The sequence below is a fragment of the Pan troglodytes genome, chromosome X, assembly GCF_028858775.2.
Source record: "Pan troglodytes isolate AG18354 chromosome X, NHGRI_mPanTro3-v2.0_pri, whole genome shotgun sequence".
Taxonomy (NCBI): domain Eukaryota; kingdom Metazoa; phylum Chordata; class Mammalia; order Primates; family Hominidae; genus Pan; species Pan troglodytes.
Window position 1 is genome coordinate 115829688 of NC_072421.2, and position 144179 is coordinate 115973866.

Sequence of the window (144179 nt, forward strand, 5' to 3'; positions counted from 1 at the left end):
CTAGCATGTTGGGCTGCATGTGCTTACCTTCTTCCAGTTTATACTTTCCTCCCATTAAAAAATTAACAATACACATCTTCAAAAGCATGCCCACCACCACTAATTGCCACAAGCATTTACAGATACTTAAGATTCTTATGTTTATATTTTAACACTCCCATTTTCTGAACACACCTCTCCAAATTTCAGTCACTTGGAGGAAGGAAGGCATTTGTCCAGATGTCTCCGAGTATTTATGGCTGGAATCTTTAACCTGACAATGAAATGACAAATCTTCACAACACAAAAATATAATGCAATGCTCCCTCAAACAAACTTTGTTTAAAGTGTTACCTAAGGACCACCTGCATCACAGTCATTTTGGGGAAGTTTCTTAAAATGCTGATTTTGGCCGAGCACAGTGGCTCACACCTGTAATTCCAGCACTTTGGGAGGCTGAGGCAGGCGGATCACGAGGTCAGGAGATTGAGACCATCCTGGCTAACACGGTGAAACCCTGTCTCCTCTAAAAATACCAAAAATTAGCCGGGCGTGGTGGCAGGCGCCTGTAGTCCCAGCTACTTGGGAGGCTGAGGCAGGACAGTGGCGTGAACCCAGGAGGCAGAGCTTGCAGTGAGCAGAGGTCGCACCACTGCACTCCAGCCTGGGTGACAGAGTGAGAGATTCCCTCTCAAAAAAAAAAAAAAAAATGCTGATTTTGGGGATCTCCCAGAGATCAGAATTCAATAGATCTGGAGTGAAGTCCCAGAATCCGTATTCTAACAGGCTCTCCAGTTGAGTGTATAGTTTGAAAACCACTGCAATAAGAGATGCTGCTTATGTAGCTTTGTTCACTTTAGGCATCAAGATCTTGACTGTGGTCAGCAGGCAATGCACCCATAACAGTGTGTGATGTATGGAAAGTTCTTTAACTTGAGACTTTATGAAGACAGCAGAGATATCTGTTAAGAGTAATTGAAACTGGCTGGGCGTGGTGGTGGGCGCCTGTAGTCCCAGCTACTCGGGAGGCTGAGGCAGGAGAATTGCTTCAACCCAGGAGGCAGAGGTTGCAGTGAGCCGAGATTGCGCCATTGTGCTCCAGCCTGGGCGACAGAGCAAGACTTCGTCTCAAAAAAAAAAAAAAAAAATGACAGAGAGAGTAACAGAAAGTGAACTCTAACAGCAAGGACTATATTCTTGCTCATGCACACACAGATACACACTACTTGTTTACTTACTACATATATTTTAATAAAGCAAACTACAAGGGTCTGTGGTGGGTTTTGATATCAATCTCCAGATCCTCTTTTCTCAGGAACGGACCCTGCCTACATTTTCCTTTCAGATTCTGGGAATCATTCCCTATGTCTCCCAAGTTGTCATACCAATGCTGACTGACATGGGAGAACCAATTCTTGCTTCAGGGTGCTTATTAGGAATCCCATGCACTTGCTCTAAGTATCAATAATTAATTTATTCCTATATTAACCTTTATTTCCTTCTGATGTGCTCTGCAAGTGGCTGGCTATCTGCTGTACTAGTTAATAGGAATTGGCAATACTTTCAGGCAATGTCTAACCCAACAGTTCCAAAAGCGGGGGTTGGTTGGAAGGGAAGGGGGTATATGAAAATAATCTGAGGAGCTTTTTCAAGTGACATGTGCTTTCTGCCCAGGAAACATGAGATTTTGGCAAAACCCAAGTTTGTGGATGGGGGATGGGGGTCGAGAATCCCTGGTCTAACCAGCAATCTGCGTTCTCTAAAGCTGTTGTATTCTCTCATTTTTAAAATCAGCATTCTTCAAGGTGAGAGAATGGGAGGTGCATTTTAAATCCCTTCTGCTTTTTTTTTTTTTTTTTTTTTTTTTTTGAAAAGCCACTCCTGGTTTGGAGTCTAAGCTGAAAACAAATTCTCCCATTTCCTTCACTACACAGGTCCGTAACACAACACTTCCTCAATAAAACCATGAACATTCCTCCTCTACCATCCCAACCCTTACTCCTGGGGGAGCATTGGCTCAGGGTATTACTAGTTAATCACTTCTTGCCTTCAACCCCCTCATTTACAGAATGACTTTTGGATTTACAATGGGCATCCTCAGAGATTGATGGGGTCGAAAGTCTTTCCCAGGGATGGTATGATACATGGCCTAGACTTCAAGTTTCCTACCTATGATATATGACAAGGGGAAACTGGTTTCTGTTACTGGCCTCATTGACTTTCATTCCTCATTGAATGGCTGTCCACTAACAAATGTAGACTCAAAGGGAGAAAACTTAGATTTCAAGCAAAGAAATCAATGACCCCTTTTTAAAATTTATTTATTTATTTAAGACAACTTAATTCATAGGTTCAGACTCCTTTTTAGACAAAAGTTATGGATCCTCAATAATAAAGTAGCTCAGTTTCAAATGGATTGAAACTCTATCCTTCCTCGGCAGACTAGATAGCCTCACACTCTCTTGGAAAAAATGAACTCTCACCTTTTACCCAAACAGTGTTTGATCCACTTTCTGCAGTTATCCAGCCCAGAAAGTAACTGGCCTCTTCAAGGACTTGCTGCCAGTAGAAGTAGCTATGGCACACTCTCTGATCCAGGACTTCAAGCACCATTATTTTCAAAGACACTTGATATAGTTTGGATCTGTGTCCCCACTCAAATCTCATGTTGAAATGTTATCCTCAGTGCTGGAAGTGTTGCCTGGTGGGAGGTGATTGGATCACGGGGGTGGTTTCTCATGAATGGTTTAGCACCATCCCCCTAGTGCTATTCTCGTGATAGAGTTCTCAAGAGATCTGGTTATTTAAAAGTGTGTAGCACCTCCCCCTTCTCTCGCTCTTCCTCTTGCTCCAGCCATGTGAAGTGCTGACTCTCCCTTCGCCTTCCATCATCATCGTAAGTTTCCTGAAGCCTCCCCAGAAGCTGATGGCCAGCATGTTTCCTGCACAGCCCCTGGAATTGTGAGCCAATTAAACTTCTTTTCTTTATAAATTACCCAGTCTCAGATATTTCTTTATAGCAGTGTGAGAACGGACTAATACAACACTATAATAACATATCCACTGCAACAACTATGTAATAGCCTAATCAATACAGCCCCCAAAGGAGAACTTTTATACAGTTTACTTTCTGCCTAAAAGACTGCTTCCATGACAACTCCATCAGAACTGAATCCAACCTATCCAAATCCCCATCTTTCTGTGGAATAGAATTTAACTGAGGTTATACGGCAGAAGAGATAGCCAAAGAAATACCACCCAGTATAGCACATCTTAAAATGATGATACATTATAGATGGCTGATAGATGGATAGACAGATAGAATATATCCTTTTAAATGCATGACTGATGGTTGAGATGGCGAGAGTAAGAGCCAGTAAGGATATGTTAGCACTAATCCAGAAGGAAAAGGAAGCTATAAATCTGGCATTTCCTTTTGGATAGCTACTGGTTCCTAGCAACCCTAGAAAGTAGGTTTTTTTGTTGGTTTGTTTTTTGTTTTTGTTTATTTGTTTGTTTGTTTTTGAGATGGAGTCTCAAAAACAGCCAGTCACCCAGACTGGAGTCCAGTGGCGCGATCTCAGCTCACTGCAACCTCCGCCTCTCGGGTTCAAGCAATTCTCCTGTCTCTGCCTCCCAAGTAGCTGGAATTATAGGCATGCCCCACCACACCTGGCTAATTTTTGTATTTTTAGTAGAGACGGGGTTTCACGATGTTGGTCAGGCTGGTCTCGAACTCCTGACCTCAGGTGATCCACCTGCCTTGGCCTCCCAAAGTGCTGGGATTACAAGCATGAGCCACCATGCCTGGCCCCTAAAAAGTAGTTTTAACGGATCACTCAAGTGCATGGGGCAAAGGAGACAACTCCCAGGGCCCAAGCAAGGTTATAAATTGGATCAGACACACACTATCCCCCTTCTTCTCTGGTTCAAGTCAGACCCCCAAATGGTAATGGATGAACAGGGGGTAAAACTACCACTCAGAGGCAGATGGTAGAGGTATGGGCCTGCCTCGGTTTTAGCTCTGTGAAGTATGGGGAAAAAATGAGGGGAAAAAAAAGAACTCCTTGAAAGCTTCATAACCCCAAACTTGTACTCAGGTAGGTCTAGGTTCAACTTTCACATTATCTGTATGATCAAGACATCTCACACTGGAAATTAGGCCTAAAATCATTCTGGATTGATAGCGTTCCCAAGTTACTAGCAGGGTTAAGCGCAACTCTTCTCTGGAAGAATACACTTTAAACCTAGGCCTCAAAGAATTTCCAAAGAGAAAGTTCCAATGAATATATGTTCACAAATAAAGATCATAGTACACATTTTAAAAACACAAAAGACAGGTTAAAGCATATGGGGGATATAATAAGAAGGACCACTGTGTATCTAATGTGAGTTCTAGAAGAAAATATTAAGCAGAATAGGAGAAAGGCAATATCCAACAGTTAATGGCTGAGAGTTTTCCAAAATTAGTGAAATATACAAATCTTCAGATTCAGGCCACATTTAATTAGCATCTTCACTCTGTCTACTGAATTAATTAGGCTAATGCCAACCCTTCATTAGCCCACATGAGAATCCTGGATTGACCACAGTCAAGGCACCCAGTCATGATGTCAGCCTCTAAAAGAGCAAGGGACAATGAGTTTAGTTGCTTGAATAAGCCTCGTGGGTTGTTTCAGAATACTAGAACCGAAATTATGTATGGTCAATGTAGACTTTTTTTCAGAATCGGAAGCAGCATCCAATAGGTGAGCTCTGTTAATTCTAACTCCTAGCTCAGCCATTCTGCAATTTCCAAAAGGAAAAATAGAGATAAAGGTATGCATTTGGTGTGGTATACCAGGAAAAGCATGCACTTTAAGGCTCAGTACTCACCTAAGTTCAAATTTTGACCGTGCCACGTGCTTTAGATTCCTACCTACACAATGAAAATAAAAATACAGTGGAGAAAGGTTTGAGAATTAAATGATTGAGATAACTTGTAAAATACAAGCTAGATCATAGGTACAGACTAAATTATTATTCCCTTTTTACCCTCATCCCTCTTCTTAGGTCATGACTTTCAGACTTTTGCCCAAGACTGAGGCCAGATCCATGGTTCATTTCTAAACAAGTTGTCTACTGTTTTGTTTTGTTTTCTTTTCTTTTGAGATGGAGTCTCACTCTGTTGCCCAGGCTGGAGTACAGTGGTGCGATCTCAGCTCACTGCAACCACTACCTCCCGAGTTCAAGTGATTCTCCTGCCTCAGCCTCCCGAGTAGCTAGAAGCTGGAACTAGAGGTGTGTGCCACCATGCCTGGCTAATTTTTGTATTTTTAGTAGAGACAGGGTTTCATCATATTGGCCAGGCTGGTCTCGAACTCAAGTGATCTGCCTGCCTCAGCCTCCCAAAGTACTGGGATTACAGGCGTGAGTCACTGCACCTGGCCACAACAAGTTGTCTACTCTTCACAAAATGATCATTTTGGGTATAAAACTTTGTCAGAAAATTTGAAAAACTAAAATTATGTCTACTATTTCCCAACTTGAAGAGGTATATGGCAGGTCTAAAGGAACAGATATTCCCAACCATACCAGCCAGCCACTGTGACTTAGATGGGCAGTGTGTAAAGGTGGACAGGATAACAGAAGAAGGCAAAAAATCCAGCAGGGCAAGCTAGGTTTCAAGTCCAGACTTAGTACTGGCCAGGAAACATAGGAAGACTATAGTCAGGGCAGGCTGATATGCTGAAGATTTGGCTTCAAAGGTGAGGAACATAGGCAAAAAACCATAAGTGAAAAGTTAGGGATTTTGTTTTTCAGGGACTGGCCAATGACTAATGGGAGCCCCATCCCCAGATGATATGGATCATGTGTCAGATTCCAGGCTTAGACAATGCAGATGAAAAGCTCAGTCAAGGATCAGGCCATACCACTGCTAACCTGATATATAGTACCATACCTGGCATATAGTGAGCCCTTAATCTGTTATTAATTCTGTTGAAGAAGCAATGAATGATCATGCAACCACAGTGACACCAGATAATGATACTGGAAGGTCACTATTAAGATAAACATTGAGGAATGCTATTCAACCTTTAAAAAGAAGGAAATACAGTCATTTGTGACAACACAGATGAACCTGGAGTACATTATGCTAAGTTAAATAAGCCAGGCACAGAAAGACAACTACTGCATGATATCACTTACATGTGAAATCTAAAAATATCAAACTCATAGAGACAGAGAGCAGAGTGGTGGTTGCCAGGGCCTAGGGGGAGTAAGGGGCCACAGCCAGGAAATGGGAAGATATTGGTCAAAAGATAGAAAGTTTTAGTTAGACAGGAGGAATAAGTTCTGGAGATCTATTGCACAACATGGTGACTATGGTTAATAATAATATATTATATACTTGAAAATTGCTTGCAGCCATAAAAAATTAATGAGATCATGTCCTTTGCAGGGACATGGATGGAGTTGGAGGCCATTATCCTTAGCAAACTAACTCAGGGACAGAGAACCAAATACCACATGTTCTCACTTATAAGTGGGAGCTAAATGATAAGGACACATGGACAGAAAGGAGAACAACACACACTGGGGCCTATTGGAGGGAGAAGGTTCGGAGGAGGGAGAGGATCAGGAAAAACAACTAGTGGGTACTAGGCTTAATACCTGGATGATGAAATAATCTGTACAACAAACCCCTATGACACAAGTTTACCTATGTAACAAACCCACACTTGTACCCCTGAGCTTAAAGTTAAAAAAAGAAAAAGCGAAAATAAACATGGAAAATGAGACCAATGGCTAATATAAGTTACAGAAAAGAGAACAGAGAAAAATAGGAAGCAGGAAATTAGAAAACAAATAATGGAGAATTTGCCTGATTTGAAGGGTGTGAGTTTTCAGTCTGAAAGAGTTCTGCAAGTGTTCGGCATAATAACACGCACGTGCACACACACACACACACACACACACACACGGGAGTACATCATTTGAAAGTCTAAGGTATGAAAAAAAGAAAATTGCTAAAAGTAGATTTTAAATGTTCTCACCACAAAATAGTGATACATATGTGAGGTAATGGATGTGTTAACTAGCTTGATTTAATCATTTCACAATGTGTGTATATATATTTAAAACATCACATTGTACACCATAAATATATACAATTTTTATTTGTCAATTATACCTTAAAATCTAAAAGTATTTGGAATGAAAAAAATAAAGATTGACATTGGAACTGAGCACAAGTTCTAAAGGCAAGCAGATTCACCCAATGGGAAAGACCACAGAAGCAGGGATCAGGCAGTCCCTAACATCACATGCGTAGGAGGATTGCTGGGGTTCTGGGGAACATTTTGTAAATGGGGTTGAATTTGGGGCACAGTGTGTCTGTAGTGTATATGATGCTAAACATTTCTTTCATATCTTAAATGCATGTTAGGTTATTTTTTCTGAATTCACTGTTTTTCTGTTAAGAGAAACACACCATAATGTTCACTCCAGTGTTATATTTATTCCCAAGGGCACTCAAGGACTTCAGAAAGCAAACAGTCCATGTTGATGTATTACACGTGCTTTTATCATGACCTACCTAGATCTGTGGTTCTTAACCAGGAGAGAGGATAAGGATATTTATCCCTGTAGTAGTTTCCTATTGCTTCATAACAAATTACCACAAGGTTAGTGGCTTAAAACAATGCCAGTTTATTAGCTCACAGTTCTGTAAGCCAGAAATCTGAGTACAGTGTGACTAAGCTCTCTGCTCAGGGTCTCACAAGGCTGAAACCAAGATGTCAGCCAGGCTGCATTCACATCTGGATCTTGGGGTCCTCTCCCAAGCTCCTGCTGGCTGTTGGCAGACTTCAGTTCCCTGCAGCCACAGGACTGAGGCTCCCATTTCTTTGCTATCAGCTGGGGGTTCACTCTCAGCTCTTAGAGGCCACCCATAATCCACACCGCATGGCCCTCGTAGGCAGTTCACAGCATAGATGTTTGTTTTCATCTAGGCCAACCAGAGTGCATTTTTCTGACTTCCTCTTCCCCATCAGCCAGAAAAAAAATCTCTCTGCTTTTAAAGAACTCATGTAATTAGGCCAGATCCACCTATATAATCTACCTAATCTTTTTTTTTTCTTTTTTTGAGACAGAGTCTCACTCTGTCACCCAGGCTGGAGTACGATCTGGGCTCACTGCAACCTCCGCCTCCCAGGTTCAAGCGATTCTCCTGCCTCAGCCTCCTGAGTAGCTGGGATTACAGGCATGCGCCAGGACGCCCGGCTAATTTTTGTTGTTTGTTTGTTTGTTTTTTATTATTATACTTTAAGTTATAGGGTACATGTGCACAATGTGCAGGTTTGTTACATATGTATACATGTGCCATGTTGGTGTGCTGCACCCATTAACTCGTCATTTACATTAGGTATATCTCCTAATGCTATCCCTCCCCCCTCCCCCTCACCCCACGACAGGCCCCGGGGAGTTTTTGTATTTGCAGTAGAGACGGGGGTTTCACCATGTTGGTCAGGCTGGTCTCGAACTCCTGACCTCGTGATCCGCCCACCTCAGCCTCCCAAAGTGCTGGAATTACAGGTATGAGCCACCATGCCCAGCCTAATCTACCTAATCTTAAAGTCAACTGATTTGGAACTTGAATCACATCTGACAAATCTCTTCACAACAGCGTCTAGATTAGTTTGGGACTGAATAACTGGGAGATGTGTGTATACCAGGGGCTGGGAATCCTGGGGGCCATCCTAGAATACTGCCTACCACAACCCCCCAATGTTGAGATGTACCCATTTAGATAAAGCATACCATAAAAAATGAAAAAAAAATCAACCAATTGCTTTTTTACTTGCTGCAATATTATTATTTTAGATATTTCATTCATTAACATGCTTCATTTGTTGCAGGCTAATAAAACTCCAGACTCTGGAGAGGTAATGAAAAAATAAAAAAATAAAATAAAATCAAAGTGTAACCTGAGGCATGTCACCACTTTCAACATCTCAGTTTTCATATTTGTAAAGCAAAGGTGATAATATGATCTTTCCTACCCTTAAAGTGCCTAAGAGTTCAGGCTCTGAATTCAGAAGGCCTTGGGCTCAAATCCTGACCACTAAAAACTCGCTGTGAAACATAGGGCAAATTACTTAACTCTTCTAAACCTCAATTTCCCTACCTGTAAAATGGGTATAATAGTAGCATCTTCTTCATATAGTGTATGAATTAAATGAAATAATATATGGAAAGTACTTAATGTGGTGCCTGTTACCTAGTAAGCACTAATTTAATGATAGTGATTATATTATCATTAAATAATAGATGAAATTGTCTTAGAAAGTATGAATAACTATTGTTATGTAACATATTATTGGCCGGGCGTGGTGGCTCACGCCTGTAATCCCAACACTTTGGGAGGCTGAGGCGGGTGGATCACGAGGTCAGGAGTTCAAGATCAGCCTGGCCAACATGGTGAAACCCCGTCTCTACTGATAATACAAAAATTAGCCAGGCGTGGTGGCACATGCCTGTAATCCCAGCTACTCGGGACACTGAGGCAGGAGAATCGCTTGAACCTGGGAGGCGGAGGTTGTGGTGAGCCAAGATCGCACCACTGCACTCCAGCCTGGGCAACGAGAGCAAAACTCTGTCTCAAAACAACAAAAACAACAAAAAAGAAACAAAAAAACATATTATTACTAGGTACACACAGAGAACATACCATTAAACAGGTACTGTACACATATGGTGGACATGTATAGTATCTGCACATATTATTGCATATTTATTTAATGCACCACCTTAATTGTGTAGTCAAAATTCCCATTTATCTGTCTCTGAACACATTCAGTGTAAACATATCAGTATATATTCCCAAGATAAACATACAACAGAGAATTGATAACCATCTTTGAAAAGATGAAAGGTTTTGTATGGACTTAGTAACCAGAATCATAACCAGTGGATGAAAATTACAGAAATGTAGATTTGGGCCAAATATAATGAAGAAATCTGCTAACATTAGAGGTTACCAAAAAATTGATTGGATAAATACTAAACTCCATGTCCTTGAATGACCATTTACTGGTGAAGTTTGTAGAAGGAATTCATCTATGAGATATGAGGCTTGGACTGATGACCTTTAAAGTTCCTTCTCACCTCCAGATACCATCACATTGGGGATTAGGTTTCAACATATGAATTTTGAGAGAACACAGTCTATAGCACCAGAAAATTCTAGTTGTTGCTGTTGAGTGTGTGTGTGTATGTGTATATTAGCCTGGTGACTGAAATTTCTATATAAATATTTGCCTTTAGATTGAGTTTCAAGCATTTAAAAAAAATAAAGATGCCATGGGTGGTAGACAAAAGACATCTTCTCCAGTTTGTGACCCAGAATAATTTTTTTGAAGGATAAAGTTCATATGCCTTTATTCATTTCTCTTTAGATCACGCCATATATACTCAATGTGTTGAAAAACAAAATTATGCTTAGTCCATATTGTTAGAAGTATACCTCCAACCTTGCTCCAAAAAGCTTCCGATCTGTTTCACAGATTCACCATTTCTAGTTGCTTTAGAAATTACCATTACTTATTCTCTTTATGTGTCAGGCTTGCAGTGCAGAAAATATGACTTTCTACCGGTAGAATAATTGCATTTCAAGATTTGCTTTGTGGGTATTTTTTCAAAGTTCAGCTTCTTGGTGGTATTTATTGAAGTGTTCCAGAAACCATCTTACCTACAATAGGCCCAGGACTCAGTTATGCACTATGTAGGAAATGAATTTTAGATCTTAATTTTGTATGTAAATCTACCTTGTATATGATAGGTTATATATTTTCTTTTAATAATTCCCCCTTATTTACAAGGTAATACATATTCGCTGTAGAAAATCATTACACAAAGGTACAAATAAGGCACAAACCTCCTATTATTATTATTTTAATCAGCAACAAAAGATGCTCGCCGTAAATCCTTTGTGAATATTTTTCCAGAATTCTCCATACACAGAGGTATACACACATGTGCATAGATAAATGACTGACATGAATGGGATTATTCTATACACAGTATTCTGTAACATCTGTTTTCATTTAACACTTTATGAGCTCTTTTCATGTCAATGTATATAGAGACTTACCCCTTAATAACTTATATAAACATGTTGCTACTGTCTGCTAGTATCCTTTTGTTTGTCTGTTTGTTTTGCTAGTATCCTTTCCTTGAAAAAACATCCACTGAATATTCTATGCAGTCCTAGTAAGGAAGATAATCACAGTAGTCTCTCCTGATTTGGCGAGTGGCAAGGAATCAGCTGACCCAGGCCTGAACAAATGAGAGTTCTGTATGCTCCTAGCTAGATGGGCCTCCTAAAACCAATCAACATCCTCTCTGAGATTTAATATATAAACACTGACAGAGAAAGTCTCACTTCCTTTGGGACTGAGAGTTATTAAGACATTATAAGCTAAAGTTCCTTGCAGCCATCTTCACTAACTACAAGAAGGAAGTTGTTTGCAGTAGGAAAATTGAAGCCAAAACACAAAAAGAAGCAGATGGACAGAAAGAGAGAGCGTATTGATATATCTTGGGCCCTGGATCCAGCCATACCTGAAGCTACCACATCTGGACTACAGTCAGTTCTGCTATAAAGGGGCATGAGCATTCCTAAAAATCACTCTGCTATGCAAAATTGTTCAATAAAAACCACAAGGCTTATGGGGAAAATGGGGTAGGGGCACAACATTCAAAAATTTCATCAGTGATATATACACAAAAAGATATGAACCTAATAAAAATGGCAGCACAGTTTTACACATGTAAAATGATTAGGAAATACATAAATGCTACAGTAAAGATGGTACTTTACTTTGAAAAAGACCTGAAATTTGCTTGTGGAAGTAGGTATCAGAAGGGTTGCAGGTTGTAGACCAGGTACAGTGGCTCATGCCTGTAATCCCAACACTTTGGGAGGCCAAGGCAAGAGGATCACTTGAGGCCAGGAGTTCAAGACCAGCCTGGGCAACACAGTGAGTAATATTTAATCTTTTCCTGTCAACATTATGTCTCAAATCACCTAACACTGTACATAAAAAATTATTTTTCCTGAGTTATCACTTTAGCTCTTGCTTGTAACAAAAGGCTACATGCATTAGGATGTACTTGGAACACTGATGTTCTGAGTGACTGGTTACCCTTGGGGTTGAGGCAAAATTAGCCTCAAGGATGTTGCCAGTTTGTATTATTCTTGCCAAGAGGAGAGAATGAACATCCCACAGATAAGTTGTTCCATACAGTGGCTGTGACCTCTAGTCTTTGGAGAGTAGTGTATTTGCTATGCAGATAAGGAATTTAGTTAAGCATAAAAATTTTCCTTAAACCCACCTTACCCTTAGATGTATGAAATTTTAATAGTCATTGGGAATGAGCCAGGTAGGGAAGGTTTTATTCTTATTTTTATCTACACACATGATTTTGCAGCATCATATGATCTGCTGAAACCATTTAATTTGAGGGTATTTTTAGTTCTGAGGTACCCTAGAAAATAGTATCTTATGGACGAAGGATCTGAAAATTTTTCTGTAAAAAAGGCCTGATAGTAAATATCTTAGGCTTAGGCTTTGTGGGTCACACAGTCTCTGTCCCAGCTACTCAACTCTGCCATGATAGCGGCCATGTGCAATATATAAACGAATAGTCCTGGCTATGTTCCAACAATATGTTATTTACAAAAACAGAGAGTGGGACAGATTTGTCCAGTGGACCATAATTTGCCAACCTCTGCTTTGGACCAATAGTTTTTCATTTGTTCTTTTTTTTTATCGGGCCTTAGGACAGTCTCCGGAGATTCAAGGAAGGTCAAACAGACAGGGACCTCAACTTTGAAACCCTGTTTCAAATAGAGCAGTTTTTATTTGTATACTATATGGACTTCTGCATAAAATTAAGTTTGATTAAGGTTCCATTTCTAATACAGAGAAAAGCTTCAAAACCACTGCCTTGGATGATACCTAAAATCTGCTGCTTTAAAACTCAAGGACTGATATTTCAGGCAAAATAAACACATCTTTTACATCTTTAAAAGTGATGATGGGGCCGGGCGCGGTGGCTCACGCCTGTAATCCCAGCACTTTGGGAGGCCGAGGCGGACGGATCAAGAGGTCAGGAGATCGAGACCATCCTGGCTAACACGGTGAAACCCCGTCTCTACTAAAAATACAAAAAAATTAGCCGGTCGTGGCGGCTAGCACCTGTAGTCCCAGTTACTCGGGAGGCTGAGGCAGGAGAATGGCGGGAACCCGGGAGGCGGAGCTTGCAGTGAGCAGAGATCCAGCCACTGCACTCCAGCCTGGGCGACAGAGCGAGACTCCATCTCAAAAAAAAAACAAAAAAAAGTGACGATGGGCAGTATTTATATGCGTTTTAACGTTTCCAGCAATTCATTCTAGCAATTGGCTTTCTCATGCAATTGATAAAAGCATTTAAACGGAAACTTTAAAAGCTCTAAAAATGTTACCAGTTTATCATTCCTATCCATTTTACCTTTTTCTAAGTATAATGTTTAAGGCAGCTTAAAAGGTCCAAGAGAGCTGATATGGTATATTGAAAAAAAACAAAGCACCAAACTAGGACTCCGTATTTGTCTCCACTGCTAGATTATTAGCTTTTTGTAGGCAGAAACTTAAGTTGTCTTTTTCTGTTTTGTTTTTGTTGTTGTTGTTGTTGTTTTTGAGACAGAGTCTCCCTCTGTCGCCCAGGCTGGAATGCAGCAGCGGGATCTCAGCTCACTACAACCTCCGCCTCCCAGGTTCAAGCAATTCTCCTACCTCAGCCTCCCGAGTAGCTGGGACAACAGGCAAGTGCCACCACGCCCCCCTAACTTTTGTATTTTTAGTAGAGACAGGATTTTGCCATGTTGGCCAGACTGGTCTCGAACTCCTGACCTCAAGTGATCCGCGCACCTCGGCCTTCCAAAGTGTTAGGATTACAGGTGTGAGCCACCGCGCCGGATCTAGTTGTCTTTTTAATCGGTCAATTGTCCTCAGCATCTAGAACGCTTCATGACACCAAATTGTATATGTTTACTAAACTGAGCGACTGGTTTCCACACACGGCATTTTGTTTTTGTTGCTGCTGTTGTTTTGTGTGTGTGTGTGTGAGAGACAGGGTGTGGCTCTGCTGCCCAGTCTGGAGTGTAGTGGTGCTATCTCAGCTCACTGTAGCCTCAACCTCCTGGGCTCAAGCGATTCTCCCACCTCAGCCTCCACAGTAGTTGATTCTCCCACCTCAGCCTCCACCATAGGCACATGCCACCACACCCAGTTAAATTTTGAATTTTTTGTAGAGACAGGGTTTCACCATGTTGCCCAGGCTGGTCTGAAACTCTTGAGCTCAAGAAATCCGCCTGCCTCGGCCTCCCAAAGTGCAGGGATTACGGGCGTGAGCCACCGCGCCTGGAACTAACACCTCTATCATACAGAGAAAACTAACTTTTTTTTCTTTGGAAGCCATAAATTCACTATTAGATATCTAGGAAGAGAACACATTCAGGTAGTTAACATCTTTCCATAAATATATATTTCCCTACCTTATATCTGGTATCTTTCCATAATCCAAAAAGAAAACAAAAAAACCTATCTTAGTGAGCAAAACGTTTTTAAAAGTTAGTACTTTGAGTTACATTTTTATACCTAGGAAGTTAATTAACATGTTTAAGACACATAAAACCTAATAATTTTTAGGTTTGACAAAAGTCATACCCTCACAAGGATCCACAAATCCCTTGTCTCCAATTCTGAAACTTCAAAAGCTCTGGAAACCAAGTTTCTGGTTTGTTTTTTGTTTTTTAGTAATTTATTTGACAGTCAAATAGATCTATCTTAAACTTATTTGGCAGAAGCGTCTGACTCAAACTGAATGAGGCTATTTACTTGTATTTATTTATCCCGTATGAGCAATCATATATCTTGCTGCAAAAATATTAATATATTTGATTACGCAGTGTTTTCCCTAAACTCCCTGGGGTATTATAGAATATACAGTATATGACATTTGGTTTTTACCCAAGTCCACTAGACCACAGCAGACCTTGCCCTGATTGCTTGACAAAGTCTAGAGCCCCTTTCCAGTTTCTCTGAGACCATACCCCTGGCTCCAATCCAGCCTTTTCTTGAATACTAATTGAGGCTGCACGAACAGCTCAAAATGCCTATCATGATGTCAGTTGGAGAAATAAATATGCTGTGTGATCATACTGAAAGTCAATGTTATCACCTTGATGGTCAATGACCCGTGGTTTAAGAAGAAACATCTCGGTTTTTTAAAAAGTACCTTTCTATTTTTATCACCGGACGCTGGGCAGTTGAGGATCAGAATTAAGCCATTAGCTCGTAGGCTTGCAATGATATCTGCTCAATAAATATTTACCATTTAGCTGACGCACATCTTGGGCAGTATGTAAGAACTTCTCTCACACTGTGTTGGCAGCGACAGACATGTGCGGAGAAAAAGTAACCGGAGGCCTAATACTGGCTCAGCTCCAGCAATAAATCCATCATTACACCATGGAACTGGCACACTCCCCGTGTATATCTCAAGGACCCCACCCTCTGGCCGGCAGGATCATATCTAGGGATCTCAATTAGAGATCTCGTAGTGAATAAGGGCGAGTTATTCTCGTAACGCCAGAGGTGGTGGACCTGCCGACGCCCTAGGGTGGGACATTCCGGGCTTGGATAGTAAGACATCGTAAATATACGCCAAAATGTCCACACCAACGTTTCCCGAGAGTATTTCTTTACAAGTAAAAGACCGACTCAAAATCATCCCTCTCAAAACGCGTCTCTTTGGAACTGCAGAGTTAGGGAGTAAGACTTTCTGCCTGACCCCACCTACGTCGGGCGCGCGCTCTCAGAGCCAGGGCACCACGCTGCTCCTGCGCAGGTCCTAGACTCCTCCCTTCGGGAGGCTCACCCCCTCCCTTCTCGGCTACTTCCGGCCCTCACCGAACGCCCTCAACGCGCTTGCGCCGTTTTGATAGGCTTCTCGGGCAGAAGTAATCGGAGCGCTGCCTCTCTGGAACCGCCCCCGCCACCTCTTCGCCCCGCCCGCGTATTACCGCCCCTCCGAAATCTCGCGAGGGTAGGTGCGCGTCGGTATTTTGCGGGCAACTAGCTCTTCCAGCTGCTGTAAATTGCTGCTGCGGGAGAAACTGGAGCCGCTGTAGCCGGCGCGCCCTTCTTCCCCTACTGCGAGGAGCCACCGCCTCTTTCGCGCTCCTTATACACCTATCACTGGGAGCGGTGGCAGCAACGTTCCCTGGACCAACCGCCGCCTCTTCAGGCGGCCGCTTTGCCGGTCATTCCCGAAGCCCGGCAACTGAGGGCGGCCCCCTTTCCTTAACAGTCTCCTCGCTACAGATCGTCTGCTCCCTCAGCCTCGCCCGAGACCCACTTCCCCAGTCTCGCCCGGGTGGAGGTCGACGAGGAGGAGACAAGAGTCACCCTTCCTCCAGGCGGCGCCGGCCCCCTCACCCGCGGGTGTGTCCTATAAATGGCGTCGGAAAGCGACACCGAGGAATTCTATGATGCCCCTGAAGATGTGCACCTAGGGGGCGGCTACCCCGTGGGGTAAGTGACTGCAGCTACGGCAGGAAGCCGGGCATCCCAAGCCCCCCGCATCTCCTGTGTCTTCCCCCTACACCCCTCCCAGGTCCCGCTGTGTCCGCCACCGCTGTTCCTCCCCGTCTCACTGGAGGACTTCAGAACCCAGACCTGGGGCTTCTTAGGGCGGGGTGACTCGGAGAAGGGGGAGTCAGCCACCTCGGGCAGCCTCCCGGCCGTTTCCCTACTGAACGGTCCCAGGGTCGGTCTCGGAGCCCGTTTCTCTTCTGATCCAGCCTTCTGTGAGGGGGAACAGCTTACGTGCCTGAGTCGGAGATTTGTATCTGTGGGGTTCTGAGCTTACCTTTCAAACATCCGTTTTGGCCTCGGGGACCGTAGATTAAAGGAGCAGTAACAGGAGAAATGTAACTTGTAGTTTTTTATTCTCCCGTTTACCGCTAACTTACCTATTCACTTCAGAGGTGGCTGTAACTCTCCCCTATTTGCCGTCCTCTTTTTCTTGCACACAGCGAAAAGGAGCGGGGGGAAGGTTGGGTATTTGCTTAAGAAAGTCCTCTAGCGAATGTACTCTAGATCAACAGTGTTTTATTAAAATAACACCTTATCGTGAGGTAAAGGAAATCGAATACACGGTCCCTATTAGGCAGAATGCGGTCTAAAAGGATGGCCAGACAGAAGAAATGTGCACAACTGACTGCAGAGGGACAAACAAGTGCTGAGTAATCTGGTGATTGGAAGGAGAGCCCCAGCTTTGTGTTCTTTATCTAATTCTGCAAGATGTTTTAGTGGTGATTAATATGGGTGATTCTGAATAGGAAGTACAGTAGTTGGAATGCTCGCTTGACTAGGACTTGTATTTACTTACCCACTTCTCCACTTTTCAAAGTTGGGGTAGTGCTTTAAAGCGATTTCGCCGAACTCCCCTACGAATGTACGTGGAAATAGAGGCAGTGAAATATATTTTCATGCTGTAAGAACTTGAGGATTGGTAAAATGTAGATGTTAGTATAAAGGACTAATATGGTTCGAGAAGTTCACTGCCTTCAATTCTCACACTTACTCCGTGGGAGAAATAACCCGCTGTGATGCAAGTATAGTTAGCCATGCATGCTAGAAGTCATTCTAAAAACTAATGTATGTTTATACACAATATGCACCAAAAAGTTACAGTAATAAAATCAGAAAGCAATGTACGTTGGTAGATTTCAGATGTTTGTCTTTCCACCAACCTTCATGTCACTGTTGTGGGATTTTGGGGTGGCAGTGGCCAATCTTGAGATGGCACCGAATCTCCTTCAAGTTCAATATCTGAGACAAGTTTAGAGCTAGGTGTAGAGCATAGGAAATACATTTGGGTTTTGAAATGTATTGGATTTCCGTGAAACTTAATTTTTGTGTGTGTGGTTTTCCCTTCAAAGTAATGAACTGACAATTCAGATTGAATGAGAGACCAAGTCCTTTGGTACTTTTGTGTGTGTGTATTGGGGTGGGGGAGGGAAATCATCAGTTTATGAGCTGATCAGTTTAGAACTACTCTGTGGATATTGTTCTTTCCACTGAATAAGTTTAATTTCAAAGGACGCAAGTTATATCAGGACCTGTGTAAACTGTCTAGTCCAGTACCTGGGCACAGAGAAAGCATTCAAAATGTTCATGCTTTTCTCCTTCCTTTCTTGGCATTGGCAAATTTGTTAACTTTACACAAAGCTTATTTTGGGAGATATATAGAACTTGGACCTATTTTACTTATCTAAACCGGATGAGTCATTTTGATAGAATTGATAGAGTCACTTCTTCCCTCATGAGATAATACAGCTTCTCAAGCACTTTGATCCTCTGATATTAGGTGAAAACTGAAAAAGGTTTTTTTGGAACTCAGCTTTCTAATTTTAACTTTAACCTGCCCAGTTACTAAGTGTGTTGAGTTCTATGACTACAGGGTCAATTTGTGGATTTCAGGGCTCCCTTCTGTATTAGAGGATTGGAAAGAGAATAGACTAATCTGGAGAATTGCATCTGAAAAGAACTGGCAGCACTGAGGGCAGAAAAAGGTTAGCATCATTTACATTTTCCTCTATCCTTTGTGGAAGGTTGTATCATTTGCATAAGACACCGTGAGGAGATCTGGGTGGGCAACTTATAACCTAGAAATGTAGTGAGAAATCTTGATTTGTGGAAACAGATTGCCTTACTAGATATTGGTCATCAGAAATATGTTCTGTTCCTTGATATGATCTGGAGTGGCAAACTATACAATTTCTAAGGTTAATAGACTGAATTTGGGCACTTCAGAAATGTTCCTTGCTGTTGTGTGTTTGGGAGTACACAGACTATGTCAACAAATTGTAGTAAACTGAATAGGCAGTGGAGACTTATCTCATGTTTTGTTAATTAGCACAATCCTAATACACAAGCTATTTCCTAAAATTAATTTATTTCTTGCATTTTCCTTCCAATGATTTCTTTGGCTTTGTTAATCTACTCTTTGAAAGCAAATTTAATAAGTTAAAAATCAGCCCAGTTTTTTTAGAGACTTTTAATTCCAGTACAGCCTACTTTTCTACAGTGGCAGATGATCTTCACTTGCCCAGCTTTGCAATTGATATTTTAGGTCAGGTTTTCTTTATTCTTTTCTTTTTTCTTTTCTTTTTTTTTTTTCCCAAGATAGGGTCTCACTCTGTTGCCCAGGCTGGAGAGGTGGTGAGATCATGGCTCACTGCAGCATCAAACTCCTAAGCTCAAGTTATCTTCCCACAGGTGCATACCACCCTGCTCAGCTAAAGGTTTTTTTAGAGATGGGGTCTTGCTATGTTGCCCAGGCTGGTCTCAAACTCCTGGCTTCAAGTGATCCTCCCACCTCAGTCTCCCAGGGCGCTGGGATTACTGTCAGGCATGAGCCATCTCGCCAGGCCCAGGTTTTCTCATTTTTATCTTCATTTTTACATATGAGGAACATTTTTTTTTTTTTTTTGAGATGGAGTCTCGCTCTGTCGCCCAGGCTGGAGTGCAGTGGCACGATCTCTGCTCACTGCAACCTTCGCCTCCTGGGTTCAAGAGAGTCTCCTGCCTCAGCCTCCTGAGTAGCTGGGACTACAGGTGTGCGCCACCACGCCCAGCTAATTTTTAGTAGAGACGGGGTTTCACCATGTTCGTCAGGCTGGTCTTGAACTCCTAACCTCATGGTCCGCCCGCCTCGGCCTCCCACAGTGCTGGGATTACAGGCGTGAGCCACCGCACCTGGCCTAGGAACCTTAGACTCAGAGACGGTTAAGTGAATTTGTCCTAGGAGAGAGCTTTTAAGTGGCAGAACTGGGATTTGAAACCAGCTCTTCAGACTCCTAGTCCAGTATTTTTTTTTTTTTTTTCTGTGGAGGGCGATGAGAGCAGTGACAGAGAGGTGGACAGAGATCCTCCCCTGGTAAATTCTGGAGTAAAATGCTTTAGGACCAAGTTGCTGAATTGAACTGATACATCTCCATTAAAACCAGCAGCCTAAACTTTTTTGTTCTCTTGGCAAGAAATTCCACTTTCTTTCAGCAACGTGTATTTTTGTTTTGTCAGATAGGAATTTTGCAAGATCATAGCCTGTTGCAGCTAGAAGGGACATCTAGTTAAAGTCCTTCGTGTAAAATGTTGTGAAAACTGAAACCTAGAGAGAGAAAGCAACTTGTAAAAGCTGCCACAGCAAATTAATGGTGGAGCTAGGTCTAGAACGCGGATCAGTTTGACTGTCTGGCGTTCTTTCTGCTACCGGGCTGTCTTTTGATAGAGCAGGAAAGAGAAGAGGAATTGTGTGGTACACTAGAAAAGAGCCCTGCACTGTGAGTCATTTTATTTCCTCATCTTTAAATTGAGGGGATTACACTCTTGAGAACCCTTCCAACTCTAAATGTCTTTATATTGAGGTTTAATAGTGTGCTTGTATTGATAAGCTTTTGTTCTTGGTAAATCTTTCGTGATTTTTTTTTAATCTTTTCGTTTAACTTAATGGTATTTGGTACATAGTTCAAGACCCATAAATTTGAAATTAAGTATTTACTGGGTAAATTATATATGAGATGAATGCCCCTGCTAACTCATGTGGTTTATACTTACACATACTAAAGGCTGGCACTGAGAACATGTTGTAAAAATAAATGTAACATTTTCAGCACTCTTTTTTTTAGTGGCAGCCAAAATATTTTTGAGGCCTTGGAAGAAGGATAGAATCATAACATTTTTAGAGTAGGAAGGGACTGGAGATCATTTTAGCCCAGCCTTCCCTTTTAACTGAAAGTGAAATTTAGGGTCTGAGAGGGGAAGTGACACATTGCTAATAAGGGCAGACTTGGAACTAGAGCCCAGGTCTCTTGATTCCTCACTTATACCATGCTACCATGTCTGCGGAAGAAGGGAAAGTATTGCTGGCTATTCCTGCCATAGGTTTCTGGCACTTACCCTATTAGCTGGGCTTTTAAGATGGTTTACTTGACTGTTTCTTCATACCTTGCCTATCAGAGGTCTTGAACTATTTTAGAATCCTAAGTTTTGCTTACGAGTTTTTTCCAAGTGAAAGTGAAAAACAATGGCAAAATAGCTTGTCTAAGAACAGTGATTATTTGTATTATTTTATTCTTAGGCATTTAGTTAGTATTAACTGCAATCTACCATATGCAGATAGGAATAATGATAAAATCTTAAGTCATGGGAACTGAGACCAAACTGTCCTGAATAATTGTTAGGTCTGAAAAACAAAAAGGTGTGTAGCTGCCTTTGTTGAAAACTCAGCTTCTCACTTTACTTAGGTGTCAGAAACATTTCTCTCTGAATTGAAAATTGATACAAGTTTTAATTTAAAAAATACCTGTGCAATATTTATTACTTTAGGGAAGTTTCCTTAAAAATGGCTGTTTGTTGATGAGTTGACATTTGATCACAAATTTGATTACTGAAGGCTTTGAGGAGTGATAGAAGTATATTTACAAATGCTGTTTTATCGCACTCATGTAACATCATATTGAAGTGAGAAAAAACAACCCTCTACATATTAGTTAGTAAATTCAAGTTCTAAATTTAGTGACATCCGGCCGGGCACCATGACTCACGCCTGTAATCTCAGCAGTTTGGGAGGCTGAGGCGGGTGGATCACCTGAGGTCAGGAGTTCGAGACCAGCCTGGCCAACGTGGTCAAACCCCATCTCTACTAAAAATACAAAAATTAGCCGAGCATGGTAGCACACACCCAGCTACTTGGGAGGCTGAGGCAGGAGAATCGCTTGAACCCGGGAGGTGGAGGTTACAGTGAGCTGTGGTCATGCCACTGCACTCCAGCCTGGGCAACAGAGCAAGACTCCGTCTCAAAAATAAATAAATAAATAAACAAACAAACAATTTATATTTAGTGACATCTGACTGTCAGTTGGTAACTCATGGGGGTAGGATAGTCCATAGTGGCATGGCAATTTGGGGGCTCAAGTTGAATCTGTATAAACTCCTGTAAATTGGAAACTGTATTCTCTTCTTGTGATAATCTACTTCATAAGATAGGACAGATAAAATTTGTGTTGTTTTTTTGTTTTTTGTTTTTTTTTTTGAGACAGGGTCTCACTCTGTCACCCAGGCTAGAGTGCAATGGTGCAATCTCAGCTCACTGCAGCCTCGACCTCCCCAGGCTCAGGTGATCCTCCCACCTCAGCCTCCCAAGTAGCTGGGACCACATATGTGCACCACCACGCCCAGCTAATTTTTCTATATACATATATATATATATATATATTTTTTTTTTTTGTAGAGATGGGGTTTCACCATGTTGCCCAGGCTAGTCTCAAACTCCTGGGCTCAACTGATCCACCCAACCTCGACCTCCCAAAGTGCTGAGATTACAGGTATGCACCACTGCACCTGTCCCTTGATTTTAAAAAATATTAAAAACCTAAATAGTTTTAGGATGTGAAGTATAGTGGTGGTCTTAAACAGAAAATAATTTCTAATTATTGGTATTTTAGACTTACGGTCTAACCTTTACATTACCCAACACTCCATGTGTTTGTACTCTTAAGTTCATTGTTAAGACTTTGACAGAATCAGGTGAATTTGCCAGGCAAGCACCTTTAAGAGGCTGCTTGTTTCCTCCTCATACTCTGCAATTTTGTTAGTTACTTCCTGGGGTAGTAGTGGAGGTGGAGGAAGGGAGTATAAAGAGATCATGCAGGTTGTGGTGATGGAGGTGGAAGAGGTAAAGGTAGCCCCAGCAGTAGGTATAGAGACCAAGTTACAGTGCTGCTTCCTGGGGCATGGATAACTGAGATAAGACAAATCCCATCATTTTGATACACATGTTCACAGCATGAATTAAATAACCCCTTCTCTAAGAGATTAATAACCTATAAGAAATACCTCAAATCAAAGTTAAAGTAACAAAAATTGTAGGTACTTTATGATGTCCTACTGATATTTAGCTTGAATTGATAAATAACCTATGTTTCTCATTTCTATCCATAGTTAGGCTGATATCTACAAACTTTCACAAGGTCTGTTCCCCTCTCACTGTTGGATATTATTCAGCTAACCAGCTAAACCTTTAATAGGGTGCTTTCCTTACTCTTCAGAGTGAAACTCTTTCTATTCCCTTATTTCAAACTCAGCAGTGTTTGTGTTAGTCTGTCATCTCATGATTCAAAACCGAGGAAAAAGCACCTACGACATAATGTGGGCCTCATACCTGATGGCAACCCTGATGTTTTTCCTCAGTCAGTATACAAATTTATCTTGGTTACTATAGCAACCAGTCTATCAGTTATTCTTCTAGCTCTTTTGCCTTCTCTCAGATACTAGGATTACCATATAATCAGGTTCTGCCAGAGCGCTTCAGGTCTTAGAGTTCTATTACCAGCTGCAACTGTCTGGCAGTTCACAGTTTGGCATTCCATCAGAGTCAGTTGTTTTTTAACTCCACAAAACCTTTTTGTCTCCAAACCGTTTTAAACATTTTAAACATATATAATTTAACAAAAACATGTTTAGGCAGCAATTTCCTCATACTAATTTTCTCAATCCAGTGTTAGTCATTGCCCTGAAGATTGAATGCATTGCATCACTGCATCCAATAGCCATCCCTTTATAATAACAAGTAGAATCAATTTCCAGATCGAGGGTGACCATTTAGGAAATATATTTGCAAATGTGATTTTAGACTCAGTATCATCACAAACTAGCTAAAATGACTTAAAAGCATCTTGATCATCAGCAGCTACCAAATAATCCAACTTTTAACAAAAATGATTTCTATAGGTTGTAGAAAGAATGTTTGGCCTTTAGATTAATTCATTTTAATTTGAGAAAACTGTTTAGAAAACTAATAGGAAGTGTTATCTTTTGTAGCCCTTGAATAAACAGGAAGAGAACAGTAAAGACTGAATAGTTGTATGGGTCTTTTTTTTTATATTTATTTGACATACTTTTTTAACTCTTAAAAACCTCAGAATTCATGTAACTAAAATAGTTTTAAATTATAAATATGTTTACCTGTTTTGGTCAAAACAAGGATTGGCCAGGTACAGAAGCTCATGCCTGTAATCCCAGTGCCATGAGAGGCTGAGGTGGAGGGATCACTTGAAGCCAGGAGTTTGAGACCAGCCTGGGCAATGTAGCAAGACCTCATCTCTACAAAAAGTTTTTAAAAATTAGTTGGGCATGTTGGTGCATGCCTATAGTTCTAGCTATTTGGGAGATTGGGGCAGGAGGATTCCTTGAGCCCAGGAGGTCGAGGGTGCAGTGAGCTATGGTCACGCCACTGTACTCTGGCCTGGGCGATGGAGCCAGACTCTTGTCTCTTAAAAAAAAAAAAACTATAGTTAAATTATGATAATGCTTCAAGGAAATCTTTAATTGTACAAATAGACTTAAGACTGGTTTCACTTTCTCCACAGAGTCCTGATCTTTAAAATTTTTCAAAGGGGGAGTCAGTTTTTTAAAAAATCTGAGGATGAAATATAAGATTTTTTGAAACTTCTGAGGGAAAACTTGAATGGTATTTTTTTTATTATACTTTAAGTTCTGGGGTACATGTGCAGAACGTGCAGTTTTGTTACATAGGTATACACTGAATGGTATTTTCTAATAGGTATCCTATACAGAACAAGCCATACCTGTAACAAGCTATCTATATCTGTATAAAACCTACTTGGCCACTACTAATTGTAATAGACTATTCCAGTACAAAACTCACTGAACCATGGGCATTCTTAGGAACCACAGATCAAACTTTCTAGAGAACCTATAAATAGTATGTAGTGCTGTATGCAAACTCACTGTCCCAGGAGCAAGCATCCTGATTACTAAGCAAGCTCAAGAGAAGAGGTGGGAGTATTCTTTCTGACATTGTTCTTGAACTGGTAAGAATAGCTGTGGATGAACTTAATATCCATAGTCCTCTTTTAATTCTGTGCATGAAAGTATTTATTGAAATTGGAAGACTAAGGGAATCCTCTTTCTGGTTATTAGCAGTACTGTTAACAATTGAATTTTTTTTTAAATCTGTCTTTTAAAATATATTACCTATCCATGCCAAACTAAAATGGCAGGTGGATTGAACATTTCACTCAGCCCCAACTACACCCCTTTCACTGCCAGCTTTTTCTTTCCTAGCATAGTCAATGTCATTAGTACAGAGATTTCCTAGTATAACTACTTCTTGTCCCTTAAAACTGAGAAGGGTCAGTGATGGAAGAAATATAAAGGGTGGGAACTTTTGGAAGGAGTAAGGGAAAAATTGGTTGCATTGGATATGGTGGACAAGTTGGTAAAGACTAGTGTTACAGGTGGTGCTTAGTCATTGGATTAGTGAAAGATGGGTGAGCAGAATGAACAAGTAGCTTGATAAAACTAGTAGCTTTGTGAGTGAAAGCAAGTAGATTTGTCTGTATTTTGCAATGGGTATTTTATCTTTATTAGCTTGGCTTAAGGGTTAAGGTTAATGATTGAGATCAGTCCTTTTTCCTTTAAGTGCACCTTACTGTGCCTATTATGTCCCAGATCATAGCCCTTAGCTGTTGACTTTTAACCTTTGCCTTATTTCCCACCATAGTCCACAGTTATGTCTAGCAGTGCACACAAGGTTTAGTTGGGGAGGCGGGTGGTGAGTAAGCATGCTCTGTGGTATCTGCTGCTCTTCACAATTGGTTCTGATTTTGAACTTCCTGGTTCTCTCCAATCTCCAGTCACCCCTAAACACACACAGGTACCAGTTCCTATAAGAGGAGGTAGCTAAGGGAGCTGAGGCAAAGAGAGTGCTTTGGATGTATAGGTTCTTCATAACTTGAGGACATCCTATACCCAGTAAATATTAAATGTTAACAGTGAAACCTTGGGTGGTGTTGCCAGTTATCCTGCATTCCTGTCAGTTCCTTGTTACCAACTTTTTTTTCAGGAATGAATGTGTTCACAGTAAGAAAGAAATATTATAGTGCTACATGTTACATGCAAAGAACGATAACACCATAACACCATAATGCTAACTAATGGTGGGCATTTGTTTTCAAAGTTCTTTTAAAAAGTTACTGTTTCAAACAATGAAAAGCAGTATTTTTATGCCCTTCATTTTAAGCTTTGACATAATTGATTACGGTATGGTAGCCAGGTCAGAAAATGACCTTGCTTCTGAAAAAGCTGGAATCCCAGACACTGTTCACTGTATTTCAAAGAGTTATGTTCTTTGTTCCTAAGGGAAACCCCCTCAGGATATGAGCCATTGCTGATTTGGGTTTCAGTGCCATGTCAAAAAGTCTTAATCCCAGATTTTTTTTTTTCCTACAATTGTTTTATAGACTGTTGTCAGTTGCTTAGTTAGGCCACAGTACTGTATTGTGTTTTGTTTTTATTTTAGTATAACTGATTCATTTTTTTGGCCACAAGCCTCTAACTAGAAACACAATGTTTCTTTTTCTCTTTCCCTTCAAATGTGTTTTGTAGCAGTCACAGAGAGTGACTGCTTTGTCACTCTTTGTGACTACCTACCTAATCAAACCTCTATTGGCTTTCAAACTAATGGGAAAAATGTATTCCTAATAGCTGGGTAATTACAAAAAAATTAAATGATTAGTAATTACTGTTTAAGATATAAATAAGATTGAACAATTTGTAATAATAAATAGTAAAGGGCTTAAACTTGACCTACATAGTGTGTTCTGTAGGTAAGCATTCTAGATAATTGAAGATTTTTGTAGAATATATATATCAAGTCATTGATATATATTTCTTTCTTTTTTTTTTTTTTTGAGACAGAGTCTTGTTCTGTCACCTGGCTGGAGTGCAGTGGCACAATCTCGGCTTACTGCAACCTCCACCTCCCGGGTTCAAGCGATTCTCTTGCCTCAGCCTCCGGAGTAGCTGGCATGCCACCATGCCCAGCTAATTTTTGTATTTTTAGTAGAGATGGGGTTTCACCATGTTGGCCGGGATGGTCTCAATCTCTTGACCTCGTGATCCTCCCACCTCGGCCTCTCAAAGTGCTGGGATTACAGGCATGAGCCACTGTACCTGGCCTGATATATATTTCATTAGAAAAAGAATGTAGAAGTAGAAATTCAAGTACATAAAGCATAGAAATTAAATTTAGAAAATAAAGTACTTAATGGCAAATTTTACTGAAATATATTTGAGTTTTTGTTATTCATGATATTGCAGGAAAACATGAATAATTAAAAGCTGTCAGTTACACAACAATCTCAGGTCAGTCATTAGTTTACCATCAAAACTTTTATCAAAGATAATAACAGTAGGTTTTCTTTAATTTTAAAAAATAAATAGTTTGGTTTGAGTTTTGTTCCTCTGCTCATCTTTGGTGATGAGCAGTGAACTCAAAAGAAGAAAAACAAGAAATCTTGAAGTCTGAGTAGTTCACTAATAGAATTTATCAATTTAAATTTTTAAAAAGGGGGGCTCACGACAGGTGCTTTAGAATGCTAGTTTTTATTTAGAAGTTACTGGCATTTACTTTTAAAAATTAGTACCCCACCAGGTGTGGTGGCTCATGCCTGTAATCCCAGCTACCCAGGAGGTTGAGGCAGGAAGACCCTTTGAGGCCAGGTACTTGAGACCACACCGGCCAACATAGTGAAACCCTGTCTCTAACATTTTTTTTTTAAACTTAACCAGGCATGGTGGTACTTGCCTGTAGTCCCAGCTAGGTGGGCGTAGAGGGGGATTACTGGAGCCCAAGAATTCAAGGCTATAGTGAGCCATAATCACACCACTGCATTCCAGCCTGGGCAACAGAGTGAGACCCCGACTCTTAAAACACGCACAGCTGGGCGCGGTGGCTCATGCCTGTAATCCCAGCACTTTGGGAGGCCGAGGCGGGCAGATCATGAGGTCAGGAGATCAAGACCATCCTGGCCAACATGGTGAAACCTCATCTCTACTAAAGATACAAAAAATTAGCTGGGCATGGTGGTACACGCCTGTAGTCACAAACTAGCTAAAAATGACTTAAAAGCATCTTGATCATCAGCAGCTACCAAATAACCCAGCTTTTAACAAAAATGATTTCTATAGGTTGTAGAAAGAATGTTTGGCCTTTAGATTAATTCATTTTAATTTGAGAAAACTGTTTAGAAAACTAATAGGAAGTGTTATCTTTCTTTTGTAGCCCTTGAATAAACAGGAAGAGAACAGTAAAGACTGGATAGTTGTATGGGTCTTTATTTTTAAAAAGCCATATGTCTTTCTTTTTTTATATTTATTTGACAAACTTTTTTAACTCTTAAAAACTTCAGAATTCATATAACTAAAATAGTTTTAAATTTTAAATATGTTAACCTGTTTTGCTCAAAGTAAGGATTGGCCAGGTACAGAAGCTCACGCCCAGTGCCATGAGAGGCTGAGGTGGACGGATCACTTGAAGCCAGGAGTTTGAGACCAGCCTGGGCAATGTAGCAAGACCTCATCTCTACAAAAAGTTTTTAAAAATTATCTGGGCATGATGGCACATGCCTGTAGTCCTAGCTACTTGGGAGGCTGAGGCAGGGGAATCGCTTGAACCCAGGAGGTGGAGATTGCGGTGAGCCGAGATGGCACCACTGCACTCCAGCCTGGCGACAGAGCGAGACTCCGTCTAAAACAAACAAAAAAGAAAAAACCACCACCACACACAGATTAGTACTCCATTTAATGTTTTAGGTAACTTACAAAACCATATTAATATGGCCAGGCATGGTGTATCACACCTGTAATCCCAGCACTTTGGGAGGCCGAAGCAGGTGGATCACTTGAGGTCAGGAGTTCCAGATCAGCCTGGCCAACATGGTGAAACTCCATCTCTACTAAAAATACAGAAAGTTAGCCGGGCATGGTGGCACACAGGAGCTCCTCCAGCTACTCGGTAGACTGATGCAGGAGAATCCCTTGAACCTGGGAAACAGAGGTTGCAGTGAGCCAAGATCACACCACTGCACTCCAGCCTGGGCGACAGAGTGAGACTCCATCTCAAAACCAAAATAATCTTAGCACTTTAGCTTGATAAAGCTTCTGTAATACGGCCTGTAGCCCAACATCTTGTTTACTTTTTCAAAAGTAACAGTGATCTAGCATGATTGCATTAGATATTGATTTCTCTAGGCAGGCATAAATTTAGTTATCTGTTTCTGTCTTGATTTTACTGGAAATTACTTTAAGTCATTAATAGATTTGACTTTTATTCTAACCTACTTTAACAAATTGGGACATGGTGATATAGCTGCCTTACCTTGGTGTTATTGTTTTACTGTAGGTATTTATTGAATGGTTGTGAATGTGCAGAATAGAATGTTTTTAGTTTGGAATCCTTGAGTAGGCCCAGGAAAGTGGTTTTCTGTTTATGTCAGTAAATACATTATTAAGCTGTTCTTTTAGGAATATGGCATAAAGCTGCACTACATATATCATTTTTGAAAAATCAGGTTGTCATTTTAGATAAGGTATAATTGTAAGAAGGTCCACTTGAAGTTTTGTAATTACCCTGTATGTGAACAGATGTATATTTCACAACAAAGTTTCCTTTGATTTCATTAAAGATCATTTACAAATATTGCCACAAAACCTTTCAAAAAACATAGGGCCATTGTGCCAAATTTTCTCACTATTTCTATTAATATCATTGATAAAATAATTATTAGTTAATTTTAGATGTAATCTGCTATGCTTTCATAGTATTTAAAATTTAAATGTCCTTTCAAAAGGTAATAAAAGTAATAATTCACATCTTGAAGATTCAGTTAATATCCTATTAGATAATTGTCATAACTATTCTCAGCTTTTTGTGAATGTTGTTAATAAACCAGTATTGCTTTGCATCCAAGGAAATTCGAGTGATTTCTATTTTCTGCTGCCTAGTTACCTGAGATTTTGGGATGTACTAGGAAAATCAGACTAATTTATGATTGCCTAGCACTTATTTTTTTCCTGCTGTTTTTAGACTTTTCAGGTTTAGTTGGTATTATCACTTTTGGTAGTAGTCAACTTAAAATTATTAGTAGTCAACTTAAAATAGGACTGTGAGAATGAGAGTGGTACTGTTACAAATTATTTAGGTTTGAAAGGCCAGCAGATGATTTTTCTCTTAGATGCCATTTCTTCAATTTGAGTAGTACTGTCTTTAGGTTGAAGGTGCTTATATACATTTCAACTCCAGTGTACAGTATTACATACCACATTTTAAAAGCTGTGCACTTAAAGCAAGATTTAAGAACAAAGCAGAACAGTCTCTTGTTCTCTAAACTTGAAGTGTTTTTAATTTTTGGTTCAACCTAGGGTTAGTTTTGTTTGTTTTTATTTTTGTTTTTTGCTTCATTTTTTGTTGTCATCATTTTTCTGCCTGGCCTCAGTGGGCCCAAGAAAGAGTTCTTGTTAAGTGTTTCCTGAGCACCAGACACGTGATTCCCTGTTTAGACTTAGCACTTCAGTGTCGGTCTTAGTTTGCTATCAAATCTTACTGTTTCAACTTGCTGGACTTTAGAAATCAAAACTCTTTAATTAGTTGCTTACTTTAATGACTGGCTAAGTCCTTATTTATGCTCATACCCTGTTCACCTCAAGGACCTTAGAATCCTAGCGCCTTCTTTGTACAGGCAAGCTATTCTTTGCTTTGCTTGATTCAGTTCCTTGGTGCACTGCTTAAGCTCATCTTACTTTTATATTTTCTTTATAACAGGATAGAGGGGGATAAAGACAAAATCAAGCTGTAGGGTAATTTCCTGGTGAACCTTTTGTAGTCACTTTCATGTAAGAAAAATGTTTCCCAAGCAACCAGCTTTATTCTAGCTGACTCACTTTGTACTCCCTCCTTCCATGTCATTGCTCCTTTTTACCTCTTTAGGAGTCTGTTAGGAATTTTGCAACCTGACAAAAGGCTTCTGCAGAGCCAACCACCTTTTTTTTCCCTCAGGGCCTGAAAAAAAAGTGAGTCTTCCTACTGACAGGAAAATAAAAAGAGACCTTGTTAGTCAATTTTTTTCTGTATGTCCAATTGTTCTGGTATATTCTTTTCCTTGAGTATAAAGAAAAGTCTGAAAATAATGGTAAGTGTGAGATTGCTCTGATATTTCCTTTTTGTACTTTAGGAGGTGGTTCTTTGAGTTCCTAGTTGTTTAGTTGAATATGAAGCAGGTGGCAAATGTAAGTTTAGTCTACACACTGATTCCTTCCTGTTCGCAGAAGGGTTCGTGTGTTCGTTTTTAAATAATCTTCGGGTAAGGAATAGAGAAACACCAAGCCCAAGAGGCAGAAGGATCTGTCTATAGCTAATGAGTGAGAAACTAACTGTGGGATGGTTTATGGTCTCTGGCTCTTTGAAACCACAGAAATTTAAAGTTATTTTTAAAAAGCCAACTTGACTGGGCACAATGGCTCATGCCTGTAATCCCGAGGCAGGCAGGGAGGCCAAGGCAGACAGATTTCTTGAGCCCAAGAGTTCAAGAACAGCCTGGGCAATATGGTGAAACCCCATCTCCTCAAAAAAATTAAAAAATTTAAAAAAAAATTAGCCATATGTGGTGGTGCATGCCTGTAGTCCCAGCTACTCTGGAGGCTAAGGTGGGAGGATCACTTGAGCCTGAGAGGCGAAGGTTGCAATGACCTGAGATCATGCCACACTGCACTACAGTCTGGGAAACAGAGACCTTGTCTCAAAAAAAAATAATAACTACACCTAAGCACTTACACCATTATTTTAAGTCCTGATTACTTTAAGGCCATACCACATGAGTGCTGAAGATCTGAGTTTAAAATTGGAAAAGGTGTTCCTATAATTGCCTGGAGAAAAACCAATAATTGCCCAGAGAAAAACCACTTGCAGAAGCTATGAAAAACCAAGTTAGATTCCTACTAGTCAGCCACGTCAGTAGCTGATTTCAAAATATGAGTTTTGCAGTAAGCCAGGCAAGACAGTACAAGTAGCTTCTATTTGGGGAATCTAATCTATATAGATTCTTAATACATACTTGCATTGATTGCCATTCAAATCTAGGAGCTATTAGTGCTTCAGCTGTGGGAAAATTGTGAGATTATGCATTGACAGAATTGAGAAGCAAATTCTACTTCACGTTGCAGAAGGCTCATCAGATTGTAGATTGATATAGAAATAATATAACAAATATTTCTACTACGCTTTTTGTAAAGTGAGGAGACTGTTCTAAAGTGATTTTGTATGTGTAATAACTGAATCCCTTTTTAATGACAAAATAATTTTAATTGATATTTATCTAGAAAGTTGGCTGTTGATGGTTATTTGACCTATACAGGTTAACCTCATTTTGAACATGTTGACTGAGGACAGTTTCAGTGATTATAAGTCAAATCACATATCTAGAGATTTTGTCAATGTATTACAGTAGCCATCTTGGTTTTGTGGGGCAATCTAAGCCAAAAATAATGAAGCTGTTTATATACCTTCCTGCTTTTTGCTGAGCATTTTTGATAAATGTACATAATACCATACATGTAGTATTTGCATTTAAGCCTATTCAGTGCATGCACTGTCTGGAAGAGCTCTGACTAAATAGACACATGTGCAAATTTTTTCCCCATTCAGTGAACACTATTAAAAAATCAGATGAATACTTATACAGTGGCATTGGCCATGCAATTCTTCCTGATTTGTCCCTTTATCACACACTAACAGAACGTAGGATTAATTATCCACCTGATTAACTTGGGGGTGGGGTAGAGTTGCTGGATAAAGTACAAGACACTCAGTTCAATTCCAATTTCAGATAAACATACTAAAAATGTATTCATTGTTTATCTGAAATTGGAATTGAACTGGGCATCCTTTATTTTTAGTTGCTAAATCTGGCAACCCTAGGTGGGGAAGAGGCAGGAGACTAGTAGATATAGGCACAGTTGTGAGATTTAAATACACCATGCAATGACAAGAGTAACCTTTACTCTCATGGGAATACTAAGTGTTTTTTAGCGCAGTGCTGTTTATTTTAGTGTCCAATGCTTTTTTCTTTTTTTTTGAAAATGCATCAATGCACAAAGCTCAAAAATAGTAAAACGTGGCTCACACTTATAATCCCAGCACTTTGGGAGGCAGAGAGGCAGGCAGATCACCTGAGGTCAGGAGTTCAAGACCAGTCTGGTCAACATGGTGAAACCCCGTCTCTACTAAAAAAAAAATACAAAAGTTAGCTGGGCGTGGTGGCAGGCACGTGCAATCCCAGCTACTTCGGAGGCTGAGGCAGGAGAATTGCTTGAACCGGGAGGTGGAGGTTGCAGTGAGCCAAGATCGTGCCGTTGTACTCCAGCCTGGGAGATAAGAGTGAAACTCCGTCTCAAAAAAAAATAAAAGGGAGAAAAAAGAAAAAAATAGAAAAATGTAACAACATATTGTTTAGGGATACATGCACGTATGATGAAACTATTTTTGAAAACAAAAAATTAAGGGAACAATAAGCGAAATCTGGGATAGTGGTTACCTCTAAGGGAGCAGCAAGCAGATGGAATAAAGCACATAGTAGCTGCACTGGTATTAATGCTAATTCTCAGTTAATGTGGTAAGTGACAGGATGTATTTTTTTATGCTTCATAATTACGTGTACACATTGCACATATCAAATACAGAATAGCATTTTAAAAGATAAGTTAAAACAGACTTCAATAAGAAAATTAGCCTATGTGCAAAATTTAACTGTATATACTTTCTAAAATAAATCCAAAATCCAAAAAGTAAGGTCAAAAGGCATTCTGAAATTTACCAGTTTGCTAAAGATCATATTGAGTAATTAATAGATTCTAGAATGATTACTTATCTGCTGTAATACATCTAAAATAATTAAACTCTTTGGTTTGTGAAAATTTCATTTTTATTACTTGATGTCTACAGTGATGAATCTTCAGTTTTTGTCTTTACTTGGAAAGATTACTGATTGTTCAGATATATTATATGCCAAATTAAAGGAAAGAAAAACAGCAGGTAGAGCATGCATTAAGTGATTAATTCAAATGAGCTAGGCCTAAACTTTAGGATTCCTGGAACAAAAAATCAGAAATCTCTGTTTTCCTTGATTAATTTTTAAAAGTTAGATTTCTAACTCCTCGTTTGTAAAAACTATTATGACAGTCTACAATATCCATCAGTAAGCAGAAAAATTCATCTTTAGCAAGTGCCAGTTTAGAGCATTAAGCTGAAGTTAGTGTTTAGTGTAAATTTATTTAGTGTTTTAAAGCACTTCTAGCTCTCTATAGTCTTATATAATTTTGTCTTGTAGAAATAGCTGGAGGGTCTATTCCAGAAAGCCTATCCAAATATGTCCTCTTCTCCCACTTACATACACACTTAGGTGCCCCTCCTCTGTGCTTCAAGGTTATCATGTGCTTGTGTCTCTCATTGCAATTGTTATCTTATATTGAAATTATGTGTTATATTTTCCTCAGCTTATCAGATTGTGACCTTTCTGTGGGCAAGGGCTGGATCTTTCTCACCCTTTGTATTTCAGTGCCTGAAAGTGCCTGGCACATGGTAGATAACCAATAAGGATTTGTTGACTGAATGAAGGGGCCTAAAGACTCAACTAATACAGCTCCTTCATTTTACAGGTGTGGAAACTGAGGTTTAAAGAGATTGTGGCTTTAGAAATAGAAACAAGACCACAGAGATTGTCTGTTCCAGCCTTCTACAATATCCCTATTGAGACATCATTGAGTTTCTGTTTTAATACTTTATCAGGGAAGCAGCTCATGGCTTTTTCTAAACTCAAGTTGTTACTGAGATTGTTAGGTTGAACAAAAAGCCTATCTCTTTGTAATTTCTATTCTTAGTCCTAGTTCTGCTGCATAATGCTTCAAACATTTGAAAACAACTACTTTTCTTCCTTATCTTCTTCTGGTTAGCCATCATTTAGTTCTTTATATCATTCCACTCAGTTTCTAGAACATTCACCAAATTGATTTCTCTCTTCTGAATATGTTCTGTTTCATCAGTGTTCCTTTTAAAATGAATCTCAAAAAGTATATGATGTTCCTAAGTGTGTTTTTATCAGTAAGAAGTAGAAGAGAACTTACCATTCCCCTTGCTCTGGCCTTGATAGTTCTGATAATTCAGCCTAAAAACACAGTAGTTTTGGCAGCCATATCACAGTCTTTGTCTGAGCAATCAACCAAAATACCTAAATGTTTTCACATGATTTGCTGTTAAGCCATGTCTCTCCCATCGTGCATTTTACATTTATCCCTACTACATTTTCATACCGTTAAGATTTGACCCATTGTTCTAGCCCATTGAAATATTTTGGTGGCCAGTTGCAGTGGCTCACACCTGTAATCCCAGCACTTTGGGAGGCTGAGGCAGAAAGATTGCTTGAGCCTGGGAGGTCGAGGCTGCAGTAAACCATGATCGTGCCACTGCACTCCAGCCTGAGCAGCAGAGCAAGACCCTGTCTCCAAAAAAAAAAAAAAAAGAAAAGAAAAAAAAGAAAAATTTTGGGGTCCTGTCAGCCAGTATATTACCTGTCTCTCTCAACTTTGTGTTATCTGCAAATTTAGTAGATATGCCATCAGTATCCTTATCCAAGATATTAGTAAAAACATCAGGTAGGGTAGAAAGTAATTTAGTGCTTAAAACCGGATTTTTGTGTGTGTGCAATATTCTCTTTTATTCTAGGCCAGTAACCCTATCAGAAGAGGAAATTAGGTTAATCTTGCATGATTGGCTTCTGTGAATGCTTGCTGACTCTTAATGAGTATCTTTTTCCCTTGCATAGGGCTCCTAAACAATTAAACAGTGTTTAAGAAATTTGTTTGGAATTGACATCAAATCAATCTGTCTGTAGTTGGTGGCATCTAGGCATCTACCTGCTTTGCAGAGTTGACTATTAGTGTTTTCTTTACATCATCCCCTTCCATTCCCCTGATTCTTCAAAGGTTTTAGATGGAAATTGAGCTCTGCAAATTCTCAGATACACTGGGACATAATTTGGGAGAGTAGAATGGAAGTCACTTATAATATTAATAGTTAGGTACTTTTATCTCCTTGAATGCTTTGGGATTCAGTTTCCTCATTCTACAATTTGTTTTTCCCTTTCTGGTTTGACTATCAGTAATCTTAATAGAAAAAAAAGTTGAGATAGCCTTTTACATTATAATAACGTATACTTATCCATATATAAGTAGACCTGCACTTTATATTTGTTGTGCTTGTTCTGAGTATAAATTAAGAAAAATCTTTGTCTCCGGTATTTTTTTTAAATCTTAGCACATTCTGAGTGCCAGCCTTTCTGATAATGTTCTTACAGGTTTTTGCAATTTTTCTTGGATATGTGCCCATTCCATCCCTCCAATCTCTCCTGCATGTTTTTTAAAAAATATTTCTTCTGACATGTCACCATGAAGATGCAATCAACAAAATTCAGACATGAGAAATTATACAGGATGAGCAACCTACTTTCTTCAACACATGAATTGCAAGAAATAAGAGAGATTGAAGGGGAACCTGCTGATTTATCGAAAGAGACATATCAACTGATTGTAATATATGGACCTTATTTGATTGACATAAACCAAACGTACAAAAATTTGGGCAGTCTGGGAAGTCTGAATGTTATATAACAGCATGTTATATATAATATATATAATCTATTAATGTATATAATAAGGAATTGTTAAATTTTATAGTAGTGTTGTGGTTATGTTTTAAAGAGAAACCTTTGTCCTTTTTAGATGCATACTGAAATATTTTTGGTTAAAAATGAAATGGTTTCGGCCGGGCGCAGTGGCTCACGCCTGTAATCCCAGCACTTTGGGAGACCGAGGCGGGCAGATCACGAGGTCAGGAGATGGAGACCACAGTGAAACCCCGTCTCTACTAAAAATGCAAAAAAATTAGCTGGGCACAGTGGCGGGCGCCCGTAGTCCCAGCTACTCAGGAGGCTGAGGCAGGAGAATGGCGTGAACCTGGAAGGCGGAGCTTGCAGTGAGCCGAGATCACGCCACTGCACCCCAGCGTGGGCAACAGAGCAAGACTCCGTCTCAAAAAAAAAAAAAAATGAAATGGTTTCTGGGATTTGCTTCAAAATAATCTGGCAGAGGGGTGGAAGAGGAGTACTGATATTTTTATCATTGTTGAACATGATCAACATGTTGTATATTTGGGTTTATAATATTATTCTCCCAATTTTGTATATATTTGAAATAGCCATAAGTAAATGTTGGAAAAACTCCCCCTAAATATTTATTGTCACATAGATTTTTACTGGCAGATTTGGGACTAAAACTCAGGTCTCCTGATTCTGCTCTTTTTTTTTTATTGTGTAGCTAAAATTATAGCTCTTGTACTTTCAGATTGATGTCATGTTGTCCTTTCAGTCTCTGGGACCCCCAAGCTTTCCCTGAGAAATTTGTGGTAGTACTTGTAGATAAATTAAGGCCTTACTAAAGGGTCACAGTTTCACTTGACTGGCTACCTACCTATGTGAAACCATAAGGGACATTAGACTTACTAGTGTAGAGAGGCTGCATGGGTTATTAGAACCAGCAAAGAAACTTGGGTCCTAGTCTTCACTAGGCCTTAGCATAAGTTCTAAGATGGCAGGGACCATGTCTGTTTTGTTCACTACTTTATACTCAATACCTGGGACCATGCCTGGTACATGGAAACAATCAGTAAATGTTGAATTCATGGATTAATTTAACCGATGGCATAATTTCCCTCACATGTAAAATGAGACAGTTGATCTAAATGATTCTTAAGTTTCCTTCAAACACTGAAAAAAAAAGTACTCTTGCCTTCTGACTGATTTTTTTAAAAATCCTTTTAGGATTTTGAAAAGGATTACTGTAAATTTCTTTAACACTAGGTGACATCAGTAGGTAATATGCTCACTTTGAATAACTGTTATAGAAAAACCACAGTTGTTATATTGCATCGAAATCTCTTTAAAAATAGACTACTGTTATATATTTTCTGTTAGATTGGTATTTATTTCTATAAAGTACATGCATACTGTTCTCAACATACTAAATTAGAGAGTCAGGTTTAGCAAGTTCCAAAGTGTAGCCATCTAAGAAGGTTACTAAAATGTTCCCTTTGCTTGCATACTTGTGCTTTTTGCTTCAGTTGTATTGAATGCAGTACTATTATGTCAGAGTTTATAAAGGATTTGACATTTTGCTTCCCATGGAAAAATCAGTGGGCAACTTTTGGTTAAGTGGCAGTTATTGTCATCGCATCAGTGACTAGGCTCCTATCATTGGGAGTAATGACCTTATTATGAAATTTTGCTTCAGGTATCTGTAGGTTATCGCTGAATCAGGTCAGAGTTTATAAAAGAAAACTAATTCCTATACCATTTTATAAAATCACCAGAACAGTGTTTTGAAGCCACGTACATGTTTTGAAATAGTGACTATATATATATATATATATATATACACCTCTTGAGGACCTTTCCGCATTCCTCCAGCTCCTTCTGAAGCCTTGTCTTGGCTGATACATGGATGTTGATGACCTCTCTTGTTGCTTCTCCCAGCAGTGTTTACCAAGGGCCTTTGGGAAAGGTTTGCATGACATCACAGGGCAGCTACAGGGGAGAAGTGTTGGGAGACTGGAAAGGCCTCTGTGTGATGCCACTAATCATATGAAGTAGCAATCCATATACTCTTCCTTTTTTTTTTTTTTTTTTTTTTTTTTGAGACAGAATCTTGTTCTGTCACCCAGGCTGGAGTGCAGTGGTGGATCTCGGCTCACTGCAACCTCTGCCTCCCGGGTTCAAGCGACACTCCTGCCTCAACCTCCTGAGTAGCTGGGACTACGGGTGTGCACCACCACGCCTGGCTAATTTTTTTTTTTTTTTTCTATTTTTAGTAGAGATGGGATTTCGCCACATTGGCCAGGCTGGTCTCAAACTCCTGACCTCAGGCAATCCACCCACCTTGGCCTCCCAAAGTGCTGGGATTACAGGCATGAGCCACCATGCCTGGCTAAAAAAAATTTCTATAATTAAAATGCTAAATGAATAGGGACTGGAGAAAGCATGTAATAAACTATTTTATATTCAGACATGAGCTTTGTTAATATAAACTAAATGTTAGCTAGTGTACTAGTGTATGAAAATAACTTTCTTTTTTATTTTATTTTATTTTTTGAGACAGAGTCTCACTCTTTCACCCAGGCGGGAGTGCAGTGGCCCTATCTCGGCTCACTGCAAGCTCCGCCTCCCGGGTTCACGCCATTCTCCTGCCTCAGCCTCCCGACTAGCTGGGACTATAGGCACCCGCCACCATGCCCGGCTAATTTTTTGTGTTTTTGGTAGAGACGGGGTTTCACTGTGTTAGCCAGGGTGGTCTCGATCTCCTGACCTCGTGATCCGCCCGCCTCGGCCTCCCAAAGTGCTGGGATTACAGGTGTGAGCCACCACGCCCGGCCTTTTTTTTTTTTTGAAATGGAGTCTTGCTCTGTCACCCAGGCTGGAGTGCAGTGGCGGGATCTCGGCTCACTGCAAGCTCCGCCTCCCAGGTTCACGCCATTCTCCTGCTCAGCCTCCCGAGTAGCTGGGGCTACAGGCGCCCACCACCACGCCTGACTAATTTTTTGTATTTTTAGTAGAGATGGGGTTTCACCGTGTTAGCCAGGATGGTCTCAATCTCCTGACCTTGTGATCTGCCCGCCTCGGCCGCCAAAGTGCTGGGATTACAGGTGTGGGCTACCACGTCCAGCCGAAAATAACTTTCTAATAGAAAACAGGATATAATGCATTAAAATGTTCTATTTATATTGAAAGTTGCTGAAGTACTAATCTTAAAATTGCCTTTATATTCAAAACCTAAGTGGAAGACACACTAAATAATTTTAGTATTTGATCTGTAAGCCATGTGGGTTTTTTAGTAGAATATCAGTACTTATTTGAATCAGAATTTATTTTGAAGCTGTTTCAGACGTTGCTTTTTGTGTTTAAATTCATTGGCAGCATTGATAGACACTGTCTTCAATTTCAGAAACTATGCTGCAAAATCAAAATTTTGCTGTTTTTGACATTAGTCTAGGCAATGATTTTTTGGATTTAACCCCAAAAGCACAGGCAACAAAAGCAAAAATACACAAATGAGATTGTGTCAGACTAAAATTGGTCTGATAAAATTGCACAGCAAAGGAAACAACAGTGAAAAGACAACCTACAGATTGGGAGAAAATATTTGCAAAACATATGGTTTAGATGTTTTGTGCCCTCCAATTCTTATGTTGAAATGTGACCTTCAGTATTGGAGGTAGGCCTAGTGGGAGGTGTTTCAGTCATGGGGCAGATCCCTCATGAATGTCTTGGTGCTGTCCTCACGATGAATGACTTCTTGGCCTGAGTTCACGCAAGATCTGGTTGTTTAAAAGTGGGTGGCATCTCCTCCCCCACTTTCTTCCTGTCTTGCTATGTGATGCATCCCTTTTGCATTCCATGATTGGAAGCTTCCTGAGGCCCTCACCAGCAGCAGATGCTGGTACCATTCTTCTTGTACAGCCTGCAAAACCATGAGCTAAAATAATAAACCTCTTTTTTTTTTTAGACGGAGTCTCGCTCTGTCGCCAGGCTGGAGTGCAGTGGCGCAATGTCGGCTCACTAAAACCTCCAATTTCCTGGTTTAAGGAATTCTCCTGCCTTAGCCTCCCTGAGTAGCTGGGATTACAGGCACGCAGCAGCACACCAGCTAATTTTTGTATTTTTAGTAGAGATGGGTTTTCACCATATTGGCCAGGATGGTCTTGATCTCCTGACCTCGTGATCCACCCGCCCCAGCCTCCCAAAGTGCTGGGATTACAGGCATGAGCCACCGTGCCCAGCCTAAACCTCTTTTTTTTTTTTTTAATAAATTACTCAGCCTTAGGTATTTCTTTATAGCAATGCAAATGGACTAACACACCATACATTTGATAAGGGATTAATACCCACAGTATGTAAGGAATTCAGACAACTCAGTAGCCAGAAAACAACCCAATTTAAAAATGGGCAGAGGACCTGAACAGACATTTCTGAAAGGAAGACATACAGACAGATGGCCAACACACAGTGGAACACTATTCACCCTTAAGAATGGAATCATGTCATATGTGGCAATATGGATAAACCTAGAAGACATTATGTTAAGTGAAATAAACCAGGCATAGGAAGACTACTACTGTATAATCTCACTTGTATGTGGAATGTAAAAATGATGAACTCGTAGAAGCAGAGAGTAGAATGGTAGTTTCCAGGGGTTGGGGGAGTAGGGAGCAGCTGAGGAATGGGAAAATTTTAGTCAGAGGGTACAAAGTTTTAGTTAGGAGGAATAAGTTCTGGAGAACTATTGCACAGCATGATGACTATAATAATAACAATGTATGTTTCAAAATTGCTGAGAGAGTAAATTTTGAATGTTCTCACCACAAAAAAAGATCAGTATGTAAAGTGAAGAATATATTAATTTGCTTGATTTAAAGATTTACCATATTTGTAATTAGTATTAATATGTTGGAAGTTTGAGTTTTGTTTTGTTTCTGCTGTTAGGTGAGCAAGGAAGCCTAGCTCTTGAAATTTGTATTTTTGTTCAACTTTGTAAGAAGCATATTTATTATTTAAATAAATATTTATTGATCAGATAGTAAATGCATCAGAAATATTTGATTTAAAGGTGCCCTATGATGAAAGCTTTGGAAAGAAAAAATGAACTTTTGAAGCTCTCATTTTGGTTTGTCGGGTTTTCTTTAAAAACATACCACCAATACTCAAATATGTCTACATGTAACTTCAGAGTTTTCTGAAAAATTTTCCGTGTGTGTGGTTTAATAAAGTTATTTTATGTAGACATTTGAACTTTTTCTGCAAAAAATTACCTTAATATGTAAAAAGGATAAATCCAATTTACCCCATTTAGTATCTATAGAATATTTTGAAGAAATATTTTTCTATTTTTCTTCTTTTATTTCTTTTTTTTTTTTTAGCTCCTGCTATCACTGGAGAAAAAAATATTTTTCTAGTTAACTAGATGTAGCAAAGTATTATTGGACATTTCTGGGTATGTACGTGTATGTCTGATTATATCCGTGTTTTATATAATATATTTCAAATTTAAGGGAAATTAGAGGATATAATATTTAGATCATTAATCATGGTACAAATTATGTCTCCACTCTCAAACTAATGAAGGGTCTTAAGACAAAATTCCCTAAAATTATAGGAACTCTAAAATCCCTTGCTTAAGATATTTCTGCTAGTTAGTGGGAGAGCTAAGAGTAGAACTTAATTTTCTTGACATCTAGTTCCCCATTTCTCCCTCCCATCCCCAAACTTGAACATGAATAGTTGTTTTCTTTAGGCACATAAACACTGAAATAGTCTACTGTTACTATCTCTACTTTGACATTAGAGACTTATTTACAGAGAATTGTTGAGTTGTCTAAGGATACTGAAGATTAATAACACCTCACTTATCTGTTGGCCACCTCTGTGGTAATGACAGTTCTCAAGATACCCCTGAAAACAAGAAATAAGCATTTTAAAAGCCTCTGAACAGTTCAATAAAAAAAAGTGCCACAAAGTTCAAAATAAGATTATGTACGTAAAGTCTCATGGGGAGACCCTTAGGATCCCTAGATTCTCCCTTCACCATACAATTTCATCTTAAGGAAATCTGGTTTCCCAGCTCAATGCAGATTAGAAGCACAAGTGAGAAGGATGGTGGGAAGAAAGCTTTTAAATGCAGGCGCATGGCTGACTGTAATAAGCCACCGCTTATAGGCTGGGTGCGGTGGCTCACACCTGTAATCCCAGCACTTTGAGAGGCTGAGGAGGGTGGATCGTCTGAGGTCAGGAGGTCGAGACCAGCCTGGCCAATGTGGTGAAACCCCATCTCTACTAAAAATACAAAAATAAGCCGGGCTTGGGGGTGGGCACCTGTAATCCCAGCTACTTGGGAGGCTGAGGCAGTAGAATAGCTTGAACCTGGGAGGCGGGGGTTGCAGTGAGCCAAGATCATGCCACTGCACTCCAGCCTGGCCAACAAGAGCAAAACTCCGTCTCAAAAAACAAAACAACAACAACAACAACAACAAAAAGAAGTGACCACTTAAAGTGAGGAAGGAAATATAAAACTATAAAACACAGACATTCCAGGCATAGTAACTTAGGGTCCTTGAAGGCAAATAAATCTGCACTTTAGGGTCCCTAAAGTGTATTAAAATATAATGTAGTATTTGAGCGTGATAATTAAGAAGGAAAATTGTATATCCTTTGTTTAAGAAGATATTTTCAGGGAAAGAGTACTGAAACTGCAAGGTTTAACCTACTCATGTACTTATTTACAAGCTGCTTTTGAGATTTTTAAATTCAAAAATAGTTAAAATATTATCAAAAATTTGGCACTCAAAAGCTTCATCTCTCTGGAAATTTTACATGTGGAACGTTTCATTATTTCATTCCCTAGCAGTCCAAGGCAATTAGGTGTTAGTTGTAGTTGTTAAAGGCAGGTCAGGATTCAGAGCCTTTGACTTAATCAGTTTAGTCCAATTCAAGAAGCAGTGTTAATTGCCTTTACTTTGGTGCTCATACACAGCACCAGTTACAGTGTTTTCATAATTATCTTCTTTTAAGTCCTTACCCAGAGAGGAGGCAGTATTGCGAAGTGGTTGAGAGAATGGGCTCTGGAGTCAGGCTGCCTAGGGTCAAATTCTGGCCCTACTGTTTACTAGCTGTACAATGTAAATGACCTAATCTGACTCAAGCCAGTTTTTTGTTCTGTAAAATAGAGCAAGTAATATAACCACCTAATAGGAGGGCTGTGAGGACCAAAGAAGCTAAAACATGTCAAGTGTTATAGTTTTTGGCAAATGCTTAATAAATGATGGCCATTGTTTTATTTTATTTTATTTTATTTTATTTTATTTTATTTTTTCATTATACTTTAAGTTCTGGGATACAAGTGCAGAATGTGCAGGTTTGTTACGTAGATATACATGTGTCACGGTGGTTTGCTGCACCCATCAATCCATCATCTACATTAGGTATTTCTCCTAATGCTATCCCTCCCCTAGCCCCCCACCCCCTGACAGGCCCTGGTGTGTGATGTTCCCCTCCCTGTGCCCATATGTTCTCATTGTTCAGCTCCCACTTATGAGTGAGAATATGCGGTGCTTTGTTATTTTTACAAGGCCCCTATTAGGAAAGTTTTGTGTGATAATACTAAATAATGTTTTTTATTGCTTCTTAGGGTGAAATGAATTGTTTTTTTTTCATCTTGGCACATGATACAAATCATTTTAGCCAACTTTGCAAGTTATAAATATGCCTTCACTTTTTACTAGGCATTAATGTTCTAAAAATGGATTTAGAAATTTGTCACAAAGGAATTCTGCTCTTACAGATTACCCTGTTAAAGACAGTTTTAGGCTTAATAGACTTGAAATTGTAGTAGTTTGAAATGTTCCTACCTACCAAGACCTTAACAACTTTGTAACATTTAAAATATACCTCAAACATGAGTGTCTTTTGTTACTAGTTTTTTATTTAGTGATGTCACCCAGTTGCAAGCAGGATCCCATTTTAATCACCAGCTCAATATGATATAGCTTTTTCATGTTCCCTGTCGTTAAATGTGCTGGAACTTGACAGGCTATAGGGGACCTTTGCTGTATTCCAGAAATTGGTCTCAGGCTCCCCACTACTGACAGACTGCCAAAGTGCCTTTGAGAAACTTGGAGCATTTCAGAGCTGCTGAAGAGACTACACTATCATGTGTGTCCCATGTACTCACTCACTTCATCCTCATAGAAGTTCTGTGAAATAGATGGTTTTACCCCCTTTTGCAGAGGATGAGATCGAGGCTTGGAGAAATGATTTGATCACACATAGGATAAATAGTAGAAACAATATTGAAGCAAGGTTCATCTGCTCAAAAGCCTATATTTTACTGTCTCCTTGTCTCTCAAAAGAAAATAATAAATTACTCTGTATAGTTTGTACACAGTTATATGTAAAGCCCCACCAGAACCAATCTAGAATATTTCCATATATTTCCATGTGTGTCAGTAATTAGCCAATAACTTTGATCCTATGAATCAACAGCCAGAGAGTACTGTTTTTGAAACTAGTGGCACACAAGAAATAAATATGGCTTCCTGGTTTTTTTGTTTGTTTGTTTGTTTTGTTTTTTGACAGCTAAAAAACCTGTTCAGATATCTCAAGGTGTGAGGGTTGCTGGAAAGGCCAAGTTTCTTCCCTTCTTTACCTCATATGGGGCTTAATTTTAAAATATCTTACCCTTCTTGCCTTTATGCCTTTGTTGCAGGTGATTGGCATCCTGAATTTTGTACCACATGGAAATTTGTGCCCCTTAAAGGTTTTTCAGGCTAGGTGCAGTAGCTCACCCCTGTAATCCCAGCACTTTGGGAGGCTGAGGTGGGAGGATCGCTTGAAGCTAGGAGTTCAAGACCAGCCTGGGCAGTAAAGTGAGACCCCATCTCAAAAAAAAAAAAAAAAACAGGTTTTTCATTTTTGCTTTTTAATATTTGTTGTTGTTTTGATTGTACTTGTATTATTTAAGATATCAATTTGTGTGGAATCTTCTTTCTTTTTTTGAGTATGGATTAGCCTCAGTCCTAACTAATCAACTCTAGATAAACAGGATTTTGATACATTGCAGTGTAAGTTTGTCAGGGGACCAAAATAATTAGCAATATATGTTTTCATTTCTGGAAATTGTCCTTTGTTAACACATATTTATATTGACCAGACATTGTAATTAAATGGGTACTATTTTATGACAACTACTTTTTTTGTTTTCTAAACAAATTTAACTCCCTCCCCCAAACTAGAATTTTATCTAATTTATCTTTGTATCTCTAGTCTTGGTACATAGTAGGTAATTCATAAATGTCAGCTTTGGGTGTCTGGTTTTATTTTTTGTTTTGAGACAAGGTCTCGCTCTGTCACCCAGGTTAGAGTGCAGTAGCCCAATCATGGCTCATGGCTCCTGGGCTCAAGTGATCCTCCTACATCAGCCTCCCAAGTAGCTAAGACTGCAGGTGTGCAACCCCATGCCTGGCTGGTTTATTTTTATTTTGTAGAGATGGGGTGTCACTATATTGCCTAGGCTGGTCTCAAACTCCTGAGATCAAGCAATCCTCCCGCCTTGGCCTCCCAAAGTGCTGGGATTACAGGTATGAGCCACTGCACCCAGCCCATAAATGTTTGTTGAGTAAAGGGATGATTTTCTGTTACTCAAAAGTAATTTTTTTAACAAATTAAGTTTTTATTAGAGGTCAAGGATTCCTCTACCAAAGGAATCATTACCCAGTTTGGCATATAAAAACATGTTAGTAGGACTCATTTCTTCTCTTGGTTGTGCTCCAAAATACGACTTTGAGGAAAAGTCACTTAATCTCTTGGAATCTCAGTTTCTTGATCTGTAAAAAGAGGCTGTGTGATTAGATCATCTTGAAGGTGCCTTTCAATTCAAATTTGCATCATGTAATCATTGGATTTTACCAAAAAAAAAATTAGAAATGGCATATTAATTATTTAAAACTTTCCTATTGCATAACCCCAAGGTATAACTAAGTAGCCTTATGCTTTGAAGCAGATATCAGACTGTTCCTATTCAAAAAAAAAATGTGGGGGAAGGGGTGAAATGGTGAAAAGTTACTTTTAAAAATTATTACATCCAGGCTGGGTGCGGTGGCTCCCTCCTGTAATCTCAGCACTTTGGGAAGATGAGGCGGGTGGATTGCTTGAGCCCAGGAGTTCGAGACCACCTTTAGCAATATGGCAAACCCCGTCTCTATACAAAAGTACAGAAATCAGCTGAGCATGGTGGCACGTGCCTGTAGTCCCAGTACTTGGGAGGCTGAGGTGGGAGGATTGCTTGAGCCCAAGAGGTTGAGGCTGCAGTGAGCCATGATGGTGTCACTGCACTCAAGCCTGAGTAACGGAGTGAGACCCTATCTCAAAAAAATATGTATTACATCCAGAGTAGTCTGTTTAAGAACAGAGTCTTGCTCCAGTAGAAAAATGAGCTGAGAGTGGTACACAGTGGTTCGTTCCTGTAATCTCAGTACTTTGAGAGACTGAAATGGGAGGATTGCTTGAGCCCAAGAGTTCAAGACCAGCCTGGGCAACATAGTGAGACCCTGTCTCTACAAAAAAAATACAAAATATTAGCTGGGTGTGGTGGCGCATGCCTGTAGTCCCAGCTACTCAGAAGACTGAGACTGGAGGATCGCTTGAGACCAGGAGGTCGAGGCTGCAGTGAGCCAAGATCACACCACTGCACTCCAGCCTGGGCAACAGCAAGACTCTGTCTTTAAAAAAAAAAAAGAAAAAGTAAAAGCTGAGAGCAAAAATGGGTGTCTCTCTTCAAAATCGATATAAATGTCTAATACATATGAAAATTTTCATCCACACTGGAAATCAAAGTACAAATTAAAACACCAATGAGATATACTTTTGCCTGTCAACTTGGTAAAAAAAAGTTTAAACACTTATTTTTGGTGAGGGTATTAAGAAACAGGCATTCACAGAGCAGTAGGAGTGTAAACAGGTACAAGTTGGCAGTTTGAAAGTAGTGTTATGTCATATACAACTATATATGTACATATGAAGATAAAAGATACTCAGATCTCTAGGTGATAAGATTATATATGAATCACTTTAATTTTCTTCTCTTTTTTTTTTTTTTTTTTTTAAGAGATGGGATCTTGCTGTCTCCCCCAAGCTGGAGTGCAGTGGCACAATCATGGCTTACTGCATCCTTGAATTCCTGGGCTAAAGCAATCCTCGTGCCTCAGCCTCCCAGGTAGCTGGGTCTACAGGCAATAGCCACCACACCTGGATAATTTTTAAATTATTTGTAGAGACAGGGTCTCACTCCATTGACCAGACTGGTCTTCTCCACTTTTTTTTTCTTTTTCTTTTTGAGATGGAGTCTCGCTCTGTCACCAGGGCTGGGGTGCAGTGGCATGATCTCGGCTCACTGAAACCTCCGCCTCCCGGTTCAAGTGATTCTCCTGCCTCAGCCTCCCAAGTAGCTGGGATTATAGGCACGCACCACCACGCCCTGCTAATTTTTGTATTTTCTGTGGAGGTGGGGTTTCGCCATATTCAGGCTGATCTTGAACTCCTGACCTCAGGTGATCCGCCTGCCTCAGCCTCCCAAAGTGCTGGGATTACAGGCGTGAGCCACTGCGCCCAGCCTCTCTTCCACTTTTTGTTTTCCACATTTTCTACGTGCACACAAGACTTTTCAGTCACAAAATATATACACATTTTTTAAATGTGGACTTGTCTGTAGTAAGTGTATAGAAGTATTTGTCTTCTCATCTCCTCTATTCAACACCTCCTTACTTTTATTTCTGAACAGGTCTCCAGGAAAAGTTGGGCTTTCAACATTCAAGGTAAGTTGTGCTTTCTGAAAGTTATGTTTTTAGAAATTGTATACTTTTTATTCGTGTTTTTGTGTAATTCTTCATTTTCTTGCTTTTGCTTTTTTTTACTCACTTTTTGCTCAGTAATGTAGTCATTATGTCCTACTTGGTATACATAGGTACTCTAGAAATACCTAACTAAATGTTATGCTGTAAAGAAGGAACTGTAAGTATTTTTTAGATTTCTACTGATTTTTATTTGTTTATAATATCTAGAATAAAAGAACGTGTGTGTGTGTGTGTGTGTGTGTGTGTGTGTGTTGAAAAAGTGGTACTTGACCAGGCATGGTGGCTCACACCTGTAATCTCAACACATTGGGGGGCTGAGGTGGGCAGATCAGTTGAGGTCAGGAGTTTGACACCAGCCTGGCCAACATGGTGAAACCCCGTCTCTACTAAAAAAAACACACACAAAAATTATCCAGGTGTGGTGGCACAGACCTGTATTCCCAGCTACTTGGGAGACTGAGGCAGGAGAATTGCTTGAACCCAGGAAATGGAGGCTGCAGTGAACTGAGATCGTGCCACTGCACTCCAGCCTGGGTGACAGAGCGAGACTCCACCTCAAAAAAAAAAGCAAAAAATTAATACTTGCATGACAAAAATGTACAGTAACTGAAACACATGTATACTTCTTGTGGGCCCATGTACCATCACTATATATAAAAATCAATCCCAGCTTATATTCAGGCAGAGGAGTTTGGTATTGAGATATTATGCCACTGAGAGCCATTTTAAGTATAAGATATCACCAAACGGAACTATTTATATCAGATAGAGTATATATTGTATATGTATATTTATATGTATGTGTAATCTCAAACATGCTATATTTTTTTCAGTTCCAGTATACCGACCTTCTGTTTATATACATTGGATACCAGTCTCTTTGATAAATTATGATATGTTTATATGAAATATTCTACAGTAGTAGAAATGAATGAATTAGTTATATACAATGACATGGATGAATTTCAGCACTAGAGTGTTGAGTTGGGGGTAACTACTCATAGAAAAACATATACAGTAACATTTCATTTATATTAAGTTCAAAAGCATGCCAAACTAAAGAATATATTGTTTAGAGAATAGATTGTTTAGAGATACAAGCATGGTAAAACTGTGAAGAATTACCAGGGAATGAGAAATACAAAATTTAGGATATCGGTCATTCTCTGAGGGGGAGAGATTGTAATGGAAATGGAGAAGGACACACAAGAGACTTGAAAACTGATAATAATGTTCTTTTTCTTAAATTGAGTGCTTAAGAAAAGTTATATCATAACTCTTACGCTAAATAAAAATTATTTTGTATTTACTTAATATTTAATAAAAACAGTCTTTAAAAGTAATAACGTGTAGGGTTGAAATTTACTCAGGACAGAAGGTATATGGTTGAAAATGTAGCTTTCCTTCCACTTCTCATCCCCCACCTCTCAAACTTCATATCCAGAGGCGATTACTGTTTATGCTTATAGGTCTTAAAAGCCATTTAGCGCTAAGATATTTTTATATTATAACAAATAGATTTGGAGAATTTACTTTACCCCAGTAATTATAGATTGTCCTTAACTTGAGTGAAATTAGATAACAAGTATACATATTTAGTAAATAAATATGAAGTTGGATATTGTTCATTTTTTTAACTTTTTATTTTGAAATAATTATAGATTCACAGGAAGCTTTAAAGATAATGCAGAAAGGTCCTGTATATTCTTCACCATTTCCCCAGTGGTTATATCTTAATTATAGTACAATTTTAAAATGAGGAATTTAACGTTGGTGCAATGCGAGTGTATAGTTCTGCGCCAATTTATCATGTGTATATTTGTATAACCACCACAATGAAGATGCAGAACTATTTCATCATCACAAAGATCTCCGTTGTGCTACCCCTTTATAATCACACCCACCACCTTCCCCATATCATCCCTAAATCTGTTTTCCATCTCTATAATTTTGTCACTTAAGGAATGTTCTATAAATGGAATTATATACTATGTGACCTTATGGGATTGGTTGAAAGGGTCACGATCCATCCAAGTTGTTGTCTGTATCAATGGTTTGTTTCTTTTTATTGCCGAGTAGTATTCTATGATAAACATGTACTGAGGCTATTGAGTGCATATTATGAATAACAGTATATCTATTGATATTGTAATATAAAGGAAGGCTTGATATAGTTCTGATTGTTGGTGATTTTACAGTCTGATGGAAGAGACATGTATACAAAAGGGCAATTTATGAGGTCTCGATGTTTGTAAAATAGAATAGACGTGTTAACTGCCACAAGGGGTTTGGAGGAACGAGAGGAAGATAGAATTGGCGTGAGAGCACTGTTACCTGAAATAGCAGAGAAAAGTTTCAGGGAGGAAATAGAACTTTTGCTGAGCTTTGAAAATTGGGAGAGGTTTGCATAGGTAGATAGAGAAAAATTGGGAAAGCATTGTAGTTAGGAAATAGTAGGGACTAATAAATATGCAAAAGCATGGGATTTGCTAGAAGCATTGAAAAACTGTGACCAGTGTAAAAGTTTCAGTGCTAGAGTACTGGAAAATAAATTGAGGCCAGATTGTGATGAGCCTTGAATGTCAGGTTACCTAATTTTATCATAATACTATGTATACATGCATTGAAACATCACATTGTACCCTGTAAATATGTATCATATTATGTGTCAATTAAAAATTAAATTATAATTTAGAAAAGAGATGGGGTGCAGTGGCTCACGCTTGTAATCCCAGCACTTTGGGAGGCTGAGACGGGCAGATCACCTGAGGTCAGGAGTTAGAGACCAGCCTGGCCAACATGGTGAAACTCCATCTTTACTGAAAATACAAAAATTAGCCAGGCGTGGTGGCACATGCCTGTAATCCCAGCTACTTGGGAGGCTGAGGCAGGAGAATCACTTGAATCTGAGAGGCTGAGGTTGCAGTGAGTCAAGATTGTGCCACTGTACTCCACCCTGGACGATAGAGTGAGACTCTGTCTCAAGTTAAAAAAAAATTTAGAAAAGAACTCTGATCTTTAAAATTTTGAAGCAGGATATTTTTGGGTTTCTTTTCCTTGCTTTTCTTTTCTTTTGTTCTTTCTTCTTCTTCTTTTTTTTTTTTTTTTGATGGAGTCTCACTCTGTCACCCAGGCTGGAGTGCAGTGATGCAATCTTGGCTCACTGCAACCTCCGCCTCCTGGGTTCAAGCAATTTTCCTGCCTCAGCCTCCCAAGTAGCTAGGATTATAGGCGCCTGCCACCACACCCAGCTAATTTTTGTATTTTTAGTAGAGATGGGGTTTCACCATGTTGGCCACACTGGTCTCAAATGACCTCAAGTGATCTGCCCACCTCAACATCCCAAAGTGCTGGGATTATAGGCATGAGCCACTGGGCCCGACCAGGATATTTTTGTTTTTTGAAGGTCTCACTCTGTCACCCAGGCAAGAATGCAATGGCACAATCACAGCTCACTATAACCTCGAACTCCTGGTCTCAAGGACTCCTCCCACCTGAGACTCCCAAGTAGCTAGGACTACAGACTCAAACCCCACACCCAGCTATTTTATTTTATTTTTATTTTTTAGAGATAGGGTCTTGCTAGGTTGTCCAGACTGGTCTGAAACTCCTGGCCTCAAGCTATCCTCCTCCCTTGGCCTCCCAAAGCATTGGGATTACATGAATGAGTCACTGTGCCAGGCCTAAAGTGGGACATTTAAAAAGTCAACTTTTATATGTCTTACAGCTGTGCTGCCAAGGTGGTTTTTCTGTTTGTTTGTTTGTTTGTTTTTGCTCGGGAATTAAGAAAACTGGTGGAAGGGTGGAAGAAAGTTTGGAGGAAAAAGACTTAGGTGCAAAGAAAGCTGTCAAGAGGCAGTTAAAATGTCAAGACATGAGACTCCAACAAAGGGAACAGCATTGAAAGGAGTGGATGTATGGATATGACAGCGATTTAAGAGTTGTTTACTTTTTAAAACAATTTTCTCAGCAAAAAAAGAGTGGAAGTCACATTTATAAGTTTTTCTCCTTTTTTTAAAAATTTCACTTTAGTAGCTTCCCTTCCCTTACTACTAAAAATTACCAGTTACCTGAATTTTTCTATAATTAATGTTTTTAGCTTAATGTTCTTTAGTAGGTAATAATGAAGATTTCTGTGAGTGTAGATCACTTTCATACAAATACTTTGTGGGGTGTACTTATTAAAATTAAAAAGCTGAACTCTTATAACCAAATACTGCAGGGGGGTTATAGACAGCTCTGTAATATCCAACACAGGTGGAGGTAACTGTTATATGAATTGCTGAAAATTGAATAAGCTACCATACCTTTTAAGGAAGCAAATTTTTGATACCGTGATAGATAGGAGTTAGAGAAATTGCCTAATAGTAGGGAAGCTGGGATTTAGTAAGTACTGCATTTTAATAATGGGTCAGCACATCACCAGAAGTAGGTAATGGACTGTCTCAAGTATAGCTAAGTTGGCATTGGTTGTCTGTGGACACATGCTTGGCTTCCATTCCTTTGTCCCAAAAGCCTGATCAAGGTGTTAGAAGGACCTGGATCTTATACATCACTGAGAGAGAATCATAATTGACTATATATCCTAAGTCTGATTTTATTAAGAAGTCTTCTCTGGAGATCAGGCCCTCTGGTAGGTGCCATATCACTCCTTTAAACTTGTGACTTAAAACAGCAGAGTACCTTAGGAGTTACTATCTTTTAAAAGTTCAGACTCCAAGAGAGTTTTGTTAAAGCCAAATAAAATAGAAGTCTGATCACTGCTTGGCAGTTTTGGCTAGTGTAGGAATGTTAATCTTTTATAAGTAAATAATTGAAACAAATTAGGCCGAGTGCAGTGACACATAGGCCGAGTGCAGTGACACATAGGCCAAGTGCAGTGACTCACGCCTGTTATCCCAACACTTTGGGATACTAAGGTGGGAGGATGGCTGCATTCCAGCCTGGGCAACTGCGAGACCCTGCTTCTAAAAATCAGTTAATCAAATTGAGGTCCAAAGATTATTAATGTGTAATTTTATGTAGCTTAATTTAGGGAAAATATCCACAGAATTATGCTGTACAATGCTTCTGATTTTCCTACTGATAAACAGTTATTAGAAAATAATTGGATAAAAATAATTAGTAGGACAGTTGAAGGTGTTTCTCTAATATGCATTAACTGTTATTTATTTATTTTTTCTTTTTTCCTGCGGACCCCGTTCTGCTGAGAGCATCAACTATTCTTAATGGTGATCAGCTTCCAAGTATTCTTTTTTTTTTTTTTTTTTTTTTTTTTTGGAGACAGAGTCTCGCTCTGTCCCAGGCTGGACCAAGTATTCTCTTAATGGTGATCAGCTTCCAAGTATTCTCTCTCCACCTTGTCAGGGTTATCTTATCAATTGGTCTTGGTTAGATTTTTATTTCTTTTTTTTAATTTCTTTTTTTTTTTTTTTTTTTTTTTGAGACAGGGTCTTGCTTTCTTTCCCAGGCTGGAATGCAGTGGCATTATCATAGCTCACTGCAGCCTCAGGCTCCTAGGCTCAAGTAGTCCTCCCACAACAACCTCCAGAGTAGCTGGGACTGCAGGCACATACCACCATGCTTGGCTAATTATTATTTTTTTTAGAGGCGAGGTCTCACTGTGTTGCCCAGGCTGGTCTCAAACTCCGGGTTTCAGCCTGTGCCCGGCCTTCTTTCGTATAAAACCAGGATCCAATTAAAGCCTATGTAAACTTAAGATGTATGTATTAACTGAAGAAAAAACAGAGCATGCATCATTCAACATTCATTCAGCAAATGATTATTTAGTGCTGGACACTGTTTTAGGTACTGAACAAACTGTAGATAGAACAAACAAGGTCCATCTCTCATGGAGCTTACATTCTAGTGGGACAGGGAAGAGACAAAAAATAAGCAAGTAAATAAGGTCATTTCGAACGATAAGTGCAATGAAGTAAAATAGGATAATGTTTTCCCAGCACCATTTATTGAGTAGGGAAGCCTTTCCCCATTCTTTGTTTTCATCAGGTTTGTCGAAGATCAGATAGTTGTAGGTGTGCGGTCTTATTTCTGTATTCTCTATTCTGTTCTATTGGTCTGTGTGTCTCTTTTTGTACCAGTACCATGCTGTTTGGTAACTGTAGCACTGTAGCATAGTTTGAAGTTGGGTAGCATGATGCCTCCAGCTTTGTTCTTTTTGCTTAGGATTTGCCTTGGCTATTCAGGCTCTTTTTTGGTTCCCTATGAATTTTAAAATAAAATTTTCTAGTTCTGTGAAGAATCTCAGTGGTAGTTTAATAGTAATGGCATTAAGTCTATAAATTGCCTTGGGCAGTGTGGCCATTTTAACGATATTGATTCTTCCTATCCATGAGCTTGGAATGTTTTTCCATTTGTTTGTGTCATCTCTGGTTTCTTTGAGCAGTGGTTTGTAGTTCTCCTTTCACCTCCCTAGTTAGCTGTATTCCTAGGTATTTTCTTTTCGTGGCAATTGCAAATGATGGGAGTTTATTCCTGATTTGGCTCTCTGCTTGGCTGTTATTAGTGTATAATAATGCTAGTGATTTTTGCACATTTATTTTGTATCCTGAGACTTTGTTGAAGTTGTTTATCAGCTTAAGAATCTTTTGGGCTGAGACTATGGGTTATCTAGATATAAGATCATGTTGTCTGCAAACAGGGATAGTTTGACATCCTCTCCTCAATCCCATTACTGGGTATATACCCAAAGGAATATAAATCATTCTATTATAAAGACACATGCACACACATGTTCATTGCAGCACTATTCACAATAGCAAAGACATGGAATCAACCTAAATGCCCATCAATGATAGACTGGATAAAGAAAATGTGGTACATATACACCATGGAATACTATGCAGCCATAAAAAAGAACGAGATCATGTCCTTTGCAGGGCCATGGATGGAGCTGGAGGCCATTATCCTTAGCAAATTAATGCAGGAACAGAAAACCAAATACTGCATGTTCTCACTTATAGGTGGGAGCTAAATGATGTGGACACATGAACCCATAGAGGGGAATAACACATGTTGGGGCCTATCAGAGGGTGAAGGGTGGGAGGAGGGAGAGGATCAGGAAAAATGACTAATGTGTACTAGGCTTAATACCTGGGTGATGAAATAATCTGTACAACAAAACCCCATGACACAAGTTTACCTATGTAACAAATCTGCACATGTACCCCTGAACTTAAAGTTAAAAAAAAAAGAAAAATAGGATAATGTGATAGAAAGTTAAGGAGTCAGCTAAGGCTATTTTGAGATGGTCAGGGAAGTATTTTCTGATAAAATAGCACTTGAGCTATGACCCTAATGGCAAGGAATCATCCTATTGGCCAGAATGTAATTGTCGGGGAGTGATATGAGAGGGAGATGAGGAGTGTAGAAGATATCAAAAATGTAGGCAGAGGCTATGTCATGTTTAGGCCTTCATGGGCCTTGGTACTGTTTGGATTTTATCTGATACTTAAGAGTCCATGAAACATTTTTTTTTTTCTAGAAGAATCTGTGTAAGATTGGTAGTATTCTCCAAATTCTGGGGGAGGAATTCAGTGCTCGAAGATATTGCAAGTCCTACAGAAATTTCACTGGCACGTTAAATCTTTAACATTTTAATAATCTCTGGAGTAATTTCATTATTGAGCCTATTGTGATCATATCCTGATACTTGTATAAGTGCCACCTAAATAATTAATGTGCCTTGAGTCCTTTATCTGTCTAAAATGGTTATAATGACCTTCCTCTAACAAACTCTGTGATGTGCACAAAGAATTATGGTTTTTTTTCCTCAGTATCAAGAGTAGCATTCAAATTGCTGTGCTTCTATAAATAGACAACTTAAGATTGAGAAGAGTATTGTATTGAGATTTGCAAATATATGATTGTCTTATTTTACCCTAATTTTTTCCAGCAGAAATGCAGTATCCATTTCTAACCTCCCAAATATATATATATATGTACGTATGTGTATATAAATGTATACGTAGATATATATGTATTTTTGGTGGGTTTAATTTTTTTCATCTTTTTTCATAGTTTTTTTAGGGGCTTCATTTAACTTCTGGTTAAGTCTTGATTTCTTTTATCTAAAGCATGTAGAATTTTAAGAAAACTATTCCCTGAATGTGGTTTTCTGTGTTATATACTTTTGTATTTGTGCATATTTATGGAGCAATGCTTTGGGGAAAATAACAATTTTTATTCAGCCCCTTGCTTAAATCCTTAATCCTTTTTAGCTATAAAAGTACGTAGAAGTTCTTATCGTCCATTACAGTTTTTTAATGTTAAAAAGTTGAGCAAGTTTTCACATTTAAAGGTAAATATCCTATTGCAGAATAATAGAATATTGCTGATGGGTAACTTTCTTATGCAAATTACATTGTCCCATTTGGCATAAAATTTCTGAGCATCTATCAGTATTCAGAAATCTAAGCCCTTTAGGCCGGGCACAGTGGCTCACACCTATAATCCCAGCACTTTGGGAGGCTGAGGTGGGTAGATCACTTGAGGTCAGGAGTTCAAGACCAGCCTGGCCAACAAGGTGAAACTCTGTCTCTACTAAAATTACAAAAATTAGCCAGGTGTGGTGGCACGCGCCTATAATCCCAGCTACTCGGGAGGCTGAGGCAGGAGAATCACTTGAACCCGGGAAGCAGAGGTTGCAGTGAGCCAAGATTGTGCCACTGCACTCCAGCCTGGGTGACAGAGTAAAACTCTGTCTCAAAAAAAAAAAAAAGAAGAAGAAGAAATCAAAGCCCTTTAAGGGCCTTTGATTTATTAATGCTACATTTTCTCATTTGTACCCCTTTAAAGCATATTTTTAAAGAAAAGATGTCATCATTTGGTCTCTATTTCTTTTCTTTTTCAAACAGGAAACAGAGAACACTGCATACAAAGTTGGAAATGAGTCCCCTGTACAAGAATTGAAACAAGATGTGTCTAAAAAGGTTGGAAAGATACAATGTCAATATTAGTTTATAGCAGACATCATATTTATATGGTATATTTCAAACAGCTTTTATATTCTTTTAGTATAGCGCTCTGTACATGGCTGATGTTCAGCAAATGTTTCATGAATCTGTCACATTTGTGGTTGAAGACATTTCAGTCTTTTTAGAAGTCCTTTTCATATTCTAATTGGTAATTTATCCTTGAGACAATATTTTGTAAAATGCTTTTATTTTTTGTTCTTGTATTTTTATCAGAATAAGCCCTAACTCTTCTTGAGGTTACTACCAGGAGTTATGGGTATTGAAAAGCTCAGTGCAGCAACATTCTGATGTCTTTAGGAATCAGAAGTTATAAGAAGTCCTTACTCTGATAGTACCTGATACCTTTTAAAAAATTGATGCTATGAAGCTTCAAAGGTTGGTTTACTAGAAGAGACTGAGCACAAGATCAGTATTTTGAAAATGGGCAGTTTACAGTATCAGGATAAAACTCAAGGAGAAAGACAGGATGGTGTGTTTTTATTCATTTATACAAGTTTTAAGTGTTTTCTGTGCCCTAGGCAATGTTCTAGCCAGTGGGTTTCCAGAGGCTAACAAAATGACACATTCTCCACCCCAGAGTTTCTCCAGTACTGGCACTCGACATTTTGGGCTAATAGAGGGTAGGGGAAGGCCTGTTGTGTGCATTGTAAGATGTTTTAGCAGTATCCCCAGCTTCTACTTACTAGATGCCAATAGCATCCTCAACTCCCAATTATGACAACCAAATATATCTCCAGATGTCTGGGAAGGGGTATGGAACAAAATAACCCCTAATGGAAAACCACTGTTCTATCCTTATGGAATTTAGAAATTTAATGGACTACATTTTTTTTTTATTTGAGTCAGGGTCTCACTCTGTCGCCCAAGCTAGAGTGCAGTGGCACAATCATGGCTCACTGTAGCCTCCACCTCCTGGACTCAAGTGATCCTCCCACCTCACCCTCCTGAGTAGCTGGGACTACAGGTGTATGCCACCATGCCTGGATAATTTTTGTATATTTTATAGAGACAAGGTTTTGCCATGTTTCCCAGGCTGGTCTTGAAATTCTGAGCTCAGGCAATCCACCCACCCACTTTTTTCTTTAAAGGAAAAATGTTCCCTTTTGGGACGAATGGTGGATTGCATAGCAGTGTACATAACAGGAATTGAACCATTTTTTAAAAAAAATAAGAAATTGCCTATAATTCTATACTGTAACACACAGGTGTCTTGATTTTTCAGCATTTCCTTCTGGTCCTCATCCATTAGCATACATTTTTCTGCCTAATTGTAGTGTAGGTAGAATTTTATATTCTGTCTTTTACTCTTACCATTTTTAGATTTTTCTCATACTTCTATATGAGTTCTGTACCCAGATGCATCAGATTCCATCAAGTAAATGGATTACAATGTTATCTAGCCATTTTTATTGTTGAAACTTAAAATATTCCTGTTTTTTCCACTATAGCTTTTCTTATTTTTTAAAGAATGTTTTTCTTAGGATAAATTACAAATGTATAACTATCTATAGTTAGTGGGGAAAAAAGATGATTTTAAGGAGAGTTTAGAAGTTTAAACAGTAGTGAGAAAACACTGTGGAGCAGAATGAGGTTTAAGATTCTAAATAATCACTTTTTAAGTTCTAGCCTTTTCAGTTGAATTAAGTATGAATCACTAATGATAAAGGCTATGGGGATATACCCTGGACGAGGGCATACTCTGCTCTCGAGTAACTTACATTTTAGTAGAAGAAATTGGATAAACACAAAACTAAATGCAGTAAGTATTCAAATAAACTTAGAAACTATTGTAAGAACACAAAGGGAAGGAGACTTCTTGCTTGGGGGTAGGAATGAAGATGACTTCATGGAGGAGGTAGCACCTGAGCTGGTTCTTAATGAATGCATAAGATTTGGACAGGCTAGGCCGGGCACGGTGGCTGACGCCTATAATCCCAGCACTTTGGGAGGCCGAGGCAGGCGGATCACCTGAGGTCGGGAGTTCGAGACCAGCCTGACCAACATGGAGAAACCCCATCTCTACTAAAAATACAAAAATTAGCTGGGCGTGGTGGCGTGTCCCTGTAGTCCCAGCTACTTGGGAGGCTGAGGCAGGAGAATCGCTTGAACCTGGAGGCAGAGGTTGCAGTGAGCTGAAATTGCGCCACTGCACTCCAGCCTGGCGACAGAGCTAGACTCCCTCTTAAAAAAAAAAAAAAAAAAGGATTTGGCCAGGCTAAGATGGGAGAGGAAAGGCATTACTGAAGGCATGGAGGTGGGGAATGTGCAGAACATTTGAGGATGAGCCTAGAGAGCAAAGTTAGGGCTGGATTATAGGAATGCCTTATGTCATACTAAACTGTCTGCTTTTTATTTATTTATTTATTTATTTTTTGAGACTTGAGTCTCGCTCTGTTGCCCAGGCTAGAGTGCAGTGGTGTGATCTCAGCTCACTGCAACCTCCACCTCCTGGGTTGAAGCAATTCTTCTGCCTCAGCCTCCCGAGTAGCTGGGTTTACACCAACACACCACCACGCCAGGCTAATTTTTTATATTTATTTATTTATTTATTTTGTATTTTTAGTAGAGATGGGGTTTCACCATGTTGGCCAGGCTGGTTTTGAACTCCTGACCTCAGTTGATCCGCCCACCTCAGCCTCCCAAAGTGCTGGGATTACAAGCATAAGTCACCGCGTCCGGTCACAGTGAGCTTTTTGCAGCAAACAATGCTTTAGCATAATCATCTCTATGTGTGTCTTGGTTCTCATTGTTCTCTTAGTCTTTCCGTTTTCACTATTTCCTAAAATCCAGAAAAAAATGACAGGGCTAGGCACCATAAGAAGGTGTCATGAGGCATATCAAGAGGCAAAAAACATGGACCTTTCTCTCCAGGTACTAATTATCTGGTGTAGAGAAAATAAATAGAGCTAGCCTATATACAGCTCTGTATTTGTATTATAGTTCATACTATACTGAACAGTAAGAATAATAATAGAAGTGCAGAGGAGGGAGAGATTATTCTCAGATAAGGGATTGGGGAAGATGCATTTTCAACCTCATTTTGACCCCTCTTGTGGCACAGACATTTCCATTATGTGTAGTGATTATTTCAAACCTTTATACTCACCTCATGCTCACTGTACCCACTCACATCCCCCTCACTTTCAGCCGATAACCTTGTTTCCTACTCCACGTAAATATTAGAGGCTAAAAAGCCTGAATCCATTCCTTTGTATCATCTTTCACTTCCTTTACCTACATATTCATTGTTATTTCTTACCTTTTTTTCATGTCATCCATCACTGAAGATTTAGTATTCTTGTTTTCTGTCCAAAGTAGTGTGGTATAATACAAAGATCACTGGATTTTTAAGTAAGACCTGGATTTCAGTTTTGGCTTTGTAGCTTACTAATTGTGGGACTGGCAAAATTCTTAAAGCCTTTACCTCAGAGTCCTGCTTTTCTAGGAGGGAGGTAATCCAGCTACCTAACCCAAAGGCCTGTATGACAATTAAATGAGAATGTGTATACTAGGTCTTATACACAGTAGGCCTTCTTTCCTTTCTTTTCCAGAACATTGCTCTGTTATCTTCTTTTCCAGTAGTTCCTTCCCTTCAGGTTATAAAAGTGCTGGGTCACTTTATCGAAGTCTTTTTGCATTTATAGCTAAGCTTTTTGAAAACTCAGACCGTGCTAATGTCTCTGTATCTTCACCTCTTATTCGATCTCAAATCCATTGTAATATGACTTCTGTTATCACTGTTATCATTGAGGTTCTCAGTGCTCAGTAACCACCTAATTGACAAATTGGTTGGACTCTGGTTAGTTTTGGTGAAAGCAAGGTAATTTCTAAGGTTAACAATTTGAAGTTTGAGAAAAACTAACATATAGAACATGCTAAGAAATCAGGGATGAATATTACTGAGCAGCAGTAATACCCAGTTCAAGTTAGCATGAAATTGTAGTAAACCAGATTAGGATGGTTCTATGATGCATTCTGTTAACTTTCTGAAGCCAGGGAATTGAGAAAGCAGAAGTTGTTCATGGTTGGACATGGTGGCAGGATAAGTGATCTGGGAGATTTAATATTAGTAATGACAAGACTGGGGAGAAAATATATTCTAAATGTTGGCAGAAGATAATAGAAAGCCTGTTTATATTTTAAGCTACATATAAGAAAGGGGGCCAGGCGCAGTGGCTCATGCCTGTAATCCCAGCACTTTGGGAGGCTGAGGCAGGTGGATCACATGAGGTCGGGAGTTAAAGACCAGCCTGGCCAACATGGTGAAACCTCGTCTCTACTAAAAATACAAAAATTATCCCGGCGTGGGGCACACACCTGTAATCTCAGCTTCTAGGGAGGCTGAGGCAGGAGAATTGCTTGAACCTGGGAGGCGGAGGTTGCAGTGAGCCAAGATCGTGCCACTGCACTCCAGCCTGGGTGACAGAGTGAGACTCCATTTCAAAAAAGAAAAAGAAAGGAAGGGAAAAGACAAGGTGGACTGGGTATTTGAACTCTTTTCATGGTCCTGCCATCAGTCCAAATAGTGGAGTTTAGGTGTAGTCTGTTTAAGAATGTTAATCTCCCTGCATCTGCTGATTTTTGGGTCATAAGCTTGAGTTCAGAGCTAAACAACTTGAATTCTTCTCCTGGGGATTTGGATTATCGTGGTTTGGTTAAGTAGGCTCAAACCATTAGGCTGGTATTACAACAAGTTTGGCATAAATATGTAAATGAATCAGGATATTGAGTCTTAATGTAAGTTTAGGATTGAACTTGATTTTACAGGGTTATTTGATCTTTTGTACCTAAGTATTAACACAAATTTGCTATTATGAGGGTTAAGAGTATAGATGCTGGAATCAAACTCCCTGGGTTTATACCTGCTTCATCACTTACTAGCTTTGTGACCTTGGACAAATCATTTGATTAGTTCCCTAATTTGTAAAATGGTGACAGTAGGAGTAGAATCTCATAAGGTTGTTGTAAAGATTAAAATATGTAAAGTGTTAAGAACATTGCCTGGCACATACTAAGTACTATGTAAATGATTAGCTGTTACTGTGTTCTTATAAATAGCTTCATTTTTAAAAACTACTTTTAACCCTTTCATCAGATTATTGAAAGTATTATTGAGGAGAGTCAGAAAGTACTACAGCTTGAAGATGACTCTTTGGATTCCAAAGGAAAAGAACTCTCTGATCAAGCTACTGCCAGTCCTATTGTGGCTAGAACAGATCTGAGCAATATACCCGGACTGTTAGCCATAGATCAAGTACTACCGGAAGAATCCCAAAAGGCAGAGAGTCAGAATACATTTGAAGAGACTGAATTAGAATTAAAAAAATGCTTTCCTTCTGATGAAACCTGTGAGAAACCAGTAGATGAAACCACGAAGTTAACTCAAACAAGTTCAACTGAGCAGCTTAATGTGCTTGAAACTGAAACAGAAGTATTGAACAAGGAAGCAGTGGAAGTCAAAGGAGGTGGTGATGTTTTAGAGCCTGTGTCCTCAGACTCCTTATCTACTAAAGATTTTGCCGCTGTGGAAGAAGTGGCCCCTGCCAAACCCCCAAGACACCTTACTCCAGAGCCTGATATAGTGGCTAGTACAAAGAAGCCTGTTCCAGCACGCCCACCTCCTCCAACTAATTTCCCACCTCCTAGACCCCCACCTCCATCTCGACCTGCTCCACCACCAAGAAAAAGGAAAAGCGAATTGGAATTTGAGACTCTGAAAACTCCTGATATAGATGGCAAGTATTAATTGAGAAATCACTCTGTTGGTTGGGCACAGTGGCTCACGCCTGTAATCCCAGCACTTTGGGAGGCCAAGGCGGGCGGATCGCTTGAGCTCAGTTCAAGACCAGCCTGGGCAACATGGCGAAACCCCATCTGAACAACAACAACAAAAAAAAATACAAAAATTAGCTGGCCATGGTGGCACGCGCCTGTAGTCCCAGCTACTTGGGAGGCTGAGGCAGGAGAATTGCTTGGGCCTGGGAGGCAGAGACTGCAGTGAGCCAAGGTCGCGCCATTGCACTCCAGCCTGGGTGATCAGAGTGAAATCTTGTCTCAAAAAAAAAAAAAGAGAGAAATAACTCTTTGTGGTGAAATTTTGGAGTTGAAACTGTTTACCTTTCTGCTTTTATTTCACTTTATTAAAAAACTCACTGGCAACCAAGTTATTAAAATTATTTCTTTAGTAATAGACAAAATGTAAAAATGTTTACATTGGTGAAAATTACTTTACTGTAATTGAACACTTCAGCAGACTTCAAACTTTCAATTCTGTTGCCATCTGAGAGAGAGTGGCATGGTGAAAAAAACTTGGGATTTGGAGACCTAAAGTCTGAATTCAAGTCCTGCATCTTTTTTTTGTATGAGCTGTATAGTCTTGAGGAAATTAAATAACTTGTTTGAACCATGGTTTCCCTGTATAGGAAATGAGAGTAATCAAGCCACTTTCCTCACAGGGTTGTTACAAGAATCAAACAAAAAGAGTTGTTATTGTTGTTGTTATTATCATTGCAGTTCCCAAAGAGAATATTACGTCTGATTCTCTCCTAACCGCAAGCATGGCTTCAGAAAGTACGGTTAAGGATTCTCAGCCTTCTCTTGATTTGGCAAGTGCTACCAGTGGAGATAAAATAGTTACTGCCCAGGTTGGTGAATTAGTGTTCTGTTTCATATAGACTTTATCAGCTCCCTGCAACTGGCTGGTTTGTTGATGATTATTCTGTATTCTCCAGGCCAGATTTTTCTTTGTCCTCCAAACCTGACCCCCTTACTTCTCTTGATCAGCTCTGCTACATGCTAACTGGGTGAGCCTAGCAAGCTGTTGAGCATCTGGATCTCAGATGCCCCATCAATAAAATGGAGGAAAAGTCCTTCCTTGAGGGTTTGAAATGAGCTAAAATATGCCAAGTATCTAGCAGGTAATAGGTATTCAAAAAATGACAGATGCTACTATTTGTAATATTATTGGTACTAATAAACACCAACTATAGTCTATGTTTGTCCTGTATTGGTCAGAATTGAAGACTTTTTTTTTTTTATAATTTCCTTTTCCTAATCATAGAAAAACTTTATATGCTAGGAAGCGGGCTACACAAAAGACTTGATAACATTAATTTTACCACAGCCAGATTCTGGGACTCAGAGCTACTTACATGGTAGCTGTGGTGGGCCAGGCTACCACACTAGAATATAGGACACTATAGTCTTGTTATAGCCTTAGAGCAGGGGTCAGTAGTGGCCTGCTTTGGGAGGTTCCCCAAGCTAAGAATGTTCTTTACATTTTTAAAGGTTGTTTAAAATAAGAAGAAGAATATGTGACAGAGACTCTATATGAACAAAAATGCCTTAAATATTTACTGTATGGCTCTTTATAGAGAGAAGTTTTCTGACCTCTACCTTTGAGGTAGCCACATACAGTCCAGATTAATAGCAGTCTTAGTAGAGAAATGCCTTTTGGCCAGGTTCAAATAGAACATTTATTTGTTTTCAAGAATACTAAGACATTATTTCATGAGCAGCAATAGTTTTGGTTCCTAATGTTTTTCAGCATGCTGGGAAAAATGAAGGACTGAAACGTAATGTTCCATTTAGATTTTCAGCAGACTCCATTATCTGAATTATGAAATTCTTTAGAATTATATGTGGTAATAATTGAAAATTTATAGAAATTGATTCAGTCTAATTTCTGTTTATAAAATTATATTTCCAGGAAAATGGAAAAGCACCTGATGGGCAGACTGTAGCAGGTGAAGTGATGGGCCCTCAGAGACCTAGATCCAACTCTGGGAGAGAGCTTACTGATGAGGTAGAAATAGATTTTTTTGTTCTTGTTCTTAAAACATAAAGTACAAAAAACATAATGGGAAGATGAAAACGTTCTGGAGATGGATGGTAATGATGGTTGCATAACAATGTGAATGTACTTAATGACCCAGAACTATACACTTAAAAATGGTTAAAATGGTAAATTTTATGTTATGTGTAGTTTACCACAATTTAATTTTTTTTAAGTTTATTGCTGTTACACACAAAAAAAAATACAGAAGAAAAAATGAAAATTGAAGATTGTCTTTGTTGATATGCTGGATGTAGCATCTCTGACTTAAACTTGCCCTTTCACTGTGTTGCATAGTGGAATAAATATATTGAAAGCAAGGTTTATATTTTATAGAAAGTGGGCTTTAAAAGAACTTGATATTGAGGCCAGGTGTGGTGGCTCACTCCTGTAATCCCAGCACTTTGGGAGGCCAAGGTGGGCAGGTCACTTGAGGTCAGGAGTTTGAGACCAGCCTGGCCAACATGGCAAAACCCTGTCTCTACTAAAAATACAAAAATTAGCCAGGCATGGTGGTGTGCATCTGTAATCCCAGTTACCCAGAGGCTGAGGCAGGAGAATCACTTGAACCTGGGAGGCGGAGGTTGCAGTGAGCTGAGATCACACCACTGCACTCCAACCTGGGCGACAGAGCAAGACTCGGTCTCAAGAAAAAAAATTTAAAATAATAATAATAATAATAAAAGAACTTGATATTATGAATACATGTTATACCAAAATACATTTTTTTATTATTTTAATGGTTTCTTATCATTAAAACTTAGTATGCACCTATTAGCCAACTTATTCAGAATTAAATTTTACAGCAAAATCTTAGTTTATGTTTCTTTAAAACAATACATTTCTTAAAATATTGCACTTTGGAAAACAGTTTGGCAGTTCCTCAAAATGTGAAACATAGTGTTACCATGACCCAGCAATTCCGTTCCTTTGTATATACTAATGAGAAATGAAAACATATGTTCACACAAAAAAATGTACACAAATATTCACAGCATCATCATTCATAACAGCCAGAAAGTGGAAACAACCCAAATGTTCATCACTGATTGGATGGATAAATAAAATGTGGTATATTCATACCATGTTATATTTTTTTAGCAATTAAAAGGAATGAAGGGATAAAGTACTGATACATGCTACAACATGGATAAACCTTGAAAACATCATGTTAGGTTAAAGAAACCGACGTAAAAGGCCATATATTACAGGATTTGATTTATATGAAATGTATGGAATAGGCAAATCTATAGAGACAGAAAGTAGATTGGTATTTGCCAGGGGCTAAAAAGAAAGGGAAATGAGGTGTGACTGCTAATGGGTAGGGAATTTCCTTTTGGGGTGCAGAAAATATTCTGACTTAGTGGCGATAGTTGTACAACTCTGTGAATATACTAAAAACCATTGAATTATATGCTTTAAATGAGTGCATTTTGTGGCATGTGAATTATATCTCAATAAAAATGTTAGAAATTATTGTGTGCAGTATTGAATATATCTAAAAAGCCTTTAGCTTAAATTTTAGGGGATTTTGTAGACTCAAAAAGATAATTAAATTGCAGGTCATCTTGGTGTGATTGTTTTTTTTTTTTAACCTCAGGAAATTTTAGCCAGTGTAATGATTAAGAACCTGGATACTGGAGAAGAAATACCTTTGAGTCTTGCAGAAGAGAAACTACCAACAGGCATTAATCCTCTCACTCTACACATCATGAGAAGGACAAAAGAATATGTAAGGTATGGCCTAATGTTGTTATTTGTCATTTATAGTATTTCAGAGTTGTTAATATTTCTCTGTTAATGAACTATGACAACCCCTAATTTGGTTTCATTCAGTCTTTTTTCTTCTGGAATTAAAATAGAGTTAGATAATGTATGTATTCTTTAACTTTGCTCTTCATTATGACTGTACAGTTACTTGGGGAAAATAGTATAAATATTAAATCCCATAGCACTTAATTTCTCTTTTTTAATGATTTAAATTATACTTGAGACAATATAAAAACAGTGAGGCAGCCAGGCGTGATAGTTCATGCCTGTAATCCCAGCACTTTAGGAGGCTGAGGCAGCGCTTGAATTCAGGAGTTAGAGAGGAGCCTGGGCAACATAGTGAGACCTCATCTCCACAAAAATAAATAAATAAATTAAAATAACAGAAAAATGAGGCTAAAAAGCTATGTAGAATGAATACTTAGTCTTCTGAAACCTTGCTTTAAGGATCATAAATTGTTTAAATATTTGTACTGTTTTTGTAGGATCAGAAAATGGCTTTAAAATGAGATGAGTGACTTTACTACGAGATGTATGTGGCTCTATTGAATCATTTTGGTAAAAGCAGGAGCTATTTTATTAAATGTAATGCAGGATGTACTTAATGAGTGGGGAGGAAGATACCTACAAGTTACTTTATTATTTCCCTATAGCACATTTTGCCAAGCAAAAAGTTTTGTTTGTAGTAGGTTTTTCATAAATTTCTAAATTGCATTCATTTATATGTTGTACATTGAACCTTGCTTAAAGATTCTTTTCTTCAATTTCTGAAGCCTTTAAGTTGTCAGGTCCATCATTTAAATTAAAATTATATGGGCCGAGCACAGTGGCTCACACCCGTAATTCTAGCACTTTAGGAGGCCAAGGCGGGTGGATTGCCTGAGCTCAGGAGTTCGACACGAGCCTGGGCAACATGGTGAAACCCTGTCTCTACTAAAATACAAAAAATTAGCCAGACATGGTGGTGTGCGCCTATAGTCCCAAGTACTCAGGAGGCTGAGGCAGGAGAATTGCTTGAACCAGGGAGGCGGAGGTTGCAGTGAGCCAAGATTGTGCCACTGCACTCCAGCTTGGGCGACAGAGCAAGACTCCATCTCCTAAATAAATAAATAAATAAATAAAATTATGTAAAGCTTATTAGCGTAGTTTTTCTTATTCTGATTAACTGGTTATATAGTAAGTATAAACAGATTTTTAAGAAGTATAGAAGAAATGGCTTCTTTTAAAACAACTTCCCCTTCTTACAGTAATGACGCGGCACAGTCAGATGATGAAGAGAAGTTACAGTCTCAGCCAACAGATACTGATGGTGGAAGGTTAAAACAGAAAACGTGAGTTACAGTACATCCCTTTTCTTCATTTCAAGTTTTTATTTAAAAAAATATGAGAACTACCATACTATTTTAAATCATGCTCCGTGTAGTTTTTATGTCTACCCACCACCATTCCTCCCTGTCCCTCGCTGATGGGTTATGAAGTTGTATTGATTAGTTTTAAAGCATCTGGGCCGGGCGCAATGGCTCACGCCTATAATCCCAGCACTTTGGGAGGCCAAGGCAGGCAGATCTCCTGAGATCAGGGGTTCAAGACCAGCCTGGCCAACATGGTGAAACCCCATCTCTACTAAAAATACAAAAATTAGTTGGGCATGGTGACAGGTGCCTGTAATCCCAGCTACTTGGGAGGCTGAGGCAGGAGAATCACTTGAACCCAGGAGGTGGACTCCACTGCACTCCAGCCTGGGCGACAGAGCAAGACTCCCCCTCAAAAAAAAATGGTAATAATAATAAAGCATCTGACATACAGAAAATGACCAGTAAGTGTTGCACCATACTTGTGTTGTTTTTCTACCAGTAGGTAGGTACGAAAAGTGTTAGTAGAAGAACATGATTGTCCTTGAAGTTGTCTTTTCCCTTTCTCTTTATCTCTGCAATCCTATTTGTCTTTCTAAACCCAACTATAATGAGATTCCTCCTGACCACTACAGTCCATGGCAATTTTCTTTCTTTTCTCAATTTTGGGAATACCTGTAGTCTATAACTTACTTTTTCCCTTTACAATATATTATCTTAAACTGTTTTCAGACAAATACACATTAAACAATCAAAGCATATGTTGCAAAAGGATTCTGATTATGCCATCCTTTGTTTCCCCTACAAACTTCTAGATCAGTGGTGGGCCTGTACATTTTGTTTGATTATACACAAGTCACTAAATTGATAATAATTAACTCTAAGGTCCAAAGTGAATTATCCACTTGAGTCCTTTTCCTAGTGTGTATCAAAGAAAGCATTGAGAATTTTTAGGAAAGATGTACCTAAAATGCAGGCATATGATAGCACCTTAGATATTTGGAACTTGGCCATCTAGTAGTTGCAGTTATTGGGAACCTGAGAATAAGGAATTACTACAATTATTCCGGGACAGATAAACATCCAGAAGAGATGTCACATAGTCCATGCACTAAAGCTCATTATTTTTCTAAGAGAAAAGTTCCTCAGGTTTATTCAAAGCCATTATGCTTATTTCTTACATCATTTTTTTTAAAACTCTGTTCAGTGTCTGAGCTTACTGCAAAATAGAAGCAGCAAACTGTGACAACATGTAAGTTGACACATAAGAATGTCAGGTAATCAGAAAAATGATAAAATAACTCATAATATAGGTGGGTGCAGTGGCTCACACCTGTAATCCTAGCATTTTGGGAGACCAAAGTAGGAGGATCACTTGAGCCCAGGAGTTTGAGAGCAGCCTGAGCAACACAGGTAGACTCACTCTTTACAAAAAAATTTAAAAAATTAGCCAGGCATGGTGGCACACACATGTGGTCTCAGCTACTCAGGAGGCTGACATGGGAGAATTGCTTGAGCCTGAGGGATCGAGGCTGCAGTGAGCCGTGGTCACACCACTGCACTTCGGCCTGGGCGACAGAGCAAGACCTTGTCCCCCACACCCCCCACCAAAAAAAAAAAAACTCATAGCACAATCATTGTACCACAGTGCTTTTCAACCTTTTCTTATGCCATTGACACACAGAGAACATAATAGTATTTGCACTGAATGTTGGGGTAAGCTGGCCATCAGCTGATGGCCAGAGAAGATTGGCCCAGGCTTCCCTGGGCCCTGCCCTGTTGCCTTGAAGGCTGAGTAGGGAACCAATAGTATGGCACACCTGCAATGCATTAGAAAGGCTCTGAATGTATTAAAGAACCAAAATGATGGTAACGATCTTATCCATCAAGGAATGAAATTTAGGGAACATTAAGTGCCATTTAAGAAGGCATAAAAGTAGATATTTTAGAACTATTATCATCTGAAATAATTAAATGTCTGTTTTCTTGGCTTTTAAAGTGGTAGTAAACTTATAATTATCCAGAAAATACAGCTTCAGAGTTATAGGTAGCATAGACCTTATAATGGTTTTAAAAATGGTTTATCATCTGTGTTTTCTGGTTATCAAAAGAAATACAGAAATATGTAAAATAGAAAATGAAAGTTTCTCATAATCTCAGCCCCAGAAATCAGGGGTTTTCTTTTTTTTTTTTTATTATACTTTAAGTTTTAGGGTACATGTGCACATTGTGCAGGTTAGTTACATATGTATACATGTGCCATGCTGGTGCGCTGCACCCACTAACTCGTCATCTAGCATTAGGTATATCTCCCAATGCTATCCCTCCCCCCTCCCCCCACCCCACAACAGTCCCCAGAGTGTGATATTCCCCTTCCTGTGTCCATGTGATCTCATTGTTCAATTCCCACCTATGAGTGAGAATATGCGGTGTTTGGTTTTTTGTTCTTGCGATAGTTTACTGAGAATGATGATTTCCAATTTCATCCATGTCCCTACAAAGGACATGAACTCATCATTTTTTATGGCTGCATAGTATTCCATGGTGTATATGTGCCACATTTTCTTAATCCAGTCTATCATTGTTGGACATTTGGGTTGGTTCCAAGTCTTTGCTATTGTGAATAGTGCCGCAATAAACACACGTGTGCATGTGTCTTTATAGCAGCATGATTTATAGTCCTTTGGGTATATACCCAGTAATGGGATGGCTGGGTCAAATGGTATTTCTAGTTCTAGATCCCTGAGGAATCGCCACACTGACTTCCACAATGGTTGAACTAGTTTACAGTCCCACCAACAGTGTAAAAGTGTTCCTATTTCTCCACATCCTCTCCAGCACCTGTTGTTTCCTGACTTTTTAATGATTGCCATTCTAACTGGTGTGAGATGGTATCTCATAGTGGTTTTGATTTGCATTTCTCTGATGGCTAGTGATGATGAGCATTTTTTCATGTGTTTTTTGGCTGCATAAATGTCTTCTTTTGAGAAGTGTCTGTTCATGTCCTTCGCCCACTTTTTGATGGGGTTGTTTGTTTTTTTCTTGTAAATTTGTTTGAGTCCATTGTAGATTCTGGATATTAGCCCTTTGTCAGATGAGTAGGTTGCGAAAATTTTCTCCCATTTTGTAGGTTGCCTGTTCACTCTGATGGTAGTTTCTTTTGCTGTGCAGAAGCTCTTTAGTTTAATTAGATCCCATTTGTCAATTTTGTCTTTTGTTGCCATTGCTTTTGGTGTTTTAGACATGAAGTCCTTGCCCATGCCTATGTCCTGAATGGTAATGCCTAGGTTTTCTTCTAGGGTTTTTATGGTTTTAGGTCTAACGTTTAAATCTTTAATCCATCTTGAATTAATTTTTGTATAAGGTGTAAGGAAGGGATCCAGTTTCAGCTTTCTACATATGGCTAGCCAGTCCAGAAATCAGTTTTAATAGCATGGTGTATTCGCCATAGAATTTTTTTTTCTCATAAAAGCGGGGCTACTCTATGTCTATAGTTTGTCAACTTGCTGTTTTTTGTTTTTTTTGTTTTTTTGTTTTTTATTTTAGAAAATCAAATATATCATAGACATCTCTTTATATCAGCACTAATAATATATATATTGTAGTCTTTCTGAGAGCCAGATATGAGAGTTAAGTGCTTGGGATATAACAGTTAAGACATTAAGAGGCCAGGCGTGGTGGCTCATGCCTGTAATCCAGCATTTTGGGAGGCCGAGGCAGGTGGATTACCTGAGGTCAGGAGTTCACGACCAGCCCGGCCAACATGGTGAAAGCCCATCTCTACTAAAAATACAAAAAATTAGCTGGGCATGGTGGTGGGCGCCTGTACTCCTAGCTACTCGGGAGGCTGAAGCAGGAGAATTGCTTGAACCCAGGAGGCAGAGATTGCAGTGAGCTGAGATCATGCCTTTGCACTCCAGCCTGGGCAACAAGAGTGAAACTCTGTCTCAAAAAAAAAAAAAAGACATTCAGGATGGGTGCAATGGCTCATGCTTGTAATCCCAGCACTTTGGGAGGCCAAGGCAGGTGGATCACTTGAGTCCAGAAGTTCAAGACCAGCCTGGGCAACATGGCAGGACCCCGTCTCTACAAAAAATACAAAAATTAGCCAGGCATGGTGGTGTGTGCCTGTAATCCCAGCAACTCAGGAGGCAGAGGCAGGTGGGTCTATTGAACCTGGGATGTCAAGGCTGCAGTGAGCCAAAATCATGCCACTGCACTCCAGTCTGGGCAACAGAGCAAGACTCTGTCTCAATTAAAAAAAATTTTAAAAAAAGACATTCGTGGTCTCTGCCTTCATAGAACTTCTGTTAAATGGGAGAAATAGGCATTAAACATGTAATTGCACAGATAAGTCTAGCTACATTTGTAGTGATTGCTATAAAAGAAAAGTTCCCGGTGCTGTGGAAGTATTACAGTAGTTCCCTCTTATCCATGGGGTATACGTTCCAAGATCCCCAGTGGATACCTGAAATCACAGATAGTACCAGACTCTGTATCTACTGTGTTTTTTCTATCTGATAACCAAGAAGGCTACTAAGTAATAAGTGGGTATCGTCTATAGCGTGGAAACACTGGACAGAGGGATGATTCACATCCCAGGTAGGATGGAGCAGGGTGGTGTGAGATTTCATCATGCTACTCAGAATGGCACACGATTTAAAACTTACAAATTGTTTTATTTCTGGGATTTTCCATTTAATATTTTTGGACCATGGTTGACTGGGGTAACCGAAACCATGTAAAGTCAAACTTTGGATAAACGGGGACTATGTAACAAAAACTCTGTCTAAAGTTAAAAAGGCCATTTTGAGAGAGCTGTTTGATCTGAGACCTAAAAAGTGAGTGGGAATTAGCCAAGGGAGAGGTGTTCCAGGCAGAAATAACCACACATGCAAAGCCCCTGAGGTTACTATAAGAGCTTGGCACATTTAAAAAGCTGAGGTTTGCCTCATTAATTTTATTGTATTTCATACCAGCACTTATTTATCTGTTCCTCTATTGACAAAAAATTTAGTTTATTTCCACTTTTTGACTATTCTAAACAGTGTTACATTGAACTTCTCTGTATATATAACTTAACAACTTTTAAAAATACTGTCCCTCATGAGCTCCCATGAATCAGTAAAAATTTACTCCTGATTCATATTTCTTTTGGTTTTAAATATCATCATGTACTGTGCATTGCTTTTTGTAATCTTAATATATGAAATCTGAGACTTAGCTAATTGAAAATGCAATAAGTAAGTCCTATTTATGGAAGCTTGAGATGCATACTTACGTTACCTCGTATTTGGGAATACCTACTAGGAAAACTCAGCCTAATTTTATTACATGCACCTACCCAAACTGAAAGAGAAGGGACAAGGGACCATCTTAAGCTACCAAAGCATTCTATTTTGTGAGGAAATATCTCTTTACTCTTTATTGGTAAAATGTGTTTTTAAGAACAGCTCTCTAAAGCAGCCTTCTCAAAGCAGTTCTCACCCCCAGACTCTCTAAATTGGATTATCTGGGGATGGAGCTGAAGTACCTACACTTTAAACACTCCCCTCTCCACACTACCTCTGCCAATCAATTTTTATTCACCATTGAAAACCAAAGCTCTAGAATATATGAATATTGTAAATTGGGGGAAAGGGTGTATGTTTCCTTTGCCATATTGACTTGAATATGTTTATTCCATAGAATAAGGGATTTGGAACTCAAACACCTATTATTTATGTTTAAAAAAGTTATTTCAAAGTAGTGTACTTTATCAGTCACAGCTAATACATTTGTCTGCAAATTATTGGACTTTTACAGTTAACTGAGTTGATACTTTTTTCATTTTTGTTAAGGACTCAACTAAAGAAGTTTCTTGGAAAATCAGTAAAGAGAGCAAAGCACCTTGCTGAGGAATATGGTGAACGTGCTATAAATAAAGTTAAAAGTGTTAGAGATGAAGGTGAGTTAAAACAGAACATTTCAACTGAACATTCAATTAATTTGTAATCGTCTAAATTTAGCCTGTAGTTTGTAAGAAGCATTCTATTTAAAATAGTAAACCTTTATAGCTGACATCTTAGTATTTCAATAAATAAGGTACTCTATGACTTAATTTTATGAGTGTGAAGAAAAATGGATTTATACATATTTTGTGACTTTTGACAGTCTGAAATGGTTGAGTGTTAAATAATCAGTTATGAATTAGTTTCGTTTGTTTGTTTGTTTGTTTATTTGAGATGGAGTCTTACTCTGTTGCCCAGGCTGGAGTGCAGTGGCGCGATCTCGGCTCACTGCAAGCTCCACCTCCCAGGTTCACACCATTCTCCTGCCTCAGCCTCCCGAGTAGCTGGGACTACAGGCGCCTGCCACCACACCTGGCTAATTTTTTGTGTTTTTAGTAGAGACGGGGTTTCACCGTGTTAGCCAGGATGGTCTCGATCTCCTGACCTCGTGATCTGCCTGCCTCGGACTCCCAAAGTGCTGGGATTACAGGCGTGAGCCACTGCACCCGGCCATAAATTAGTTTTTTAAGGCTATTTGGTTTTGGGTTTTTTTTTTCTTTTTTTTTGAGAAAGTCTTGCTCTGTCGCCCAGACTGGGGTGGAATGGCATGATCTTGGCTCACTGCAACCTCCGTCTCCTGGGTTCAAGCCATTCTCCTGCCTCAGCTTACCAAGTAGCTGGGATTATAGGCACACACCACCACACCTGGCTAATTTTTGTATTTTTAGCAGAGACAGGGTTTTGCCATGTTGGCCAGGCTGGTATTGAACTCCTGACCTCAGGTGATCCGCCCACTTCTACCTCCCAAAGTGCTGGAATTACAGGCATGAGCCACCATGTCTGGCCAAGGCTATTTTTTTCTTTTTTGGAGATGGAGTCTCGCTCTGTCACCCAGGCTGGAGTACAGTGGCACGATCTCGGCTCACTTCAACCTCTGCCTCCTGGGTTCAAACAATTCTCCTGCCTCAGCCTCCCGAGTAGCTGGGATTACAGGCACCTGCCACCACACCTGGCTGATTTTTGTATTTTTAGTAGGGACAGGGTTTCACCATGTTGCCCAAGCTGGTCTCAAACTGATGACCTCAGGTGATCTGCCCACCTCAGCCTCTCAAAGCTCTGGGATTACAGGTGTGAGCCACCGCGCCTCGCCAGCTATTTGGTTTTTACAAATACAGTCAGTCCTCCATATCCATGGGTTCCACATGGAGGGATTCAAACAACCACAGATAGAAAAATATTTTTAAAAATATATAAAAAATAACAATGCAACAATAAAACATAATAGAAAAAATAATATAACAACTATTTATATAACATTTACACTGCAGTAGATATTATAAGTAATCTAGAGATTATTTAAAGTATACAGGGCGAGGCATGGTGGCTCATGCCTATAATTCCAGTACTTTGAGAGGCCAAGACAGGAGAACCGCTTGAGGCCAGGAGTTCGAGACTAGCCTGGTAAAACATAGTGAGACCCTGTCTCTACTAAAAAATAAAAATTAGCTTGGTGTAGTGGCGTGTGCCTATAGTCCCAGCTACTCAGAAGGCCGAGGAGCAGGATTGCTTGAGCCCAAGAGTTCAGAGCTGCAATGAGCTATGATTGCACCATTGCACTCCAACCTGAGACCCTGTCTTTAAAAAAGAAAGCAAGTACATGAAAGGATGTGCATAGGTTATATGCAAATACCGTGCCATTTTATGTTAAGGGATTTGAGCATTTGCAGATTTTGGTACCCATAGCAGGTCCTGCCATGGATACTGGGGAATAACTGTATTTTCAAAATTAGGTAGGGCTGGGTATGGTGGCTCATATCTGTAATCCCAACACTTTGGAAGGCTAAGGCAGGAGGATCACTTAAGCCCAGGAGTTGGAGACCAGCTTGGGCAACATAGTGAGACCCCTGTTTGTATAAAAATAAATAAATAAATTTTTTTAATTAGGTAAATTTTCTAAATTTGCACATATCTTAACCTCCTATGCTTTTGTCATTATTGTACTCATTTGTTTTATTTAATGAAACTTACATAGTACTTATACAGTGCCTGGGACTGTACTAAGCACTTTTACCTGTATTAATTCATTTAATCCCATAGAAACCCTATGAGGTAAGTACCATCATTATCCCCATTTGATAGATGAGAAAACTAAGAGGCATCGAAAGTTGAGTAACTTGCCTGTGGTCACACAGATAATAAATGACAGAGCTGGATTTGAACCTAGCAGTCTGGCATTAGACTCCATGTTTTTAACCAGTATGTTACATAATAAATAAATTTTGCTCTTCCATTTAATGAATTTTCTTGGTATGCAGGAAATATGAAATTATGATAATAGCAATATCTACATTAGCTAGTAGTGATTTCTGTTGCTTTTCTGTTCAGTGTTTCATACTGATCAAGATGATCCTTCATCAAGTGATGATGAAGGAATGCCATACACAAGACCAGTTAAATTCAAAGCAGCGCACGGTTTCAAAGGACCTTATGATTTTGATCAGATCAAAGTGGTGCAAGATCTTAGTGGTGAACATATGGTAAGCAACTTTTTCATTTTTTAGGATTGATACTGTTTTTGTTAAGAGAAATACTTTGGCTTCTACAAAACTATCTCTTTCTATGTATGTAACTTTGCTAGCCTGACTCAAGAACGGTGAATTTATGTTAACATGATTTAATGAATAGGTAATGCAAAGTCTATCTCTGAATTATTCCAGAAGTGACTTATCGGCCAGGTGCGGTGGCTCACGCCTGTAATCCCAGCACTTTGGGAGGCCAAGACAGGCGGATCACTTGAGGTCAGGAGTTCGAGACCAGCCTGACCAACATGGCGAAACCCTGTCTCTACGAAAAATATAAAAATTAGCCAAGCATGGTGGCGGGTGCCTGTAATCCCAGCTACTTGGGAGGCTGAGGCAGGAGAATTGCTTGAACCCAGGAGGCAGAGGTTGTGGTGAGTCGAGTTTGTGCCACTGCACTCCAGCCTGGGCTACAGAGTAAAAAACTCCGTCTCAAAAAAAAAAAAAAAAGAAAGAAAGGAGTTATTGAATAAGTAAACTCTCAGGCTGTATCACTAAGAAAGCTATGCAAAGGCACCAAACTTTAAAGCAGTTAGATTAGAGGGTGGTCTGTAACTTTGAAAAATGTTTAAAATGCTCCCAACCATATTTTAAATAATTTACAAAATATATCAGAAGCTCAATATATGTTGTAAAGTGAGATATTCAGCTAAAACAAGGAGAGAGGTAAAAGTTCAAGTTCTCCTTTAGAGTTCAAATGTACCAATGTAGATGCAATTGCACAAACTGTATTGTGGTTAACCCCTGAAAATGCTAGGAACACAAAGAAGGCAGTGATAAAATTTAGATCTGAATAAATAATACTGTGCCCTTGATCAGGGAATCTGTTTACATTTTAAGTCTAAAAGTTGGCTTAACTAGAATGAAGCAACCATAAATATATTGGATGGCAACCAAATTCAAATTTAAATTTTGATGTTTACAATCTACAGATAAATGTTTGAGTTGATTTTAGTATTTTCCTTAAGGAAATTGATGAATTTCCTAGTACTGTATTGACTCGTTATTTCCTGTTTTAAGTAAAATCTCATCGTAGTAGGCTCCAAATGACTCATTTTTAATACACTTGAATTTTGTAGAAGTGAATGGTTATTTCAATAAATGGGCTGTGGCATAATCTTTTTGATACATCTGAATGTGTATATAATAGTATTTCTTGTAATAAGATTTGGTCTTTCCAACTTAAGAGGTTCATGTTCTTTCTCCCTGCTCCTCCACCCCCACCACACACACATACTTTCCTATTGTTCTCAGTGTCTAGAGATTCTGGTCATATACTTTGAAACCTTGTTTCTAGAGAGAAAAGTAGGATGAGACCACACCATTCCAATACAACTACCTTTTTTTTTTCTCTTTTTGTGGCAGAGTCTCGCTCTGTCACCCAGGCTGGAGTGCAGGGGCGGGATCTCAGCTCACTGCAGCCTCTGCCTCCTGGGCTCAAGCAGTCCTCCCTCGTCAGCCTCCTGAGTAGCTGGGACCACAGGTGTGCACCACCATGCCTGGCTAATTTTTTGTATTTTTTGTAGAGATGGGGTTTCGCCATGTTGCCCAGGCTAGTCTTGAACTCCTGAGCTCAAGTGATCCACCCGCCTGGACCTCCCAAAGTGCTGGGATTACAGGCACGTGCCACCACGCCCGGCCCATTCCAAAACTGTAATACTTCTAAGTGCTCGATGCTATACGGGTCACTGCCAAGGTGGGCTTTAGTCTTCCTCAGTCCTGCTCAGTTGTTAGTGCTGTGCTGAGGGCTCTGCCACCCATCTTTACGTTCAGCTAGGGGACTAAGATCCCCAACTAGGATTTGTGCTTTTCCAATGAAGATTTCTGACCACTTTAGAACTCCCATTTCTGTTAATATGTGGACAGGGTTTGAGTTCTTGAAGTTGTTAGTTTAGATTATGGAACACTACAACTATCTTACCCTACCTTTCTTCTGAAAGTCTACTTTTGTGGTATTATAGCACCATTGAACTTTTGGACTTAAGTAGTGTTAGCAATTTGAGCATTATCTTAGTATATGTAATTTGGCATAATTTTAAACTTTGGCTTTAAAGTAATATCTCTATTTTATTTTATTTATTATTATTTTTAGATAGAGTTTCGCTTTTGTTGCCCAGGCTGGAGTACAATGGCGCGGTCTTGACTCACTACACCCTTCACCTCCCAGGTTCAAGTGATCCTCCTGCCTCAGCCTCCTAAGTGGCTGGGATTACAGGCGCCCGCCACCATGCCCAGCTAATTTTTGTATTTTTAGCAGAGATGGGGTTTTACCATGTTGGCCAGGCTGGTCTCGAACTCCTGACCTTAGGTGATCCACCTGCCTCAGCCTCCCAAAGTGCTGAGATTACAGACGTGAGCCACCATGCCAGGCCAAAAGTAAAGTCTCTAAAGGTGTAAAGTATTAACTTTGAAACTTCTTTTGTTTTTATAGGGAGCTGTTTGGACCATGAAATTTTCTCACTGTGGCCGATTACTTGCCTCAGCTGGACAAGACAATGTAGTGAGAATATGGGCTTTAAAAAATGCTTTTGACTATTTCAACAATATGCGAATGAAATACAATACTGAAGGTATTTTTCATCTATTTAAAAATCTACAGAAACCTGAAGTTTTTACATTTTAGGTATACTGATGCCCTACTTTTCTGGCAGTCATTTGCAGCAACCACTACTTATGATAATAGCCAAAAACTTGAAAGTAAGACAGACGTCAGTGGCAAAAAGTCTCTAAACCCAATGAAAAGAGCTGCCACAAAGCTTTTGATTTATTCCTTTCCAGGTGTAGTGTGTAGTTAATTTCATCAGCTATTGAGAACATGATATTTGGTTTCCTCTGGCAACCTTCAGTTCTATCCTAGGTTAAAATAGAATTGCTAATTAAACTGGAAAAAGAATGAAAATCATATATATCCCGTAAGTAAAAATGATTAAGGAAAGAGTCATGGAAAATGAATGTGAATTGTCAATATATCAAGGGATATATGAAAAAATGTTGAAAAGAGAAGCCTCAGAACATTATGTACACACTGATTACAACTATGTACAGATATTTATGTATCATGGTGTTATCAGGAAAGTATGTAGAACTGATGTAAATTTGGGCTTTAAGTTCATGGGATTCTTTTCTAATAACTATTTAACTGTGTAATAAGTTTTTTCCACACCCTCCCCGCCATCAAGTAAGGCTGCAAACGAGAAGTAAAGCATAGGAGAAAGGAGAAGAAAGGTGGCCATGGGTGAGAGTATATAGTCAAAGCACCAATTTGAGGAACATAAAAGTCTAGGGAGATTCACTAAACTGGCAAGCTAGGCCTCATATACTTGAGTAAATCCTGTGAGTATTGCTTGCATTATGTTTCAGTACTTAGTTGAAGATGATAATAATTTGACAAGAAGTTAAACTGTGGTTACTATATGGTGAGTTTTTCTAGTCCTAGCTGTGTGTCATTTCTTTTACTGCCCTGCCAAGAGCAAAAAGACTATTTTCAGTGGCCCTTGAGACTAACCCCAGCCCTGAACCTTTCTGCTCCTTTATTGTTCCTCTTGCTACTTGTCATGATTAATAAGAATGTGTTCTATTCGAATACTGAGGATTTAATGGTATTTTGTTTACTAAAGTAGGGAAATGGTTAAGCCATTTTATGAAGTTTTTATGTAAAAATGATTGAAACAAATATTTTGGCTCTTAAGGGTTATGCCTCAATTGTTAGTATTTTTCTAGAATACTGTATTCTCTAACTATTAGACATTGCTGTGTCATTACTTCTGAATGTTATATTTTGGTGGGTCTGTGTGTGTACATACATGCCTTTTTTACAATTATTATGTTGTTTTTAGGACGTGTGTCCCCATCACCCTCTCAGGAAAGTCTAAGTTCATCAAAATCGGATACAGATACAGGGGTATGCTTATTGTTTTATGGTTACTCTGTTTTCAGGTATGATTTAATTTGTTTACCATAAAGTATTTTTGTGTATCAGAAATTACAGTTGCATGAAGACACTTAATATAAAATTAAGATGTATCATTAGAACCAAGAGTTTCTTCAATTAGAAGAAATTAGCAAATGAAAATTTTTGATGTTTAAAGGTTGCCAGACAGTGAATACTATTGCTCAGGGTACTATACCACTAATGTAAACTTAAATAATACAAAAGCCCCTCCCCTCAAATCCATGTTAGACATTTTTAAAATAATGATAATAGATACCCAAATAAGAGGTAATTAAGGAAAGAAAAAAGATATTTAAGTATTTTAATTTTCTAACCTTCTTGGTTTAATAAACACTTTATCACAGTTTCAGATAAGGTATCTTAATGATTTTCATTTGGTTTTAGAGCTGGAAGGTTAAATATAACCAATTTTAAACCTATAAAGCAGAATACACAATATTGTACTAAGTTGTCACCTGTGCTTTTTGTGTGTTGCATTAGGTAAGGGTGATATAAACAAGAGAACCTAAAATGTCTACCTGCTCAACAGTATTTTCCTGAGATTTCATTGGCTCCAGTATTTGACACTACGTTTTCTCCTTCTCCTGGCTTTCCATGGTTCTGTTTCCCTTTGTTCTCTTATACTCCCACTGTTTCTTCTTCCATCTCCTTACATTTACTGTTTCTCAGGGTCTGTTCTTGGCCATTTTCAATAGACATATTTATGCTCTTCTTCTAGTCCTGAACTGGCTTTAGATCTGTAATTCTTTGTTTACTTTCAGTAACTTTATGATTTTTAAACAAGAACATTATTGTGCTTGCTGCCTTTTCACATAATATATAGGATCTCTTTATCTACATGTAATCCAACCACATCAACTAATAGGTCCAAAACTAAACTCCTTCAACAAATGTTTTCTGAGTGCCTGCTATATGTGGCAGACACTGCTACATGCTATAAAATCAAATGAGACATATTCTCTGTCCTCAGGGATCTTGTGAACTAGTGAAATGGGTAAACTCACAATTACAGTATTAGATGGTGATATTCTACAGAAGGTACTACACAAAAATAGGTTAGCCTTATAAATCACAGTGTTAGGAATAGTTTCCTGGAAACTTGTTATTTGAGCTAGGATTTAGCTATATGAGAGAAGAAAGGAAGGAGCGTGTCAGACCCAGGGACTAGCAAGTGCAAAAGCATGGAGGCTAGTATGTTAAAGGTACCACAAGGAATTACACATGGCTGGGAAAGGTGCATTTGTGAGATTGGTGGGAGAGGTAGGCAGGAGTGGAATTTTAAATGACTTTTTGTGATGAACCAAGATGGAACTTTATCCTGCAAACTACTGGGAGCAGGGTGGGGCTTTGAAGGATTTCACTCAGAGGCATAATTACCATGTTCAGATTTTTGTTTTAGAAAGAGTATTCTGGTAGTATTGTGAAGGATAGACTAGGTGGGGGCTTCAGGTTTGAGACAGGGAGACCATGTAAGAGGCTATTAACCCAGAGAAATGGTTACTTCCGATTTTGATGATTATGATACCAGTAGAGCTAGAAACTGTAAAGATAAGCTGAATTGAGAGATGTAAAATAAGTCTAATTTGTAGGACTTGGTGACTGACTAGCTGGGGTAGTAAAAGTGAGTAGCCTGGGATGAATCACAGGTGTCTGGCTTGCGTAGTTAGCTACATGGTAATGGTCACTCATAGAAATATTTTTTATATTTTAATTTTTCCATAAGTTATTGGGGTACAGGTGGCATTTGGTTACATAAGTTCTTTAGTGATTTTGGTGCACCCATCACCCAAGCAGTATACACTGCACCTATTTGTAGTCTTTTATTCCTCACCCTCCTCCCACTCTTCCTCCCAAGTCCCCAAAGTCTATTGTATCATTCTTACATCTTTGCGTCCTCATAGTTTAGCTCCCACATATCAGTGAGAACATACAATGTTTGGTTTTCCATTCCTGAGTTACTTCTCTTAGAATAATAGTCTCCAATCTCATCCAGGTTGCTGCAAATGCTGTTAATTCATTCCTTTTTATGGCTGAGTAGTATTCCATCGTGTATACATACCAGTTTCTTTATCCACTCGTTGATTGATGGGCATTTGGGTTGGTTCCACGTTTTTGCAATTCCAAATTGTGCTGCTATAAACGTGCGTGTGCAAGTATCTTTTTCTAATAATGACTTCTTTTCCTCTGGGTAGATACCCAATAGTGGGATTGATGGATCAAATGTTAGTTCTACTTTTATTTCTTTAAGGAATCTCCACGCTGTTTTCCACAGTGGTTGTATTAGTTTACATTCCCACTAGCAGTGTAGAAGTGTTCCCTGATCACCACATCCACGCCAACATCTATTTTTTGATTTTTTATTATGGCCATTCTTGCAGGAGTAAGATGGTATCACATCGTGGTTTTGATTTACATTTCCCTGATTATTGTGATGTTGAGCATTTTTTCATACGTGTGTTGGCCATTTGTATATTTTTTTGAGAATTGTCTATTTATGTCCTTAGCCCACTTTTTGATGGACTGTTTTTTTCTTACTGATTTGTTTGAGTTTGTTGTTCATTCTGGATATTAGTTAGTCCTTAGTTGGATGTATAGATTGTGAAGATTTTCTCCCACTCTGTGGGTTGTCTGTTTACTCTGCTGACTGTTCCTTTTGCTGTGCAAAAGCTCGTTAGTGTAATTAAGTCCCAACTATTTATTTTTATTGCATTTGCTTTTGGGTTCCTGGTCATGAAATCCTTGCCTAAGCCAATGTCTAGAAGGGTTTTTCCAATGTTATCTTCTAGAATTTTTATGCTTTCAGGTCTTAGATTTGAGTCCTTAATCCCTCTTGAGTTGATTTTTGTATAAAGTGAGAGATGAGGATCCAATTTCATTATCCTACACGTGGCTAGCCAGTTATCTCAGCACCATTTGTTGAAAAGGGTGTCCTTTCCCCACTTTTTATGTTTTTGTTTGCTTTGTCAAAGATCAGTTGGCTGTAAATATTTGGGTTTATTTCTGGGTTCTCTATTGTTTTCCATTGGTCTGTGTGCCTATGTTTATACCAGTACCATGCTGTCTTGGTGACTATGGCCTTATAGTATAGTTTGAAATCAGTAAGTGTGACGCCTCCGTATTTGTTCTTTTGCTTAGTCTTGCTTTGGCTGTGCGGGCTCTTTTGGTTCCATATGAATTTTAGAATTGTTTTTTCTAATTCTGTGAAGAATGATGTTGGTATTTTGATGGGGATTGCATTGAACTTGCGATTGCTTTTTTTTTTTTTATGTTCCATGGTTTTTTTTTTTTTTTTCCATTACTGGATATATACCCAAAGGACTATAAATCATGCTGCTATAAAGACACATGCACACGTATGTTTATTGCGGCACTATTCACAATAGCAAAGACTTGGAACCAACCCAAATGTCCAACAATAATAGACTGGATTAAGAAAATGTGGCAGATTGCTTTTTGAAGTATGGCCATTTTCACAATATTGATTCTACCCATCCATGAGCATGGGATGTGTTTCCATTTGTTTGTGTCGTCCATGATTTCTTTCAGCAGCGTTTTGTAGTTTTCCTTGTAGATGTCTTTCGCCTCTTTGGTTAGGTATATTCCTAAGTATTTTATTTTTTTGCAGCTTTTGTAAAAGTGATTGAGTTATCGATTTGATTCTTCACTTGGTTGCTGTTGGTGTATACAAGAGCTACTGATTTGTTTACATTAATCTTGTATCTGGAAACTGTGCTGAATTCTTTGATCAGTTCTGAGCTTTCTGGAGGAGTCTTTAGGGTTTCCGAGGTAAATGATCATATCGTCAGCAAACAGTGACAGTTTGACTTTCTCTTTACCCATTTGAATGCCCTTTATTTCTTTCTCTTGTCTGATTGCTCTGGCTAGGACTTCCAGTACTGTGTTGAAGAGGAGTGGTAAGAGTGGGCATCCTTGTCTTGTTCCAGTTCTCAGAGGGAATGCTTTCAATTTTTCCCCATTCAGTATTATGTTGGCTGTGGGTTTGTCATAGATGGCTTTTATTACACTGAGATATGTCACCTGTATGCTGATTTTGCTGAGAGTTTTAATCATAAAGGATGCTGGATTTTGTCGAATGCTTTTTCTGCATCTATTGAGATGATCATGTGATTTTTGTTTTTAATTCTGTTTATGTGGTGTATCACATTTATTGACTTGCATATGTTAAACCATCCCTGCATCCCTGCTATGAAACCCACTTGAACTGGGTGGATTATCTTTTCGATATGTTGTTGGATTTGGTTAGCTAGTATGTTGTTAAGGATTTTAGCATCTATGTTCATCAGGGATATTGGTCTGTAGTTTTCTTTTTTGGTTGTGTCCTTTCCTGATTTTGGTATTAGTGGGTGATGCTGGCGTCATAGAATGAATTAGGGAGGATTCCCTCTTTTTCTATCTTGTGGAATAGTGTCAAAAGAATTGTTACCAATTCTTCTTTGAATGTCTGGTAGAATTCTGCTGTGAATCCATCTGGTCCTGGACTTTTTTTGAGATGGAGTCTCACTCTGTCGCCCAGGCTGGAGTGCAGTGGCGCAATCTCAGCTCACTGCAGCCTCCGCCTCCTGGGTTCCAACGATTCTCCTGCCTCAGCCTTCCTGGTAGCTGGGATTACAGGCACACACCACCATGCCCGGCTAGTTGTTGTATTTTTAGTAGAGACGAGGTTTCAACATGTTGGCCAGGCTAGTCTTGAACTCCTGGCCTCAGGTGATCCGCCTGCCTCGGCCTCCCAAAGTACTGGGATTACAGGCATGAGCCATCGTGCCCAGCCAGTCCTGGACTGTTTTTTTTGTTGATAATTTTTAAATTACCATTTCAATCTCGCTGCTTGTTATTGGTCTGTTCAGGGTATCTATTTCTTCCTAATTTAAGCTAGGAGGGTTTGTATTTTTCCAGGAATTTATCCATCTCTTCTAGGTTTTCTAGTTTATGTGCATAAAGGTGTTCATAGTAGCCTTGAATGATCTTTTGTATTTCAGTGATGTCAGTTGTAATATCTCCTGTTTCTCTTCTTAATGAGGTTATTTGGATTTTCTCTCTTATTTTCTTGGTTAATCTTGCTAACAGTCTATCAATTTTATTTATCTTTTCAAAGAACCAGCTTTGTGTTTCATTTATCTTTTGTATTTTTTGTTTGTTTCAATTTCGTTTAATTCTGCTCTGATCTTGGTAATTTCCTTTCTTCTGCTGGCTTTGGGTTTGGTTTGTTCTTGTTTCTCTAGTTCCTTGAAGTGTGACCTTAGCATGTCAGTTTGTGCTCTTTGAGTCTTTTTGATGTAGGCATTTATAGGGCTATGAACTTTCCTGTTAGCACCACCTTTGCTGTATCCCAAAGGTTATGATAGATTGTTTCATTATTGTCATTCAGTTCAAATAATTTTTTAATTTCCATCTTGATTTCATTTTTGACCGAGTGCTCATTCAGGAGCAGGTTATTTTATTTCCATGTATTTGCACGGTTTCGAAGGTTCCTTTTGGAGTTCATTTCCAGTTTTATTCCACTGTAGTCTGAGAGAGTGCTTGATATAATTTCAATTTTCTTAAATTTATTGAGGCTCGTTTTATGGCCTATCATATGGTCTATCTTGGAGAAGGTTCCATGCACTATTGAATAGAATGTGTATTCTGCAGTTGTTGGATGGAATGTTCTGTATATATATCTGTTAAGTCCATTTGTTCCAAGGTATAGTTTAAATTCGTTGTTTCTTTGTTGACTTTCTGCTTTGATGACCTCTCTAGTGCTGTCAGTGGAGTATTGAAGTCCCCAACTATTATCGTGTTGCCGTCTATCTCATTTCTTAGGTCTATTAGTAATTGTTTTATAAATTTGGGAGCTCCAGTCTTAGGTGCATAAATGTTTAGGATTGTGATATTTTCCTGTTGGACACGGCCTTTTACTGTTATATCATGTCCCTCTTTGTCTCTTTTAAATGCTGTTGCTTTAAAGTTTGTTTTGTGTGATATAAGAATAGCTACCCCTGCTCGCTTTTGGTGTCCATTTGCATGAAACGCCTTTTACCACCCCTTTAAGTTTATTTGAGTCCTTATGTCTCCTGAAGACAGCAGATAGTTAGTTGGTGGGTTCTTATCCATTCTGCATCTCTGTATCTTTTAAGTGGAGCATTTAGGCCACTTACATTCAATGTTAGTATTGAGATGTGAGATACCTCATAGTGTTATTTGTTGCCTGTGTACCTTGGTTTTTTTGTTTTTGCTTTTTAACTTACATTTTTGTTTTATAGGTTCTGTATGATTTATGCTTTAAAGAGGTTCTGTTTTAATGTGTTTCCAGGATTTGTTTCAAGATTTAGAGCTCGTTTTAGCAGTTCTTATAGTGGTGGCTTAGTAGTGGCAAATTCTCTCAGCATTTGTTTGTGTGAAAACGACTGTATCTTTCCTTCATATATGATACTTAGTTTTACTGGATACAAAATTCTTAGTGATAATTGTTTTGTTTGAGGAGGCTGAAGATAGGGCCCCAATCCCTTCTAGCTTGTAGGGTTTCTGCTGAGAAATCCGCTGCTAATCTGTTAGGTTTTCCTTTATACGTTACCTGGTGCTTTTGTCTCACAGCTCTTAAGATTCTTTCCTTTGTCTTAACTTTAGATAACGTGATGACAGTGTGCCTACGCGATGATCATTTTGTGATGAATTTCCCACTTGTTCTTTGTGCTTCTTGTATTTGAATGTCTAGGTCTCGAGCAAGGCCGGGGAAGTTTTCCTTGATTATTCCCCCAAATATGTTTTTCAAACTTTCAGACATCTCTTCTTCCTCAGGAACATCAGTTATTCTTAGGTTTGGTGTTTAACATAATCCCAGACCTCGTAGAGGCTTCATTCATATTCTCTTATTCTTTTTTCTTTGTCTTTGTTGTATTGGGTTAATTTGAAGACCTTGTCTTTGAGCTCTGAATTTCTTTCTTCTACTTGTTCAATTCTATTGCTGAGACTTTCCAGAGCATTTTGCATTTCTATAAGTGTGTACAGTGTTTCCTGAAGTTTTTATTGTTTTTTTTCTTTATGCTATCCATTTGCTTGAATATTTCTCCCTTCACTTCTTGTATCGTTTTTTGGATTTCACTGCATTGGGCTTTGCCTTTCTCTGGCGCCTCCCAGATTAACTTAATAACTAACCTCCTGAATTCTTTTTCAGGTAAATCAGGGATTTCTTATTGGTTTGGATGCATTGCTGATGAACTAGTGTGATTTTTGGGGGGTTGTTAAAGAGCCTTGTTTTGTCAAATTACCAGAGTTGGTTTTCTGGTTCCTTCTCATTTGGGTAGGCTCTGTCAGAGTCTAGGGCTGAAGGCTGTTGTTCAGATTCGTTTGTCCCACTGGGTGTTCCCTTGATGTAGTACTCTTCCCTTTTTCCTATGGATGTGGCTTCCTGTGAGCCTAGCTGCAGGGATTGTTATCTCTCTTCTGGGTCTAGCCACCCAGCAAGTCTACCCAGCTCTGAGCTGGTACTGGAGGTTGTCTGCAGAGAGTCCTGTGATGTGAACCGTCTATGGGTCTCTCAGCCGTGGATACCAGCACCTGTACCAGTGGAAGTGGCAGGGGGGTGAAATGGACTCTGTGAGGGTTCTTAGCTTTGGTGGTTTAATTTTCTATTTTTGTGCTGGTTGGCCTTCTGCTGGGAGGTGGCGCTTTCCAAAGAGCATCAAGCTATGGTAGTATGGATTGGAAATGGTGGTGGGTGGGGCCCTAGAACTCTCAAGAGTATATGCCCTTTGTCTTCAGCTACCAGGGTGGATAAGGAAGGCCCATCAGGTGGGGGCAGGGCTAGGTGTGTCTGAGCTCAGAATCTCCTTGGTTGGGTCTTGCTGAGGCTGCTGTGGGGGATGGATGTGATGATCCCAGGTCAATGAAGTTGCGTACCTAGGAAGATTATGGCTGCCTCTGCTGAGTCATGCAGGTTGTCAGGGAAGCGGGGGAAAGCTGGCAGTCACAGGCCTCACCCAGCTCCCACACAAACAGAAGGGCCAGTCTCACTCCCACCATGCCCCCTCAACAGCCCCAAGTCTGTTTCCAGGCAGTAGGGGATCTGGGCCTGAGAACTTGCCCCAGGCTACCCACCTCCCAGCTGTGAAAGAAAAAGGCTTGGTTCTTCCCCCACCTATGGAGTTTGCACACCGGATTCGTGCCCTCCCCCTTCTGGCCAGGAGGCTTCTCGCCAGTTCGAATTGTTACAAAGTTCAGCTGGAGACTTCCTTCTCCCTATAGTGTTTCCCCTCCTATTCCTCTGGCTGCCCTCCCGAAGGATCCCTGTGGTGCCAGGCAGGAATGGCCTGCTTGAAGACCCAGCGAGCTCCCAAGGCTTTCCTGCTGCTTCCTCTACTTCTATATTTCGCTGGGCTCTCTAAATTGACTCAGCTCCAGGTAAGGTCAGAAACTTATCCTGCAAACAGACGTTCAGTTTCCCCAGTGGGGTGTGTGTTCCGGAGAGGAGGATCTCCCTTTCCCACTTCTGCAGTTTGGGCACTCACAGTATTCGGGGTGTCTCCTGGGTCCTGCAGGAGCATTCTGCTTCCTTCAGAGGGTCTGTGGGTTCTCTTGGGATTCCTAGTTCTTTCTTGCAGTCGATCTGCAGCTAAAATTCATGGTGTGAGCCTCCGCATGCTGCTCTGTCCATCTGAGTAGGAGCTGCAATCTAGTCCTGCCTCCTGTCTGCCATGATGGCATCCCATTATGTTTAAAATGTTTCTTATAGATAGCGTATAGTTAGACCATGTTTTTTTTACCCACTCTGCCAGTTTCTGTTTTTTAATTGGTACATTTATACCATTTAAACTTACTGTAATTATTGCTACTTTAAACTTAAATCTGTCATCTTTATGATCATTCATTGAAATATTTTCATCATTCACCCACAAACCTGCTTCTCCTCACTTCTGAACCTTATTTAGTGGCATCAACATCTACAAGTTACCTTGTTAACTCAATCAAAAATACTCCATTACTTTTTCTTCCTTACCCACATTTCAAATTAGTAACAAATTCCTAGCCACTCTACCCCCACCCACAAATACCTGTGGAACTTACCCCCTCATCCCTAATTGTCACACACATCGTCTAGGTCTTCAACACTCATTTAAATGCTTGCCATAGTCTCCTAATTGTTTTTTCTGCCTCTGGTCTCTACCCAATTCATTTTCTACACTGCCACCAGCCAGCCAGGTTTTTCAAAACAGATTGACTGTGCCATTGTGTGGTTTAAATTTTTTTTTTCTTTTTTTTGAGACAGAGTCTCGCTCTGTCGCCGAGGCTGGAGTGCAGTGGCATGATCTCGGCTCATTTGCAACCTGCGCCTCCCGGGTTCAAGGGGTTCTCCTGCCTCAGCCTCCCAAATAACTGGGATTACAGGCACTCACCACCATGCCCAGCTAATTTTTGTGTTTTTAGTAGAGATAGGGTTTCACCATGTTGGCCAGGCTGGTCTTAAACTCCTGACCTCAAGTGATCCTCCCACCTCGGCCCCCCAAAGTGCTGGGATTACAGGCGTGAGCCACCATGCCCAGCCTTGCGGTTTAAAATCTTTTGACGGCCCTTTATCTCCCCCACAATAAGATTCTTCCCTGTATTGCCTAATCTTAACTTTTGACTCAGTTCCAATTCCCTAGTGCCTGTGCATCCTACCAGCCGTGCCTGATACAGGTCTGTACACTATAAACACTTTCACTTTCATGTCTCTGTCCCTGCTGTTTGCTTTGCCTTCACAGGGCAAAGCCCTACTTATCCTTCAAGATTCAGCTCAAATATCTTATTATTTTCCCTGAATCCAGCAGATAAAATTGTTCTTCATTTGTATTCTAATAGTACATCATAGGTACTTTTATACTGATATTACCATGTCTTTCTTGTTAGTCTCCCTGGCTAGGCTCTGGGCTGATTGAAGGCAAAGAACTGTACCTCACAGATTTTACTATCCTTGGAATCTAATTCCATTCCTGACTGTAGCAGGCCCATAATCATGTTGAATTCCTGCCTGTGGACCTTATTCCTATTGTTCCCCTTATTTGGATGTCTTGATCATCTTTCTATTCAAAGCATGCCCATTCTTCATGGCCCGCTTCCTCCATAAAGCCTCACTGACTAATGTAGCAGTGATAATTTTAACTGCTTTGCTTTAGGGAAAAGGGCTTGCTTTTATTAGTTTAATTTACCATACAGTTTCCAGGCATTGATTACTATTAAAAATAGAGACTATCTGTAGTATCTTTTATTGTGCTTATTTCAGCAATCCTACTTATAGATCCTCAGCTACATCCATCTAACCCCAAACAGACCTAAGTAACTCACAATTTTATTGAATACAAAGCCTTTTTACATGAGAAATAACATTTATATCCATTGTTTTCAGGAAGAGATCATTTGGGGTTTGTTTCCCTTCTGTCATTTTATTTGGGGACAGTTAAAAGAGGCTTCTATTTCACATGCCATTAGAGTTTGACACCAGAAATTATCTTTTAACCTAGTGCTAGCCACAGTGAGGCACAGTAAACACAATGGAGTTTATGTTCCTGATGTGTGTATTCTTTTTTTCTTATGATAGTGATATCTTTTTCATCTCTTTTGAAGTACTTTTTCAGTCTGTTGTCTTAGCATCTGTGTGGAATATAATATATAAAAGTATTGTACAGTCGAACATACAGAGTGATGTACCCAAGATCACTCACCTATGCATTGGTAATGCCAAGCCTAGAATTCTGGCTACTTTCTGTTTCTGTTAATTTTCAAAATTAGCTCAATAAATGTAAGAAAGACAGGAAGAGGTGCATGTTTAATATGCTCCATTATCTTAGACACTTATAAAGTAGGGATTTTTTTAATAGTTGGGTTTTGCAGAGACTGTTAGACCTCATGGCTTCTAAGAATTGATAATTGCATCAGATTGCAAGTATGAATATACTGTATCCATTTTAATAAGTATAAAATTTCTTTTTGATACTAGAAGCTGTAAGTATGCTATGTACCTAGAAAGTAATGTTTTTCTTGCAAATTTATGTTTAATGTGCATGACTAGGGAACATTAGCATAGGTGTTGTAGCATTTAACTGCTGCTTAAAATTTTTGAGAATAGGCCAGGTGCAGTGGCTCATGCCTATAATCCCAGCACTTTGGGAGGCCCAGGCAGGAGGATTGCTTGAGTCCAGGAGTTTGAGACCAGTCTGGGTAACATAACAAGACTATGTCTCTATTTAAAAAAATATATATATAGCCAAGCATGGTGGCATGTACCTGTAGTCCAGCTACTTGAGAGGCTGAGGCATGAGGATCACCTGAGCTGAGGAGTTTGAGGTTACAGTGAGCTGTGATCAGCACTGCACTCCAGCCTGGGCAACAGAGCAAGACCCTGTCTCGAATAAATTTTTTTGAGCCAGGCGCGGTGGCTCATGCCTGTAATCTTAGCACTTTGAAGAGGCCGAGGGCAGGCGGATCACCTGAGGTCAAGTGTTCAAGACCAGCTTGGCCAACATGGTGAAACCCGGTCTCTACTAAAAATACGAAAATTAGCTGGGCATGGTGGCATGTGCCTATAATCCCAGCTACTTGGGAGGCTGGGGCAGGAGAATTGCTTCAACCGGGAGGCGGAGGTTGCAGTGAGCCAAGATCGCACCATTGCACTCCAGCCTGGGTGACAAGAGCAAAACTCCGTCTCAAAAAAAAAAAGAAAAATTTCTGAGAGTATATCATTAGAATCTAGAACTTGGGTAAAGGAAGTTAACTATAAGGGAGTGAGAGAATTTTTGTGAAATGTAGGTATGCAGTATTTGATACAGATTTGTCTTGGTACTATTAATAGCCTCACTTTACAAATGAAGGTTTAGAGCTGTTAAGTAACTCAACAATTTCACACAGTCATAGCATCAGTATTAGAACCCTGCTCTGTCTCTAGAGCTTATGTTTTTAACCATTATGCTCCAATAGTTGACATCTTGAGGTCTGGGACTATGTCTTCATTCACTCTAGAGATATTTATTAAGTGCCTACTATCTTTATTAATCACTGTTCTAGGAGCTAGAGATACAGTAAGTGAACAAAAGAGACAAAAATATCTGTGAACAAGAGACAAAAATAGAATGGAGCATACATTGTAGTGGAAGAAGACAGAAAATAAGTAAATTTTATAATATAAAGTTTTTTTTTTTTTTTTGAGATAGAGTTTCACTATTGTTGCCTAGGCTGGAGTGCAGTGGCACAATCTTGGCTCACTGCAACCTCTGCCTCCTGGGTTCAAGCGATTCTCCTGCCTCAGCCTCCCAAGTAGCTGGAATTACAGGCACGTACCACCACTCCCAGCTAATTTTTTTGTATTTAGTAGAGACGGAGTTTCACTATGTTGATCAGGCTGGTCTCGAACTCCTGACCTCAGGTGATCCACCCGCCTTGGCCTCCCAAAGTGTTGGGATTACAAGCGTGAGCCACTGTGCCAGGCTATAAGTTAATTTTTTAAACCACTTTATTGAGGTATGATTGGTATTCAAAAAGCTGTATGTATTTATTATATAGAACTTAATGAGTTTGGAGATAAGTATACAAGCATGAAACCATCACCACCGTCTGTGCCATAACCCAAGCATCACCTATAAAAGTTTATTCTCATCCTCTTATTTATTAAGTATACGATACAGTATTGTAAACTGTATGCACTGTGCTATATAATAGATCTCTCAAACTTAATCATTTTGAAAGTGAAACTTTGTACCCTTTGACTAATACCACCTGTTTTTGCCAGCCCCAAGGCCCTCGCAATCACTGTTCTACTCTGCTTCTATGAGTTTGTTGTTTCTAGATTCATCATATAAGTGGCATTATGTAGTATTTGTCCAAAAAGTATCTGGCTTAATTTCACTTAGCATAATGTCTTCCAGTTTCATTCATGTTATCACAAATGCCAGGATTTTCTTTTTATGACTGAATAGTATTCTGTTGTGTGTATATGCCACATTTTCTTTATCCATTCATCTGTCAATGGACATTTAGGTTGTTTCCATGTCTAGGCTATTGTGAATAATGCTGCAGTGAACATGGGAGTTCAGATACCTCTCTGACATACTGATTTTATTTACTTTAAATATATACCCAGAAGTGGAATTGCAGGATCATATGGTAGTTCTATTTTAAGTTTTTACAGGAACTTTCATACTGATTTTCATAGTAGGTGCACCAATTTACATTCCCATCGACTGTACAGGGTTCCATTTTATCCACATCTTCACTAATACTTGTTATCTTATATATATATATATGTGTGTGTGTGTATGTGTATATATATATATGTGTGTGTATATATATATATATGTATGTATATATATATAATGTTCATCCTAACAGGTGTGAGGTGATATATCATTGTGGTTTTGATTTGGAAATCAAATCACCTGATTAATTGGTGATGTTGAGCACCTTTTCATGTACTCATTGGCCATTTGTATGTCCTCTTTGGAGAAATGTCTATTTAGGTCCTTTGCCTATTTTAAAAATTGGGTTATTTGTTTGAATTTTGGGGTTTTTGACATTCAGTTGTAGGGGTTTCTTACATATTTTAGATATCAACCATTCATTAGATAAACGGTTTGCAAATATTTTCTCCCATTCTGTAAGTTGCCTTTTCATGTTGTTGGTTGTTTCTTTTGTTGTGCAGAAGCTTTTTAGTTTGATACAGTCCCGTATGTCTATTTTTGCTTTTGCTGCTGGTGCTTTTGGTGTGGTGTCATATCCAAGAAATCATTGCCAAGTCCAATGTCAAGAAGTTTTTTTCCTGTTTTCTTCTAGGAGTTTTACAGCTTCAGGCCTTACATTTAAGTATTTAATACATTTTGAGTTTATTTTTGTATATGATGTAATATAAGAGTCCAATTTCATTTTTTTGCATGTGTATCTCCAAAGGTAATCAGTTTTGTGAAGAAAAGTAAAACAAAGTGGGATGGCAGGGAGTAAATAAGGTGGGTGAGCAAAGCTTCACTGAGAAGTTGTTGTTCGAGCAAAGTACAAAGGAGGTAAGGAAATGATCATATGATAAGACCATTCCAGGTAGAGAGAGCAGCAAGTGAAGCTGCTATAAGGCAGGAGTTCTGGTGTGCTCAAAAAACAGCAGCAAGGGCAGCTGGAGCCAGTGAGTGAGAAGGAGAGGAAAATAGAAAAGGAAAACATAGAGATGTCGATGCGGGGATCAGAACATATAGGACATTGCAAGGACTTTGGCTTTTGCTCTGAGTAAGTTGGGAATCAGTGGGTTTTCAAACAGAGAATGACATAATCTGATTTATTTTAAAAGGATCATTCTGACTTCTATACTGAGAACAAACTATAAGAAGATAAGGACCAGGCATGGTGGCTTATGCCTGTAATCCCAGCACTTTGGGAGGCCAAGGTGGGCGGATCACCTGAGGTCAGGAGTTCGAGACCAGCCTGACCAACAAGGTGAAACCCTGTCTCTACTAAAAATACAAAAATTAGCTGGGTGTGGTGGCAGGTGCCTGTATTCCCAGCTCCTCGGGAGGCTGAGACAGGAGAACCACTTGAACCTGGGAGGTGGAGGTTGCAGTGAGCCAAGATCACACCACTGCACTCCAACCTAGGTGATGGAGCAAGACTCCATCTCAAAAAAAAAGATAAGAAATGTCTTGTTAATTCTGGTATTCCAAATAAGCAATACAGTATATCTGCTACATATTGTATGTGCTAATGAATGTCAAAAGCCTTATAATTTTCCATAGCAATCCAACTTTATAATATCTTTAGATAGGGCGGGCATGGTGGCCCATACCTGTAATCCCAGCACTTTGGGAGGCTGAGGCAGATGGATCACCTGAGGTCAGGAGTTAGAGACCAGCCTGGCCAACATGGTGAAACCCCATCTCTACTAAAAATACAAAAAAATTAGCTGGGTGTGGTGGCATGTGCCTGTAGACCCAACTACTCGAGAGGCTGAGGCAGGAGAATCACTTGAACCCGGGAGGCGGAGGTTGCAGTGAGCTGAGATGGTGCCACTGCACTCCAGCCTGGGCAACAGAGCAAGACTCCGTCTAAAAAAGAAAATCTTTAGATAATTAGAACATTTGAGTATGGATTAGATATTAGATGATATAAATGGTATTTTTTAGGCATGAGAATGGCACGGTAATCATATTTAAAAGAAGGGTTATCAGAGGTATATATAGAAGTATCTACTGATAAAATTATTAGTGTCTAGATCTTGCTTTCAATGCTGCAGCAAAAATAAACAAAAATGGGAAGACTGATAAAGTAGGTAAAATTTTGATAATTGTTAAAGCAGGTGATGGATGCATGGGGTTCAGTATATTATATGGAGTTCATTATACTCTTCCATCTACTTTTGTATATATTTAAAATGCCCATAATAAAAAGACAGTGGCCGGGCATGGTGGCTCATGCTTGTAATCCCAGCACTTTAAGAGGCCAAGGTGGGAGGATCACTTGAGCCCAGGAGTTCAAGACCAGTCCAGGCAACAAAGAGAGACCCTGTCTCTACAAACAAACACAACAAAAATTAGCTGAGTGTGGTGGCACATGCCTGTGGTCCCACCTACTCAGGAGGCTGGGGTGAAAGGATCGTTGGAGCCCAGGAGGCAGAGGTTACAGTGAGCCGAGGCCATGCCACTGCACTCTAGCCTGGGCAGCAGAACAAGACCCTATCTCAAAAAAAAAAAAAGAAAGAAAAATATATGTATAAAACATTTTACTTGGTAATTCTACCTTTAATAATTTATCATAAAGGAATAATCAAGAAAAAATAAATACCAAAAAATAGAACAAAAAACAAAAACAAACCAAAAAATTATTAGATATTCTGAAAGATAAGTAAAAAGATTCTCATCTTAGTGTTTTCATAATAGCTAGAATTTGAACAACCTAAATTTCTAACAGTTGGAAAATAAAAACTGGTATAACCCATGCAGTAAAATACATGCAGTCCTTAAATTGTTTTCAAAGACTATTTAATGATGTTAAAAATGGTCACAATAAAACATAAAGTGAAGAAAGCAGAATGTGAAATTGGATACAATATTACCACAATTTTGACTAAAAAGTACCTATAAATATACATATATATTTTAAGGGATAAGAGTCTCCCTCTGTCACCCATGCTGGAGTGCTGTGGTGCCATCATAGCACATTGTGACCTCAAACTTCTGGGTTCAAGCAATCCTCCCACCTCAGTCTCCTGGGTAGCTTGTGCTACAGGCAAGCACCACCATGCCTGGCTTTTTTTTTTTTTTTTTTTTGGAGACGGAGTCTTGCTCTGTCACCCAGGCTGGAGTGCAGTGGCGCAATCTCTGCTCACTACAAGCTCCGCCTCCCGGGTTCACGCCATCCTCCTGCCTCAGCCTCCCGAGTAGCTGGGACTACAGGCGCCTGCCACCACGCCCAGCTAATTTTTTGTATTTTTAGTAGAGACGGGGTTTCACCATGTTAGCCAGGATAGTCTCCATCTCCTGACCTCGTGATCTGCCCTCCTCGGCCTCCCAAAGTGCTGAGATTACAGGCGTGAGCCACCACACCCGGCAAAATGGGCAGACATCTGTAACTAACTCATTAGTTCATATTATTTGAGAGAAACTGCTCTAGCCATCTCAGTACATCCTCTCCACCATGAAGTAAGCTCCATGAGGGGAGGAATCTTTTTTTTTTTTCTTTTCGCTCTGTCGTCCAGGCTGGAGTGCAGTGGCACGATCTCGGCTCACTGCAAGCTCTGCCTCCGGGGTTCACGCTATTCTCCTGCCTCAGCCTCCCGAGTAGCTGGGACTGCAGGCGCCTGCCACCAAGCCTGGCTAATTTTTTTGTATTTTTAGTAGAGATGGGGTTTCACCGTGTTAGCCAGGATGGTCTTGATCTCCTGACCTCGTGATCTGCCCGCCTCGGCCTCCCAAAGTGCTGAGATTACAGGCGTGAGCCACCGTGCCTGGCCTATTTTTTTAATTAAAAAATAATTTTGAGGCTAGGCACAGTGGCTTATTACACTTGTAATCCTGGCGCTTTGGGAGGCCGAGGTGGGTGGATCAGTTGAGATCAGGAGTTCAAGACCAGCCTGGCCAACATGGTGAAATCCCATCTCTACTAAAAATACAAAAAGTAGCCAGGTATGGTGACAGCCACCTGTAATCTCAGCTACTTGGGAGGCTGAGGCATGAGAATCGCCTGAACCCAGGAGGCAGAGGTTGCAGTGAGCCAAGATTGCACCACTGCACTCCAGCCTGAGTGACAGAGCAAGACTCCATCTCAAAAAATAGTAATAATAATAATAATGATTATTTTTGTAGAGACAGTCTCACTGTGTTGTCCAGTCTGGTCTCAAACTCCTGGCCTCAAGCAATCCTCCTGCCTCAGCCTCCCAAAGCACTGGGATTACAGGGACAAACTACCGTGCCTGGCCCTATAAATATTTATAGATAAAAGACTTTAAGGAAATATGCTAAATTATTAATAATATTCTTTATCTCTGAGTGATAGGATTTCACATCTTTTGATTCTTTATACTCTGTTTTTCTAAAGTTTTCTTTTATGCTTACCTACTTTTATTAAAACAAATGGAAGAGGGGAATGTAAATTAGTTCAACCATTATGGAAGACAGTGTGGCAATTCCTCAAAGACCTAGAACCAGAAATACCATTTGACCCAGCAATCCCATTACTGGGTATATACCCAAAGGAATAGAAATCATTGTGTTATAAAGATACATGCAGGCATATGTTCATTGCAGCACTATTCCATATAGCAAAGACATTGAATCAACAAAAATGCCTATCAATGATAGACTGGGTAAAGAAAATGTGGTACATATATACCATGGAATACTATGCAGCCATACAAAGGAATGAGAGCATGTCCTTTGCAGGGACATGGCTGGAACTGGAAGCCATTATCCTCAACAAACTAATGCAGGAACAGAAAACCAAACGCCACATGTTATCACTTATAAGTAGAAGCTGAACAATGAGAACACATGGACACAGGGAGGGGAACAACACACAGTGGGGCCTGTCAGGGGGATGGGAGGAGGGAGAGCATCAGGAACAATAGCCAATGCATGTGGGGCTTAATACCTAGGTGATGGGTTGATAAGTGCAGCAAACCACCCTGGCACACGTTTATGTAAGAAACCTGCACATTCTGCACATGTATCTTGGAACTTAAGAAGTATTATTTTTTAATTCAAAACATAAAAAAAAAAGAGACTATAAAAGTTTCAGGTTTAAACTTTTTGACCCAGTAATAACCCTAATATAAGGATAAGGAAATAGGCCAGGTACAGTGGCTCACGCCTGTAATCCCAGCACTTTGGGAGGCTGAGGCAGGTGGATCACTTGAGATCAGGAGTTCGAGACCAGCCTGGCCAACATAGTGGAACCCTGTCTCTACTAAAAATACAAAAATTAGATGGGTGTGGTGCTGTGTGCCTATAACCCCAGGTTCTCGGGAGGCTGAGGCAGGAGGATTGCTTGAACCCAGGAGACAGAGGTTGCAGTGAGCCAAGATCGTGCCACTGCACTCCAGCCTGGGTGACAGAGCAAGACTCAGTCTCAAAAAAAAAAAAAAAAAGATAAGGAAATAGTCAAATATGGATAAAGATTCAAAGATTCATGTTCCAGGGCATTCATTGAATTGCTGGGTTTTATTTATTTGTTTGTTTTTGTTTTTTGTTTGTTTGTTTGTTTTTGAGACAGAGTCTCGCTCAGGTTCTAGTGATTCTCCTGCCTTAGCCTCCCGAGTAGCTGGGATTACAGGTGTGCACCACACCCGGCTAATTTTTGTATTTTTAGTAGAGATGGAGTTTCACCATGTTGGCCAGGCTGGTCTCCAACTCCTGACCTCAGGTGATCCGGTTGCCTCAGCCTTCCAAAGTGCTGGGATTACAGGAGTGAACCACCATGCCTGGCCGAATTACTGTTTTTATTAGCAGAAAAGTTGGAAATGTCTAAGTGACCAACAAAGGAAGAATGATTAATCGTGATGCATCCATATTATGCAGCTACTAAATGTTTTCAAAGCATGAAATACAGAAAATGCTCATGGTATAATAGGAAGATTGGTAAATTTCATGTTTAATATGATTTCAAATACATTTTTTAAAAATGAAAGATCGAAGAGAGACAAAACGTTAGCAGGTTTGGGGTGATGTTAATTTTTCTGTTTTTTTTTTTTTCTCCGAATTGTCTACACTGATCATGTATTATTTTATAACTTAAAAAATTTAGGCTGGGTGCGGTGGCTCACACCTGTAATCCCAGCACTTTGGGAGGCCGAGGCGGGTGGATCATGAGGTCAGGAGTTCAAGACCAGCCTGGCCAAGATGGTGAAACGCCGTCTCTACCAAAAATACAAAAATTAGCCAGGCACGGTGGCAGGCGCCTGTAATCCCAGCTACTCGGGGGGCTGAGGCAGGAGAATCGCTTGAACCCGGAGGGCAGAGGTTGCAGTGAGCCAAGATTGCACCACTGCACTCCAGCCTGAGTGACAGTGAGACTCCATCTTAAAAAAAAAAAAAAATTTAGTCTGGTCATGGTGGCTCACACCTGTAATCCCAGCACTTTGGGAGGCCGAGGCGGGTGGATCACCTGAGGTCAGGAGTTCAAGACCAGCCTGGCCAACATGGTGAAACCCTGTGTCTACCAAAAATATAAAAAATTAACTAGGCGTGGTGGCATGTGCCTGTAATCTCAGCTACTTGGGAAGCTGAGGCAGTAGAATGGCTTGAACTTGGGAGACAGAGGTTGCAGTGAGCCAAGATCATGCCATTGCACTCCAGCCTAGGCAACAAGAGTGAAACTCCGAATCTGATTTGTATGTAATGAGGGAAGCCTGTTTAGCTGTATGTCTCCCAGCAGTGCTCACTAGTCTGGTAGTAAAATTGAGGGGGGTGAGGATGGTAGTCATCTAGCATTAGAAGTGCTTGGCAAAGGTTACAGGAGTCTGTGTTGGTGGTCTACCTCCATGGTTGATGTGAAGATGTTTTTTATTAACTGTAAAGTTCTACACGAATAATAGTGGTAGTTTTTAATCTATCCCCATGCCACTGTCCTCATTCAAGCCCTCATTATTCTTACTTAAACTTATTGACTGCTTTTCCTGCCTCCATGCTCTCTCCAAACCATCTTTTACGTTACTGCCCAGAGTTCTTTTTCTGAAGCACCGGTAAGATGGTGGTGGTTTTTTCCTTTCAGAAACCTGTGTTGGCTCTCCATGTCTGAACTTTTAAGCCACAAATTTGAGGCCTTTTTATTATTTATTTTATTTTATTTATTTATGTATTTTTGGAGACAGAGTTTCACTCTTGTGGCCCATGCTGGAGTGCAATGCCGTGATCTCAGCTCACCGCAACCTCCACCTCCTGGGTTCAAGCGATTCTCCTGCCTTAGCCTCCCAAGTAGCTGGGATTACAGGCATGCGCCACCATGCCCAGCTAATACTGTGTTTTTAGTAGGGACGGAGTTTCTCCATGTTGGTCAGGCTGATCTTGAACTACCGACCTCAGGTGATCTGCCTGTCTCGGCCTCCCAAAATGCTGGGATTACAGGCATGAGCCACCGTGCCTGGCCAAGGCCTTTTTGAATGTGATCCCAAAGTACCTTTCTACCCTAATTTCTGACTACATCTCCATATACTGTTTTCTCTGTCCTCCTCATCCTACCTACCTTTCCCTAAATATGCGAGGCTTAGCTAACCCTCTGTTCTTGCTCATGCTATGTCATGTAAAACATTTGAAGGACAAACTTTGGACTTACAGTTAGATGACTTGTATTACTGCTTTGGTTCTGCTGTTCACAGGTGGCTGTGTGGCCTTTAATATATTATTTTAACCTCTTCGATCCTCAGGGGTTTTTTGTGTGTTTTGTTTGTTTGTTTGTTTGTTTTTACTAATTTCTTCATCTTTATACTGTTAATACCTACCTCAAAGAATTGTTAGAATTTATTCAGATAATGAATACAAAAGCATGTTGTAACTAGATGCACAGTACACATGTATGGCATTATTTTCTACCTACCTCTGTCAGTATGCTTTTGACTTCAAATAACAGAAATCCAACTGAAAATGGCTTAAACAGTGAGGAAGCAACTCTGGAGGTAAGGCGGTTCCAGGGTTGGTTAATTCAGCAGCTCAGTAGCATCGTCCTACTATCTCCCTGCTTTGTACTCTTTGTTTTGTTCCTTTCGGCTTTTTACACTGTGGTCTTAAGATGGCTGCTACAGTCTTAGTTGTCACATGAAGTCAGCAATGTTCAGATGCAGGAAAGGAGGAGTCCTATTAGTGTGACCCTCTTTAAGGGTGAGAAAATCTCTCTAGAAGCCTCCCCTCATCCCCACCCCATAAACTTTGCCCGATGTCTAATTCATGGAAATTGTACCACATGCCTAACCAGTCATCACTGGGAAGGGAAATCAGCTAATCTTCATTAGCTTAGACCAATCATGATTCACTCGCTGCTACTGGCCGTCACCTCTCCTGAAGGAACAGATGCTTATTAGGGGCTCTATTAGGGAGGGAAAAGATTGTGACAGCACGATGTCTTCAGGGATGACCCTGGTTTGTTAGGGCAAGGAGATGAAAGGAAGAGGTGCTAAGTAGTAAATCAGCATAAAGGGGAGCTTGCTTTTGGTGACTCAAGATTTCAATCAGGCATCATACAAAATGCTGAGAGAACAGATGGGGTGGGAAGAATGTGAAACTAGTTTTACATTGCAGTTTCAAAGTTTATCTTTATATCCAAATAGGTATGCAGTGGAACTGATGAAGACCCTGATGATAAAAACGCACCCTTTCGGCAACGGCCATTTTGCAAATATAAAGGACATACTGCTGATCTCCTTGATCTTTCATGGTCTAAAGTAAGAAATTCTTATTTGAATCATATAGTAATTCTGCGTATAAGGAGCTGATGCTGTAGTCTTAAAGCAGAATTTCTTCTCCGGGAAACCTCAGTTTTTTGTCTTAAGGCCTTCAACTGATTGGATGAGGCCCACCCACATAGTCAAGGGTGATCTCCTTTACTTAAAATCAACTGATTATAGGTATTAATCACATGTACAGAATACCTTCACAGCAACAACTAGATTGGTGTTTGATTAAATAATTGAGTACTAGCTTAATAATTAAATAATTGAGTATAGCTAAGTTGATACATAAAATTAACTGTTATAACCACCTTCTTACCAGAATTAACACCTTTTCTTTGAACTCATTCTCCTTAACCTTTCTCTAGCATTTGATGATTTGATGCTATTGATCTTTCTTGAACTAATTGATTTTGGAGCACTGTATGTTCTAGATTCCCTTCCTATCTCACTGACTATTCCCTTGTTTCCTTCATGGAGGAAATATGTAATAGTTAAAAAAAAAAATTGAGAACCTGTGCAACTATACCTGCTATGTACCAAGTACTTTTCATTCACTCAAAACATATCTGTTGATCATTTTACCACCTGGTTAAGAAATGACCTCTGGAGCCAGACTCCCAAGGTACATATTCTTCCTAGTCTGCCCCTTACATTGTGTGACCTTGGGCAAGTTATTTAACCTCACCATGCCTCATCTGCAAAATAGACATAATAAAAATACCTTCCTCATAGGGTTATAACAGGGAAAGATTAACTGAGCTAGTAAATATAAAGCACTTGCCTAGAACATAATTGTTCAATTAATATTAGCAGTGATGATAATGATTAACTGAGCTAGTAAATATAAAACACTTGCCTAGAACATAATAATGCTCAGTTAATATTAGCAATGATCGTCATCATCATCATCATCACTATCTGCCAAGTAGCATTTTAGCCACTGGGGACACAGACAAAAGTTAAGTACTTTACATGTGCTCTGTTCGTACCCTCAAAACAACCTTATGCGATTGTTGATGTTTCCTTATCAAGGATTTAAAAAACCAAGGGTCATACGTGTTAAAGAACATGCTTAAAGGCGTATAGCTAGGGAGATACGGGAGTTTAGGTTCAAACCCTATGACTTCGGAGCATTACTCTCTAGCCCATTCCAGTGTCACAGTAGCTAATCACTACAAGGAAACAGGATGACAAAAATAACAAATGTTAGACACGTTGAAAGATTTAAGAAATCATAAATTTTTTATACTTTCCGTTTTATACTTTATTTCCATTCTATCTCTTAGGAGGCAGCAGTAATATGATTTAGTATCTATCCAGCTACCTAATTGTCTCAAGTGAGTAATGTGCATTTTTAAGGACTGGTGCCAGCCTATAAACCACCTGGTCTTCCTGGTCCTTGATGATACGAATACAGAATACCAGTCTGTGAAGAGATAAGTGCAGAAACCAAGAGTAAACTATTTAGAAGTGTTTATGGCAGTTTTCACAATAAGTTTATACCTGTTTAATCTTTTAAAACTTGAGCTTCTATTTTGTATAATAATACAAAATGGGGCTTTTATTTTATATGCCTTTTATTTTTATTTCATTTTTCTAGTAAATGTTTTCTGTATTTTAAAATAGTTTCAGTCCACAACTCATTGGAAATTTAAAAAAACAAAAACAATCCTTCACCAGAAATAGTCTGAGAAGCACTAGTCTAGATGAGTTATTTCAATGGGGTGCTGCCCCATACAGGAATGGTTCCTAAAGGTCTATCCTCATATCCCCAACCCCTCCACCCCACCTCCATCCAGAGGAAAGGAACAAAATTTCTGCAACAAGATTCTAAGCCTCTCCAGGGTAGGAACCAGATATTATTTTACTGTTTTTTGCTTTTCAAACACCAACTCAAACCAGATATTGTTTCTCTTTAATGTCTATCACAGTGTTTTTAGTGAGTTTTCTATTTGTTGAAGGTGTATTTTGTGCCAATAACAAGAATTACCGTGTTAATTCTTACAATAACAACCCCGTGAGGTAGACAACCTGATTTTGTCTCGAGGAAGAGATTGAGCCCCTGTGACCTATCTAAAATCACAAAATTAGTTATGGGTAGAACTTAGATTTTAATCTAATTTATCTGACTTCTAAGATCAGTGCTTAGTTTAAGAACGTTATTTAATTTCGTTTATTTAATAAAAAGTATTTATTAAATACTTATAAAAGAACAAGTCTTTCTTAAAGAATACTTATTTGGAGCAAGTCTTAACATGTCTTCAGCATCTTCACTTAATATTTTAGGGATGTCTTCATACCTCTTTCATATGCTCAAAGCAATGAGCTATTGCAGGAATTGAATACAGTCAGTTTCTGTTTTTTGTTTTTTTCTTCTGTTTTCTTTTTTTTGAGACAGAGTCTCGCTCTGTTGCCAAGGCTGGAGTGCAGTGGCACGATCTCAGCTCACTGCAACCTCCATCTCCCAGGTTCAAGCGATTCTCCTGCCTCAGCCTCCCCGAGTAGCTGGAATTGCAGGCGTGGGCCACCACGCCCAGCTAATTTTTTTTTTATTTTTAGTGGAGATGGGGTTTCACCATGGTGGCCAGACTGATCTCGAACTCCTGACCTCAAATGATCCACCTGCCTCAGCCTCCCAAAGTGCTGGGATTACAGGCATGGGCCACTGTGTCCAGCCAAATAAAGTCAGTTTTAATGAACATAGGTTCATGGTGTGCCATAGGTTAAGTTTTTATACAGTTGGTATTAATCAACAGGAAATTATAATGCATATACTCTTAAAAACTTTTCTGGAACTGAGTGGATCTTGAAAATAAAAATGATTGTTAGATATTTCAAAGATTATTGTAAATTTCCAAATTCTGTTTTTTAATTCTTTACTTTTAATCATAAAGTATACCATCTATTTGAAAACAGGTATACCACAATGTACCTACTTCATAGTGTTGCTATATAATGCGAAGAACAATGCTTAACACATCGTAAGTATGCGATCAATGTCACCATTGCCTTGATTTGTTTAGCACCTTTAGGCACACCAAAGAATACAGAGGTATCATTTGAGTTTTCTCATTCAGTATAACTCATAGTTCTCCTCCTTAAATAGATTATGTTGAGGAATTAATGAGCTTCTGCCAGCTGAAAGCTTTTGACAGATAGATGTTTGGTTCCTGGGCGATGGGGCCGTCACGGTGCCTAAGTCAGTTACACTACCATCTTCTAGCCTTGAACATTCTGTGATCTATTCTGAAAGATTTGACAATTTCTATTCTCTAATTTTCTTGCCTAGAGTGTGACAGGTGCACAATAACTTTTCATTTCCATGCTGCATTATAGGGTAATCTTTTTGAAGACATTTTAAATGACAATTAGAGATCTATGTGAGTTAAAATTTACCAGTGTTATCAGTGTGAAAATAACTGAAGTGACAATAAAATGAATAGATGCCTTATTCTGATAGCTAAGTTCCAATATGTGCAGGTGATAACAACTAAGGCACACCTTAGTTCTCTGCTGGTGCCTGGCAGATTTCTTTAGACATTGATAAGATTCATCTGAATTTCAGAACAGGTAATGTCAAAAAGTTTTAGAATTAGTGAAATATGGTACTTAACTGTTTGGGGGAAAATGGGATCTTCCAAGTGAATTTGATAATCTTTTGTTCTTTCCGATGCTGCATTTAACAATAACAAAACTGTTGAGATACAAAAACCAAAAGTTCACTTTTATTGTATAAATAGGGTTCTTTTTCATATAGTGATAACATAGTCAATGTCATTTTCCCCATAGAACTACTTTCTTCTTTCTTCTTCAATGGATAAAACAGTCAGATTATGGCACATTTCTCGAAGAGAATGCCTTTGCTGTTTTCAACATATAGATTTTGTCACTGCCATAGCTTTTCATCCAAGAGTAAGTAACTATTTATACATGTTTTTGTTAACCTCTAAGGAAGGTGAGAGAACCTGATTTCTCTAGAGGGCAATTGGACTACAGGAAAAAAATTATTAACAGCTACATAGTTATGAGCAATTTAATTTTGTGTTTCATTTTGCTTTAGAAATGAGAAAGGAAATATTCTGCTGATCTGCATTAGAAAAACTGGGGATATTATATCCTAAATCTTTATTAAGACATGCAAGGTATAAATAAATGAAATAAAGTATCCTATTAAAGATGAGAGATATTGGAGATGGAGGAAGAAGAGACAGCAGATGGATAAATGAGAAAGGGAAGTACCTAGGCAGAAATAATGAGAAGACTGGGGAGGGAAGAGACAGAGAAAAAGACTGAAAGAGGCAAAGACGAAAATTCATTACAAGATACACTGAATTCATATTGTTAGTCTTGATATCCCTTCTTTATTCCTTTTCAGTATAGAAAATCCTTTCATATCTTTCCCCCAGAAATAAAGTATTTCATATGATTTCAGCCAAATGAGAAAAATCTGCTGTCATGGAATTGCAGACCTATTGTATGCCCTTAGAGGATGGAGCCACCAAATGCTTAAGGCTAAATTAGTTACAGATTTTTGCAACTGTAAGCAAAAGGGAAATCACATGTTGGTGCTGACTGCACTAGCTCTATTAAGCAGAGGACTCGAGCTGACCCTAGCAACAAGTTTCCCTTACCTAAGTTGTTGTTATGATTACATTTCCAGTGGTGTCCTCATCTTTATATGTTTAACACACATTATCTTTTTAATGTAACATTTTAATCATATTCACATTTCTTCATCTCCCCCAAATTAAGAAGACTGACTTGTTTTCAATATACTTTCCTTCCCTGAGCAGGCTTGTAACATAAGCAGTGATAATTCTGAACCCTTGAAGACTTGGTTAAGGGCCAGGCGCGGTGGCTCACACCTGTAATCCCAGCACTTTGGGAGGCCAAGGTGGGCAGATCACGAGGTCAAGAGATCAAGACCAACCTGGCCAACATGGTGAAACATTGTCTCTACTAAAAATACAAACGTTAGTCAGGCGTGGTGGCAGGTGCCTGTAGTCCCAGCTACTTGGGAGGCTGAGGCAAGAGAATCACTTGAACCCAGGAGGCAGAGGCTGCAGTGAGCTGAGATCACGCCAGCCTGGGCAATAGAGCGAGACTCTGTCTCAAAATAAAAAAAAAAAAGAGGAAGAAGACTTGGTTAAGAATTTTGGTGGCTCACGCCTATAATCTCCGCACTTTGGGAGGCTGAGGTGGGAGGATGGCTTTAGGCTAGGAGTTCAAGACCAGCCTGGACAACACAGTGAGACCCCACCTTTATCACACACAAAAAAACTATGTTAATTCTTACCAGTTTTGATGATCAAGTCATTAGAGTCCTGTTTCTGAATAACACCCCCATCCCTGTTCCCTATACACACAACAAAAGGATGGATTTACCCCATCAGCAACTGTGAGCAAAATCTTTCCATCCATAAATCTTTCCGTAACTCTATTTTAGCTATAAAGTATCAGCTTGGAAAGAGATATTTGGTTGTGTTCGTTTTCTTTCTCTTTCTTTTCTTTTCTTTTTATTTATTTATTTATTTTTGGAGACAGGGTCTCACTTTGTCACCCAGGCTGTAGTGCAGTGGTGCAGTCTCGGCTTACTGCAGCCTCAACTTCCCTGGCTCGGGTGATCCTCCTGCCTCAGCTCCCCAGGTAGCTGGGACTACAGGCATGCACCACTATGCCTGCACTATGCCTAGCTAATTTTTGTATTTTTAGTAGAGACAGGGTATTGCCATGTTGCCCAGGCTGGTCTCAAACTCCTAGGCTCAAAGCCATCTGCCCACCTCGGCCTCCCAAAGTGCTAGGATTAAAAGCATGAACCACTGCACCCATCCAGTTGTTTTCCATGTGGTATTTTATTATTTATTAAACTTTCTGTTCAGCCATGTTTTTTTTTTTTTTTTTTTTTTTTTTTTTTTTTTTTTGAAGACAGTCTCCAGGCTGGAGTGCAGTGGCACAATCTCGGCTCACTGCAACCTCCACCTCCCGAGTTCAAGCAGTTCTGCCTCAGCCTCCCAAGTAGTTGGGATTACAGACATGCACCACCACATCCAGCTAATTTTCATATTTTTATTAGAGATAGAGTTTCACCATGTTGGCCAGGCTGGTCTACAACTCTTGACCTCAAGTGATCCGCCTGCCTCGGCCTCACAAAGTGCTGGAATTACAGACGTGAGCCACTGCGCCTGGCCCAGCCAATGATTTTTTATAGTGCTTTTATTTGGTTTTATTTTGGAAACTATAAAGCCCTATTTCTAAAAATTGTACTGACCTGGAGTGTTTTTAAGAGGGGCTAGGAAAGAATAGGGTAGTGATGCCTTTTTTTAGGGGGGAAATATGACTTTTATTATAATGTTAAAGGAAGAAAGGTAGCAGAGTTAGAAAAGAAATAGCAAAATGGGCCAGGCGTGGTGGCTCATGTCTGTAATCCCAGCACTTTGGGAGGCCGAGGCGGGTGGATCACCTGAGGTCAGGAGTTCAAGACCAGCCTGGCCAGCATGGTGAAAACCCGTCTCTAATAAAAATAGAAAAATTAGCCGGCCGTCGTGTTGCATGCCTATAATCCCAGCTACTCAGGAGGCTGAGGCAGGAGAATTGCTTGAGCCAAGGAGGCGGAGGTTGCAGTGAGCCAAGATTGTGCCACTGTACCCCAGCCTGAGTGACAGAATGAGACTCCGTCTCAAAAAAAAAGGAATAGCAAAATGGAGATACACATACATAGATGTATGTATGTGACAATTCTGAATTAGAAGACTAAGTTAAAGTATTTTTACTTGTTCAGCTCTTCTACTGGTACACATTGAGTGAGCTTACATTATTTGTAGATTGTCTTTGACAGGTTTCAGAGATGGGTAAGAATAATAATCTTTGGCAAGGAACAGAAACCCTTAGGGCAGGGGGATTTGGGGTGGGGGAAGGAAAAAAAAAGAAGAAGAATCTTGGCTGGGTATGGTGGCTCACTCCTATAATCCCAGCACTTTGGGAGTTTGAGGCAGGAGGATCACTTGAGGCCAGGAGTTTGAGACTAGCCTGGGCAACATAGGGAGACCCCATTTTTATAAAAAAAATTTAAAATTAGCCAGGTATGGTGGTGTGCTTCTGTGATCCCAACTACTTGGGAGGCTGAGGTGAGAGGATTACTTGAGCCCAGGAGGTCGAGGCTGCAGTAAGCCGTGATCGAGCCTCTGTACTCCAGCCTGGGCAACAAACTGAGACCCCATCACCAAAAAAAAAAAAAAAAAAAAAAAGAAAGAAAGAAAAATTCTTATGTTGCCAAAAACAAAACAAGCTTAGTGGTAGGACTGATTTAGTTTAAAGGAGATTTCTCAATCCTAGTACTATTGACATTCTTTGTTACACGGGGGAGAGAAGGCTGTGCATTATAGGATATTTAGCAGCATCCCTGGCCTCTACACACTAAATACTGGTAGCATCCTGATCCTCCCACCAGTTTTGACAACCAAAATGTCTCCAGATAATGCTAGATGTCCCCTGCGGGGTCAGATTGCCGCAGGTTGAGAACCGCTGATTTGAGAGCAGAATTTGAATGATGAAGTAATTCTCTGTTGACATGGTGTTAGAGTTCCAAAAATGACTGGTTTTGGGGGCCACTAACTGATGTTACTCTTTATCCAAGTGTTACATGTATCCCAGAGGAAGGTATGATATAGGATAGTGTTTCCCATAGCATGTTCCTGAAAGGTCTAGCACCTCCCCTAAACACGCCCCCCCAAAAAAAGTCTGTGGTTAAATATGTTGAAAAGTGCTACCTACTTTATCCTCTGGTTGGAGATTCAAAATGCAGGTTAACTGAGAATCATGTTTAACTTTTTGTAACCCAGAATTTCTCAAACTTATTTGATCACAGAACCTTCTTCCATGCAATACACACTCAAACACTTTATCTATTGACATCCATATCTTGCAAAACAGCAGTTTAAGGATATGATAATTAGAATTTTATTTCTCCAAAGTGAATAGTGAGGTTTCTTATTGTTGTTACTGCTTTCGGTGCATAAAATAATGCTTGCTTAAAGAATAAAAATTTTTAAATGAAATCTTTTTTTTTTTTTTTTTGAGACGGAGTCTCAGTCTATTGCCAGGCTGGAGTACAGTGGTGCGATCTTGGCTCACTGCAACCTCCACCTCCTGGGTTCAAGCGATTCTCCTGCCTCAGCCTTCCGAGTAGCTGGGACTACAGCCGCGCACCACCATGCCCAGCTAATTTTTATATTTTTACTAGAGACGGGGTTTCACCATATTGGCCAGGATAGTGTCGATCTCTTGACCTTGTGATCCACTGCCTTGGCCTCCCCCAAAGTGCTAGGATTATAGGCGTGAGCCACCGCACCTGGCCCTGAAATCTACATTTTTAAACTATTCTAATAGACTTACTGATTTGATTTGCTAATGAGTTTTTTCTTGATGTGGTAAAATGAAAACTTTCTCTGTTGCCACCTCTTTAGGATGACAGGTATTTTCTAAGTGGGTCTTTGGATGGAAAGCTCCGCCTTTGGAACATACCTGACAAAAAAGTGGCTTTGTGGAATGAAGTAGATGGTCAGACAAAATTGATCACAGCTGCAAATTTCTGTCAGAATGGCAAATATGCAGTGATTGGGACATATGATGGCAGATGTATTTTCTATGATACAGAGGTAAATGATTGTTTTTTGTAAATTATATAATTGTATACTTAGTAAACACTTTCATGGTTTTGGACAAGTTGCTTATCCCCTCTGGGCTTTAACTGCATTTTCTCTAAATAGAGACAAATAATACCATGTCTGTCTTAAGAGTTGGAACAGATGACTTTTGAGATGTCTTCTAATTCTAATTTAAAAAAAAATTTTTTTTGAGATGGAGCCTCACTCTGTTGCCCAGGATGGAGTGCAGTGGAGCGATCTCGGCTCACTACAACCTCTACCTCCTGGATTCAAGTGATTCTTGTGCCTCAGCCTCCTGAGTAGCTGGGACTATAGGCACGTGCCACCACACTCAGCTAATTTTTGTATTTTTTGGTAGAGATGGGATTTCAACATGTTGGCCAGGCTGGTCTCGAACTCCTGACTTCAAGTGATTAACCTGCCTCAGCCTACCAAAGTGCTGGGATTATAGGCGTGAGCCACCACGCCCAAGCAAAAAGAATTTTTTTATAGAGACAAAGTCTCATTCTGTCACCCAAGTTAGAGCGTAGTGGTGCAATTGTTGCTCACTACAGCCTCGAACTCTTGGGCTCAAGCAGTCCTCCTGCCTCAGCCTCCTGAGTAGCTAGAGTTACAGATACGAGCCACCACACATGCTCCTAATTCTAATATGTTAAATGTATGGTTTATTTTTAGCATTTGAAATACCATACACAAATACATGTCCGATCTACTAGAGGGCGCAACAAGGTTGGAAGAAAAATTACTGGCATTGAGCCTTTACCTGGAGAAAATAAGGTACTACAGTATTCAAAACCATCTCTCTCCATACTATATGTAGATTCTTGAAAGTTCTTAATATCTTGGCAAAAAAATGTATTCTCTTTCTTGTGGAATACCGCTTTTCTTCTAGTTTTGAGGTATATTAGTTTGTATGTGTGTAACACCCTTTTTGGGTTGTAGCTTAGCTTGTACTAAAAGATGATATTTTTAACTTTTCATTTGATCTACTTTTAGATATTGGTAACCTCAAATGACTCCAGAATCAGACTATATGATTTGAGAGATTTGTCACTATCCATGAAGTATAAGGGTTACGTCAATAGCAGCAGCCAGATCAAAGCAAGTTTCAGGTAAATTGGCAATGAGATGTTCCCAAAAGAGATCAGGACATTTCTCCCCTAATTCCATTTTTCCATTGGTCTATGCCTTATGTTTAATGGGGTTCTTTTCACTTTTGCAAGTAGTAGTTTATTATCATGCAATACGTACCTTGTCCACCTATATAGTATATAGAATTCGAATTGACCCTGTTCTGCAAATGAAGAAACCAAGACTCAGAAAATTAAGTGATTGGCCTAAAGTCATGGTTGTAGAGCCAAGATTATGAAGACTCTCACCTCTAGAGTTTTTGCTTTTGTACCTTTGTTTACGCTTTTAAGAGGGGGCTTACGGCTCATCCCGCCACTCCCCTCCCTGCCCCATTGTCTTGAACCTTTTAGGAAAGGAAGGAACCTTTTAGGATTCTAAGAAAGCATTTTAACACCCCACAGCACAGTGTCTTGTATTCAAAACTTTACATATCATTATTATTTAAATTTCTAATTTGGGTTCTGGACACTCTCCTGAAATAGGGTTAGCTACCTTTTCTTCTTTCTAGCCCTCTTCTTTTGCCGTTTTCTTACCAGTTCTTTTTTCTTGAATTATACATTAATTAATTCAATTGGTAAAGTATTCTGCTCCTGTCTTTCACACCTTAAATCATCATTCCTCCCAACATGGATTAACTAACGTCACAGTTACTTAGAGCTTTGATGCAAATACAAGTGCCAGGCCACTACATCACACGTACACATTTAGAACATCTAGAGTGAGACCATGGGTCTACATATTCAACAAGACCCTTCAAGTGTTATTTTAGGTATCACAAAGTAGGAAGCACTGATAAAGGAAACCTTTAAACATATACACACACACATTTTATTTGCTTTTCCTTTCTCCCCAAAATTCAGCCATGATTTTACTTACCTCGTTAGTGGTTCAGAAGATAAGTATGTTTATATCTGGAGTACTTACCATGACCTAAGCAAGTTTACTTCAGTCAGGAGAGATCGTAATGACTTCTGGGAAGGTATTAAAGGTAAGTACATACTTGCTTTTGTGTGTCTTATAAGAGAATCAAGTTACAGTGGATATATACTAGAAGTAAATTCATGACCGGACACAGTGGCTCACGCCTGTAATCCCAGCACTTTGGGAGGCCGAGACGGGCGTATCACGAGGTCAGGAGATCGAGACCATCCTGGCTAACACGGTGAAACTCTGTCTCTACTAAAAATACAAAAAAAATTAGCCGGGCATAGTGGCACGCGTCTGTAGTCCCAGCTACTTGGGAGGCTGAGGCAGGAGAATCGCTGGAACCTGGGAGGCGGAGATTGCAGTGAGCCGAGATGGCACCACTGCACTCCAGTCTGGGCAATAGAGTGAGATTCCGTCTAAAAAAAAGACAAAAAAAAAGAAGAAGTAAATTCATTTAGGCATTATTTTAGAGAGGCAGTTTGACAATGATAAAGTGCCTTGCATTTGGCTTTGCTTGTTTTATCTATACTAAGGAAGAACTTTGGTCTAAAATTTGAGAAGTCAGGGAATTTCAGAACTTATATGCGATTTTTTTTAGAAAAATTTTTGAGTTTTAAATCACTCTTAGTTACTTCTATGTTAGTTTTTAAGGATATTTGGCATATAACATACACTATCGTGTTTGTCTTGGTATCCAATTTGTCAGTTATCCTGAAGTAAATTTTTTCCACAGCCCACAATGCAGTTGTTACATCAGCCATCTTTGCACCAAACCCAAGTTTGATGTTATCTTTGGATGTGCAATCTGAAAAATCAGAAGGGAACGAGAAAAGTGAAGATGCTGAAGTTTTGGATGCCACACCTTCTGGTAAATCTTTACTTGTCCTATATTTTTTTCTAGTCAGCACTTAGTAGCCTCATTTATCTCATTTGAGTATAATAAGGTTTTCACTAGTATAAAGAATATTTCTTTTTTCTTTTTTCTTAAGACAGGGTCTTGCTCTGTCACCCAGACTGGAGCGCAGTGACGCAGTCACACACAGCTCACTGCAGCCTCAACCACCCTGGACTCAGGTGATCCTTCCACCTCAGCCTCCCGAGTAGCTGGGACTATGGGCCTACACCACCATGCCCAGCTAATTTTTGTATTTTTTGTAGAGGTGGGATTTCACCATGTTGCCCAGGCTGGTCTCAAACTTCTGGGCTCAAGCAATCCACCCACCTCAGCCTCCCAAAGTGCTGGGATTACAGGCATGAGCCACCAAAGAATATTTCTTGTTTGCAACTTAATGGTTGTCAGATATCCATTTCTGAACTTTTCAGTAATATATTTCCTCAAAGTTTTACCTGTTTTAAATTCACCTGAGAATTAAAAATGAGAAATTTGGGCCTGGTGCGGTGGCTCACACCTGTAATCCCGGCACTTTGGGAGGCCGAGGCAGATGGATCGCGAGGTCAGGAGATCGAGACCATCCTGGCTAACACGGTGAAACCCCGTCTCTACTAAAAATACAAAAAATTAGCCGGGCATGGTGGCGGGTGCCTGTAATCCTAGCTACTCGGGATGCTGAGGCAAGAGAATGGTGTGAACCCGGGAGGCAGAGCTTGCGGTGAGCTGAGATCGCGCCACTGCACTCCAGCCTGGGTGACAGAGCAAGACTCCGTCTCAAAAAAAGAAAAGAGAAATTTGGATGTTCATAACTATGGGTAACCATTCTCTTTAGAGAAGTGCAAACAATATATGCAAATGTAAAACTTCTTTATTACCTGTCTCTCCTACTAGTCTGTAATCTCTAGAAGACAGAGACTTTTCATGTCTTATTTATTGCTGTATTGCCAGTGTCTCTCACAATGCTTGCCTACACATAGTAGGTGCTTGATGAACATGTGCTGACTAAATGAATTAAACCCAAATGAAGCAGGGCTAATTTTTCTACTTGCCACAAGTTAACAGCTTCTTGAGATAGGTGGCTATTTACAAGTTTGTAATTTCTTGCCATTTGTAGCATATATGCTTTGAGAATGAATATTAATTCCAGTTATATACAATGCTCATATTAGGAAGGGAGAAGAAACTGTCAGCAAGTAATATTGAGTGCCAATCAGTTATATAAAAATCTGGGCCAGGTTCGGTGGCTCACGCCTGTAATCCCAGCACTTTGGGAGACCAAGGCAGGCGGATTATGAGGTTGAGAGTTCCAGACCATCCTGGCCAACATGGTGAAACCCCGTCTCTACTGAAAAACTGCAAAAATTAGCTGGGCGTGGTGGTGCACGCCTGCAGTCCCAGCTACTCAGGAGGCTGAGGCTGGAGAATCGCTTGAACCAGGGAGGCGGAGGTTGCAGTGAGCCGAGATCACGCCACTGCACTCCAGCCTGGTGACAGAGCGAGACTCCATCTCAAAAAAGAAAAAAAAAAAAAAAGACCAAGGTGAGCAGATTGCTTGAGGTCAGGAGTTCGAGACCAGCCTGGCCAACATGTTGAAACCCTGTCTCTACTAAAAATACAAAAAGTGGCCAGGTATGGTTGCACACCTCTGTAATCCCAGGAGGCTGAGGCAGGAGAAGTGCTTGAACTCGGGAAGGTGGAGTTTTCAGTGGGCTGAGATTGCACCACTGTACTCCAGTCTGGGTGACACAGCAAGACTGTCTAAAAATATATATATGTGGCAGGCGTTGTGGTGTGTACCTGTAATCCCGGGTACTTGGGAGGCTGAGGCAGGAGGTCTTGAGCCCGGGCAACATAGAAGACCAGCCCGGGCAACATAGAAGGACACCCAACTCAAAAAATATATATATGATTCTTTTTTAATTTTTAAATCGATTGCATAATAGTTTATTGACTGTATTGTCTCATGCTACAGATTACAAACAGGTCATAAAGCCACAGGAATAGATACAGTGTACAAAGAGTGCTTCTAAAGTATTTGAATGGTAAAAAGTTATCAAGTACTTTAATCTCAAGTAATTTTTTTGTAGTATTATTTGGACTATCTACTCCACTCATGACACTATTCCTTCTGTCTGTGAAGAAAAATTTTGATAACAAAGATGAACTTCAGTCTAGCATTTCTTTCAGTACAAGATACAAAAATAAACCAAGTTAGAATGATTAAACCTTTACTAAATGCCTGTTTAACTGCTTTCTGTTTTCTTTTTCTTTCCTTCTCAGAATCACATCCAGCTTCTGTCTTCTAACTTAAGTCATTTACGTTTTTTCTTTTTTTTTTTAACTTACGAATGAATGAATGAATGAATGACATGGTGTCGCTCTGTTGCCCTGGCTAGAGTGCAGTGGTACAATCATAGCTCATTGCAACGTTGAACTCCTGTGCTCAAGCAATCTTCCTGCCTCAGCATCCCGAGTAGCTAGGACTACACGTACTACCATGCCTGGCTAATTTTTTTTTTTTTTTCTTTTTGCTAGCAATGAGTTCTCGTTATGTTGCCCAGGCTGGTCTCGAACTTCTAGCCTCAAAAAGGTTAGTCCTACTTTGGCCAAAGTGCTGGGATTACAGGCATGAGACATCATACCTGGCCTTTTTTTTTTTTCTTTTCTTTTTTCCCCAGTGCTACCTTTTTACATTCCATATACTTCCCCTGCATATTCCACAGGAAATTCTAGCTTTTAAAACAATTTGAGGAAAAGTAAAAAGTACAGGGTTTTTTTTAACTTCTCAAAAATATACCACATTAACAAGGTTCAGTTAACTAACTGGGTCCTTTTTTAAGAGGCACAAATTTTAGTGGATTGTACTCAGATTTGTGTTTGTCATTTTGTACCCATGTAGGTGTAGTCTAAGAATAAGCTCTCTTAAACCCAAAATGTGGGATCACAAAATATATTCAATTGCCCTCTCTCTTTGTTCCTGACGTGTTTGGCAATTCAAGCCTCAATTTTCCTTATGTGTAAAATAATGATGATAACCTAGTTTATAGAGTTTCAATAAGAATTAGATATGACATGTATAGGCTGGGCATGGTGGCTCATGCCTGTAACCCCAACATTTTGGGAGGCCAAGGCAGGAGGATCACTTGAGACCAGGAGTTTGAGACCAGCCTGGACAACATAGCAAGACCCTGTCTTCACAAAAAATTAAATAATTAGCCGGGCACAGTGGCGCATGCCTGTAGGGAGGCTGAGGTGGCAGGATCCTTTGAGCCCAGGAGTATGAGGTTACAGGCAAGCTATGATGGTGCCACTGCATTCCAGCCTGTGCAACAGAGTGAGACTCTATCTAAAAAATATATATATATATATACTTGTATGTGTAAAAGTGCCTAGCAAAATGCCTGGCATGTAGTAGGCATTATTGTTATCATTTTCATTATTATTGTGTCTTACAAAGCATTTTATATGTATGGTGAATTATTTTCTTCTCTATCCTTTCTCATATTCCTAAGTTCTTTGCTGCTGCTACTACTGCACAGCACTGCTGTGAGATATGCCAAAAGGGTGGTAAAGGAATGTTCAAAGGCTTAGGATATGTTTTTAGCACATCTAAGTGAAACCATTTTGTGTGACTCATCCTGTCCACAACTTTCCAATTAAAGTTTGGATTATTTTCTTCTTTTTTAAATCTCAAATTAAAATCTCAGTTTTCACCTACGTATAATAGAGTTAGTTAACACTGAATTTTTTTTATTAAGTGCTTTTATGCAACTGGCAAATGTAAGAGGTAAGCATTTATGCCATTCAGCATAGTTATATAGCTTTTCAGTAAGGACCATATGGCAAAAGGTGCTGTCAGCATTCACACAGCAAACGTGTGTACTTCATTTCATGGCAGTTTCAGTATGTCTGCTATACAATAAACCTTACTGGCAACCTCGCTAGACACCCCTGTTAGCAACAGACTTGCCCAGCTGATCCCATTCTGCCAGCACTCCAGTCCTGGGGCTGAATGACACACTAGCTTCTTGCCATGCAATGAAGCATTAGATGACTTAGATGCCTAGGCTGCCTAGGAATAAGTCCAAGCATCCAGGCCCCAAGAGACTGTAATATCCTCAAGCCAGGGAAAGACCAGCTAAGACAAGGTAAGTGAAAGTGAGCCTCAGAGCAGAGGAGAGATTCAGCAGAATGAAAGAATTACAGGAGCCAGCCAGAAAAGGAGACTGAAAAGGTGGGGAGATGATCTTCTCCCCTGAAGGTGGAGGGTCATGGGCATGTGATAATTGTGGCAGCAGGCTTCATATTCCTTTAAAAATCAACTTAAAACTATTTTTTATACTTTTAAGGTATTATGAAGACAGATAACACAGAAGTTCTTCTCTCTGCTGACTTCACTGGAGCAATCAAAGTGTTTGTTAATAAAAGAAAAAATGTATCTTAATTTGAAATGGCATTTAAAATAAACATATCAGTAAGTTTCTATATGTATCAGAACTGAAAAAATAGTGTTCCAGGCTAACATACTTTTTTAATTTTTATTGAAAGTTGTTCAAATATAATATATTTTTTGAGAGGCAGTGTTAATGATCTAGGAAACCCTGGGCCGATAGAGTAGAAAGGAATATGGCTAGAATAACATTGCCAAACATTAGGCTTTATGTTTTGTTATGTTTGTGTTTTCGTTGTATAATTATGAACATGCACAAGTTTCTGCATGAAAAGATATTAATATATTAATCACATGTATGTGCCTTTTGGTTACATGCATTAAATCTAACAGAGTTAAATTATTTCAGTGGCTCTTTTGGCCTCTTACTGGGGGGATAGTCTTGTTTCTAGCTTAAACAATTTTTTTTTTGCACAAAATTTCATTTTTAATAAAAGTGGTATCTTTTGACTGAGTTATTGTTTTGAAAATGGTATATAGGTTTCCAGTAGGTCAACAACCATATGTAAATGGTTTTTATAAATTTCTCAATTTGGGGACAAGATTTTTTTGTGGTCTAAATTGTGGGCTTAAGATTCTTTTCTTTATATGTGTACATATAATTTTTTTTTCTTTGCCACACTGGAGCACAATGTTTCTATGTAAAGAATTATTTTCATTCTTTATCCATGAGCACCAGGCTTTGCTCACTTAAAAAAAAATTAAGCCACATTAAGGAGTGAGTGTTCTTTTTTACAATAATGTAAAAATTAAACTGTTTACATTTTTTTAAAGCATTGTAGTTTTTAAAAATTAAGCTGTTTTGTTTTGTGTTGTTGAATTTGAAAGCCTTTGTAAATATCAATATAATGTACCAATGAAATAACATCTGGGGCAATGAAACCCTGATCATGTTGTTGATGGTTAGCATATGTTTCTGAAACTTAAATATGTATTATTAAAAGTTGGTCTCCAACACTTGTTTAAACATGACTTTATTTTTAATTGACTTCAGTAAATCAAGGAATGCAAGAAAAATATACTCTTGTTTTAATCATTTAAATTTTAGCAACAGAAGACCAGATTTTAGATCCCTAAATTATAATGCATTAGTTACATGCCTTAAAATTTTTTTAATTCTAACTTTAAATTGAACAGTGCTAAGAATTCATCTATATGCTTATATGTTCTTTACTGCATTTGTTTTCAGCATGTAAGTGAGAAGTTGGGGAGCCACGGACATATCCTTGTTGATTAGCACGGTCTTAGAGTGTTCTAGGCTTTCTAGTAAATTACATATTGTTTGTTGCTTTCTTCTTGCCAGTGCTGTGCTTTCTCCCTCTACCCTTCCCCCTCCCCTCTCCTCATCTCTCTGGTTGCTTTGGCTTCCTCACTCTCCTGTACTCTCCCTGACTGAATTGTTACGCCATTGGCTTTCTAAAAACCAGGCACAGTTTCTTTAATCTCAAGGTCTGGGTGGCATTGTGATTGATCCAGTGTTTCTTTTTAAAACTTGATGTCTTCAGCTCTTTGAGGCAGCTTGGCTTTCACTAACTTCTGCCTGAGAACTTGTAGTCGGCTGTGGTGTTGATTGTTTTAACTGCAGATAATCAGGGTATTATTATATGACTATCTCGTGATAGGTCTTATATGGTTACTTGACCAAAAAGACAAAACGAGTTGGGATGCAAGCTTAAAAGCATAATACTGGCCGGGCGTGGTGGCTCATGCCTATAACCCCAGCACTTTGGGAGGCGAAGATCACCTGAGGTCAGGAGTTCAAGACCAGCCTGGCCAACATGGTGAAACCCCATCTCTACTAAGAATACAAAAAATTAGCTGGGCGTGGTGGCGGGCACCTGTAATCCCAGCTACTCAGGAGGCTGAGGCAGGATAATCGCTTGGACCCAGGAGGCGGAGGTTGCAATGAGCCAAGATCGCACCATTGCACTCCAGCCTGGGCAACAAGAGCAAAACTCTGTCTCAAAAAAAAAAAAAAAAAAAAAGCATAATACTGACACTTGTTATTGCTATATGAATACACTGAATTTAAAAGGTAGCATCAAAATATATACAAAAAAATGAACACTATTTCTCTTTAAAATGAGTTTTAGATATTCTCTATAACAAGTGATATGGTATTATAAAAAAAAAAAAAGATCACAGGTTCTAGAGTCAGGTAAACTTGGATTTGCTTCCTTCCCGTTAGCACATTCCTTGGGCCAGTTATTTATCCTACATTGCTACTACTTCCTTATCTGTAATATGGGAATACCTAACTTAAATTGCAAAGATTTGCTAAGAAATCATGTATGTGTAAAGCTTGGTGCCTAACCAGTAGGTATACTCAACAGATGTACATTTCTTGCTGCCTCTCGCAAATCCCTGAGTACTCTCTCAGACCAAAAAAAAAAAAAAAAAAGACGATATATGGAAACGCTTTCTTTTTGAGATGGAGTTTTGCTCTTGTTGCCCAGGCTGGGGTGTAATGGCGCGATCTCGGCTCACCACAACCTCCGCCTCCTGGGTTCAAGCGATTCTCCTGCCTCAGCCTCCCAAGTAGCTGGGATTACAGGTATGCGCCACCATGCCCAGCTAATTTTGTATTTTTAGTAGAGATGGGGTTTCTCCATGTTGGTCAGGCTAGTCTCCAACTCCCGACCTCAGGTGATCCACCCGCCTCGGCCTCCGAAAGCGCTGGGATTACAGGCACGAGCCACCACGTCCAGCCAGAAACGCTTTCTAGACATAGGGATTTCATGGACACACAGCATTTTAGGGATTGACATAGGGCACAGACATTTTTTAACACTTTTTTAACAGACACCATCTACTATCCCCACTTCATAAAAGATAAAACATTTTAATGCTAAAAACATAGGCCAAGCACTATCATATAATCTTAGAGCAACCAATAGTCTATTAAAATGAATACACTTGACTTTTGAAATAAGTAATTATATTCCCTTATTTTTCTTACGATACCATGTTATATTTTTCAATTAAGGAACCAATATTGGTATAATTAACTAAACTCCACGCTTTATTCAGATTTCACTAGTTTTTACCCATATTTGGTCATCATGTGTCCTTAGACCCCTCTTAGCCATGACAATTTCTCAGACTTTCCATGCTTTTGATGACCCTGATAGTTTTGAGGAGTACTGGTCAAGTATTTTGTTGAATGTACCTCACATTGGGTTTGTCTAATGTTTTTCTCATGATTCAGCTGGGGTTGTGGACTTTAAGGAAGTGAATTGCTCTTTTCATTACATCACATCGAGGGTACGTTCTTATCACCTGGCTGAGGTAGTGTCCATCATATGGGCACAATTTAAGCAATCCATCAAACATTCAGGTTGTGCCTGTTTTTTATCACTGTGAATAACAATCAGAGATAGAGAAATATATATCTTGTCAGAATTTCCAATTATTGATCGAAGGTGGTAGGTCCTTAAAATGAAAGTACAAAGCATGAACTCTTAACAGTAAGCACCAGCCTGGGCAACATGGTGAGACTCCGTCTCTACAAAAAAAAAAAAAAAAAATCCAGACGTGGTGATGCATGCCTGTGGTCCCAGCGAATAGGGAGACTGAAGCAGGAGAATGGCTTGAGCCCAGGGGGTCAAGGCTGCAGTGAGCCATGTTCACACCACTGTGCTCCATGTGCTCCAGCCTGAGCAACAGAGTGAGACCCTGTCTCAAAAAAAAAAAAAAAAAAAAAAGAATAAGCAATGTAGGAATTACAAGAAGTTCCTGCATAGAAATTGGGAACCCCAATTTGTAGTCCTGGTTGTGGTGACCTTGTGACTTCAGGAAAGATAAGTAGTTCTCTGCAAGTCTATTAAAATGAAGTCCTTGGACTAAGATTTCTAACTCTGATGGTCCATGTGGTCCATGTGCTTGCCGGCAGTCCTTCAGAAACAGTGCAGCTGAGGATTTCCTCACTTTCTCATTCATTTATTCAAATTCCTGCTGACATAACTTGTGATCTTCTGTGGCATCAGAATGGCACAATCAGTGACTGAGTTCTACTCCTAGAACATCTAATTACAAGATCGGTATATTGAGAAGCATTTTCCCTGATTTTTTTTTTTCTCAAAATATGTTCATCAACTGGATCAGTATACACTGTCTCCTCTAGGTGGTACCCAACATTTAAAATACTGCAGTGTATATTATTTGGATAAGAAGACCAAAAGCATAATTTAAAATTGCTAGGAGAAAATGCCTTAGATTTTCACCATCCCTACTTGGAGAGGGGGAGGAACATTGCAACAGATGTCAGTGCTTTGCTTCTCTTAGGACCAGAACCAAACAGAAAGGGGACCAAGAAGCAAGAAAGAATTGCGCTATTCTATTGAACCTCTGAGCAGATTGCAAATATTAAGTTTTTAGTGAACCATGAAACCTAAGTTGTTTACAAAACAAAGTGAAGTAGTGCAAATTAGAACTGAATCTGTTTTCTAAGCCTAGAACATTAGTAAAAACTCAACTATTGGCTGGGCACGGTGGCTTACACCTGTAATCCCAGCACTTTGGGAGGCCAAGGCGGGTGGATCACCTGAGGTCATGAGTTCGAGACCAGCCTGGCCAACATTGGTGAAACCCTGTCTCTACTAAAAATACAAAAATCAACTGGGCATGGTGGCACGCACCTGTAATCCCAGCTTCTCAGGAGGCTGAGGCAGGAGAATTGCTTGAACCCAGGAGGCCTCCGGAGGTTGCAGTGGGCCGAGATGGTGCCACTGCACTCCAGCCTGGGCGACAGAGTGAGACTCTGTCTCGGGGGGGAAAAAAACTCAACTATTTTAAGTATGGCCAAAGTGAACTTAAATTGAACCTACCCTTGTTAAGTCAGAGTCCTTAATTAGGACAGTCTTCTCTAGAGTGAGTTTTGCATGAGGCAAAAAAGAAAGGCACACTTGGTCAGAATGAAGCTCTGTGTGTGGCAAGAGCAGGAGTGATGAAGTGGTATGGCAGCGAGAGGTACAGACAACTGGAGAAGCAGCAGCAGCTGGGACGGACACAGGTGGCAATGGGAGTGGAAAGTGGTGGGAAGCCTCAAAATCCACAGGAGATCAAGTTGAAGCAGATACAGAAGAGAATCATTCCACTTTATTGATTATTATGGAGTGATTTCACCCATAGAATACGTGTGAAAGTCAATCACAGGTCCTTGTAAGTAATGTTCAACAAATATTTGATCTGAATTGAGTCTGCTGCAGTGCATACAACAATATGAAAAAGAGTAATTGAAGAGACATTGGAAACTGACTTCCTTGGGTCAGTTTTTGCCTTAACATGGTCATTCACTAATCAGTCGAATAAACCGTTAGATAAACCATTAAATCAGCCAAGCTTCCATGCACCTTCATTAGGGAAAGGAGTTATTTTAAGCTTATAAGCAATTCTATGAAAGCTTTCACTCTTGTGCACTAACGTCAAGAGCAGGATATTTTGTTTTTCCTTTTTCCAAGTCATCTCCTTTCAACCCCATGGGGACTTCTAAAATTGTGGTCTGCTATGCCTTCCTCAGAAGCACCTGGGAATTAGTTTAACGTGCACTGAATCACAGTCTGTTGGAGAAGGGATGCAGGAACCTGTTTTCAACAACTTTAAGAATCCCTGAGCTAGGAATAGAAGTTTAAGCTGCTAACTCATTCAGGTAAAGGCCAAGAGACAGACAAGTAGGGTCACGAATTGCCCAAGGCCTACAGCCAGTGGTGTACTAGTAAATGTTTCACAGTCCACCCTCCAAAAAAACCAAAAATAAATTTGTAATATTTGCTAATTTCCATGGTGTAAATACTCCCACGGTGGCCAATTTTAAGCTAACAATGTGACATCACCTAACATGGTGCACTGTAGCACTGTTACATAGTTGTACCATAAAGATACAATAAATCTCAAGATCATAAATGGTAGTACAACATAGTAAAATAATCAGGAAGTGATGAGTTTTTAGTAATTATTACCTGTATCTTTATTATAACTTCATTGTAATATTGATTTAAATTATGACTGTGTTTAACAAATGGCTTGCAAATTTTAATGATCACCTCTCACCATTACCTGAAAACATTCTTGAAAAAGACCTACATCCCTCCTTTGGCCTGTGGACTAATCAGAGCACATGAGCAATCTCAGAGAACCTGCCATGTGTCAAGTGAGGAAGGAGAAGTGTTAGGGGAGGCATTGTTTACGGATGGATTTGGCCAGTAATCAACAATCAGGAAGAGCTATTATTGTGTTCATTCCCTGGGGCCTATGTGGCCATACAGAACCAAGTAGGCAACTTAGCCTCCTCATTCAGAGGCTTGCCCTAGAGCCTGAGCTAAGAAAAAAGACCACGGGGAATGCACTGCAGCCCACAGGCAAACTGCCTTCTGCATCTTATACATACTCTAGCCCAGGATTTCTTCAGCACAGACGACCTGCATGAAGTTGTGCTTAAAATGTAATGTCTTGGCCAGGCGTGGTGGCTCACGCCTGTAATCCCAGCATTTTGGGAGGCTGAGACAGGTGGACCGTGAGGTCAGGAGATCAAGACCATCCTGGCTAACAAGGTGAAACCCCATCTTTATGGCCAGGCGCAGTGGATCACGCCTGTAATCCCAGCACTTTGGGAGGCCGAGGCGGGCGGATCATGAGGTCAGGAGATCGAGACCATCCTGGCTAACACGGTGAAACCCCGTCTCCACTAAAAATACAAAAAATTAGCCGGGCGTGGTTGCAGGCACCTGTAGTCCCAGCTACTTGGGAGGCTGAGGCAGCAGAATGGCGTGAACCTGGGAGGCGGACTTTGCAGTGAACCGAGATTGCGCCACTGCACTCCAGCCTGGGCGACAGAGCAAGACTCCATCTCAAAAAAAAAAAAGAAAAAAGAGAAAAAACCCGTCTTTACTAAAAATACAAAAAGTTAGCTGGGCGTGGTGGCACGCCCCTGTAGTCCCTGCTACTCAGGAGGCTGAGGCAGGAGAATCGCTTGAACCCTTGGAGTGGAAGTTGCAGTGAGCTGAGGTGGCGCCACTGCACTCCAGTGTGGGCGACAGAGCGAGACTACATCTCAAAAAAAAAAAAAAAAAAAAAAAAGGCCTGGGCCCCACCCCAGACCTCCAGAATCAGAATCTCCGGGAGCCTGGTGTGGAATTTGCATATTTAGAAACACACCAAGCAAGTCTGATAAGCACTAAAATTCAAGAACTCCTGGGTTGAAGCAGCTGTAGTTAAGTATACATACCCCTGAGGGTACTTGAAGATTTTCCAAGGCATATGTAGGCATAGATAGTTTTAAAGTAATCAATTTCCAGATCATTCACTTTCGTATGTACTCAGATTCCCAAAATCCATCTGCCTGAAGAAGTGGCAACCTGCAGAATCTTCTTTCCCACCTCCCCTTTCATGATTGCCAGTCTCTACCTTCAAAAAAAAACCATACTTCTTGCCCATCCCAAAAGTTAGTATGGAGCATGGCCACAGGGTGTGAAAACCTCCAGAGATATAAATAGGACAATCCAACATATTGGTGTTGGTGCTGAGAAAATTAGTGATACTCTGATAATGGGGTAGCATATCTTTTTGCCAGTCAAGTGGTTTCTAATTCATTGCTTTCAGTAACATTGAAGGAGGACATAATTGCCAGCTAATCATTAAAAATAACTTTGATCATAGAATACTTTTTTATATGTAACTTGGAAAGGGTTCAAAGAAATGGGTGGCATTGCTATAAAAAAATTCCATTCTCGTCTATTTAAATTTGTGAATGAGGTTCCTCAATGCTTATATCTATAAAAGAAAAGAAAAATAGGAACAAAGTTGATGTTGAACCCTGTCTCCCAGCAGTAAGAGTAATCCACAGAAACATGAACTAAAAATGGCCCCATACATTTTAGAGCTGTGTTTCCAATAAAAATGTACTTCTCATGCTTAATAATTATTGATTAAAATTGTTGTGGCCAGGTGCAGTGGCTCATGCCTGTAATCCCAGCACTTTGGGAGGCCGAGGCAGGCGGATCACTTGAGGTCAGCAGTTCGAGACCAGTCTGGCCAACATGGTGAAACCCTGTCTCTACTAAGAATACAAAAATTAGTCAAGCGTGGTGATATGTGCCTGTAATCCCAGCTCCTCGGGAGGCTAAAGCAGGAGAATCGCTTGAACCTGCGAGGCAGAGGTTGCGGTGAACTGAGATCCCACCCCTGCACTCCAGCCTGGGCAACAGAGCGAGACTCCATCTCCAAAAAAAAAAAAAAAAAAGTTACGTTTATGTTGATTGTCTAGTAATATAAATTGTAAATAAATAATTTGTGAAGCTATTTTAATTCAGAAGAAAAGTGTTAACATTTTAGAGCATTGTGTTGACAGAAAATTAAAAATTATTTCAAGTTTAATGTGTGTCTGATTATTTGCTGCAAGGAAATACGACAGGATGACCTATATAAATACTTTCAGAATACAAAAGATATCATTAGGACAAAAATATGTGGAGGAAGAGGAATGGATTTATAAGTTCAAACAGAAAAGGGAATGATGTATAGCCTTCAACTGTTAAGGAGCTTGTCTTTATGTTTTTTAGAGGAATGATGTTGTCAAATTGATATGGTATGAGCCCTATGGTATGATAAACATAATAAAGTTGTTATTTTTAAAAAGAAAACTGCTAGGGCAGTAAGATTCCAAAAGTAATGTAAGATTTCTTCTAAAATATTTACAAAATGCCAGAATTGCATTCTCTCCAGTATTTTAACTTATGATGTAAAAGTTTAAATGTCAATTTTAAAACATGTCAGGAATTATGTATAACAAATGTTGAAGACCACTGGGGTAGAACATGAAGGATGAGGAGGACTGGCATAAGGTAAGCTGGGTCTGGGTCCTTTTGAGCTTTCATGCATTGTTCTCTCTCTCTCTCTCTTTTTTTTTTATTTTTTTTTTGAGAAGGAGTCTCGTTCTGTCACCTAGGCTGGAGTGCAGTGGCACAATCTCGGCTCACTGCAACCTCCGCCTCCCGGGTTCAAGCGATTCTCCTGCCTCAGCTTCCCGAGTAGCTGGGATTACAGACTCCTGCCACCACACCCGGCTAATTTTTGCATTTTTAGTAGAGACAGGGTTTCACCACGTTGGCCAGGCTGGTCTCGAACTCCTGATCTCAGGTAATCTGCCCGCCTCGGCCTCCCAAAGTGCAGGGATTATTACAGGCGAGAGCCACCGCGCTCAGCCTTCATGCATTGTTCTGAGAGCAATGGGCTGCTCTCAATGTGAAGAGTGGGGTGGGCAGAGGGTGTCAAGAATGGGTAAGACCAGAGGCTGAGCAAGCAGCTAGGAAAATGTGGCAGTAATCCAGGCAAGAAATGATAGTGGCTTGGACCAGAGTGGTAGCAGTAGGAGGACAATTCCTTCCCAGGATTAGTTTGAGGATAAAGTCTTGAGCATGAAAAGGATTGAGTGGGGCACAACTGGAAACTACTAGTGCTGTTATTAAATACAAACCTCATAAAGCAATACGACAGCTTATATTGCTAAACCAAATTGCAAATCAACAAGAAAAGATAGCCGTCGGATATGCTAGCAACAATGCAGTACATCATTTGGAAGGTCATCATTATTCATTAAAAAGGTACCAAAATCCTCCCAGCTCCATCAGCAGGTAAAAAGACATTTCAGGTCTTTTATTTAAACTGGTGTACACTACTTAGGATAGTTACTTCTGAATTTACACCTAGAGGGTCTGTGTATTGTAGACCTTAAGCTGGGGCTCCCCAGCCGCTGGGCCATGGACTGGTAATGTCCGTGGCCCATTAGGAACCGGACTGCACAGCAGGAGGTGAGCAGCAGGCTGGTGAGCATTTTACCGCCTGAGTGCCACCTCCTGTCAGATCAACAGTGGCATTAGGTTCTCATAGGGGCATGAACCCTATTGTGAACTGCGCATTATGAGAGGGACCTAGGTTGCAAGCTCCTTGTGAGAATCTAATGCCTGATGATCTGAGGTGGAACAGTTTCATCCCAAAATCATTTCCCACCCCACCCCACCCTACCATCCATGGAAAAATTGTCTTCCATGAAACTGGTGCCTGGTGCCAAAAAGGTTGGGGACCACTGCATTAAGCAATTATCTCTTATAACCTTGTCCCACGTTCAGAACTGCATAAAAATTCATTTGAAGTCACAGAACCATCACTTGGATCGAGTCCATCCCCCTCAACTTCCATTTCTTTGGATGACAGTTTTTTGTTGATCACTTTTTCTTTCAACAATTTTGAAAATAATTGGGAATGGAGTGATGTGTATGGTATTTTGAAATAACTACTAACTGTCCATCCCCATTCCTGAAAGTGAAGTTCTGAAATATATATATAATATATATGTAAATATGTTTATATATAAAATATATATAAGGTGACAAAATATTACAAAAATTAAGTCAATTATGAATTAAAATGGGCTTTTTAATAGAAAAGTTTTTAAAAATTTCTTTAAAATGATGCTGCACATCAGGGAGTAGAGTGTGTTCTGGCTCTGCCATTAGCTTTATGACTTTGGGCAAATAGCTTCCCTCTCCCTGTGCCTCAGTTTCCCCATCTGCAAAATAAGGGATTGGACACAAAGATATTTCAATCCCTCCAGCTCTAACTGTGGTGATCTCACCACCTAATTTACCTATAGCTGTTTCTTTTTCCCTCTAGGCTTGCCGTTTGTAGGCCATTGTATAATTTCATTTCACCTCCACTAGAGGGTGGCCAGGGAAAGGAGATGAGGCTCAAACCAGCTATTTGTATTCTTTGCCGGCAAAAAAACAAAAAATAATGTTGGCAGAAGAAATCGATATTACATGGACAAGAATGAAACTGGGATTTCAGTTGGTTTCGTTTGTCTTAGCTGTTATGCTCCTATGTTATACAAAGGAATTATGAGAGAGGCGTTTTACATAATTTTCTTTTAAATTAATATAAGGAAATCAAGCACAGTTGACCATCCGTATCCTTGGGTTCTGCATCCATGGATTAAACCAACCTCAGATCAAAAATATTCTAAAATAAAATGAAATAAAAAATGACAATACAACAATAAAAAGTAATACAAATGTTTAACAATAGAGTATATCTACACAGCATTTACATTGTATTAGGTATTATAAGTAATCTAGTGATGATTTAAAGTATACAGGAAGGCTGGAAACGGTGGCTCACGCCTGTAATCCCAGCACTTTGGGAGGCCGAGGTGGGCAGATCACTTGAAGCCAGGACTTCGAGACCAGCCTGGCCAACTTGTTGAAACACTGTCTCTACTAAAAATACAAAAATTAGTCGGGCTTGGTGGTACGCGCCTGTGATCCCAGCTACTCAGAAGGCTGAGGGAGGAGAATCACTTGAACCCGGGAGGTGGAGGTTGCAGTGAGCTGAGATCATTCCACTGCACTCCAGCTTGGGTGATAGAATGAGACTGTGTATATACACACATACATATATACAGGAAGATGTACATAGGTTATACAAATACTACACCATTTTATATACGAGACATGAGCATCCATGAATTTTGGTGCCCATGAGGGTCCTGGAAACAATCCCCTTTGGATACCGAGGGACAACTGTATATACTTGCCTCCTCCAGACTGTATGTCCCCAGCTAATAAATACAATCTCTACTAAATCAATCTTCAAGCACACCCCCTTCCCATTCTTTGTACTGGAATTTCCAGTCAAGAATTGTGATCAGGAACCTTCACTGATTCCGATTTGCTTGCCACAGAAAATTCTAGCTCTCTGGCCAACTTTCTGACCAATTTTGTTTCCCATTACTTCCCAGAAAATATCCTGTACTGGAAAGACACAGCTTTTCATTAAGATCCCACAAACGTAGCCTTGGTGTTTTCAGGGCTGACCTACTGTGTTGCGATAACGCTGCAAGCTGGAGTCAAAAGATTTTAGTGTACCAGAGCTTGTTAGAGAATGGCTGATTCCAGGGCTGGGCAAGGTAAGCACAAGGTGAGCCTGGAGCATATTTTTATGCCAGAAATTAAGGAAGTGCTCAAAATAAATGATGGTGGTATGTCACAAGGACAGGTACCACCTTGAAGGGACCATGGGCCAAATCTGGGAAAACTGAGATTCAAAATAATTAAATACAGTAATGAATTAGGACATGTTAAAAAATTAGTAAAGATATAAGTTCATACCAATAATAGATACATAAATCGCTAAATAAAATGAAGAAGGGAGAGAACTTTACAGTAGAATTCAATTGTGAATGTGGAAGAAGTACTAGAGGTGGAAAATCAGTATTTTGCAACCATCATAGTAAATATGGGTTCAGACAAGAGTCATCAATGGATTTAGATGAGGAGTAGGCTATTTGCATGGTCTTAAAGTATTACCCCACTGGCCAGGCGTGGTGGCTCACGCCTGTAATCCCAGCACTTTGGGAGGCCGAGGCGGGTGGATCAACTGAGGTCAGGAGTTCAAGGCCAGCCTGGTCAACATGGTGAAACCCCGTCTCCACTAAAAAATACAAAAATTAGCCAGGCGTGGTGGCGGGTGCCTGTAGTCCCAGCTACTCAGGAGGCTGAGGCAGGAGAATCACTTGAACCGGGTAGGCAGGGGTTGCAGTGAGCCGAGATCACGCCATTGCACTCCAGCCTGGGCAACACGAGCGAAACTCTGTCTCAAAAAAAAAAAAAAAGTATTACCTCACTGACTGCTTGTTAATTACATAGCAAAAAGAATAACTATACAGTAAAGAAATTGGACATCACCTTGACCAAGTGATCAAAACTAATATCACCAGTGGGACAGATGGATAACGTGTGCCTCTGGTTTGACACCCTGAGAAAGACCCAGCAACACTTGCGTAGTATTCCAGCTGAGAATGCATCACCTGAATGTAATCATGAGGAAACACCAAAGAAACTCCAAATAAGAAACACAATTTTTTAAAAAAGGACTATATTCTCTCTCTCTCTCTCTTTTTTTTTTTTCGAGATGGAGTCTCACTCTGTCACCTAGGCTGAAGTGCAATGGTGCCATCTTGCAACCTGTGCCTCCTGGGTTCAAGTGATTCTCCTGCCTCAGCCTCCTGAGTAGCTGGGATTACAGGCACCCGCCACCACGCCCAGCTAATTTTTGTATTTTTGGTAGAGATGGGGCTTTGTCATGTTGACCAGGCTGATCTCGAACTCCTGACCTCAGGTGATCTGCCCACCTCGGCCTCCCAAAGTGCTGGGATTACAGGCATGAGCCACTGTGCCTGGCCTACATTCTTAAAAAACAGTGATGTTATAAAAGACAAAACTGTCCTGGTGGAGTGACTTATGCCTGTAATTCTAGCACTTTGGGAGGCTGAAGCAAGAGGATCACTTGAGGCCAGGAGTTCAGGAGCAGGCTGGACAACATGGCGGGGTCCCTACTCTACAAAAATAACAAAATTAAAAATAAAAATAAGTTTTAAAAAAGACAAAGGCCGGGCATGATGGCTTGTAGCTGTACTCCCAGCACTTTCGAAGGCCAAGGTGGGAGGATTACTTGAGCCCAGGAGTTTGAGACCACCCTGGGCAACACAGCGAGACTTCTACAAATAACATAAAAATTAGCCAGGCATGATGGTGCGAACCTGTGGTCCCAGCTACTCACAATGTTGAGGCAGGAGGATCAGTTGAGCCTGGGAGGTCGAAGCTGCAGTGAGCCATGATTGCACCGCTGCACTCCAGCCTGGGCAACAGAGCAAGACCCGATTTCAAAAAAAAAAAAAGACAAAGACTGTAGAAATGTGTCCAGATTAAAGGAGATTAAAGCAACATGACAAATAATGCATACCAGATCCTAGATTGAATCTTGGAGGGGGGAGATGATGCTATAAAGGACATTATTGGATCAATTGACAAAATGGAAATATGGACAGTAGATAAGAAAAAATTATATCCATATTAAATTGAAGTTAACTGTACTGTGGTTATGTAAACATAATATTCCTAGTCTTCAAAATATACCGGCAGGAGGATCGCCTGAGTTCAGGAGGTCGAAGCTGCAGTGAGCCATGTTCGCACCACTGCACGCCAGCCTGGACGACTGAAGTCTTTAGGGGTCATAAATCATGAAACTTACTCTCAAATAGATGGATACACAGAGAGAGAGCATGCTCAAATGAGCCATAATGGTAATAATAGCCGAATCTGAGCAAAGAGAGTATATGGGGTTCTTCGTACTGTTGTTTGTTTGTTTTGTTTGTTTTTTGAGACGGAGTCTCCCTCTGTTGCCCAGGCTGGAGTGCAGTGGTGCGAACTTGCCTTACTGCAACCTCCGCCTCCCGGGTTCAAGCAATTCTCCTGCCTCAGCCTCCCGAGTAGCTGGGATTACAGGCGCCCTCCACCACGCCCAGCTAATCTTGTGTATTTTTACTAGAGAAGGGGTTTCGCCATGTTGGGCAGGCTGGTCTTGGACTCCTGCCCTCAGGTGATCCACCCGCCTCGGCCTCCCAAAGTGCTGGGATTACAGAGGTGAGCCACCGCGTCCGGCCCTCTTCTTTTCTTCTCTTCAATTTTATTTTTTGAGACAGGATCTCACTCTGTGGCCCAGGCTGAAGTGCAGTGGTGCCATCTCAGCTCACTGCAGCCTTGGCCTCCCAAGTGATGCTCCCACCTCAGCTTCCTGAGTAGCTGGGACTAAAGGCGCACACCACCACACCTGGCTAATTTTTTGTATTTTTGTAGAGACAAGATTTCACCATGTTGCCCAGGCTGATTTCAAACTTCTGGGCTCAAGCAATCCACCTGCCTTGGCCTCCCAAAGTGCTGGGATTACAGGCATGAGCCACTGTGCCTGGCCAGGCTGGCTTCTTAGGCTCAGGTTCAGGTCTGCTCCATGTATCTCTCATTTCAGGACCCATGCCAAAAAGGAAGTAGTTACCTGTGGCATGCTTGTCTTTTAGCGGATAGCAGGAATACAAGACGCCTCTTAAAGCCTCTGCTCAGAACTGATACACTATCACTTTGGCCCATTGGTCAAAATAGGACACCTGGCCAAGCCCCAAATTCCCGGAATGGGGAAAATACTCCACCAACTCTACTGGGTGGGATGTACTACAAAGTTGCATAACAGAGGGTGCAGATGGATAATTCTCTAGGGAGAAGGAAGAAATGAGAATAATAATCCAATATTCTAGACACTCTTGTCCATACACCAGAGTAGAGTTGGGGTGGCTGTGAAGTCCTGTTTATGTTATTCTGATTATAATTATTTGTGCATTTGTGACTAACTTATTTAAGACCTATCTCTTGTACTGGATATGAGCTCCTTGAGGGCTGGGATAGTGTCAGGTTTGGCTCATCATTGAATCCGCCACATCTAGGACGGTGCCTAGTATGTAGTAGGCACTCAATAAATGTTGTTGAAATCATGGATGAATAAATGGATCCCTGTTTCTGTTAGAGTATTACCTGACTCATCTCTCTTTCGAGAATCTCAGAGCATTTCACAGTTTTGTCAAAAATGTACTGCAGTCAGGAGAATCGTTTGAACCTGGGAGGCAGAGGTTGTAGTGAACTGAGATCGTGCCACTGCACTCCAGCCTAAAAAAAAAAAAACAAACAAGGAAAAGGAAATGTCCTGCAATCACCTTGGAGAACAGAGGTCACGCTAGAGTTTGGAACAAAATATTACAAAACGACAAAAGCTGGTTTAAGAGATTCGGGAAGAGGAACCTCCATGTGTGACTCTAAAATCGTAGACTGTATCTGGAAAGCCTTGATAAGAAAGGTCTCCCTGATGACACTTGATTTCTGGCATCATCAAATAAAGTTGAATAGAAATACATCATCCAGTCTTGCACAAAAACTCCAGGACACAAACCAAGTAGGCAAAGGAGAAAAACGGATTACATGAGCTTTGAGAGGAAAAAAGAAATTATTACTGCCCATTTACTTAGTCATGTTGAATAAATCTTGAGTTGTTAAATAAAACGGATCTTATTCTCAGTTAACCCACCTGGGGCTCCCTGAGCAGTTGGAAAGAGATATTCTATGAAGAACCCAATCGTTCAGATACTGGGAGGAATCAGACACCTACCTAACAAAGAAGCAAAGGGATGCCCTTCTGCACTTCCCACATCTTTCCACTGAAGTATCCCAAAGCACAAATGTATGAATGTGGTAAGCACACAATTTTGTTGAACTCACAGGTAATATTCCAAAAATCCATGCAAAGTTTGCTTCCTGCTCCATAACATATCCAAATGCATTTTAATATAAAAATACCATTTAAAATTGCTCATTGTCGTCCGGGCAAGGTGGCTCATGCCTATAACCCTAGCACTTTGGGAGGCCAAGATGGGTGTATCACTTAAGGTCACGAGTTTGAGACCAGCCTGGCCAGCATAGTGAAACCCCATCTCTACTAAAAATACAAAAATTAGCTGGGTGTGGTGGCACGCACCTGTAATCCCAGCTACTCATGAGGCTGAGGTGGGAGAATCACTTAAACCCAGGAGGTGAAGTTTGCAGTGAGCCGAGATCACACCACTGCACTCCAGCCTGGGGAACAGAGCGAGACTCTGTCTCAAAAAAAAAAAAATAATAATAATAACAAAATTACTCATTGTCTAGTGAAATGGAAACTCCAGGAAGATGCACCTTGTTTTACATACGACCCCCCTTTCCCAGCCTGTTCTCTTCCCCAGGCTTACGTATCTCTGTTTGAGAAACAGACCTTTTATCATTGCGCTGAAGCTGTTAACCATCTTATAATATTTAAATCAGCCTGTCTAGATGTTGCCGCCTTATACGGGAAAGATTTCCAAAGGTGATGTCAGAAGGGAATCGTGGGGCTCTTTTGCAAGTGAAAACCAAAATGGAATCAATGAGAATGAGATTGCCCCAAGGAGATTTCAGTATTTCTCTAAAAACCCTTTTGCTATTCTGCCCCTGTGGCCTAACTTGGGTGATCACTCTAAAACCTTATGCTTCTGGAATCCCCACCCCTACAGAAATCACCCAGCCTGTTTGCACAATAGAAACATTGGCCAGTGGAGTATAGGTCATCCAATAGGATTAGAGAAGAGGCTTCTTTTTCTGACTACAAGAGTAATTTTTATTCATTGTATAACAAATTGAAAAGTATAAAAAGGCAGGAAAAAAAATAAGCTGATGCCCCAAATCGCCTTTTGGCATATTTTCTTCCAGCTTTTTTCTCTGCTCTTTTTTTTTTTTTTTTTAGCATAATAGCGATTGTACCACATATATAATTTTTTTTTTGGTGGGGACAAGTTCTCACTCTGTCACCCAGGTTGGAGGGCAGTGGCATCATCAGGGCTCACTGCAGCCTCGACCTCCTGGGCTCAAGCAATCCTCTTACCTCAGTCTCCTGAGTAGCTGGGACCACAGGCACTTGTCACCACACCCAGCTTATTTTTGTATTTTTAGTGGAGACTGGGTTTCGCCACGTTGCCCAGGCTGGTCTCGAACTCTTGGCCTCAAGCAATCCTCCCACCTCGGCCTCTGAAAGTGCTGGGGTTACAGGTGTAAGCCACGGCACCTGGCTGACACAAATAAATTTTTATCTTGGTATTGCCACTTTTAATATTATAGCATTTCCCATATCCTTAAATACTTCTCTAATGATTCTGTTTAAAGACTATTCAGTGTCCTGATATCTAGCTGTACCATAATTTACTCAGCCATTCTCTTAATGTTAGAGGTTTAAGTTGTTTCCAGTTTTTCAGTTTTCTATTAAATCAATAACACCGGCCAGGTGAGGTGGCTCATGCCTGTAATCCCAGCACTTTGGGAGGCCAAGGTGGGCGGATCACCTGAGGTCAGCAGTTCAAAACCAGCCTGGCCAACATGACGAAACCCCATCTCTACTAAAAACACAAAAAATAGCTGGGCATGGTGACATATGACTATAATCCCAGCTACTCAGGAGGCTGAGGCAGGAGACTTGCTTGAACCCGGGAGGCGGAGGTTGCAGTGAGCTGAGATTGTGCAACTGCACTCCAGCCTGGGTGACAGGGTGAGACTCTGTCTCAAAAATAAATAAATAAATAAATAAATAAATAAATAAATAACACTTGGGCCGGGTGCAGTGGCTCACACCTATAATCCTATTACTTTGGGAGGCCGAGGTGGGTGAATCACTTGAGGTCAGGAGTTCAAGACCAGCCTGGCCAACATGGTGAACTCCTGTCTCTACTAAAAATACAAAAATTAGCTGGGTGTGGTGGCATGTGCCTGTAATCTCAGCTACTTGGGAGGCTGGAGCAGGAGAATCATTTGAAGCCGGGAGGCGGAGGCTGCACTGAGCCGACATTGTGCCACTGCACTCCAGCCTGGGTGACAGAGCAAGACTCCATCTCAGAAAATAAATAACACCTGGATGAACATCTTTGTGTACAAAATTTTGCCTGCACTATAGAGTGCACACTTAGGTAAATGTCTAAGAATGAGGACTCAAAGGATTTGCACTTTTTTTTAGAGACAGGGTCTTGCTCTGTCACCCAGACTGGAATGCAGTAGTATGATCTCCGCTCATTACAACCTCTGCCTCCCAGGCTCAAGTGATCCTCCTGCCTCAGCCTCCAGAGTAGCTGGGACTATAGACTCGCACCACCACACCTAGCTAATTGTCTTTTTAAAAATTTTTTTGTAGAGACAGGGTCTCGCTCTGTTGCCCAGGCCAATTTCAAACTCCTGGGCTCAAGCAATCCACCAGCCTTGGCCTCCTAAAGTGGGAGCCACCACGACCAGCCAATTTGCACATTTTTAAGACTCTTGATACAACTGTCTATTAGGGTTTTTAGTCACAAGTAACAGAAGCTGACTCTGGGAAATTGAGCAGAGAAGTTGTTTACTAAAGGATATTGAGTCTTTCACAGAATTGTTGGAGGGACTGGATAATCAAGGCTAAGCTGCCAGAAATGCCCCCAATCAGGCCACAGAATAAGCTGATGGAAAAGATACTATAGCCTGTAATCCCAGCACTTTGTGAGGCTGAAGCTGGCAGATCACCTGAAGTCAAGAGTTCGAGACCAGCCTGGCGAACGTGGTGAAATCCCATCTCTATTAAAAATACAAAAAATTAGCTGGGCATGGTGCCAGACACCTGTAATCCCAGCTACTCGGGAGACTGAGGCAGGAGAATTGCTTGACCCGGGAGGTGGAGGTTGCAGTGAGCCAAGATCGCGCCACTGCACTCTGGCCTGGGCGACAGATACCATAGTCCATGTAAATGGCACTCCCTAGATTTATACATATGTGGTAGCCCTGAACCCCACTATAAAAAAATCCACTGGCACTGACGCCAGCACCCAAAATAGATGGCTCCCTCCTTTCATCTCCTCTGTCAGCACAAAAGGAAGTTCTATGCAGAGCCTGGTTTAATCATCATCCTCACTGCCTAATATAAGTTTCCTGAAAGCAAAGCCGAGACCACATGCTTGCAGGCTAGCTGAAAAGGACACTAAGAATTCGATGCGAGCATTATAAACTTGGAATTTTCACAAATATAGGAAGTAAGTTTGCCAGATAAAATACAGGATGTCTGGTTAAATTTGAATTTCAGATAAACAAATAATAATTTTTAATATAAGTGTATCCCAAACAATTATGGGACGTATAGTAAAAAATTATTTCTTGTTTATCTGAAATTCAGACTTAAACAAGCATCCGTGTTCTTATTTGCTAAATCTGGCAACCCTAATTGAAATGCTATTCAAAAGATTATGGTCAGCTGTGCGGGAATATTTCAAACATCCACTACGCTATCATATTGCTTTAGTTAAATGAAGCACCAAAAATGAACAGAAGTTTCTAATTCACTAATAGTCTTTAAAAAAATGTTTGCTGGCCGGGTGTGGTGGCTCATGCATGTAATCCCAGCATTTTGGGAGGCTGAGACAGGCAGATCCCTTGAGGCCAGGAGTTTGAGACCAGCCTGGGCAACATGGTGAAACCCCAATACAAAAATTAGCTGGGTGTGGTGGCAGGCACGTATAGTCTTAGCTACTCGGGAGGCTGAGCCAGGAGAATCACTTGAACCTCGGAGGCAAAGGCTGCAGTGAGTTGAGATTGTGCCATTGCACTCAAGCCTGGGTGACAGAGAGAGACTGTCTCAAAAAGAAAAAATATTTGCTAATTTGATAGGCAAAAACTGATATGTAATTTTTGTTTTCATTTACTTTTCTTTGATTTTTAGTGAGGCTGAACAGTTTTTCTAATCCTCATTATTTTTATCTCCCTCTTGGTGAAGAGATGTTTCATGTGATATACATTGGTCTATTGGAGTCTTTCTGTTTTAATTATCAAAGACAGCATTAGCACCCTTACAATAAATATACTATCCCTTTACCTAGTTTATTGTCTATCTTTTAATTCATGATCCTTTTTTTACAGAAGTTTTATTTTACTTTTAAATATACATATTTATATTGCATATATATGTGTGTGTGTGTGTGTGTGTATGACCTCCTGGCCAGGCTGCTCTTGAACTCCTGAGCTCAGGTGATCCGTTTCCCTCAGCCTCCCAAAGTGCGGGATTACAGACATGAACCACCATGCCCCGCCTATTTTTTAAAAATATTTTGAATAGAGATGGAGCATCTCACTATGTTGCCCAGGCTGGTCTCAAACTCCTGGTCTCAATCAGCCCTCCTGCTTCAGCCTCCCAAAGTGCTGAAATTACAGGCATGAGCCACCATGCCCAGCCACACAAAGGTTTTGTATGGTCAAGTTTCTTGCTTCCCCCCCATGTTTAGAACAATTTTACCTAGAGATCAGATAAATGTTTATTTATTTCAGTTTTCTACGTATGATTTGATATTTTTATTTTACTTTTTTTTTTTTTTGAGACGAAGTCTCACTCTGTTGCCCAAGCTGGAGTGCAGTGGAGTGATCTTGGCTCACTGCAACCTCCACCTCCACTGGGTTCAAGCAATTCTCCTGCCTCAGCCTCCCAAGTTGCTGGGATTACAGCCATGCGCCACCATGCCCAGCTAATTTTTTGTATTTTTAGTAGAGACGGGGTTTCATTATGTTTGCCAGGCTGGTCTTGAACTCCTGGCCTCATGATCCACCCACCTCGGCCTGCTAAAGTGCTGGGATTACAGGAAAGAGCCACCACGCCCAGCCTTTATTTTACTTTTTAATGTGCATGGAGGTTGGGTAACGATTAAATAGGCCTTATCCTAATAGTTAGCTAACAAATTATCCTAGTAGGGTTTGTTGAACAAACCAAGAGAGATCTTTTTCAAAACACTTGTCAACGTAGTAAGTTTCTCTCTTTCATTACCTAATAGCACTGAGCCCTTACAATTTAGCATATTCCTGTGACCCTACCAATAGTAACAGAAATTTCATTTGAACTCCATGCTATTTACTCACTTTATACATTTAGATTCATAAGCAAAGACATTCAGAAGCTCTCTCTTAGCCAGGCACAGTGGCACATGCCTGTATTCCCAGCTTCTTGAGAGGCTGAGGTGGGAGGGTAGCTTGATCCCAGGAGTTTGAGGCTGTAATAAGGTATGAGCTATTGAGAGGTGAAGCCAGCTGGACTTCCTAGGTCGAGTGGGGACTTGGAGAAATTTTCTGTCTAGTTAGAGGATTGCAAACACACCAGTCAGCACTCTGTAAATATGCACCAATAAGTGCTCTGTGTCTAGCTAAAAGATTGTAAATGCACCAGTCAGCACCCTTTGAAAACACACCAATCAGCACTCTGTGTCTAGCTAGAGGATTGTAAATGCACCAGTCAGCACTCTGTGTCTAGCTAGAGGATTGTAAATGCACCAGTCAGCACTCTGTAAAAACGCACCAATCAGTGCTCTGTGTCTAGCTAAAGGATTGTAAATGCACCAATCAGCACGCTGTAAAAATGCACCAATCAGCGCTCTGTGTCTACCTAGAGGACTGTAAATGCACCAATCAGCACTCTGTAAAAACACACCAATCAGCACTCTGTGTCTAGCTAAAGGATTGTAAGTGCACCAATCAGAACTCTGTGTCTAGCTAAAGGATTGTAAATGCACCAGTCAGCACTCTGTAAAAACGCACCAATCAGAACTCTGTGTCTAGCTAAAGGATTGTAAATGCACCAGTCAGCACTCTGTAAAAATGCACCAATCAGCACTCTGTGTCTAGCTAAAGGATTGTAAGTGCACCAATCAGAACTCTGTGTCTAGCTAGAGGATTGTAAATGCACCAATCAGCACTCTGTAAAACACACCAATCAGCCCTCTGTGTCTAGCTAAAGGATTGTAAATGCACCAATCAGCATTATGTAAAAATGCATCAATCAGCACTCTGTAAAAACGCACCAATCAGCCCTCTGTGTCTAGCTAAAGGATTGTAAATGCACCAATCAGCACTATGTAAAAACACACCAATCAGCGCTCTGTGTCTAGCTAAAGGATTGTAAATGCACCAATCAGCACTCTGTGTCTAGCTAGAGGATTGTAAATGCACCAATCAGCACTCTGTAAAAATGCATCAATCAGCACTCTGTGTCTAGCTAGAGGATTGTAAATGCATCAATCAGCACTCTGTGTCTAGCTAAAGGATTGTAAATGCACCAATCAGCACTCTGTAAAAATGCACCAATCAGTGCTCTGTGTCTAGCTAAAGGATTGTAAATGCACCAATCAGCACTCTGTAAAAATGCACCAATCAGCGCTCTGGATCTAGCTAACCGGTTGTAAACTCACCAATCAGCACTCTGTAAAATGGGCCAATCAGTGCTCTGTAAAATGGACCAATCAGCAGGATGTGAGTGGGGACAAACAAGGGAATAAAAGCTGGCCACCCAAGCCAGCAGAAGCAGCCCGCTCAGGTCCACTTCCATGCTGTGGAAGCTTTGTTCTTTCACTCTAAATCTTGCTGCTGCTCACTCTTTGGGTCCATGCCACCTTTAAGAGCTGTAACACTCACCATGAAGGTCCGCAACTTCATTCTTGAAGTCAGCAAGACCAAGAACCTACCAGAAGGAACCAACTCCAGACACATTATGATCCTGTCACTGCACTCCCACCTGGGAAACAGAGTGAGACCCCATCTCTTAAACACACACACACACACAAATGTGTTTACTCCTGAGAACTATACCTAACATTCATGTGACTCAAATGATGATGGGGTTACATTTTTGGGAACAAGATGACCTACATCTACATAGATGTAGACAACTAGATCAAAAAATAAGAATAATTTCTCCCATAATTTTTATTTTCTGTAAAATAAACCCTTTATTATAATAAAATATTGTTGTTTTTGTTGATGATTCTTGTTTTTGAGACAGGGTCTCACTCTGCCACCCAGGCTGGAGTGCAGTGGCATGATCATAGCTCACAGCAGCTTTGAATTCCTGGGCTCAAGTGATCTTGCCACCTCAGCCTCCCTAGTAGCTGGGACTACAGGTGTATGCCACCATGCCTTGCTAATTTTTTAATGTTTTATAGAGATGGGGCCTCACCATGTTGCCTAGGCTGGTCTCAAACTCCTGAGCTCAAGTGAACCTCCCACCTTGGCCTCCCGAAGTGCTGGGATTACAGGCATAAGCCACTGTGCCTGGCCTATATATTATTTATGGATAAATGCATATGTAGGAAAAGTATACAACATTGCTTTTGGGGTACATAGACTTTAGGTAGTGATAACCTCTAAGGGAATAGACGACAGGATTGAGGAAAGGTGCAGAGGGACTTCAAATGTATTATGTTTTATTTCTTGAAAAACTCTGAAGTCCATATGACAAAATACAAAGATTTGTCAAATCTAAGCAGTGATGAAATCGTTTATTCTCTGTAGTTTTCTGTGTTTTTGAAATATTTCAAAAGTTCAAAACATTAAAAAAAATCAACACAACTAGGTGATGGATAGAACGTGGGTGCGAAGTGAAGAAAGGAGTCAAAGATGACTCAGGTTTTATGTCTGGTGCTGACGTTAGTGACAGAAAAAGAGAAGCTACGGAAACTGGTTTTGTGGAAGATGGTGAGTTATATTTCAGACAAGTGAAGCTGAAGGAAACAGCAGAACATCCCTCTGGAAATGTACATGAGACTGTGTGAAGCTGGTGGTCGGGAGAGAAAACAGGCCTGCCGAGAGAGTGGCAAAGCAGGATATTAGCCTTGAGCCCCACCCTTTCACCTCTTCACAGGGGCCAGCCCCTTCAACATTAGAGTATTTCATTAAGAGATCCAAGAAGGGCTGGGCACAGTGGCTCATGCCTGTAATCCCAGCAATTTGGGGGGCTGAGGTGGGCAGATCACTTGAGGTCAGGAGTTCAAGACCAGCTTGGCCAACACGGTGAACCGCCATACAAAAAAAACAAATTAGCTGGGGATGATGGTGCACACCTGTAATTGGAAGGCTGAGGCAGGAGAATCCCTTGAACCAGGGAGGCCAGGTGAGACTCCAACTCAAAAGAGATCCAAGAAGGAGGGGAGGAGGAACAATGAAGAAGTCAGGTAATGAGGACCAAGGAAAGGTTACTGAGTATGGTGATGACTTTCAGATGAGAAGATTTTTTGTTGTTGTTTAGAGACAGGGTCTCACTCTGTCACCGAGGCTGGAGTGCAGTGCCTCCATTATAGCTCACTGCAGCCTCAATGTCTTGGGCTCAAAGGATCCTTCCACCTCAGCCTCCTGAATAGCTGGGACTACAGGTGCACACTGCCACGCCCAGCTAATTTTTTTTCAATTTTTATAATTTTCTTAAAATTATGTTTTGTAGACACATGATCTTGCTATGTAGCCAGGGCTGGTCTGTAATTCCTAGGCTCAGACAATCCTCCAACCTCAGCCTTCCAAAGTGCTAGGATTACAGGCATGACCCAACGCATCTGACTTCAGATGAGAAGATTTTTGTCAAGCAGTTATGAGAGGCCAAGTGGCAGGCAGCGAAGGATCAAGTGAGTAGCAAAAGGAGGGGAAGCAGTGGTAGAATATTCATTTTACAAGACAAACAATGAAAGGGAAGGGAGCTACTATACAGTATTTATGAATAAATATACAGATAGTAAGAGTGTAAAAACTAGCAATGGGAAGTACAGACACTGACTTCATATGTGAATGTACATGCATGTATGTGTATACACATACATGCACATTTGCACACATGCATGTGTGTATGAAATGTATATTTAGGCTGAGTGCTGTGGCTCACACCTGTAATCCCAACACCTTAGGAGGTTGAGGCAGGCAGATCACTTCAGCCCAGAAGTTCGAGACCAGCCTGCACAACATGTTGAAACCCCATCACTACAAAATTAAAAAAAAAAAAATAGCTGGGCATGGTGGCATGCAGCTGTAGTCCCA

General features: G+C 40.0%; 1 protein-coding gene across 4 annotated transcripts; it reads left to right on the forward strand.

The window, feature by feature from the left end:
* Positions 1-16012: 16012 nt before the first annotated feature.
* WDR44 (WD repeat domain 44) lies at positions 16013-119872 on the forward strand. Of its 4 annotated transcripts, XM_016943651.3 has the most exons (20): positions 16013-16601; positions 48420-48453; positions 57369-57443; positions 62584-63223; positions 64002-64132; positions 65197-65292; positions 66923-67059; positions 68340-68423; positions 74285-74391; positions 76820-76971; positions 79445-79583; positions 80850-80914; positions 102720-102833; positions 106632-106754; positions 111305-111496; positions 112181-112282; positions 112502-112617; positions 113497-113624; positions 114297-114431; positions 118805-119872. In XM_016943651.3, exons 1-20 carry the CDS (start codon positions 16525-16527, stop codon positions 118897-118899), a joined length of 2742 nt encoding a protein of 913 aa, XP_016799140.1. In that variant the 5' UTR covers positions 16013-16524; the 3' UTR covers positions 118900-119872. The 4 variants fall into 4 exon arrangements, 3 of the variants coding, with proteins under 3 accessions (XP_016799140.1, XP_016799143.1, XP_016799142.1); XM_016943654.3 differs by lacking the exon at positions 106632-106754; XM_016943653.3 differs by lacking the exon at positions 57369-57443 and having other exon boundaries at positions 16100-16601.
* The last annotated feature ends 24307 nt before the right edge of the window (positions 119873-144179 follow it).

What these genes read in the sequence shown, in the direction of transcription:
- WDR44 (XM_016943651.3), top strand. Translation starts at nt 16,525, where the DNA reads ATGGCGTCGGAAAGCGACACCGAGGAATTCTATGATGCCCCTGAAGAT. An exon ending in GGAGAGAGCTTACTGATGAG is followed by an intron (nt 65,293 to 66,922) that starts GTAGAAATAGAT and finishes TTTTAACCTCAG; the next exon opens with GAAATTTTAGCCAGTGTAAT. An exon ending in GTATTTTCTATGATACAGAG is followed by an intron (nt 111,497 to 112,180) that starts GTAAATGATTGT and finishes GTTTATTTTTAG; the next exon opens with CATTTGAAATACCATACACA.